This window comes from Nuphar pumila, chromosome 5, assembly GCF_984573655.1.
Source record: "Nuphar pumila chromosome 5, dmNupPumi1.hap1.1, whole genome shotgun sequence".
In the NCBI taxonomy this organism is placed as follows: domain Eukaryota; kingdom Viridiplantae; phylum Streptophyta; class Magnoliopsida; order Nymphaeales; family Nymphaeaceae; genus Nuphar; species Nuphar pumila.
Genome location: NC_143253.1, coordinates 20608062 through 20721485, shown reverse-complemented (window position 1 = coordinate 20721485; position 113424 = coordinate 20608062). Strand labels below are relative to the sequence as shown.

The window sequence follows — 113424 nt, the reverse complement described above, 5'->3', positions numbered from 1 at the left end:
GATGTCTTTTTTAAGTCAACAAATACAATTGAATTGAGGCTTGCCTCAAAAGTGACTCAAACTCTAATAAGAAACTTTTTTTTTATAAAACAATTTGGTCAAAATTGGGGTGTCTCGGATATCTTTATTTGTTGTAGAGTGTGCGAAGCTCAATAAATAACAAATAAAGTAGGCACACCAATTTTGGAAAGACAAATGATTGACTCTGATGCTAGACTTTTTGAAACCCCCAATAAAAGACAGTGACATGATGATGAATTATGTGTTATTTTGGCTAAAGCCATGTATATAGCATAATAGGTGGGTTCATCTTTGATGCTTGTCCATATAGGCAGAGAGGTCTAGGTTAGATGACATTGAGCTAAAGACTAAGCTAGCACATTATTCTACACGAGGGCTTTTCTTTGAACTCGGTTCGATGAACGATAAGTATTTATTAAGCAAGATTTGACGAAAGACGAAACAAGTGCCTTGTCACATAAGATTGCATAGAAACGACTAACAAGTTTTTCAAAATATGAAGACTTATTGAAAAGACAAAGACAAATATGAAGACAAGGATATGACAATATTACATTAGGTCCATACATGCCTATGAATTAGGGTGGTTATGCACTCGTCAAATGGGTATCTGATTACTCAATCAATCTGTAGGACAAAATATGAACCTAATATCCATCTATCTATATAATGGTCCTAGTATACGATTGAGTACGTTTTTCCTAGTGGGATAATTGGGTTCCTAATAACTATGTCAGTTGCAAGAAAACTTGTTAGTAAAATGCAAAAAAATGTGTATGACATGACACTTTGATGCACGATAAAATGTTTTGATTTGATCCTTTATGATCAAGCAAATTATGAAACGAGTTCTTATGAAAAACTTTTCTTACTCGTAAAATATCAACTTTACGAGAAAACAATGCAAAAGATACATGAACTTAGATTGCTTGAAGCCAATATGGATAGTTTTGACCCCAAAAAAATGTTTGTTGTCAAAATGCATTGCTAAATGTGTAAAACTCACGCTTTTTACAAAAAAAAAAAATGTGTCAGACCCGATACCCCCCCCCCTCGTGCCTATGTAAAGCACACAAAGGAGGGTTTCCCTTACGCAAAAGAAAATTGTGCCGCTTCTCACTCTCTCCGAGACCTCTCCCTCTCGCTCGTCATGTTCCGGCCACCCGATACTGGCAACCTTTCCCGTTTGACGAACCTCGCCCGACTCCTTCTCTCTATCTATGTTACTCTCTTCTCCCTCTCGTAGATCCTGCCTCTCCCCCCCCCCCCTTCTCTTTCGGCAACATCTCAGGTGAACCCTCTCTCTCTCTCTCTCTCTCTCTCTCTCTCTCTTAGAGAACGGGGAGGGGCGCCACCCCCTCCCCCTACACTCTGGGTCGGGAGAGGAGTGTTGTCCTCCTGTCTGTGTCCTCTCTTAAAGGACGGGGAGGGGAGCAGACCCCTACCCTTGTGTTTTGATTGGGGGAGGGGTGTCATCCCCCTCCTCGCTATCTTCTTCATCTTCTTTTTCTTCTTCTTCTTTTCTCCCTTTGTTTGTGGTAGAAGGGAGGGCGCTTTTGCCTTTCCCTTATTTCGCTCTGAGACGGGTTTGCAGGGGAGGGGCTCAACCCCTCCCTGCACCCACTATTCACAGTTGAGGGGTTCGACCCCTCTCCGCACCCTCTTTTAGCAGATGAGAGGCTCAACCCCTCCCTGATCCCTGTTGTAGCAGAGGAGGGGCTCAGCCCCTCCCTACTCCCTTCTGTCAGGCAAACAAGGCGAGGGCTGCACCCCTACCCTCTTTCTTTGTTCGGTCAGGCCGACGAGTAGGGGCGTGCCCCCTGCCCCTACTTCCTCTTCGGACAGGACGACGGGCAGAGGCTGCAGTTCTATCCTTTCTCTCTCTATTAGACGATAGGCAAGGGTTGCACCCCTGCCCCTTCCTCTCTTTCTCTGTTGATCGGCGGGCAGGGGCGTAGCCCTGCCCAATTTAGGGACTCAACACCTTTAATTTTGAGCATTTGAATATATTGGGTTAAGTATTCACCTTTTATTTTTTGTAGCTTGCACAATGGATCCCGCTAGCGCCCCGAGGCTTGAGCCTTTTGTCATATACACCCAGAGGCGTCAACAACTACGACACTCCCCGAGGTAGGAAAAAGTTGTGCAAAGAACAATTGACGAACTAAATTAAACAATTAACACTAAAACAAAAAAATGACAAAAATATGTATGTATATATATACACTTTTAACTCAAGGATGCAGTTTGGCGATCCTTATCCTTTTCTTTTTGTCTTTACTTTGCCATTGCGCTTTAGTGCACAGGTTTTTGCTTTCGCATTTACTGCTTTCTGTCTTTACTTTGTCGTCGTGCTTTACTGCATAGGGTTTTCCTTTCACATTTACTATTTTTTGTCTTTACTTTGTCGTTGCGCTTTAATGCATAGGCTTTTGCTTTCATATTTACTGCTTTTTGTCTTTACTTTGTCGCAACTCATTAGTGCACAGGCTTCTGCTTTCGCATTTACTGCTTTATGTCTTTACTTTGCTGTCGCGCTTTATGCACATGCTTGTATTTTGATGCATGTGATCACATAAATGCAACCACTTAGGATGCACAAAAGTGTATACTATTTTTGCTCTTTTTGAAAAGACGTGAGTATGCGTATGGATGCTATAATTCTTAAGAGGGAGATTCCTTGTTCGAGTCCGACACCTGAACACGCATTCTCGCAAAGCAATGTTGAAAGCCATGTAAGTTGTGAAATAACAACTAAGTTTTCCCAAGTCAGCGTATTTGAGAGAAGTATTTCAGATCTGTGGTGATCTTATATCATGTAAGTTGCCCAAAGTTGTACTTCTGTTTCAAAAAACTAAACATGTCAAAATAAGTTATTTGATTACATCATGTCTTTGCGAAACATTGAGTTGTGTTTTCTTTTAAGAAACCCATACCTCTCTCATCGTAACTATACTTTTAGACAGGCACCACAACCACCACCACAAGGGATCTTATACTCATCTTTTATGTCAAACCAAACTTTATTTATTCAAATGTAAAGAGTCTGAGACATAAGTAAATGAAAGTAAAGAAAGCAAAAAAAAGAGTCACGCCGTTCTAAGAATTTGTCATGTTGTCGTGTAGTCCCCTCGTGACCCTTCTCAAAAGCAAGTCCTCTCCACAAGGCATCTGAGACTACGAAAAATACAAAAAGTAGGGTGTCAGAATCCAAAGAATTTAGCGTATGAATTCATCTAATGAATTAAACAAGTAAAAAGAAAATAAATAAGATTCATGCAATATTTTAGAGGAACATAATTATAACACATTCATAATTCAATTAATCATTCATACCATAGGAAACAATTATTAAGCATGATAGAACATTTAATATCAACAGAGATCACAATTTGAGCATTAAAGTCATTTATCCTCCATTAAGAAACAACATTATGCATTCATCAATATATCACAGTTAAGAAAATAAGTAAATATATATGATCTAATGCATAGCAGAAACATGAATGATTTTAATGTAATGCATGAATAAATGATTATCTTTTATCAGAGTTTTCTTTTTATATGTATGTCTTTATTAAATATACATAATTTAAGTTCCTCTTTTTAATTACTATTGTCCGCGGATACTCAAAATGGGTAAGAATTCTCGAGGTCAAGAAGGGTTCCCAGGGTAACTTAGCAAAAAATATATATTTTATTACTGGGTTCCAAACTTAGCCCTCAACCGATATCAGGAATCAACATCATTCATCAGAATATTGAAAATCGACAACCAATGTCGAGACACTATGGAAATTAACAACCATAATGCAACTTTTCTTGATATACCAAAACAACACCTGTGTCTACACAGCACCCCCAGACAAAGTGGCGAACTCTCCCTAAAACTGTGGACAAGAGAAAAACCTCAATATCGGGTTTAAGGGCAATAACAACGCACACAAAATTTTAGTATCTTCACGGTTTCCCCAAAACCGCAATATCCAAGATTTCCACACTAAAGAAGGGACATCAAGAAGATGTAGATTACACTGTTCTTTAATTTCTTTTATCTTGTCATTAATTCATCTCTTCCACTTTGCAATTCAACATGCAAAATTAATAACATAAGCTTGCAAATTAACATGCAAAGCTCTTCATGAAACCACAACCCTGTGACAACATGGAACAGTGCAATAAGAACAATAATATCATATTTAATTTTTGCAATGCATTCAACAACTAAAACAAAAAGCAACTCATGCTCAAGGCTCACACAACCTAGATGATCCATTTGATCATCAGTGCATTCATATGCAAAAAACATGAATAACATGCCATTATGCATACTTTTTCATGCCTTTCAATGCACATTCATTTGTGACAACTTAAGGATATGCATGAAACAATAATATACATGTGCATGAGTTCACAACTTCAATTTAAATTTCATGCTTTCATTACATACACAAGTTCATACCACATGCATACTTTCATTTAGTCCATGCATTCATGTAATTGCATGCTTTATCTTATATGTTCACGTGACATACATGATTTCATGCAATACACATATTAATCAAGCATGTGAACATTCAAGTAAAGATGCACATGTCAAACTCATCAGTTAAATGACTGCATACACCAAGGTTACCTTGATTCAACATATCATATTAAGTACAAATGTCATTCGTTAACATGCATTTGAATACACCCACTTACCAGAAAGATTGAATTTAAAAAGAAATACACTACACACTGTATCATATTTATTTTTTTACTATATTTATTTATTTATTTATTTTAACATGGCGAGCACCCAGCTGGCCGGGTCGAAACCCCAGCCCAACCGACTGGAGCTGCCAGCACATGGCTCAGTCGACTGTGATCGACTGAGGCCCACACAGCAAGGATACATGTATACATTTTTTTTTATGACAGTGCACTCAAATTAAATTTCAGGACCTCGGTCATGCTTAATGCAATAAAAACAAATTTTAGTATGCATGTACATGAAATTTTTGCATAGGGTACACATGCATAGGTCAAGAATACTCAGATTCATAAAAGTACGCAACCCAGTTATGCAATAACTAACTTTTATTACTATAAATAAACATGCAACCACATTTTTGCTTGGCTATACCCAGATTTCACATGCCCTAACAGTCCTTAACATGGATCTTTTCTGAAAATCGATAATACTCTAATAAACACGCATAACCACAATATTTTTCATGCAAAAAATTCTGTTTTACTATAAAACTACTTTCACATGATTTTTTTCTCCAAAAATACCTTTCAAAAAAAAGAAAATACACGATCTCAACCATGGATCTTAGAGTAAATGCTCGGATTTACTTTTTCACATGGATTTCTACTAAAATATCGCATGAAAATCGGATCCATGTTCTTGTTCTTACTCAAAACAAAAAAGAAAACCCATACCATGAATCCAAAACAAGAAAACAATGGTAGAAGGTGGATGGAGAAGATTGAACCTCCTCATCCTCATCTTCTTCCTCTCTTTTCTCTCATTTTCCATCCTTCTCTCTTTTTTTTTCTCTCTCTTTTCTTTCTTCTCTTTTTTTCTCTCTCTTCTCTCTTATTTTTTAGTATATATGGGCTAATAAGGGGGGATGTCCCCCCCCCCCCCGCTCATCTAAAAGGGCTGGAGAGAAAGAACTTCTCATATAAATAAAACTCTTTTATATGAGTTTTCCGAAAATTTTAAAACTCTTAAAGTTTGACTTTTCAAAATTTTGTTTAAAAAAGAACTCTAAATCTCTCAACTTTCCTAGATGTTTATATAGATGGTTAAGGGCTCTTTCAAGAGTCCTAGACAAACATAAAAATACAATTTCAGAATTATGTTAAATTAATTATTTAATATTAAATTATAAAAAGAATTTGGAAGTTTCCAAAAATCACCAAATTAATGTGGGAGGCTTCTTAACATAAATAAACCCCAAATTAAAAGTTTTTAATGAATTTAAAGTTAAAAAATTTGTTGGGCATAGATTTGGATCTGAATTTGAGTCCAAGATCCAAATCCATCTCTAAAATCCAAATGGGTTTTGAGCTTGATCAAATCCAGATTAATATGGGTCTTGGATAGAGTCCAAATCCATATTAATTTGGATCAAATCAATCAGATCTGGTCCGATCCAAGTCCGGATCCGAACAGACAAACTGCTTAATTTTTTAAAAAAATATGATTTTCGTGCCAACCGTAGTCTGAATCGAGAAAAATAAAATATGTTTGCACTCAGAATTTTGAGACGCTTCTAACGACATATTACACGAATATCAAATTCTGAATTTTGCCCCAAAATAATTCAAATTTTGCTACAATTTAAAGGTAAAAAATAAAACTTTTTCTCATGTTTTAAGTGGCTCGTTTAGACCTAGTTGATAAGACCTGGGTCAAACCCAAACTCAAAAGCATCAATCTAAAATCGAGACTCAAACAATTTTTCTTTCAGACTTAGCCAAATTTTTGGGAATATCAAATTTAACTAAGTGTGAAAATACGTGACATTACAATCAGGGGTATCGAAAATACATGGCATAATAAACCCCTAGACTAGTCTTAGTTATTTCTATGTTTTGCGCTTATACGTACCCGCAGGCTAGCTAATATCGAAACAAAGATTTCTTGCTCACAATAATTACTGAATTGTGTATCGTGTATGAATTGGATGCATATGTTAAATTTGCTTATATTACTTGCTGAATTGCATATCATACATGAATTTGATGCATATGTTAGATTTGCTCACATTACTTGCTGAATTGCGTACCATACATGAATCTGATGCATATGTTGGTTTTATTTACAATATTTATTGAAGTGTGTATCATGTATTAATTAAATATTTTTGCTAGATTTGTTTTTATTGTCTTACTTGTGCACCTATCAGTTTTTCATAAAACTGACTCATCTTATGGATACAGGCGATGATTTGGTTTACAAAATGGGTAATGATACAATTTCAAGATGGCTTCAAGATCCCACTATTTTCTGTTGGCATACTGCGTCCTAAATACATTTTGAAATTTTGCATTTTTTTATAAGGGTTTGCTCAGAAAATCCCATTTTGTATAAACTTGATATTTCCTTCTAATGTATATGGTTTTCTGAATGCTTTGCGAAGATTTTATCTATTGTGAAATGAAGTTTTTTATGCTAACGCGCCCAAGGTTGTTGACTTATCTTTTATTTTCAATAAAATCGTTTTCGCTGATTCTTTAAACAAAAACTTTGAAAAATAAAGAATTTTCTAGTCGCTTTCAATTATTTTGAAAGATTTTCAAGTTTGAAATTTTAGGGTGTTACAAAATGTTTTTCACTCTCTGACTTAATGATTAGTCGTTCAAGGTGAGAGGGTTTTGTTGACGACCAATTATTGATATAAAGATAAAGCAGAAACCTTGTTTCACACGTGGGTCTCCCTAGCTTCATGAATAGCCATTTAAAGTGGGAGGTCTTAGTGATGACCAACAGTCTTAATACAAAACAAGAAAGATAAAAAAATGTAGTAAGATAATAACACAATTTGAAAATTTGACTCAAAATAACATTTCTTGCAAAAACTATGACAATTTTCATGTATTGAAAAAACCCAAATTATATAAAATCAAGAAAGATTGCATAAAAAATTATCAAAATAACATTGTTGTAGCATCAAGTTATGGACCTTATGGAGTAAAATGAGACAACATAAATGATTGACTGCAATATTAATGTTATTGATGAGATAATTAAGTTATGATGCTAAAGAACATCATGACAAATCAATGACAAGACAAATATGACATTTATGACTGACAAGGGTGCATAACATAATGCTCAGTGCCACGATAAGACTTGTAAAATGCAACATGAATTATGACCTAAGTTTAAAAATGATGCTCTAAACAATTTTATCTCAAAAAAAATACCCTTACTAAAAAAATTTAGAATAAATTTAAAAAATCAAAATTTTCATCATATGTTTGGATACTTGCCATGAAGAGTGTTGCAAACACGAGAAGAGTGAGTGTAGAATAAGTGTGGAACTTGCATTATTTAGAAACAATTCAATTATTTTGCAAATGTTGATTTGACTTCACTTTCTACTTGTTACCCTTATTTGAAACAAACTCATTTTTCTTCACTAAAATAAATTTTATGTTTGACCCTTAAATTTCAAGGCAACTAGTCATAAAGCACATGTATGAGCTCGTGCTTCAAACATTGCTAATATAATCTCACAAAGATTGAAACTCTAGAGAGTTTCAAATGAGCAAGACTTCATGACCATATAGGCTAAAAAATGAAGCTCCAAACCCATACAAGATTGAAACTTTTTATTTTGATATACATTAACCTCCTCACTCTGAAGTTTGCATTAAATTTATCCATATTAAATATTTTCAAGTAGACAACCATTTTCCAAAGACTTTGAAAAAAATGATAGGACATAGGTTATTGAACTTGGGAAATAGAAAAATAAAACAATAAAGACAATGGTAGTGAATGAAATTATAATGACTTTTTTTTTCTTTGAGGTAGAGTGAACCTTTTTTTTTTAACTTGTAGGTATCACAAGGCTTAGAGGGGGTAACAAAGAAGGTTGGAGACAACATTCTTGAATGCAAGGACTCAAAGAAATAACAAAAGGGGTAAGAGATCTTGGGCATCTCTTGCTTGAGATCTTCGATTGCAAATGATACATTGCAACTTTTTATAACTTTATTTTCTCACACTTTATTTTTGTGCATATTTTTTTCAATAATGTTATTTTTTTTTTCACTGCCACCAAGACTTGAGATCAAGTGATGACTTTATAGGGAAAACACCAAGCCTGTGGATGTCATGATTTTTTGTTTTCTCATTTTTTCACACTTTTTCTTTTTTGTGTGAACTTTTTTTCTTCTTGAGGTTCCTCCTCATAAAACAAAGAACATGCCTTAGGATAAGGTCTAAATATGTAGGTTTTATATTATACAATGAGATAATCAACTTAGTCCTTTTTAGGAATGTTGAAAACAAGACTTAGAGCAGAAAGTACCAATGCACAAGATGGATAAATCCAAGTGGCCGACCAAAGGAGATGATAAAAAGCAAGGGCAAGGTAGAAGGTGTATTGACATCTTTTAGCTTGAAGAGTTTTTCTTCAAAGTGAATTATCATGGTCCTAAGCATAAAACATAAGACTTAGACATGCCCTTGTATGATTCATCCTTTGCTATTTTTAAAGTTTACAAAACTATTTATTCTTCTATTTTACTATAAGTGTATTTATTTGTGTTTTCTTATAATAACGAGTTATACTTTCAAGTTTTTTCTTCACAATAATGGAAAGAAAGTGTCAATTGTTAATAATGCAAACAATCCAATAAAAATGTATATGAACTTTTCATAAATATGGCTTCTTGACAAAATCCATTCAAATGATAACTTTGTAGCAAAAGGGAAATTTTTTGAAAATTTTGATTTTTTTAAGATTTTCAAAGTTCATCATTTGTTTGGATTTTTTATTTTCCTATTTTTTATTTTTTAAATGACTATTTACCAAAGACCATCAAAACAAATCACTTGTATTCATAAAAGATATTAGAATGATCAATACATGATTTTAGATTGCAAAAAGTTGAAAGCGAACCAGATTCAGATGATATAGCCCTACTTGTGACTCTTTGGCCTAATATGGAGGACATGGTGAGATTCGAATATTCACTAACAATAGAATTTAGATCTTGTGAGGATATGTCCATGATGCTTTCATCTTAAAGTATAATATGACCCATGTTCCAATTTTGACTTCCTCCCTTCCAACCTTGGTATTTCAAAAGATTGGGATTTAAACTTATTTTGTCGTTGCCCCAGGCATGACTCTTTAAAATGGCAGATGATGCTAATGTTCTACATTATTGAAATTTTTGCTTATATTTTAGCTCTCTTAACCCAACATAGATTTGCTATGTATAACACAAATTGCATATGACTCATTCACCATTTTCAATATCAAAGGTAGAGGTTCGAGTTGAATATGTGAATGCCTTGGCTATTCTATAAACATAGTTCATGGTCCAGGCTGAGATCAAAAGTTTGATGAACAACATGAACATAGGAACGACAAAGTTGCATCTTCTCCCAACAAAATTTCTAGTTGTCTTGAGAAATCACATAAATAGAACTTTCTTATTCCTCAAAAGAGACATGAAGAATTTCAATTTTTGAATTTTCTATGATGTCATATGGACAATGCATCTCAACATGGTTGTATAACTTTGTCAAATCAGATGAATCAAAATCTTTCATCACATCAGTATATTCAAGATCTTTCTCTTAAATGGGATTCTCAGACACCTCTTCTTTATTTAAAATGAGAGCGCCAAGGGTTGACTAAAGTACAAGTAAATATTCTTTTTTAGAGTTTTCACAAGACCTTCTTTTAAAGCCTTGGTAGGACATTCCCCTTTCTCTTTTATAACAACAACCTCAGTGGATGACTCAAGCACAATCATTTTTTTCAAGACTTTAGTAGAAGCATTATCTTCTTTCTCTCTGATTTGAGTCTCGCATTGGTGGACTTGAGTGTGAGTTAGTTGTGAAGCTTCTTTCTAATCAACAAGGTTGATGTCGACTCTGCAAATTGTAACAAAATTTCTCGCTATTGGTTAAACTGTGCTAATCATGTGGACTTCCTCATTCTGAATGCAACTTGGATTCTCCTAAGCTTCTTCATTTTTTATGAGTAGTTCACCTTTATCAATGTGATCTCAAATTATGTGTTGAAGGGGAATGCACTTCTTAGTGTGATGACCCAATGTTTGATGATATCTATAATACTTTATTGGGTTCTTAACTTTCATCTATGGAGGATTTGACACTTTGGGCAATTCAAAATTCATATTTTGCAACAAAATATCAAAGAATTGAGATTAAGTCAGTTGGATCTCAGTGAATTCTATGTCTTTGGGTCATCTATGATTTTGGGTTTGCCTCTTATTTTTCTTTAGAGACTCAATTTTTTCTTTATTCTTTGAGAAGTAACCACATTAACCTAGCTTCTGAATGGGTCTTCCTTTTTAGATCTATCATTTTCATATCCAGTATTAGCAAGAATCTCATCATACATATCTCTTTTAAAGTTGTCTTTCATCTAGGTGGCAACATCAATTAGATCAACAAAGGTCACACCTTTGAGTAGCTAGGAGACCCTTAAGTGGATGATTTAAGTTATCCAAAAGAATAGTGAGTATATGAGACTCATGTATCAGTTCCTTTATGCAGTGGTATACGACTCTCCACTAGTTGATAAAGTCTTGGGCATCTTCATCCTTCTTCTGTATGAGGTTATACAATCAACTGATCATTGGCAAGACGTCAATCTTTTATCATGAACTTTTTATAAACAAGTTCATCAGGGTTTGAAACTCCCTAATATGGTGGATATCCATGATAAAGCCTCCCCTTCTAGACTTCTTGGGAACCATCAAATCAAGACCCAATAATTTTTCAAGTAATTCATACAAACATCTAGTAATAGAGGCACGTGGGTTTGGGGTTTTCCAATCCCATTGAACTTGAAAATTTTATGTGGGGTAATTCACAAAAGCTCATTATCTTGACCCAAAATAAAGTCTTGAATTTTGTAGGGTCTCCTCTCACCCTTGCCATTTCTCATATGATGGCTCATATTTCTCAATTCTTCTTTTGGGTTTCAGACCCTTTCCTCACACTCATTGGGTTGGGAGTTTAAAACTCAGGTTATAGGCGCCATAACTTCTGGTAGATATGTGGACTAAACCTTCCTTACAAGGACACTCTGACTTCTCTGCTTATGCACTTGCCTGAAGTTTTACAACTTAGCCTCATTCTTCATGAATTTCTATTGAATCTCTTTTATCATCAATTTTGGGGCAATATTAGAATTCTCTAATCCCTCGAGAGTGGATCTATCTGAAAATTCTTGGACTACTTATTTTCCTTTGTTTGCTACCTAATGACTATACCGAACCTCATCTTCCTTGTTTTTCTAAATCAGTTTCTTTTCTATTGGATTGATTAGAAGGATCCACTCGAGACTAGAGTGTCATCACCACCCTTGGATTGGAACCATCCACTAACAATAGACTTTTGAGTTCCTGATGCCTCTAGGCTTCTTACCGAGATGCCTAGGTGGGTCTTGAGTTATAAACTCAGATTGTAAATTTGGGTTAGGCTTCGCAAAACCATACCCATTGTTTGATTGGTTCTTAGGAGACTCCATGTTAGAATCCTCCTTTGGAATCATTGGTCAAGGTTTTATCCAGAAATAAGAGACCAAACAAGACACACAACACACTAATAAAAAATTTGAAAAAATGGTTTTCCTAAGTTTCCTTGCACGTTCCACAAATTTGTGAGGCCACTTAACAGGGTTCTACTGAGTAAGGGCTGCTCCTTTTAGACCTTTCACAAATATACCCGAGCTAATACTTTTGATACATATAATCAAGATATCCAACTTCTAAGGTGTTATGCCCCAAAAATTTTAAAACAAAAATTTACCAAAAAGTTTAATTTTTTCCCTTTTTAACCTTTAAGCTACAAATAGTGATGTTTTAACCTTGGGCAAACTCCATACGAGTCACATGCGAGAATCATCCACAAAAAATGGATAAGTTTAAAAGCCAAAACAATTATATTTATATCAGAGTTCATGATATAAAAATTTATGATCAAAAAAATGTATGAACAAAACACCCTAAGTTGGCCTCTCATTTGTGGAACTCTGGTTCAGGTTGTTGCCAGTGTCTCGTGCCATCCACTGTATGTAAGCTAATCACCTAAAATTTTCTTTAAAGGGTCAAACTTGTGAAAGCCTGACAGGTAATTATACCAATTCTAGGTAAATACATAATAGTTCAATTCGTAGCATAATTTCAGTTAAAGCACGAGTACAATAAAGAATAAGTACAGTCAAAGTATGAGTATGCAAGTCATGCATCACAGTTCATTAACATGTATTCATAATAATCAATGTGAGCAAGAAGGTCTTTATTTTAATATTTAATCTCGTTGTGGGTACTCACAAGGGCAACTTCGAGACAGGACCGAGATTGTATGAGAGTTTATTATTCTATGTATTTTAGTAATTCATACGACTAGCCTACCACAAAAGCCAACATGAGACGATATAATGACCAAGGGAGCTTTCCCTAGAGCATATTTTAGTAAGGATGCACCCTCTCCTTCTATGCAAATGTGAAAACTACCATAATAGGACAAACTTGCAGTAGATTCGGTCCTCTACTTTCGATGAACAAGGACGTTGAGTTATTGTCACTCGAGGAGCATGTTTCATTGACAAAAATATCCATCGAAGGTGTACCACTTACTCTCTCCACGGTAAGCATAATTTTTAATGGGTAACATGGATCTTCTTTATTTAATGGGACCTGTCATTGCATATGCCTCTCGTAGGCATTTTAGGGCTTAATAACATGCATACTCCTTCTAGGTAGCCAAATGTTTTATGATACATTCATATGTACACACCCTTTCAGTAATTACTCTGACACTTTTGGCACTTACTAGTAATTCACCTATGAAGGCGGATCCCTTTAAGTGTGTGTATGCATGAATAATTTATCATTTAGAATTGCACTGGCGTTATTAGCCTTTATGAGCATTTCACCTATGAAGGCGGATCCAAGTATCATATCTATCATGCATACGAGTGAACATCATGAAATACATATCACATGCTAGTCACAATATGATATTTAATTTACATCACATGGTTTCTTGAATCTTGGCTCTGTCTTGAGCCAAACTTATGCATGCATATCAAAATTCCTAGGCTTTACGTATTTACGTATCTATATGGCCCATAGGGTTTTGTGAACCCTAGCTCTTATTATTAATCAAATCATTTACGTGAGCATGAAATAATACGTGTGAAACTTGTAAATGATTGCATGCAAGCACAAGGTTTTACATGTGAGTTCATGATTTTATGTAGGCAATTGCATGCATGCATGAAATAAGACATACAAACCATTATGTTTAATTTTCAGAAAAAGACATATTGTGCTAATATTTCGTTCACATGGATTATCCAAAAATGGAGTCAAATAGGTATGAGTTGATTCTTACCAAACATGAATCGACCCTTACTAAACAAAGTCAATTTCCAAAGTCAAGAGTCAACTCTTGCAGTGCACGAGTCGACCCTAGCATGACATGCTTCAACCCTATCCAAATCTAAACCCAACCATAGCATGGGTCGACCTAGCCAAGGGTTGACCCTTGCTATGCATTTGTTTAAGCAGTGGTCGAGTCTTGCAATATTAAAAAATAAGCAAGGTTGACTCTTTTTTCCAAGAGTCGACCTTTTCACCAATAGAAATGAGCAGGAGTTGACTCTTCTTTCAAAGAGTTGACCCTGCATGCCACATCAGTGGCCGCACACAGGCAAAGGTCGGTTCTCTGTAGGGCATGAGTTGACTCTCTCCAAAATACAGAGAATAAATGCAATTATTGACTCCTTAGAGTATGAGTCAACCTTTCCATAGCATACAAGAAGAAAAACATACTTAGCAGCGGTTGACTCACTGATACAGGGGTCGACCCTTGATGCAAACAAGAGTAAACTCATTGCAAAACATTAGTCGACCCTCGTGCAAGGCAAAATCTAGTTATTTTGTAAATGTAAATTAAAATACAATTCATAAAATACCATGCAATTTTTTGAGCATTTGGTTCAAAATCTTACCTTGTGTGTGCAATGACTTAAGTGAGTGCATGTGTGTTGGCCAAAAATGTCTAGTGCGAGTTGCGGTAGTAGAGAGGCATCAAGGTGATGGTGGTGGTAGTTTGGCTAGGACAACAAGGAAAAAGGAAGAGGAACTGGTGGGTGAGTGGCTGGTCAAGGTGGTTGGGCAGGGTACCCGGGTGGTGGTGGCCAAACTAGGGAGGGAAGAGAGTGGCACCACCCACAGTGGTGGTGGAGCTCAGCAAGCTGAGTGAGCGGAGCCGGGTGGCTGGGGTGTTGGCTAGGACAACAAGATGGAGGAAGAGAGGGAATATAAGAGAGAAGAGAGAGCTCGTATGGGTGAAGTGAATGGGCGCAAGGGGGAGAGGAGTGGTATTTATAGGCAAGGGGAGTAAAGGGTGTTGTGACAAGTGGAGCATTTCAAAGAGACATGTGGTGGGTGTGTTTTAACATTTGTTAAAACACATGGTGCGTGTTTTGGTTCATGAAAAGTGGATTTTGGATTTGGGTTGGGTTCTATGTAATGTAATTCAGATCCAAACTGATTTTGGTTTATAGTTAGGGCCTTTAGTTGCATTAAGTGGACCCTAATCTAGTTAATGTAACTAAGTCTCATCAAGTTACTATAGTTTAATTAAATCTTAATCAAAATAATAATTTATCATGATGCCCTAAGTAAAAAAGGTGATGACATGCATGACCATAAGTCGATCAACACTATCGTGGATGACTATGACCCTGAGGGCATAATTGTCCCCAAAACTTTCTTAAAATAGTAATTTTGCCCATAAAACTGGCCCAATGCACTCCAGATTTGTTTCAACTCTGTTCTTTTTTAATTTTTTTATATGAATGCAATTGCTTGTTAAAAAATCATAATATAGGCCTTAAAATTATGATTTTGCCCTTAACTATCTTTTATTCCCCGTAACTGATTGTTGTTTTCAAAAAATCATAATAAATATGCCTATATAAAAAATTTGACTAAAAAAAATCTTATTTAATTATAAAAAAAGATACAAAATTTATGGTTGTTACATGAGGTCCATCACCAATATACGTGACCTAGCACTCCTGGTACAAGTGGGGGATCCGAGTATCCAAAATATAGGATAAGATAGAGAGTTTTGAAAATCCAAGCAAGAAAATTGATGCTCTAAAATCAAACTCCTAAGAAAAGAGGATAAACCATAAGAGAAGCAAAGGCGATGCAAATAATGTCCCATACATCAGAGACTAACTTGTTGGAGGTTATGATATTTTTGTAACAAATCTATGTGGCAAGATTTTATCCAACAAGTGTTTATAGTCAAATTCCTAGATAAAAGCACACAAGCATTCAATTTATATAGGGTTTATTCTTAATAATGCATGAAATAACCACGCAATAATGTTTTTTTTCAAACTAAATAGTTTTTGAAAAAACAAAGCATATTTTAATGGAAAATGACTTTTTACAATACTTGATTTTTAAGAATGCTGGTCGCGAATAAAAAATTGGATCTGAAAGAAACCCTTACCCAAGGATTTTTTAAATTCTAAACCTAGCATAAAAGCACCCAAATAATAATATCGAAGCAATAGAAGATCTGAGAGTGGTGGAATCATGGGATTCTGGTACCCAAAAAGCAATATTTGATCAAAACCCAAGGAGTTATCAAGAAATTTCTACAACCTAAGATATATACTAGACTTTGACACTGATTTGGATCCAAAAATGGAAGAATCCAAAAAAGCTCTCCAAAGAACAAAAAAAATGACTTTCAAACATTTTCAATGACTCCTTACTCACTAGAAAACGTTAAGTGCGTGTTGAGATACAACCTTGACAACATACCTGTGACAAGAGGAAAGCAAATACTAGGGTACCTGTTTTGACTAATATAATCTACTTTCCAGTCACCATCACAAGAAATGAGGGAAACAATACAAATAATGAAAAAATAATAGGAAGGCAAGGTCAAAATAGGAAAATAAAGCATATATGGATTTTGGATTTAGGGTGGATCCAATATAAAAAAAAAAATGATCTTGCAGTGCTAAAATCCCATAATTTTTTATTTTCAATGTGTAGACAAGTAGTCTCACTGTGATCTCCATTATGTGAATCCCGAAATTTTGAAAACCAAAACAAGGGTATTTTAGAAAAGGGTTTAGATTTGAAAATAGATCTCGATATAAGACTAGTGAGAGATGTGGGGTTCACTCTTTAAGTTGTGTGTCTTTTCTTCTTCGTTGAGTAGGGATAAACCACACAAAGAACTCGAAATCTTTAATATATTGGCTCTATCTTGCAAGGGACAATACCTCGTATGCGAATCCTAAAAGAATACGAGCATGATGGTGTGAGTCAACATATCATGGCTCAAAAAAATCCAATATTTGACAAATATGCTAATGTTAGAAAAATCTACACTTTTATAATTAATAAATAAAGTAAAAAGTGTACAAAAATTGAATATCACCTCAAGCTTAGGCAGCCCATTCCTATGATGATAACGAGCACGACAATAATTTGACAACACCTCCACAGGGCTCGACCTTAGGGAGCTTCGAGTCCAGTATGGTTGGACCCTAAGACTGGATCTAAAACTAGGATAGTTGGTTAGTGGGCATATCAGAGTAGGGATGACCTAGACTAGGGTGGGCTCTCATTGCAACAGGGTCTCTTTACTTTGGTTCTAGATGCTATGGGTGAAAGCCTATGCCTCTATTTATAGATTTTCTAGCAGGTTATTATCTTGATCCTATTGGGTTTGGGGTCCAAAGATCTAGATCTAACTTGAATGACATGGTGAGATCCTATTGGTTTAAGACTTTTAAGTCTCTCTTTGATTGGCGAGAGTTACCTAGATTAGGGTCTAAGGTTATGGGATGAGCGGATAAGTTTCTAGGGTTACAAAATAATGTCTAGGTCCGTTGGTCAAATTTTAGAGCTTTTCAGATAGGAATATGAGTTTTTTGGAGAATTATCCTTAATTTGAACTTGAATCTAAACCAAATGATGGTAAAACCATGTTGACCACAAGTCATGGTGATGACATGTGGCTTTCTTATGAGAAGTGGGTCATTCTTGATGACAATTGGGACATTCTTGACGACAAGTGGGCTTTTGGGCCAGTGCTGATGATAATTCATCCAATACTAATGACAATTCAAATATTGCTAATGATATTTGACTTGTCATCAATGATAAACGAATATTGCACTGACATGATAACTTGTTTTGGGCATATCTTTCTAAACAAATATGAGAATTAGGCATGATTTGATGCGGTAAAAAGCTAACATCCTCGATGTTATTTCGGGGTGCATGCTATTAAAACATTGTGACACATGATTGATGAATGTTATTGTGAAATTATATCTTAGCCTTTTGATGGCAACCAATGAATCATAATCTCATTGATACTATTTTCTATCTCATTTGAAGAAAAGGTTTTTCAAATTAATTTGAATAATCTATTGATGTTTCATTGATAACCAACAATAATGATTGCATTGATGTCGTAGCCCATCATTATTCTTAAAACATTCATATTACAATTAGCAATTTAACACTACAGGTGGTCATACAATACATAACTTATTATTCAAACAAGCTGGCACACTTATGCTAATGATAGGAGAGTGACAGAGGTTGTGATAATCATATCCAAACTGTTGGACAACTCAGCTGGCTGTTTGATATTCAACTTCATTAATGTTATGCAACCAAATATTTGTCATCGAGGTTCATATCTTGAACAACTACATCCTCTTCAATTATATCTTTCCTGTAGAGGCATCAAGTTACCTACAGAATAAAGTTTCATTCATGGTTAGTCGTATATTGTATTATTTATAAAAATATAATCACTTTTTCAACATGTGCTTCAGTCAACACATATAAAATTTTTTTTTCTGATATTTCTCTACAACGTGTGACCTGGTCCATATAGCAATAAATAAAAATCAAGGGACTATGCCATGTCCAAGGAGCCCTTTAATGGATATCTACTCCTATATCTAAACCACAAGGATCAATACATGAATTAATACACAAACTAGAATTTAAAGATACGGTGAGGCAAAAGGGGTTGAGGATAACAAACAAAACCCTAAAATGCGAATAGAAACCCTAAAATGTGAACCATCAAATTTTGAATACTTAAGCAACATATTCAATGCTAGTACGAACATTCACAAAAAATGAAGAGGGTCACATTTAACTCTTTCATCTTCCACCCATCATTTTCAAGTCTCTCACTATGGTGTGGTTGGCGCTCCTCTCTCTCACGCACATATAAACACACATTTTTTTTTACATTCTTCTACTTAGTTAGTCTCATGCTACACAAACAAGCAAAAAGAAAGTTAGCATATCAAAACTTCTCATAGGCAAAGTTTTTTTTTCCTATGAGAGTTTTTTTTGCTTTAAAATGTGCCTTTAAAGAAACCAGATAAGATTGAAAGCCAAATTCCCAAGAGAGCGAAATTTTGGGAGTAGTTTGAGTTTTTCTTATTTGATTGGTAACTTTCAGTTTTAAAGATTTGAATATTATAATAAGAGGTCACAGGTGGATAGTATTATTGTATTGCTAAATATAAGGGGATATAATGTTATTTTTAGTAATATCTCTTAGAAATGTAAGGATAAGAATAGAGAGAGAGAGAGTAATTGCCATTTAAACTGTTGCCTAGGTAAATGGTAACTATTCTGTTAGATAAAATATTACAAAAATACATGATTATATACTACACTTTTATGATTTGAAGATAACATGCATACAGATTCAAACAAATATATGATTATATACCAAAAGCACATGGCATGAGTGTTATTAAAAAAAAAGATCATAAAGAATTCAAATTTTGGCATCCAATAAACTTGCTTATGCATATATATATATATATATATATATATATATATATATATATATATATATATATATATATATATATATATATATATATGTGTGTGTGTGTGTGTGTTTATTTGGTTAGATAGATTGTACCTACAATTTAGTTTGAATCTCACTATGCAAGTTGTTTTGACACAATCTAACATGCATGATATATGTGTTCAACTTGCTTGATTTAGTAGGAATCGACTCTTGGATCATGTTTTTTCAATGAAAAAACATGCTTTTATAAGTAAAAAAAATTCAATGTCATCATAACTGTTGATTTTTGGATTGCTAGACAAACTTGTATCCAAGTCAAATTCTGCTGTTCCAATAGCCAGTTCCCACTAAACAAAACTTTTAGATCACATCTATGGTGTTAGATGTGAAAACAAAAACCAAACAAGAGGGTTCCACCTTATTTGCTAGGTAGTTTGCATATGCAAATGACTGGCAGATCTTATAGGAGACCGTGCAACATCTGTAAGACTGTAATCAATGATGTTTGGGTGAAATACATTCTTTCTCTAACAATCAAGGTTTTTATTGAACAGGCTTTACATATTATATTTTTATAATTTATTTAGTGAGCAACATATTTTATATTATGAATTTTCGATATTTAGATGCATTTTTTAAAATGCTAAAAATAAATGGCCGACGATGCTTTGATGCTTTGTATTGTAAAATTGTGAGCCGTCCATTTTTCATGTTTCTAAAAACATGTATAGATGTAAAATCTTCATGCCAAACATATTTCTCATTAAATACACTATAAAAAACAAACAAATAAGGCCTGATCAATGAAATGCTAGAACACCCCAAAAAAAAAAGAGCCGATCATCAATGGTTATAAATGCATTTTCCTTTGGTTGCACGGTCCTCAAGAACATGAACTTGGTCATGTTTGAACATACACACTTCACAAACTTGGTCATGACCTAAGTAGCGTGGAAGCAAACAGAACATGCTTGGCATTATAAAATGGAAATTTTATAAACACACGCCTAAGTTTTAGCCTAACCACGAAAACAAGACTGACCTTTTGAGAAATTACAAATATCTGCCTGGTTAGTAAAATAATTCTCAGACACCCACCTCCTTTAACTTAGGGTGGTTTACCATGGTCAAAGCATGGTTAAAATTCAGGCAATTACTGTATTACCCCTTTCTCTCTCTCTCTCTCTTATTTGAAACCTTACCAAAACCCCAACTGAAAACTCATGGTCTTCCCCAACCCGCTTGAGCAGCGCCGGAGCTCGTGTCCCTTCCTGGTTAGATCGACTCCATCCCTCCGACCGGCGACAGAGGTTGGCGGACGGAGACGCTAGGTACCTCTCTCTTTCTCTATCTCGCGGAAGATCGGAAGGAGGCGGGGGGGTGGGAGGTGGGTTGCTCCAAGAGAGCAGTCGCTTTTTTCCCTCTTTCTCAGTGCTCTCTCTGACTCTCTCTCTGTGACAACCGAAAAGGGGGAGGAGGAAGGTTGGATCCTTCAAAAATAAAAAAGAACTCGTAGGTTTTGATGGGGTTTTTTGGTTATCTAGTAGAGAAGCTAAATGGGGAATTCTGAATTTTTGATATGCTTCAAAAATTAAAAAAGAACCCTAGTTCTAGCTAGGTATTTGTTTTTTTTGGGGTTCTGATTTTTGGGTGAACGGTAATGACGTGATGGGGTTTTCCAAACATCTATTGAAATTGTGGTTGTAAATTTCTGTTGCTTTGTTGCTTAATTGTTTCTTTGCTTCTTAAGATAAATTGCTTTATTGGTTTGTTTACAAATTGATTTTTGTCAGCGAGTGACTGAGTGCTTCAGTGCTTGACTGGTTGTGACTGAGGGGGCTGCAAGCTTGGAATTGTGAACACTTATTGGAAAGATTTAATTACTTCATTGGCAAATAGCAATGTACAAGGTTATGTTCCTCCAAGTTCTGAAGAACTCTGAACAACAATTCTCAAGGAAGAAAGAAAGACATTATGCTGAAAAACTATTACACTATAAAAAGCTGTCTTGGATGAAAATGCAGTGTCCATTGCTTCTGATGGATGGATAGATAATCAGAAGCGTCCTTTGATAAATTTTATTGCAGCATCTATTAAAGGACCAATTTCTCTAAAAGCCATTGATACATATGGGGAGTACAAAAATGCTGCATACATGAAGAAACTATTTGTTGGTGTTGTAAAAGAAGTTGGACCTGAAAAGGTTGTGCAATTGGTCATTGACAATGCGATGCTTTGCAAATGTGATGGTTTGTCATTAGAAGATGAATTTCCTCACTTATATTGGATGCTATGTGTAGAAAACACATTAAATTTGGCTATAAAGGTATATGTAATCCACCAAGCAAGGAGAAAAATGCAAAGGCCAATGAGTTGTGTGTCTGTCTTGAAGATTTAAAGAAGGATGCTTGATTTATAAGAAATGTTATAGTGAATCACCAACATGCATTTTCACTCTACAACAAGTATGCCTATCTAAGATTGCTCAAGATAGGTGAGACAAGATTTGCATCAATAATATTGATGATCAAGCACATTAATCCGGTTTGAGATTCTCTCATTCAAATGTTTACAAATGTTGATTGGAGGTTTTGTATAGATCAAGTGCTGAAGAAAAGGCTCAAATTATAAAAGAAGTGTATTGTTGATGATTTGTGGTCGGAGAAAGTGTTAAGAAATATGCATTGTATTATATACCTAAGTATACTAAGTTATACTTATAGGCTTTTTCCTTTGTATTTCTTTTGTATTTTCTTTCTCATTGTAATTCCAAGTATACTAAAGTATACTTATTGTGATTTAGATTTTAGTAAAAGGATAGCTTAGGATAAGTATACATAGTGTATACTTTTAGGGTAGAATAGGGATTTTTTTTTTTATTATTATTAGTCATTAATCATTATTTAAGATGACTACATTTTGTAAATTTATTTATTTTTTTACTTTTTTGGTCAAATGAGATTGACCAACTAGCCATTGGGGTTTGTAACGGCTAGTTTGACTAGTCAGCCATTAGGACTAGCTCTAACAACTAGTTTGACTACTTATGTCTTCCTGCATATATTGCTCATCCTTTTGTTGTATAGGTGAGAGGATGAATATATATAGTGCGTGTGTGCATGAGTGTTGTAGTGAGGTTGACTTGTATATTTATGTGAATATTTTTCATTAATAAAATATTTATTTTTTTATGTCTTGTTTTTCCTCGTGGCTATGTATGGTTTATTGTATGTAGCCAAATGTATTATTAGAATGCATTTGAATTTCATTTATGTTTGATAAAATTGTTGTTATTCTTTTGTTTTTCTTGTGTCTCAGATTTCGTGCAATTTCGTGACAGAACATTGACTATTTTTTTGGAATTTATGTGACCAATACGGGAGATACTACGATGATTGGATGGATGAGAGATTCGTGGTGATCTTGTATCGTGCAAAGTGCACAATGATATAAAAGTGTTTTGAAAGACCAATTCATGTCAAACTAAACTAAAATGGTTACATCGTTTCTTTTACGAAACAATGGAGTTGGGGTTTCTTTTGAGAAACCAATACCCCTTTCATCGCAGCCGTACTCTTAGATATACACGACATCTTTGTACTACAATGATTGGATGAGAGTGTTAAATTGTATCTCTCTTATATATATATATGTTTCTCTCTCTTGTAAAACCCGCAAGGGTATTATAGTCATTTCCTCTCTTTTGCCCATATTCATAATTATGAATATGCTGTAATGTTTTTGTACTTTTACTTTTTCTTCTTTTCTTTTTTCTTTTTCTTGTTTGTTGACTCAAGTCAACTTGGAGGGGGCTCAACACTAGCTGTTGGGCCTCTCCAACAGTTAGAATTCTAACCGTTGGAGGGGCTCCAACAGCTAGTGGAGCCCCTCTAAGGCCCCTTGCTAGCTTATAAATAGGGGAGTTTCCCCTTTGTAAAAACCACTTCTTGGAGCTTTTGTTCTCCATTCTTCTCAATAAAATTCTTTATATTTTGTATGCCTTTGTGCATTTGCGTTTATTTATTGTACCTTTGTGTACATTTGTTCTAAGTGTTCTTGTGCATTTGTGCACATTGGTGGTGTTGTGCTTATCGCACACTTTATCTCCTTTTTGAGATATTTTTCACAGAGAGGTTCGTGTAACCTCGAAGCGTGCGAATGACACATTGTGAAAATCAAATAATGGTGATGATTCGCCTTCATAGGCAAGATGCTCGGGCTATTTTGAAAGACCAGAGCATGCCGAATGAGTTTTCAGTTAAATAAAACTTGACGCATCCATTCGTCCTGCTGTTTTCTGTCAAGGGAGAGGATGAGATGATACAAAAACTCCGACGGATAGGTTGTTAACAACCACCCCTCGGGCAAATGACTCGGTGTTCCCAATCATCGGAGTTAAGGGACGGAACTACAAAAAATTATCGTAATTGGTAGATTCTATGGATTTTTGCAGAAGTTGGATGCATCTCTTGAACAAATGGACTTTCGAAAATCTTCTCTCGGTCACCGATCGTTCTCTTAGGAGCGGACTCTGCTAGCTACCCGGGGTATTGAAAATACATGGCATAATAAACCTTCCGATTAGTTTCAGTTGTTTATACGTTTCGCGACTATGCCTACCCGCAGGCCAGTTAAATATCGAAATAAAGTTATCTTGCTCACATCACTTGTTGAAATGCATATGTTAGAATTGTCTACAATTACTTATTGAATTAGTATGAATTAAATGCATATGCTAGAATTGTCTACATTACTTGTTGAATTACGTATCATGTATGAATTAAATGCTTATGCTAGATTTGATCTATATTGTTATACTTGTGCACCTACCATTTTTTCATAAAACTAACTCGTCTTATAGGTACAAGTGATTATTAGGTCGGTACGACAAGTGATGGCATGATAACGTGATGGTATCAAGATGAGACTCTTTTCCTGACGTTTTGCTCTTGAAGACATTTCTGTAATTTTGCATAAGGGTTTTCTTAAAAATTCTTCTTTTGTATAAACTGTATTTTTGCTCTATTTGGTTTTAAATGTATGGAGTTTTAAATCTGTTGTGTAAAGGAAAGGTTTCACAATTAATGTGCCCAAGGTTCGTTGACTTGTTATTTCAAAAACATAATTTTTTCTCTGAATTACTATTTAAAACTCTGATAAAGTAATGATTACAAAGCTTTCAAAATTTTTGAAAAAAGTTACAAGTCCGGGATTTTGGGGGCATTATACTCCTGCCACCATGTAGAGACTGACCCTTGTTACTCCTTAGCCGGCCTTTGACATTCCCTCAACTGCAATCCTTTGGAGAAGAGGTCGAGGTAATGAAAGCCATGGCTGCGACAACTCTTGTTTCCTAATTTTAGGGTTTTCATTCCCCTGCATATCAAATTTGCGCTTCATGTTTCTATTTGGCTTGCAATTTTTATTCTCACCACTTGGTTAGTTTGATTGTTCGATCACTAGAATGCCACAACTCATAATCAATGAGTTTTTGGGTTCTTCTGATGAAGATGTGATAAGCGTGATATATAGGCCCTTTTTCCGGCTAGAGTTTTCTTTCCTTCTCTTTGTTGGATTTTAGGCCTTTGAATTCCTTTGTGGAAATCTTGGTGATTAGTTACCCTGCTTTTGAATTTGTCAAAATCAAATTCTGATGGCTGTGGAGCTCATGACTACAAAAAGTCGTCTTGGTCACCTATCCAGGTTCACTCTGTTATAATAGACAAGATTTTGAATTGAGTGGATGATGCCCTATGCCCTTTTTATTCCTGTCATTCTTAGGGCATTACCAGGCAGAACACAATGATACCCTCTTAAAGGTGAGAAGCATTAGGAAGCATTCTTGAATCTATGGATTGGGTTTTCAATTAATTTTAATAGAGAAACTTTCAGCTGGGATGTGATATCAAGCTACCTCATTAGGTCAGCATTCTCCGCGACAACCGACTTGCGGTTGCATCGTGAGAGAAGTATTAAACTTGTGCTTCATGGTCCATGGATGAATGCATATCACTCTCTAATTGTTTGTCCTGTTGTTGGGATCTCATATGTTTTTCGGTAGCAATCTTGTTAACTAATCAAAGTAGAAAACCAGTGGCTTCAGATGTCTTTTTTATTAATTTTTTCTGAACCTTGATTTTAACTTTAATTTTAGTTCCTCTCCTATCAGTTCTCATACAATATGATGCCTTTGTTGGTTGAATTTTTAGGGGTGTTAGATTATGACCATTGGACTTGAATATCTTATAAAACAATGAATCCCCTTGGGGAGAATGATGAAGCTTATGGGGATGTCTTTATCGATGACCATGACATCATACATGCAGAAACACTTGATGATGAAGGTAGCTGTTCTCATGGAATGTCTATTGGTTGTTAGTATGTTATCTCTTTCACCTTTTTGTTGCTATATTTTCATTTTTCTTTTTCTTTTTTACATGCAACTAGATCTTCCTGATGCCAATGATGGAGTGGACTCTGATGCTGATGATAATAACCTAGGTGAGCTTTGAATGGCTAGTTGGGATTTTGCTAATCGATGATGAAAAATAAATATAAAGTTTTGAATATCATTGCTGCTTCCATTTCATGTTTCTTCATTGATTAAAATTGTGTTTCTTTTATGAAAATTATTTTTGTATTTCTCTCTCGTTGTTTTCTCAGAAGCTGATATTTAAACATTTTTTAGTCAGTCAATAGCACATAGATGTTGGAATTGTTTCTTAAATATATGTTATTATACAATTTTTTTAACGTTTTTTTCCGTAATATTACATAGCATGTGAATACTAAATGGAACTATGGTTATTTGTGAAACTCTAATTTCAGTTTATTCGAACATAGTGTCACAAAATGGCACATAATCCTAGACACAAGAAAAACAAAAGAATAACAACAGTTAACATAAATGAAATCCAAATGCATTTGGCTAGATACAATAAACCATACATAGCCATGAAGAAAAACAAGGCATAAAAAAATAAATATTTTATTAATGATAAATATTCACCCAAATATACAAGTTAACCTCACTACAACACACACACACACACACACACACACTATATATATATATACATCCGTCCTCTGACTAGTCAAACTAGCTATTAGAGCTAGTCCTAACAGCTAGTTTGACTAATGGTCAAACTAGCCATTAAAGCAAATCCTAACGGTCAAACTAGCCATTACAAACCCCAACAACTAGTTGGTCAATCCCATTTAACCAAAAAGAAAAGTAAATAAATAAATAAAATTAAAAAATTTAGTCATCTTAAATAATGACTAATAATAATAAAAATAAATCCTAAACTATCCTTTTACTAAAATCTAAATCACAATAAGTATACTTGGAATTGAAAAAGGTGAATAGTGTTTCGGGTCTGGATCCTGTACCAGGCCCGAATTACTATTCACCTGTCCAGACTCAAGTTCATTCCTGTATAAGTGTAACTTGTTTTATTTCTTTTGTATTCGGGTTCGGATATTACACCAAACCCGACCCGACCCACTGTATATACTTAAGTATATTAATACCAACATTAGGTCACGATTTCATAAGTGAAATCGTGACAGCCGCAGTCGTGTTTTGCATCCCTCTTCTCGTCTCTCTCTCTCCCTCTCTCCTTTTCTGTTTTCTCTTTCTTAATGCAGGTACAAACGAAAATCTAACATGGTATCAGAGCGTAGATCGATCTAGAGGCAAAAAAAAAAAGGTTCTGGCTCGTGACAAAGATCAAGAAATTGAGGTTTTCGCTGTTCTTCTTCGTCTCCTCTTTTTCTCTCATCTCCTCTTTCTGTTCTTCGTCTCCTCTTTTTCTGTCCGTTCCTCTTTCATCTTTCTGAAACCTCTTGTGTACTCACACCCCACGTGAGTTATCTCTTTGTGAATCTGTGATTCACGTGAACCCTATTCACGTGAATCCAGATCGTGGGTTGACAACAGCATTTCACGTGAACTAGTTCACGTTAATCATCATTTTTCTCCCAGGCATTAAACTCGTGAATTGATTCACGTGAGACATTAAACTCACCCTTATTAATTGTTTGATTCCATTTTTCTTTTCTACATTCTCTAAAATTTTATCTCTGTACCCTCGGATGCTATAGGGTTTCTCTTGATTCCTATGTTTGCTGTGCATTATTATTATTCTTGATTATTCTTTACTGTACTAAAAAAAAAAGGAAAAAGGGATACGTGACTTGTGATTTTTTTTTCTCTTTTCTACGTAAGTCTTCTTCTTGGTGCATAGAAAAGTTCAAGTTCCTTCATCCTCTAAACTTAATCGTCTGTGATCCTCTGACAGCCCCCCCAAAAAAAAAAGGAAAAAGGGGTGTTGGACGAGGGTTGAACATTTCTGTTGATTCTTAATCTCTATGGATCCCTATCACTCTCAATCAAATCTCTCTTCGAGTTTTCTTAACCAACTTGTTTCTGAGAAGTTGAATACCTCAAATTTCTTGATCTGGAAGAGGCAAATTATTCCTTTCATAAGGAGTCAAGGCCTCTTAGGCCACCTAGATGGAACCACTCCAGTTCCACCAGAATTTAGTCCGAGAGAAGAAAAAGATGATAAAGGGGTGAGTTCCATCGTGTATGTCAAGAGTGCTGAATTTTTCAATTGGGAAAGAAAAGACCAATTAGTTGTTGCATACATCACATCAACCCTGTCTCAAGAGATCCTCCTTGCCATTCCTGACAATTGTACAGCTCTACAACTCTGGGAACGACTGGTTCAGACGTATTCGCAGGTTTCTCAAGCAAGAGTAGTTTTTCTAAAAAGAGAATTTCAATTGTTAAGAAAAGATTCCATGACCATCATGGAATATTTGAACAAGATGAAGGTGATCACAGATCAGCTTGCAGTTATAGGGTGTGCCGTTAGTGACAATGACATGGTACAACAAACCCTGAGTGGATTGGGGTCCGACTACAATATGATAGTCACTTCACTATTGTGCCTCCCTGTTCTTCCTACCTTTGATGAGCTACGAGCCAAATTGATCCAGTATGAAATGACTCTGAAGGGATTCTCTGAAGAAACTCATAATCATCCAAATTCTCAAGAAGTTTTTGTTACAGGAGTGACTTATGGTAGAGGACGAGGACGAGGAAGACAAGGGCGAAGTGGGCACGGAGGGCGTGGTTTACTTCCCACTCCAAACATGTTTACTCATGCGCAAGGAACAAGATCTATCCCTACTTGCTTTCTTTGTAACAAAAAGGGGCACATCAAGGCGAATTGCTGGCATAATCCAGAGAATAAAGGAAAGAGTCCACAGATAGAAACCAAGAGAAAGTTCACAAATACCAGAGACAGTGGAGAGATTAAAGATTTGCTGATATCTGCCTTGTCAGAGTTAAAGTTGAAGCAGAGTGATGAAGGCACTTGGTTTGTCGATTCCGGAGCAGCGACTCATGTGACAGGCGATGCAGGTAAAATTTCTAACCCTATCCCTTATTTTGGAAAAAGTAAGATTGTCACTGGAGATGGATCCCACCATCCTGTTTCACATGTTGGAAAGACTGTCATTCCCATGTCACATTCCACTCTTACTCTTTCTGACGTTCTTCATGCTCCTGACATTAAGAAAAATATTGTCTCCGTCTCCAAACTTATTGATGATAATAATGCTTCAGTCGAATTCACTCCCTTCTCTGTGCAGGTCAAGGACCTACGCACGAGGGAAACATTCGCTGAAGGGAAGAGACGAGGTAACATGTATGTCTTTGAAGAAGCTCCATGTCATGATGTTCGCTCTTCTCACCTGACTTCGAAGCCTTCATCAGAGTCGTGTTCATCCTCTTCTGCCAGTGTTTTTAGTATCTCTGAATGTAATAAGCCATTCTTATGGCATAGTCGGTTAGGACATTGTGGGAGTCATTTTATTGAGAAACTTGTTTCTAATAATCTCATTCCAAAGGAAAGTCTTAATGGGGATGAGAGTAGTCATAAATGTTCCAGTTGTCTTTCATGCAAGAGTCATGTATTACCTTTCCATTCCATTAATAAGAGAGCTTCAAAACCTTTTGAGATTATTTGTTCTGATGTGTGGGGACCCGCCCCAATTGTCTCTGGGTCTGGAAGCAGATATTATCTAATCTTTGTTGATAGTTATTCTCGATACACCTGGATATATTTCTTAAAACATAAGTCAGAAGTCTTCTCTTTGTTTCAAAGTTTTCTTTCTTTGGTTAAAAACCAATTTTCTGAGTCTATTCAGTTTTTCCAATGTGATGGAGGAGGGGAATTTTCATCCCGTGATTTTATTTCTTTTCTTCGAAATAACGGAATAGGAAGAAGGGTGTCCTGCCCTCACACTCCTCAACAAAATGGGATTGCTGAACGAAAACATAGGCACATCGTTGAAAGTGCCATGAGTATGCTTCATGACAGCAATCTTCCCATCGATCTATGGACAGAAGCATTTCATTCTGCCGTGCATGTGATAAATAGATTGCCAATGGTTGTTCTGGAGAATAAGTCCCCTTATCACTGCCTCTTTGGAGCTCATCCTAGTTATCAGGATCTGCGTGTTTTCGGATGTGTTTGCTATGTGCATATTGATCGGTCCCTGAGAAACAAGTTTCAAGACAAGGCCCAGAAGTGTAGGTTTGTGGGTTACGCAGATGACTACAAAGGATATAGGTGTTATGATCCCATCAACAAACGTATCAGAATCTCAAGAAATGTTGTCTTTGATGAACAAAATTTTGATGACAAAGCTGATGCAACGAATATACCAACTGAAGTTTACTATCCTTGGTTGAGTTCAGAACTTTTTGCTAACTCCAGTGAAGCATGTTCATCAGATTGCGTGCAGCGAGAAGAAGAGATGTCTGAAAACACTGAGACGTCGGGGCCACATGATTCAGAAAAAATACCGGGCAGATACAAAGGCATTGTCTATTCTAGACAGAGACCGATAACATTAAGCCATTCAGATCATGTCCCAGTCAGTAATCCGACTCCTTCTCACACTCTTGAGGTCAGAAAATCGAGCCGCATACGACATCCCATTGACAGGTGGGTTAGTTATAACAACTTCTCCTTGGATCTTCAACTGTTTTTAACTGCTCTCAATAAGGAAGATGAGCCCACTATATACTACCAGGCAGCCACTTCTACCAAATGGGTAGAAGCCATGAATGATGAAATGCAAGCTTTACATGAATGTGGAACTTGGGAAGTTGTTCCCAGACCGCCTGACAAAAATGTTGTCGGGTGTAAATGGGTCTACAAGATAAAGTACAAGCCAGATGGAACCATTGAACGATACAAGGCAAGGCTCGTGGCAAAAGGATTTACTCAAGAAGCAGGGCAAGACTATGATGAGACCTTTAATCCGGTTGTAAGAATGGGAACAATTCGGATTATTATCTCTCTGGCTGTTGAGCATGGGTGAAAGTTGAGTCAACTTGATGTAAAGAATGCTTTCTTGCATGGGGACTTAAAGGAGGAAGTGTATATGGAGCAACCCCCTGGATATCAAGAACAAAATTGTAAAACCCATGTGTGCAGGTTAAAGAGAGCTATCTATGGTCTGAAGCAAGCATCTCGGTCTTGGTTTGATAGCTTCTCACTAGAGATTCAGAAACATGGATTTTCACGTTCCATGATGGACCACTCATTGTTCATTTTCAAAAGTCAGACTGTGACCACTCTGTTATTAATTTATGTCGATGATATTGTTATCACAGTAACTCTGCGGTCCACATCCAAGAAGTAAAAGATTTACTAGGTCAGAGGTTCAAAATGAAAGATCTTGGAGCTCTACGCTATTTTCTTGGTGTGGAAGTTGATAATCAGACTCATGGCTTGACACTCACTCAGCACAAGTACACCGTGGATGTTCTCTGCAAGGCAGGCATGCAAGACTGCAAACCTCTGGGAACTCCGAGTGTGCTTCATCAAAAACTTAGCGTCCATGATGGAGATCTGTGTGATGACCCCACCAGGTATCAAAGCATAATAGGAATGTTACAGTATCTCACATTCACTAGACCTGATATTGTTTATTCAGTCAATCAAGTGTCTCAATTTATGCATGCGCCACGTACTGGACATATGGAAGCAGTCAAGAGGATCCTTAGATATCTGAAAGAGACTATTGGTGATGGACTGACATACTCACCACAACCATATGGCAAAAATGAACATAGACTCACTGTATATTGTGATGCAGACTGGGCAGGAGATCCTGATGAACGAAGATCTACATCAGGATATTGCGTCTTCATTGGAAGAAATTTAGTCTCTTGGAGCAGTAGAAAACAAAAGGCTATCGCTAGGTCAAGTACTGAGGCTGAGTATAGATCTATGGCTGCTGCTACTGCAGAAGTCACATGGATCAGACATCTACTGACTGAAGTAGGAGAAAAGATCTCCCACACTATCTTGCTAGGTGATAATCAAAGTGCTATAAACATGTCATTCAATCCAGTACATCACAGTCGTGCTAAGCACATTGAGATTGACCAACACTTTGTGAGGCAGAAAGTCGAAGAAAAAGAGATTGAGCCTGAGTTTGTTAATACTGAAAGACAAGTTGCAGACCTATTTACGAAAGGGTTAACAAAGGATCGTTTTTGGATGCTTAAAGGCAAGTTGTGCATGGTCCATAACCATGATCAACTTGAGGGGGGGTGAAAAAGGTGAATAGTGTTTCGGGTCTGGATCCTGTACCAGGCCCGAATTACTATTCACCTGTCCAGACTCAAGTTCATTCCTGTATAAGTGTAACTTGTTTTATTTCTTTTGTATTCGGGTTCGGATATTACACCAAACCCGACCCGACCCACTGTATATACTTAAGTATATTAATACCAACATTAGGTCACGATTTCACGAAATCGTGACAGCCGCAGTCGTGTTTTGCATCCCTCTTCTCGTCTCTCTCTCTCCCTCTCTCCTTTTCTGTTTTCTCTTTCTTAATGCAGGTACAAACGAAAATCTAACAGGAATTACAATGAGAAAGAAAATACAAAAGAAATACAAAGGAAAATACCTATAAGTATACCTTAGTATACTTAGGTATATAATACAATGCATATTTCTTAACACATAGGGGATGTTTAGACAGATGAAAGCATCCAGAAAAGTGGGATAAGCTGGAATATTATGTCATGGAGCACAATGCATTTTACCCAGTTTATCCACTTCTCTAGATATGCTGGTGCATTAAGACATAACATGTGATGACAGGAAATGCTGCTTCTGGTTGGACTATTTTTTCTTCACTTTCATTTTCTTTTGGCACCTTTCCTGTTCAATTTCTCAAATTAGCTTGTCACTAGAGAAGCTTATATTGCCGTTATGGACCTGTAGTTGAAACTAATGCTATATCCTCATTCAGACCATTTCTTATCTTTCTGTCTCATCATGTGCATGTTTGTGTTTTCATTTTTCATTTTAGTTTCAAAAATTTCTCATTGATATAGTCATATGTAACTTTTTCTCTCTTGGGTCTATTTGATCAGATGCAGTTATTATTTTTGCTTTTTAGAAGCAGCCCAAAGAATCCAGGACATTTGATTAGGTGCAGTGTGTTTTTCCAAGTTTTGAAAGTTTTCATGAAATTATTTCTTGTGATTTTTTCTTGCTTGGCTGGCTACCTTCATTGTTTTCATTATTAAAAAAGTGTTTCAGTGAAACTTTCCAAGCATTTAATGCTTTTATTTAGAGTTCACTTTGACGTGGTGATATTTAATATTATGCATGATGATTTCATTGGTTGCAAATGGTATCTGATACCTCATGTGCTTTTCTTAAACATGAAGCATTGATAAGTTTGTGATCTAGTGTTTAGGGTTATTGGTGAAAATATTGTTGGTAGGTCTGTATGTTTGCTTATTCCTTTTCATGCTTAATAGTTCTTTTAGGCTTGTTTGGTTTTACACAGGCGTTTTGTTCTGTTATTGGAAATATGCATGATTTAGCATAGTATTCAATCTGTCATTCAACATTATGCTAAATGGAAACTAGTCATCTAACATCAAGCTTGTAGTTTTTCAAATCCCCTTGCTCCTATTATGAAGTACTACAACTGAAGATCATGACGTAGCTAATTGGTTAATGTCTTTGTATTCTCCTGGCCATAGATGAAGCTGATGACTCTATGCACTTATTTGTTGGTCATTCTGGTAAGTTCTGTACTTTCTTCTTTTTGAGTTATCTGATGTATCATGATCAAATTGGATCAATGGTTGAGACTTTTATCCTCTGCCTAGTTGTCATGATAGTTTTTGTTTTCTAAATATTACAATAGGATGTCCTTGAGAAAACATCATATCCTGCTGAAATAATTAAAACTTGTGTGAATAGATTTTGTATAAATAAATAAAAAATGCTTTATTCATGAAGTAACAACCAATAAGAAATAGAAAATATCAAATAAATACCCAAAAATATGAGCATAACATGAATGCAACAACTTGATCTAACAAATAAAATATGAGCATTCAATAAAAAATTAAGTAACAAAATCACTAACAATTAAATTCCTCAACATCATGTCATCAACATATAATGCATATTAACACAAACTAAAAGTCACAAATCACATTAGCAATCTTTATATACAAAATTACAAACCTACACATACACACTATATTACATGTACATACACAATCTTTATATGTAGTTTTGTACATGTACAAACCCACACATACACAGTCAATTACATGCATATCACCTATCAAAAAATTATTTTAAAATAATGACACAAACTAACAATCACAGTTTGATATGCACAATCTTTACAAAAACCAATACATATACAGTCAATTACATGTACATACATAATCACATGTACAGTCAATTAATTGCAAAGAATAAGAAGAAGAAGAAGAAAAAGGAAGAGGAAAGAACAAGCGGCAACAGAGAAAGGGAAGAAGAAGAAGAAAAGGAGGAAGGAAGAAAAAAAAGAATAGAGGAAGAAGGACAATGAAAGGAGTAGGGAAGAAGAAAAAAAAGGAGGAAAGAATAAGAAGCAGCAGCAGCTAAGGAAGGGAAGAAGAAAATGGAGGAGGAGGGAAGAAAATGAAGAAGAATAACAGAGAAAGAAGAAGAAGAATAAAGGTGGAAAGAAGCAGCAGCAGCAATAGTAGAGGAAGGGAAGAAGAAAAAGGAGGGATGAAGAAGAATAAGAATAAGAAAAAAGAGAACAGAGGAGGGAAGAAGAAGAAGAAAAATGAGAAAAGAAGAAGAAGCAACAACAGAGGAAGGGAAAATGAAAAAGGAGGGAAGGAGAAGAAGAAAAGGAGGTGGGAAGAAAAATAAGAAAATCAGAGGAAGAAAAAGAAGAAGAATAAGAAGAGAGGAGGAAAGAAGGAGAAACAACAACAGAGGAAGGAAAGAGTAAAGAAGAAAAAAAGGAGGAAAGAAAAAGGGAAGAGAGAGAGAGAGGTTTGTACCTGCCGTTGGTGGTGGCCGTCGTTGGTGGTGAAAGGGGGCAAGGGTTGGGAAACAAAAGCGAGGAGACGGAGGGGGGCTGTAAACACCCCAAAATTTCCACATCCATTCTCAAACAATCCTCCTCAGGCAGTGCCAACCCTGTCAGGTCAGTGTAGGAGTCAAACCCCGAGTCAGTTTCAGAAAATCACCATTTTACCCATTTTCATTAGGAAAATTACCATTTTACCCCTAGGTCATCCCAGACCCCAGTCAGTCGGAGTCAACCAAGCTCATTGGTCGGTTCAAGACAGTTAGAATATCAGTCATCTCAAGCTCATCTGAGCTCATAATGAATAAACCATTTTCATTTCTGACCATTCTTGCCAAAATGGGATCATTTCTTCAGAAATGAGCTCGTTTCTCACTCAAATCCAAGCCAATTGTCTCCGAGTCAGTCATTCATAGTCAGTCATATTCCTCAGAGTCTAACTTGAGCTCACCAGGAGTTCAAGCGCTCCAGTTTCAGTTCAAAACCATTTCTAAGTGTCCAGGAGCCCATTTTAGTCAATTTCAGCTAAAAGAGCTGAAATTGAGCCGAGTTTAGTCAGTTGAGCTAGTGTTTGAGCCGCGATTTTAGTTCACCTCAGTATTACTGACCTTTGTTTCAGCTCAAACCCAGTTCAGGTTCGTAATTCACTTCATTCCAATGATCATTCCATACCATTTCTCTAAAAATGACAGCTTTTCTTGAAAATTCAGTTGGAAAGGTCAGTTGAGTCAGTGTCTGGTGAGTTCAGTTGAGTTCTGAAACTCTAAAACCCAGCTCAATCTAGCTCATATCAGTTCAATCCAGCTCGAACCCCAATTTTCAGTGTCACTCTGACCCAGTAGAGTCCCGAAAACCATTTCTTGAGCTATTTTGCAAATTTTATCAATTTTAATGCTTTTTAAACTGGTACAGCTGCCAATCGGGGTCTAACATCTAAAATTCTCCATTCAGGGTCTGCATTTCACATGTCATTTCTCATCATTTCATATCATTTCTTAGCATTTCATAACATTTCATCACATTTCATTTCATTTTCGAAGTCCAGAACTCCAGTTTTATAAATTTCAATCCAGATTGAGTTTTAAAAGTTTTCAGAAATCAATTTCAAACCTCGGGTTTCCAAAATTGACATTTTCACCTCGGGGGTCTAAATTTGGAAATATTTTCTCAAGAAAAATAATTTGGATTTCTTTCAAAATCAATTTTTCAAATTTTACACTGGATTTGCTTCGCAATGAGCTATTGAACTTCAAAATCCAAGCTCGTTTCAAAAACTGCCAAAAATAGCTCGTTTTGTTGGAAGCATTTTCTCGAGAAAAATAATCTGGATTTCTTTCAAAATTACATCTTCAAATTCTACACTGGATTTGCTTCGCAACGGGGTATTGAACTTTGAAATCCGAGCTCGTTTTAAAAACTGCAAAAAAATAGCACGTTTTGTTGGAAGCATTTTCTCGAGAAGAACAATCTGGATTTCTTTCAAAATTAAAATTTTATATTCTACATTGGATTTGCTTCGCAATGAGGTATTGAACTTCAAAATCCGAGCTCATTTCAAAAGCTGCCAAAAATAGCTCGTTTCGTCTGAAAACTTTCTGAAAAGACTATTTTACCCCTCTAATCGTCAAAATGAATTTCAAAATCAGAATTTGGACCCGCTCTGAGATGGCCCATTCATTTACATTTCTACTTTATTAAAAAAATGTTTCTTTTTATTTGTTTGTTTTGTTTTTATTGATTTTTATTTTTTTAATTTTATTTTATTTTAGAGATGAGGTGGGACCCACAAGGTGGTCACCCAAACCTCCAGCCCCATTTCCTTCTTCCTTCCTTTTCTTCTTCTTCTTTCTTTTCTTTCCTTTCTTCTTTTCCTTCTTCCTTCCTTTTCTTCTTTTCTTCCTTCCTTTTCTTCCTTTCTTTCCTTCTTCCCTTCATTCCTTTCCCTATTCTCCAACCCATCTCACGTAAACCCTTCTTTCCCTCTCATTCCCTTCTCATTAAACCCTAAGTTGAAAATGAATTAAGACCTAAGTTAAGAGGACCAAAAAAAAAAAGAAGAAGAAAAGGCTACGACTGCCCAAGAATTCTCATCTCAGGCCTCTCTTTCTCTCTCTCCCTTTAGCTCTCCCCTTGGTTGCTCCAGCCCTACCACAACAGCTCTCCCTTTGGCTGCAACTTCCAGCCATTGAAGCTGCCTCCACCTCCTTGGAGGCCCAGCTCAGCCGTACCAGCCCCATCGTTGCAGTCACTCCATCGGTTCAGCATCTCTTCCTTGCTGCATCTTCAACCAGCAGCTGCACCATAGCCCACCTTGCTGCATCCTTCAGCCAGCTCCACCAGGGATCCACGCCATCTTCAGTCAGCAGCCGCACCACAGCCGACAACCAAGTCTTCAGCTGCAGCCACCACACAAGACACCAACTCGTCCATCATCTCCAACTCCATCAACGGCTCCAGCTCCGCCAAGGTCCATCATCTTCCCCACCGGTGCAGCCACCCTTCTTGGCAACACAGCAGCATCCCTACCCAAGTCAAGGTAAGATCCCTCGTATCCAAAGTATTCGTTATATGCTGTACATCTGTTTTTCGTTTTTTTTTTTTAAATATATGTATTTCATAGGTTTGCTATTGAAAGAGAAGAATCCGTCCAATTAATGGACCGGATCTTCCCTTCTCGTAGCCACAAAAATAAGAATGGATATGATTCATACCCCCTGAGTTTTTCATGTTTTCTTCTAGGTTTAAATGCATTTTACGTTCTGTATATTGCATTTAATTTCATTTTTTTTATTTCTTGTTATTTAATTCAGTTTATATTGGTAGTTTACCATGTTTCGTCTTAGGTGTTTGGTTTAGTTACCATTTCATGCAGAAATTATCTTGTAAAAATTCTAAAAATTTTATTATAGTTATGTTGTCTTGTCTACGACATCATGAAAAAAACTTGAATCTATTCGTGTTTCAGAACCCATCCAAATCGGTAAAACCCTAAATCGGGTTTTCTGTCTCTCTGATTCTCCAGTTTATGCTTTTGCAGACTTTAAACTCCGGCACCACCATCGTGGGAGATCCGGATCATCCTCCAAAAATCACAGTAGATTCATAATTGAATCTACTAGTGATCTAGAAATTTTTAGGTTTTTCCAAGTAGTTTTGGCCTTTAAAAAAATCAGATTTCCCAGACTTTTGGGAAAATCTTGATTTTCCTTTGTCAGGGTATAGACAGACCCTAATGCACCGAGTCCATCCAATATGTAATCTTTCTGCAAAAACTTTCAACATGAAAGTTGTTCCTCACATAATTTCCTGTCATTTCTCAAAATTTGGGAATTTTTGGATCTGTTTCATTATTTTTCCTGGATTTTCCCTTTATGTCTAACATATTCCAATGTCCAGAAATCTCAGAGATCTAGGTCTCTGATAACAGTATGGTCTTTTCCAAACCATAACCCAAATCCCAATGGTGTCAAAAGATCAAATCTTCCTATGTTTGTTGGGGACATTTTCTCACAATTTCAGCCTTTTTCCCATCTGTCTGCCATTTTTCTTATGTTTTCTACCGAAACCTGTCTGTTTCCCCTAAATCTTAGAGTCGCCGGATTTCGATCTGACTTGCCGGAGTGGCACAGCTTCGACCATATGTCAAAACCAGAAAGTGTAAAAAGCCAAAACCCTTTCCTTACTGTCCTCTGTCACCCCATAAAATTTGGGAATTTTTTATGGAAATTTGATATCCTAAATCCCCTTTAGAATCAACATTTTAGGCAAAAATCACAAAATTTAGGGTTATTATTTGAATTTCTATGTTTAAAAATACAAAAAAATAGATTTTCGAGCTCCATTATGTTTCTAGGGTTATTTTAGGTGTCCATGATAAATTTGGTTTAATTCCAAGTTCATTTGATCCATGTGTTAGTTTATCTTTAAATTCAGAAGCGAAAATCAGGCGAAAATCAGGTTAAATTCGATGTTTTATGATATTTTCGCCATTTTAGGGTTTTTATCATGTACATAAGCATGTAGAATCATATTAGGGTTAATTTCAATGTCATTTGCATTTCATATTTTTCAATTTTGCAAAATTTATTTAAGAAAACCCTGGTTTCAAGGCCATAGTCTTGTTATCAGAGGTATTTTGGTCATTTTGACCTAAATTTCGAAATTTCAATTTCTAATTCCATAAAATATCATGCATATCATCATATTTCATCATATTATGTTTGATTTATTTCATTTGATTTTCAAATTTCCAAAATTTACAAAAATTCTTTCAGAAAACCCTGATTTCAAGGTCATTAAGGGTATTTTGGTCATTTTGACCCCAATTTCGATTTTTCAAGTTTATTTTGGAAATTTATTCATTATTTATCATGTTTATATCAAAGGGGGTATGATTTTGGGTTTATATCTGAATAATATCCGATAATTTCCTATATTTTCGGATAAATTCAGAAAAACCTACATTTTTGTGCTAACCTTGTTTTTCAGTTTTGCAGGAATATTCAAGAAGAAGACTTAGCCATTTTATTTATTTATTTTATTCAATCCAATGTAAAAATCAATGTAATATTTGGAATAAGAGTTACTTTTCTGCTTAGAATAGGGATGCATTGCATATAGTTTAATTTATGCAAATTTTAATATGTGATGTATGATTTATGCACATTATTTCAAATTCACTATGGTTTACACGAATGGCACGTGCACAAGCTCTTATGGAGTTTATAAACTCGGTGGGATTTGTATTTATGCCCATAGTCAGAATACGAAGAAAACAAGATTTATGATCTTCATATTAGACACATTCAACCTACACACTTAGGCTAACTTAAAAAATGCACTGCATTTTTCAAAAGTTCAAAAGGATTTCTCAATTCCTCAATGAAATTCCCTTTTTCAAATTCATATTCATATTCATTCATTCATATTATTCAAATTGCATTGTTTTCAAATTCATTTTCCAATTTCAATTTCAAAAAAATTCAGTTTTCTCAAGAATTTCCAAGTCTTTCTCAGGATCTGATTTTCTCAAAATCCTAAGTTTTCAAATGACATTTCAAAGCATTTCCCAAGTTCAAATCAAGATTTTCTTATGCTTTAAAATTCTCAAATTTCAAAATCCCAAGTTTTCAGAAATCCATCTTCTCAGAATTCCCGTTTTCTTGAGAATTCATTTTCCTTTTCAGAAATCCTTTTCCAATGAATTTCTTGAGTTTCTCAGAATTCTCAAATCCATTTTCTCAGAAAAACAATTCTAAATTTCAAAATCAATTTTCTAAAGTTCAAATTTTCCTGATAAATCACTTTCCAATACAAATTTCTGATTTCCAATAAAATTCAATGATTTTCCCAGGAATTCCATTTTCAAGCATTTTCTAGTCCTTTTTTAAATGCATTTCAATTTTCCAAAGCAAACATCATATTTTCTCAAACTTGTAATTTTCAAAATTCCATAGCACAAGCTTGATTCTTTGTGCATTCTAGGAAAAATAGAGCATAATTTAGATATTTTAGTCAAGTTAAAGCACATAATTGATCCTTGGTTCAATTACCCTTGGTAAAGGCGCCAGGAACGGTTGAATCTCGTACCGACAGGCGGATCCCATTCCACAGGATTTTCCCGCAAATTTTCAAAACGGAGGCGAGTAATTTTCAAAACCATTTTCAAAACTTTGGTCGAGTTTGACAAGCAAATTCGTTTCTCTCTCGCAAGGGAGGGGAAATTTTTTTTCTCATTTCTCCTCTCCAATGGGTGAAAAAGACTCCCATTTCTCTCTCGGCTTTAAACTTAATGGCTCCAACTATCACGTTTGGGCCGGAAATATGGAGACACATATTAAAGGAAATGAGCTTTGGGGCTATGTCCAAGGCCCGATTCCCGAACCAGAGCCCAAGATCACCTTGATGGAGAGAGGAGAAATAAAAATTCTTGAAGGAGAAGAAAGAGCCAGGGTTCTTGAAGATTATAATAAAAAACATGAAGAATGCGAGATGAGGAACTTCAAAATCCTCTCATGGATTTTCTCGTCCATGGAGACAAGAATCAACGTCAACATTATAAAGTTCAAGAAAGCTTCTCAAGCATGGGAATACCTTGAAAAAATGTACACTTAAGGGATTTGTTCCACAAATACTATCTTCAAAAAAGGGCCTTGACCTTTCAACAAAACGAAATGACTATTAGAGAGTATTTCGCAGAGTTGTCTTCCATTTGGGATGAGCTTGCCATGCTTGTGTTAAATTATGTACATAATCATATAATGTAATATATATTTTATATATATATGGTAATACATATACATATATTAATATATATGTATATGTATCTACTCAAATATATATATAAAATATATATTTCTATTTGTTTAGTCATAAGGGTAGTTTAGTCTTTTCCTCTATTTTTGCGCACATTCACTTTATGGATATGATTGTAATTATTTTTATTTTCTTTCTTTTTTGTTTTTTTATTTCTTTTGTAAGTGTACCAAAAGGTACCTTGGGGGGCCCACCAACATAGACGTTGGGCCCTCTCCAACGGTCACATTTGTGACCGTTGGAGGGGCTCCAACGTCTATGGGTGGAGCCCCTCCAAGGCCCCTCTTGTGATGTTATAAATAGGGGTTCTCCCCTTTGTATTTTCTCATGGCTTTGAGTCAAAGCCCAAGTTCTCAATAAATTGATTCCATTGTTTTTATGCCTTTGTGCATTTGTGAGTTATTTGTGGGTTGTGCTCTTTGTGCACAAGTGTTCTAAAGTGTTCTTATTGTGCTTTCGTGGTGGGTTCAATATCAAGAATATTAAGGTCTTGATATTAGTATCTTGTTGGAGATACTTTCACAGCTTGAACCCAAATGGAGCGGAGAGGCTATTGAGCTTAAGCACAAGCAATTAGAAGATCGTTTTTTCAATTTTTTAAATAGGCTTAGGCCCCAATTTGAACAAATCCGATCGTCTCTCTTATCCGCCTTCACTTCCCCCTCTCTTGAAGATTAATTACTAAACTAAGTGGGGAAGAGACACGTATGGGTATAAGTAAGAATAACCCAAGTGTACTAGCAACACCTTCCAATAATGAAGAAAATGAAGGTGTTATTGCCATTTCAAGACCGGGGAGCAATTTAAGGATCTACAAGCCTCCTCATTTCAAGAATCAAAACAAAAGTTCAAGCGGTCAAGGAGGAAAGAGGGATTATAGCAAGCTCTTGTGCCACTTTTGTAAGGAACCGGGGCACATCAAGCCAATATGTCCAAAATGGAAGAAGTTGCTAGCCATGGCTACCACATCTCAACCTCAAAAGAGTGCTTATCATCTTCAAATGGAGCTCTCTCATTGCAACAAATTGTGGATGCTCTTCAACCTCTTCTCAAAGGGGCTATTTTTGGAGCCGCCATGTCAACCTCTTCTCCTCTTGGTAAGACATCGTGGCTTTTAGATTCGGGTGCTTCATTTCACATGACCCCAAGTATGAGTTCTTTTTCCGATTACTCAAATAATCGCTTCCCATCATTTGTTTCAACCGCGAATGGAACATCTCTTGAAGTAAAAGGAATTGGAAATTTTGAAAAACAAGGGTTTTTTATTCCAAAAATTAGATTTATAACTAAATTAAACTTAAATTTACTTTCGGTTTCTCAACTCTCGGATCATGGGTGTGATATAAAATTTCCATCTAACAAATGTTGGATATAGGATCGCCGGTCTGAGAGGTTGATTGGGGAAGGCTCTAGGAAGGGCGATCTTTACTACGTCGATTCTCTTCAAATTTCAAAGAACCTATTTTGTAATGTTGTTCAACAGAAAGATATTAATGTGTGACACGAGACATGAACATCCAAATATTGTAAAAATTTTTCATTTACCTTTTGTTAAAAGTCTATGTAAAAGTGATTTCAATTATAACGATTGTATACTTGGAAAAATAAAAAAATTACCTTTTTGTCAAAGATCTATGTTTACAAAAAGACCTTTTGAAATTGTCCATTCGGATGTGTGGGGACCGACACCTGTTTTGTCAAAAAGAGGTTTTGCATATTATGTCATTTTTGTTGACGACTACACGAGATATTGTTGGATTTATTTTCTTTAACACAAATATGAAGTTTTTTCGACTTTTAAAACCTATCATATAATGTTTAAAAATCAATTCAACGGGGATCTAAAAATTTTTAGAACTGACTCTGGTGGATAATACCTTTCAAGTGAATTCAAAAATTATCTTGGAAGTCATGGTATTATTCAACAAAGATCTTGTCCGAAAACTCCTCAACAAAATGGATTAGCCAAAAGAAAGCAGACACATAATAGAGACAACTCGAACTCTACTTATTTCTCAAAACATTCCAAAAGGTTTTTGGGCTGAAGTTGCTTTAGCGTCTGTTTATCTAATAAACCGGCTACCTTCGAAAAACTTGAACAATATCACGCCTTTTGAAATGTTGTATACCAAAGAACCCGACTATAGTCGGTTGAGAATTTTCGATTGCAAATGCTTTGTTCTTATTGACAAGAACAACATGCTTTCACCGAAAGCCATTGCCTGTGCCTTTCTTGGATATTCCGAAACCCAAGGTTTCGTTGTTATGATATTAAGAATGATAAATTATGTTTCCAGAAATGTGAGTTTTCTGGAAAATGTTAATGGTTTTGAAAAAAGTGAACCTTTTGAAGAAAACATGGATTACTCTTTTTTTATTTGAATTATTAGCTCATGATGATGATAGTGATGATGAACTCACTCCTAATGAGGCCAATGATAAAGAAGACAAAGAAGATATTCCCTTCCATCCTCCTATCTCCCAACATAGTGATGAAGGGGCATCGAGAGACCCTATAACATCATATGATTCTTTTACTCCTAAACATAAAGCCTGTCTTAGCGCCATTCATTCCTATGTAGAACCCAAGAACTTCAAAGAAGCCAAAAAGAATGATGAGTGGCTGAAAGCAATGGAATGTGAGCTCTCAGCTCTCAACAGGGCAAAAACTTGAGAATTTCAAGTTCTTCCTAAGGGTAAGAAAGCAATAGGGTGCAGATGGGTATTTAAGGTAAAGACTAAGAGCGATGGATCTCTTGAGAGATATAAAGCTTGGTTAGTTGCAGAGGGATATAGTGAAGAATACATGATTGACTATGAAGAAACGTTTTACCCTGTGACTTGAATGGTCACTGTCCGATGCCTCATCACCGTTGCCTCAATTAACAAATGGAACATCTATCAAATGAATGTTAAAAATGCCTTCCTAAATGGCAATTTAAATGAACATGTATATATGGATGCTCCACCAAGAATGAAGACTTCCAAAGGGAAAGTGCTTCGCCTTCGAAAATCCCTTTATGGTTTAAAACAAGCCCTCAAGGCTTGGTATGATAGGTTTAACTCCATAATGTTAGAAAATGAGTTTTCATCATGTTTCACTAACACTGCTTTGTTCGTTAGAAAAACCAATGCAGGGATTATCATTCTGCTTTTGTATGTTGATGATATGCTAATAACCAGAAATGATACTAAAGGGGTTAAAAGCATAAAATCAATTTTAAAGGATAGATTTGAAATGTCTGATTTGAGATTTCTAACTTATTTTTTGGGTATTGAAGTGGCATACTCTCATAGAGGGTGCTTTTTGTCTCAAACTAAGCTTGCATCTAAGGTTATTGACATGTCAGGTATTACGAATGATAAAGTTTGTGAAGCTTCTGCTATAGTAGGAGCTAAAATGAAGATTGATGATGACATTCCTCTCTCCGATCCCACCCCCTACAGGCAGCTTGTGAGATCATTGATGTATCTGAGTATTACTAGACCAGATATTTCTCATGCAGTTCATACTGCAAGTCAGTTCCAACATGTACCAACATCAGTTCACATGAGTGCTATCTTGCGGATTGTGAGATACATAAAGGGTACACTAAACAAGGGAGTATTCTTATCCTCTTCTTCTGAATTAAAATTAATTGCTTATACTGACTCTGACTGGGGAGGTGACGCAAATAACCGTCACTCCACCACTGGTTTTTGTGTGTTTTTAGAAGACTCGCTGATCTCATGGAGATGTAAAAAGCAACAAAAAATGTCTCTATCCTCAACAAAAGCTGAATATCATGCCATGACGACTACTACCATGAAAATTGTATGGATTCATCAGCTATTAGAAGACATGGGGATCACAATAGAAGGGTCCATCAAGCTATGCTGTGATAACAAGAGTGCAATATACATTGCCAAAAATCATACTTTTCATGAGCGGACTAAATACATTGAGATAGACTGTCAGTATGTTCGAGAAGCGTATCTGAAAGGAGTTATAGATCTTTCATATATAACTTCAGAATATCAGTTGGCAGATTTTTCTACCAAAGCTTTGTGTGCTCCGCAGTTCAATTTCCTCCTTGGCAAACTTTCAGTCATCTTGCCCTAAGTTTGAGGGGGGGTGTTAAATTATGTAATCGAATCTTGTAATCCAATATATATTATATATATAAGGTAATACATATACATATATATAATATGTGTATATGTATCTACCTATTATATATATAAAATATGTATTTATTTATTATTAGCCATAAAGGCTAGTTTAGTCTTTTCACACATTTTACGCATATTCAATTCTTGAATATGCTTTTTGTAATCTTCTTTTTCTTTTCTTTTCTTTATTTTTCTCATTTTTCTTTTTTCTTTTCAATGTACTCATGTACCTTGGGGGGCCCACCACTAGTCGTTGGGCCCCTCCAACGACTATGTGGGAGCCCCTCCAAGGGTCTTCCCTTGCCCTATATAAAGGGCCTCCTATTGTATTATGTATGCTTTGGGTCAAAGCCCAAGTGATTAATAAAGTGTTTTTTTATTCTTTTTATGCCTTTGTGCATTTGTGAGATTTAGTGGGTGGTGCTTTTGTGCACAAGTGTTCTAAGAGTTCTTATTGTGCATGTGTGCACATGTTTATCATCAATAATATTAAGGTCTTGATCATAGTATCTTGTTGAAAATACTTTTACACGCTTCACCCTGAGGTGCACCTTAAGGCATATGAGGCACACACCTAAGGCATAGTTGTGCCTTTGGCTTGCACCACAAGAAAAAAATCCCCTTGCCTTGAGGCGAGGCACACTTTTTGTGCCTTGAGGCGCGTTTTCAACAACACTGTTGTTGTGGTTTGCCAACCAAAAAACAAAAGTCGGCCAAAATATTGAGCTTGTGTTCTTCATACTGACGTGATAAGTTGAATATTCCTGTTATCTTTATTACTCTTGTTACCTTTCTTATTCATGGACCCTCTTCTAAACCCTCAGTTGTGTCGTAGCTTATGAAACATTGAACAATTTTAATTTCCTGACCTGTAAAAGGCAAATAGCTCCCTTTATTAGGAGTCAAGATCTCTTTGGACACCTTGATGGGTTCATCGCCCCTCCACCAGAGTATGTTATAAAAGAAGAAAAGGATGACAAAGGGATCATAATTTCGTCTGTTCATGTCAGAAATTCATATTTCATTTCATGAAACCAGACATTGGTTGCTTATATTATCTCCACTTTGTCACAAGAGGTTTTCATTGGGGTGCCTGATGATTTGCACAACTCTTCAACTTTGGACTAGATTAGTCTAGACATACTCTCAAATCTCAAAATCCAGGGTAATGTTTTTAAGGAGTTTAAGAATTTGAAGAAAAGTTCCATGTTAGTCATGAAATTTCTTAATAAGATGAGACCATCACTAATCAACTTGCAATGGTTGGGTATGAAATATCAGATAAGGATATGGTTTAACATGCTCTCAGTGGTCTTGGCCTTGACTATCATGTCTTCTCTAACACTTTACAGAACTCAGATATGATTCCCACATTCAAGAGTTTAAGGACCAAATTATTACACTATGAGATGACCCTTACTGCTAATGCAGATGCCTCTAATGATGCTCACGAAGTTCTGGTCACTAATGTTTCACGAGGTCGTAGAAGTGGTGACTATTTTAGAGGAGGCAGGGGACGTGGTTGTGGAGGCAATCAGGGAGGTTGAGGTATTTTGCCCACACCAAATATTCCCCCTAATACTGTTGCCCAAGGGTGACATCCTATTCCTACTTGCTTCATATGCAAGAAACTATGCCATATCAAAGCGAATTGTTGGTTCAAGGATGATCCCAGATATAATAAGGGGAACACATAACAAAAATCAATACAAGACCCAATTTGGAGGTTAGAGTAGTAGACAAAACAATGGAGAGGGTCAACTTTTAATGGACAAACAATTACTACTTGCTGCTCTTGCAGGAGTCAATTTAAAACAAAATGAGAAAGGGGTGTGGTATCTTGATTTAGGAGTTGCCAATCATATACAAGTGATAAGGGTAAGTTCTTAACTTTGATTCCTTATCATGGTAAGGATAGTATTGTTACTGGAGATGGGACTCGTCACCCCCATCACACACATTGAAAATATGTCTATTCCTTGGTCTAAATCCAGTTCCCTAAATCTCTTTAATGTGTTTTTTGTTCTCAACATCAAGAAGAATCTCATTTCAATTTGTAAGCTAGTTAATAATACCAATTCATGTGTCGTATTTACTCCGTCCTCTCTTTGTGTCAAGGATCTTCACACAAAGAAGATATTCACTGAAGGGAAAAGATCATGAAACATGTACATTTTGAAGGAGGATCTTACGTCCAAATCAGCTGGTTCCATATCAAAGCTTAGTATAGAGTCATCCAGTCCATCTGTCATGTTTAACTCTTATGTTCCAAATAAAGCCAATGTCTGGCACAATCGTCTTATTCATTGTAGTCGTGCTTTTATTGAAAAATTGGTTTCTAGTAAGCTTATCCCTGAGTCTAGTTTAGAATGTGAGGTTGTTAGCGTTATCTATCAAAGTTGTTAAATTGCAAAGAGTAATGTACTTTCTTTTAATTTTTTGAATGAAAGAACTTCAAAACCTTTTAAAATTGTACATTATGATGTATGGGGGCCAATGCTCAATGCTTCTTCTTCTGGTAGTCGTTATTATGTTTCCTTTTGATAATTTTTCTCATTATAAGTGGATATATTTTATGAAGCATAAACGTAAAGTGTTCAATATATTCACGAAATTCTATATGTTAGTCAAAAATTAATTCTCTATGTTTGTCCTCAATTTTTAGTGTGATGGTGGAGGCGAGTAATCTTCGAAGGAATTCATTACTTATCTTGAAAATAGTGGAATTAACGTAAAAGTATCTTGCCCTTACACACCTCAACAAAATGGGCTTGTAGAAAGAAAGCATTGCCATATTATTGAAAGTGCCCTAGCGATGTTGCATGCGAGAAAAACTTCTTTATGTATCTGGAGAGAGTTTTTTCACTCAGTTGTTCACGTTATAAATATATTGCCCATGAAGATTTTGAATTACAAGTCTCCTTATTATACCCTATTTGGAAAGCATCCCGATTATGATTCTTTACAAGCTTATGGGTGCATTTGTTATGTTCATATAAATAAAACTCAAAGAAATAAATTTGAATTTGGAGCTCATATTTGCAATTTTGTTGGTTATGCTGATAATTATGAATGATTCATTTACTATGATATTAAAAATAAATGTATTCGTATTTCCAGAAATGTGGTGTTTGATGAGAGTTCCTTTGAGTCTGATTCCAATGCAGAACATGTTCAGAGAATAAAGGAAGACAACATTGAATATTATCAGCCATGATTAGATGAAGAACTGTTTTCAGGGCCTAATGATGTTTCCACACCACAAGGAGTTCCAGAGAACCACAAGCAGGAAAGAGAAGTTTTTGAAGAAAAAACAACTATGGATAGAAGATATAAAGAAGGCCATATCTATACCAGAAGAAATAAAGGAGCAGTTGGTTTTGAAGTTGGAGAACCAAGGGCAGCTGGTAATGAAGTCAGACAGGAGTTAGGAAACATGAAAAACACTATCACCCAATTTGATGAAATGATAATACAACCAAAGTTCAAAAGATAAAACAAGGCCAGACATCCTATTGAAAGATGGGTAAGTTATGAAAATTTTATCATAGATCATCAGTCTTTTCTTATGCAGATAGAAAAACAAGAAGAACCAATTTCTTATTCCCAAGCCATCCAGAATAATAAATGGATTGAAGCCATGAATGATAAAATGAAGGCATTATATGAATGACAAACATGCAAAGTGGTTAAAAGGCCTTCAGGTAAGAATGTCACAGGTCAGAACGAGTTTATAAGATTAAGTATAAACCAGATGAGACTATTGAAAGGTATAAGGCTCAACTTGTAGCAAAGAGCTTTACTCAAGAGTATGATATATATTATGAGAAGACGTTCGATCCTGTGGTTAAAATGAGGACAATACGTATCATCTTGTCCCTATTAGTGGATCATGGTTAGGCTCTAAATCAACTTGATGTTAAAAATACATTCTTACATGGAGACTTGAAAGAAGAAGTCTACATGAAACAACCACAGGGATACAATGAAAATAATCTAGTTAAATATGTGTGCAGGCTTAAGAGGGCAATATATGGACTAAAACAAGCCTCTCGTTCATGGTTCAAGAGTTTTTCTCTGAAAATACAAAGACATGGCTTCCACAGATCTTCACTCGATCAATCGTTATTCATTCACAAAGGTAAAGGACATATGACTGTTTTGCTTATATACGTGGGTGACATCATTATTACAAGAAGCTCAAATGAACATATTCAAGAAATAAAGGAGGTGCTGAACAAACGTTTTAAGATAAAGGATCTTAGCCAGTTGAAATACTTCTTCGGAGTTGAGGTTCATAAAAGAATAGATGGTCTGATTTTGACTCAACATAAATACATTATAGATCTCTTGCACAAAACATGTATGTCTGATTGTAAGCCTTTATTAACTCCTGTCCCAGTACACCAGTAGTTGAGCTTTAATGATGGAGAGTTGTATAATGATCCTACTAAATACAAGAGTATTGTTGGAATGCTGTAATATCTTACCTTTCAGAGACTAAATGTTGCGCATGTAGTAAACGAAGTGTCTTCATTCATGCATCAACCAAAAACCACCCGTATGGAAGCAATAAAATGAATTCTCCAGTAATTGAAAGGTACCCTAGGGGATGATCTGTTCTATAAGAAAAGAGATCATAGAGAAAATCTCCTCATAGTTATGGCTTATTCGGATGCTGACTGGTTAAGAGATCCAGATCTGAGAAGATCAATTTCAGGATATTGTATATTTGTTGTAGGTAATCTAGCTTCTTGATCCAGTTGTAAATAACGGGCCATAGCACGATCAAATGCAAAAGTTGAATATCGAGCCATGACAACAACCTCAGAGTGACATGGATAAGAAGTCTGTTACATGAACTAGATGAGATAGTCCCTGATGCAGCCCACGTTGGAGGAGTGAAACAAAGGCCCACCGTGAATTGGTGTGGCTGAAACTCTTTATTAAAATCAAACAGTTGCACTAAACAATGGGAAAAATCAATAACAATAAAGAACGTAAAGGGAAAAACAGTATGCAGGCATTAAAGAATAGGAAAACTGCTGGAGGAAATGACGGCTGGAGCTTTCAATCATCTCTGCCTCCACGCAACCCTAGGAATGGCCTCTTAAAGGCTATTTACTGGACCTGGGTCGCGGATCTAGATTTGGATCTGATCCACGATTCGGGTCAGCCTCTATCTGCAGCTGGTTCTGGGGCGTGTGAACTCCACCACGCCTGGCGTAGGTGCGCAGGGGTACCTCCCTGCGTCGTGGCTTCGTCCCTGCAAGTGAGTCATACACGCGGGGTCCTTCATCTGCCCTTTGTGGCGGATCGGGTGGCACGATGGACCCAATCGGGTCCTGCCCTGCATCATTCTCCCCTGGTTGGGAAGAAGTCGGCTCTGTCGACTTGTTGTTGCCACAGTAAGCATATAGATCAGCCACGTTGAAAATAGGGGAAATATGCCAATCATCGGGCAACTCAATGAGATAAGCATTCGAACCCAATCGCTGAAGGATCTTAAAAGGGCCATACTTCTTATGACTTAATTTGCTATAGGTGCCTACAGGAAAACGCTCTGGACGCAGATACACCCAGACAAGTTGACCGACCTCAAAATGGACATCACGACGACCCTGATCTACGAAAGCTTTGTAGGTCTCGTAGCTTTCAACAAGTTTGGCCCGGGCTTGTCTGTGAATGTCACGCATATATTCGACGACATCAAAGGCATCCAGAGCTGGAGCTGAGAGATCTGACATAGGGGCTAGATCAACGACATGGGTGGGAGACCGACCATACACTACTTGGAACGGAGATTTACCAGTAGAACGGTTAATGGAGTTGTTATAGGCGAACTCAGCTTGGGGCAATACGAGATCCCAAGTTTTGACATTTTCGCCCACTAGGCTCCGTAACAAATTTCCTAAGGTGCGGTTCACAATTTCGGTTTGGCCATCAGTCTGAGGGTGATACGCACTACTGAACTGAAGCTTAGTCTTCAACAAGGCCCATAACGATTTCCAAAAGTGGCTCATAAAACGCGTGTCGCGATCAGAAGTGATTGTGTGAGGTAGACCATGGAAACGAGCAACGTCCTTGAAATAATATGAGGCGACTAAAGAGGCATCGGTGGTGCGCTTACACAGGACAAAGATAGCCATTTTGGAGAACCGGTCAACAACTACTAAAATTGAATCAAAACGACGTGGTGTGCGGGGAAGGCCCACGATAAAATCCATGGAGACGTGCTCCCACGTCCGTTCAGGAATGGGTAACGGAGTATACAGACCACTATTCTGACGATGACCCTTGGACACTTGACACACATGACAGCCTTGGATGAACTTGACAACATCTTTGCGCATTTTGGGCCAAAAGTATCGTTCATCTAAGAGAGCGAACGTCTTATCATGCCCGAAATGCCCTGCTAACCCTCCTTCATGTAATTCAGAAATCAACTGAAGTCTAAGGGAGAAATTGGGCACACATAATTGGTTACCACGGAAGAGGTAACCATTATGAATACAAAAACGGGGGTCAAGGGTGCGATATGAAGAGATGCACCCTTCCCAGACTTTGTGAAAATCAGGGTCTGTGGGGTATAACTCCTTGCATTGTTCGAAACCAATGACCTGCACTGACATAGTCATCAGAAGGCTGTTCTTCCTACTAAGAGCGTCAACCACCTTGTTCAGGGTACCAGATTGATGGCGAAGCGAAAAGGTGTACTCTTGCAAGAAGCTGACCCACTTGGCATGACGAGCACTCAACTTCTTTTGACTATTCATATACTTTAAAGCCTCATGGTCCGTGTACAAGACAATTTCCTTATAAATGAGATAATGTCTCCAATAACGAAGGGCTTGTACAACGACATAGAACTCAACATCGTAAGTGGAGTACTGGCACCTGGCCTGAGTCAGCTTCTCACTAAAGAAGGCAACGGGCCTACGATTCTGACTCAAGACAGCGCCAATCCCCACTTTGGAGGCATCACATTCAACCTCAAAGACTGCACTAAAATCTGGGAGAGCTAAGACAGGAGCACTGATCATTTTTTCTTTGATGGTCGTAAAGGCTTTGCCAGCCGCGGGCGTCCAATGAAAACTAGTACCTTTGAGGCACTCCGTGATGGGGGCCATAAGAGTACTAAAATTCCTCACGAAACGTCGGTAAAAAGTGGCTAACCCGTGGAAACTACGGATCTCTCCTATAGTCTTTGGGGTAGGCCAATCGACAATCGCGCGGACTTTTGCGGGGTCGGCCTTGACGCCATCAGATGACACAATAAACCCTAAGAACACGACACTGGACGTCATAAACTCACACTTTTTGGCATTAACATACAATTTTTCTTTTCGCAAAATATCTAAGACTTGACGCAGGTGACTCAAATGATCGGACAATGAGGAACTATAGATCAAAATGTCGTCAAAGTAGACAACAACAAACTTCCCAATACACGGACGCAAGACCTGGGTCATCATGTTCATAAAGGTACTTGGGGCATTAGATAACCCAAATGGCATGACTAACCACTCGTACAATCCATCACGCCTCTTGAATGCCGTTTTCCACTCGTCCCCTTCGCGTATACGAATCTGGTGATACCCGCTTTTTAGATCTATTTTAGAAAAAATGGAGGCACCAGATAACATATCAAACATATCATCCAAACGAGGAATAGGAAAACGGTATTTGACGGTGATGCGATTGATCGCACGACTATCGACACACATGCACATGGACCCATCTTTCTTAGGAGTAAGTAAGGCGGGAACGACACAAGGGCTAACACTCTCGCGAATGAAACCCTTTTGCAGCAAGTCCTGAACCTGTCTTAATAACTCAGTATGCTCAGTGGGGTTCATGCGATATGCGGGAAGATTGGGTAGACTCGACCCTGGCACAAAGCCAATGGCATGCTGAACTACCCTTGCCGAAGGTAATCCATCAGGTAGTTCATCCGACATAATGTCGCGGAACTCCTCTAGAAGAGGGGCAACGTCCGCGGGAATGGACACTGACGAACTCATCACTGGCTTTGCCACTAGGGCATAACAATAACCATCTTCCTGACAATGGTTCAGGAAAAGCCGGTACGAGAGGCCTGCGAGTCGGGGGACTCGCTCAGGTTTGTCCACAGTGGGAAAACCAGTCTCCTTGATAGGTAGAAGGACTATCTTATGGCCATTAAAGACAAATGAGTATGTGTTCTTGCGGCCATCGTGAGTTGTCTGGCGATCAAACTGCCAGGGACGACCCAAAAGAATGTGACACGCGTGCATAGGGGCTACATCACACCACACCTCATCGTGGTAGTGTTCCCCCATGGAAAACCGGACTAGGCATCGCTGAGTGATGGGAACCTCGTTTCCTTTCTTGAACCAGGCCATCTTATAGGGTTGGGACAACTTTTCGGTGTTGAGTTTCAAGGTAGACACCACACTCTCAGACACCATGTTCTCACATGCTCCGGTGTCAATGATGACATCACAAACGTGCCCCTCACAGTTGCACCGGGTCCTAAAAATGTTATTCCTTAGCCATTTGGATGGGGCCGATTCTCGGGGTGTGGTCAACACATGACAGATGGACAACAAACTTTCGACGTTGCCGTCGAACTCTATAACTCCCCTCTCATCCTCAACTTCAACTAATGACGTGTCATCACTACCACTCTCACTTGCAGACTCTACAATTCCTTCAACAAGATGGGTGTTTCTGCTCACGGTGGGACACTTGGACGCGACATGTCCTAACTCTTGACGCCTAAAACAACGAAGGGTCGACTCACTAGGTTTGGCTTTGGACCGGGTGTGGAAAGCTGGGCCTGATTGGTCAGGTTTGCTAAGGTCTGCTCTAGGCTTTGAATCACTAGGGGAGCTTGCTCCCCTGGTTGGGAAACTCAGCTTGGGTCGACTGGTGGGCTCACTACGGGTCGTCCTATATTCTTGCCTCTGCTTCAACTTGTCCTCGATGTTCATGGCGTAACTGCTGGCTTGATCTAATGTCTCCACTGTGACACAACTAAAATCGTCAGAGATAGCAGGATGGAGACCTGAAATGTACCTCGTGACCTGCTGACGAGCTGTTTCCTTGATCTGCACATGCAGGGAAAGACGATGGAACTCTGCGGTGTATTCTGCTACAGTTCGGGAGCCTTGACGCAGGGTCAGGTATTCCTTGTAGGCTCGCTCGGCGTGATCAGAAGGCACGAATTTTGACTGCATCAATCTTTGCATTTCCTCCCACGACTGTACACGCTCTAATCCCTGCCGCTCTCTCGATCGTTGTAGCTCCACCCACCATGTCTGCGCTAGGCCTCTTAAGCGCGTAGATGCTAGCGAAACACGACGATGCTCAGCGACGGTATGATAGTCGAAGAAGAACTGCACTGCATAAGACCAGTCGAAAAACTGCTCCGCGTCGAATCGTCCTGCAAACTTCGGAAGATCCAGTTTCACACCATAAGTGGAGGAGTGGTCGGGTGCTCTCTGTTGTTGTGGTTCTACCAGTCCTGCAGGATGCTCGTTCCAGAAAATGTCGTCGTCCCATACTGCTTCGTTGGCCGTAGTGTGGTGTTGCTCGCCTGGATGCTGGTGCTGTCGAACTCTCCCGACGGGGGGTCGGCAGTCAGGGCGCGCCGGTTCTTGCTGACATTGCCTCGGTCTGGTTTGCCCGTGGACGGGCACCATCTGCGGCCGGTATTGTGGTACTGGAATGACGTGAAGTCCAAGGGGGGGTTGACGGTTCGGGTGGGGTTCAGGTTCCTGGCGGGTAGAGTTGGTGTAATATGGTTGTGGGTTATGAGTATGGTGTTGGATCGGATGCTGTGTTGGGTTCTGGGTCAGGGTTGGGTAGACAAGTGGGTTTGGATTTGGGTATGGGGTCTGGTGGGTATATGGATGGGTTGATTTGCCCGATGGGATATGGATCAGACCCATTCCTACACTACTCGTCGGACCCAGATATGGATGGGTTGGATCGAGGTTCGAGTTGTGGGGATAATAGGCTTGGTCTGAACTCGATCCCCGATCCAAGAGATTATGGGTCTGGTTTTGACCCGGCTCAAATCCAAACTTGAGCTCCGTTCGGGTCCGATATGGGCTAGGATCGGCATGGGATCTACTTTGAAAGTCAAAATTACTGGGTTGGTTCTGGTTCGGGGTTGCCCGCGCACCTGGACCAACTAGGTAGGTTGGGTAAGGGATGTCTAGACCCAAACCCGCTCCCTGGGACCCAAGGGTTGGTCCCACCGAAACGGGCCTGTGCCCTGCTGGAACAAAAATCGGGTTGGACCCTCTGGCGTCAGGTCCACCCCAATGGTTTTGGCCCGACCCCACTCGTAGAGGTACTGTTTCGGAGCCTCCCTGCGCGGGATCGGGAGGGAGAGATGACTCTCCCCTGGTTCGGACAGACGAACTCGGGTCTACAACTGGGCCCAGTGTGACGCTGGGCCCTGCCGACCCAGATCCATCTGCAGCACCTCGTGCATGGTGCCCTGCAATGACCCAGGACCTGCAGGTGGGCCCAACGCAAGGCTGGGACACTGCAGGCTCGGGTCGCCCTGCAGCGTAGCCCCAGGTACGCGCGACCACGCGCCGGGACCTGCAGGTGGCCCCAGCGCACTGCTGGGGACCAGCAGGTTCGGTCCTACGATCCCAACGCAGGAGGACGCTGTTTGGAGTGCGGGGCCATTACCAGGGAGTTGCTGCTCATCGGGGCTCCCTGGTGTTGATGCGAGTTACTCAGATCTGGGACGGTGGCTGTCGCCGGCAGGAACGCGGTGCTTCGACCCTGCTGGATTTGCGTCGGCTGCAGGGATGCGGTAACGCTGGGAAGTGGACCTGCGGCTGCGCCCTCGACGAGGCCTGCGCACAGTGTTGCACACGGCTCTTGGGGTTTCTCGATCGTTGTCACGCGATCTTCAAACCCGTCCATCCTCTTTGACAGGCCGGCGATATCCCTACTCATTCGCAGCATGTTCTCTTGGATTTTCATCAGTACGTCCATGACACGCAGTAAGGGGTCTTCGCTGCCAGCCTCCTCACGTTCCTCGCCTCGCATCGGATCGCTCCCTGCTTCAAGAGCCATCTCGCTGATGAAGATGGGTGCTGCTCTGATACCACTTTGATGCAGCCCACGTTGGAGGAGGAGTGAAACAAAGGCCCACCGTGAATCGGTGTGTCTGAAACTCTTTATTAAAATCAAACCGTTGCACTAAACAATGGGAAAAATCAATAACAATAAAGAACGTAAAGGGAAAAACAGTATGCAGGCATTAAAGAATAGGAAAACTGCTGGAGGAAATGACGGCTGGAGCTTTCAATCATCTCTGCCTCCACGCAACCCTAGGAATGGCCTCTTAAAAGCTATTTACTGGACCCGGGTCACAGATCCAAATTTGGATCTGATCCACGATCCGGGTCAGCCTCTATCTGCAGCTGGTTCTGGGGCGTGTGAACTCCACCACGCCTGGCGTAGGTGCGCAGGGGTACCTCCCTGCGTCGTGGCTCCGTCCCTGCAAGTGAGTCATACACGCGGGGTCCTTCATCTGCCCTTTGTGGCGGATCGGGTGGCACGATGGACCCAATCGGGTCCTGCCCTGCATCAGTCCCTAGGTCAGTTTTATTTTGTGACAATCAGAGTGCCATCAAAATTTCATTGAATCCTGTTTATCATCGAAAGATCAAGTATATAAAAATTGATTAGATAGCACTTCATCAGAAGTAAAATTGCAGATGGTGAACTTGAGGCCTGATTCGTCGGTTCAGAAAATCAGATTGCAGATCTCTTCAACAAGGGTTTGACAAAGCAAAAATTTTGGTATGTGAAATCCAAGTTGTCCACTTGAGGGGGGGGGGCTATTAATAGATAACAACATTGGGTCTGGGTTTGGATCCGGATCCAAACCCATACCCAATATAGCTGACGTTCCTGGTTTCATATTGATTCTGGGTTTCCTATTAATGTTAGTTTCCTACATATTGTCTTCTCTCTTCTTGTGACAGCTTTGTATACACACAGGTACCAGTTCTTTCACTTAGTTCTCAGTCTTACAGGTTTGGTTGGGAAAGGAGACGGGCCACTTGTAGCTCAGCTCGTGGTTGGCTCCTAAACAACTCTTTCAAACTTGTAAAACAGGCTTGCTGAGCTGAACATGCGTGATAAGTGTTTGACTCGGCTCAGTTCGTATAGGCTCGTAAGTAGTAATATATATATTTTAAGTGTATTTTACATCACATAGTGTAGTGTCGAATGAATGGTTGAAGTATTTAGCTTGCAAGCAATATGTTAAGAGATAAAATGTTATTGTTTCCAGCTTTGAAACAGTTTTTTTTTTTTGTAAATGAGCTAGCTTAAGCTCGGCTTAATAGACCTACAGTTTGATTCCTGTTACTTCCAGTTTTGAAAAAATGTATGTTTTTTTAAACAAGCTCGAGCTCCTCTTGTTTAGCTTGGGCTCGTTATAAGCTCGAGTTTGGCTTGGCTTGCCACAGAAAGAAGCAAGCTTGAACACCTCAATCTTGGCTCTGGCTCATTTACCAGCCGTAGTTGCACGTGGTATTAATCTGAATCTGCAGATGTGTTTATCATTGTTTGTTTAGTAGAAAAGATGCCCTGGATTGGATTATTTCAATTAGAAAACATGAACTTTTTTATTTTAAATTTTAGATGCAACACGAGCCATTGATTTTTAGATTATTTTGTATGTATGGATATAAAAGTACTCCAATCTAATGCATGGTTTTCACTAAGTATAGAAATCTCATTTTTAGGGTCTAATTTGCAAAATATGCAATAAATCATTGAAGGTTAAAACAATCCTTTTCTTGTTTACGCCATAATATATGGTTGCTCTTCTCCTTCACTGGGGACACATGGACAACAGTACTAGTATATTCACGGTATCATTATTTCAGGGTTGTGCTTGTATGAAGTTTATCTTGGTTTAGCAACACGTGCTTGAAACCTGAATCACTTTATTATTTTGCACATATATGAACATGTCTGAGATATTATTCAGCTATTATCTATTAATGATGTTCTTCTGATATCAGTTATTTTGGCATTTTGGCAGGTGAACTGTATTCTGTTGCATGTAGTCCAACAGATCCTGCATTGGTGGTAACTGGAGGTGGGGATGACAAGGGATTTATTTGGAAGATTGGCCAGCTAGACTTGTGTTTGGAGCTCTCAGGTGTCTTTGTACTGTTTCTGAATATTATTTTAAATCCTTGTCTTCAGAGCATCACCAGCATTGCCACTGTACAGGAATTATATAATATGTACATTTCCTTCAATGTTTCTGTACTTGCCTGTAACTTCACAATTGCGAAGATATTTCTTCCGAGTTCTAAGGTCATTACTCTTATAGAAAGTTATGGGAGATTGCTTTTATCAATATGTGTGTATGGTTGCTTTTATCAATATCTTCTTTGGTAATAATTGAAGTAACACTTGAATCGTTGGAAAGAAACAAAATAATTTTGTATGGAGAAATCAGGCAACGTGTTGGGTTGAACATTGTATCTGAATTATCATTAGTGAAGTCTCATGTTTAAATCTCATCAAGGGTCATCTCCAGCTTGCTTACCAAAAGAAAGGTGGAAGACAAGGTGCTGCTGGCAAGCCATAGGTAAAAGCAAAAGGATAAAACCTGCTATAAGAGGCATTGAAATAAGTCAACGTGGATTATCATGATCCTGACAATATAATCGCAAAACTAGCTAAATACACTTTCCAGTAATAGGCTTACTATTTGTTTTTTTCGGTTAAGAAAGGTAATTTTATTAAAAACAAGAAGTTAAATAAAAAGTGATGAGAGTTCACAGCCAAAAGCAAATGACCCTATGCAAACACACCTCAATCTGGAAGCTAATTCCATGACACCAATGTAACACCCTTGCCTCTTTTCTACCTTTCCGCAGAAAATTCCTGAAATCTCTATTTAACCTTTTCTCATTTTTCCTTGTAAGGTAGAAAATGGACATTAAGCTATGTCACATAGGTGCACATGTGGTGATATGGCACTTTAAAAATACTTGGGTGCGGGGGTACGAGAGGGTATATATATATATAAAATCTTTTTACCCAAGTTTGACTCGCACCTGTTATATAGGTGCGGGTGCGGTCTTTTCTTTTTTATAAGGGTTAAAATAAATTTTTTTACCCAAGTTTGACTCGGACCTAGACCAGAGTCCAGACCCCAACCTGATTGAGACCTGGGTCAGACTCAGGTCTGATTCAGATATTTATCAGACACAAGTCTGGGTCTGACCCAAGAATGATATATATATATATATATATATATTATATTTTAATCTTGACTTTGACCCAAGTTTGACTCAGACCTAGATCATATCCAAGTCTGATTCTTGTATAGGTTAGACTCAGGTCTGAATCAGACCTGGATCAGATCAGACCCAGGCCTAATTCAGACCTGGGTCAGATCCAAGCCTAATTCAAATCTGGTCTGGGTTGGATCCAAGAATGGTTCAGTTATAACACTAAAAGTGTATAATCGATCTTTTTTCCTTTATGGATGTGATCAGAAAGGTTTATTTAATAGAAAACATGTTTTGAATCACATGATTGTGACATGTAAACCAGGTTTTTAAGGGCTTCAAAAATCAACGGCTCACACATACTAAAATTTCATGAATCAAATAATCATATTTTTAGTTTGAAATAAAACGATCCAAGGTTTGATCCTTAGCAAAGGAGCCACAATGAAGACATCTATGTGCTCCGTTAGATAAAGCTTGAACCAATAAATTTTCAGCTCAATAGTTCCGTGCTTCAAAAGCACCAAACGTTAACCCATAAACAAATTCGGATCAGATATTGGTCCAAACCCGATCAACTTGAAAACCCTACCGTGTGTGTCTCCTATCTTTGAATCTCTAATCTCTATGGCCGTTTCCACTATGCGAAGAGGAAGAACATAGAAACCCTAAACCTCCCTCCTCTCTTTCCTTGAGATCTAGGGCTCCTCTTCGATCTTCTCTGCAACAAGAGGGATGGGGCGAGTGAGGCCGAAGATGGTGAAGAAATCGTCGAGACTGGTGATTGAGTGGTACTACTCGAGTATGACCCTTGACTTCCACACTAACAAGAAGATCTCGGAGGAGGTGGCCATCATCCCCTCCAAATGCCTTCGCAACAAGATCACGGTGTTCTCCACCCACCTCATGAAGAGCATCCAGTGCGGCCCCGTCCGCGACATCTCCCTCAAGCTATACGAGGAGGAGCGCGAGCGCCGCATGGACTTCGTCCCCGAGGAGTAGTGCAGCGCGAGGGAGCATCACATCATGTCATCCTTTGGTTTTTTTCATAAATGCGGAGGATCATTTCTCTCTCTCTCTCGATGCGAAGAAGAAGAACGAGGAGGACCACTCTCTCTCTCTCTCTCCATGCAAAGAAGAAGAACGAGGAGGACCACTCTCTCTCTCTCTCTCGTTGCTTCGTCTTCTCCTCCCCTTGTTCTTCTTATTCTCCCGCTGGCTAGGGTGGAGACAGGGAAAAATAGCAAGAGAGAGAGAGAGAGAGAGAGAGAGAGAGAGAGGAGAGAGAGAGAGAGAGAGAGAGAGAGAGAGAGAGAGAGAGAGAGAGAGAGAGTTGGGGTTCGGGTTGGGTTTCAGTTGGACCCGACCCAAGTTCAGCATGCAACCCTCTCTCTCTCTCTCTGACGTGTTTGCCGCACCTGGTGCGGCACCTACACCCTCACCTGCGTCACATCGGCGCGAGTGCGAGGGCTCTTTTGCCGAGTCCCTGTGACATAGACATTAAGTAAGCTAGAATAGACAAGGATTTTGCCTGCTCAACAACTCTTTCCCAGGTATAGAGAGGTACTTAGATTTCCATCTCTGCGGCTTCTTCATAACACACTCTTCCATTTTGTTCCAAGGAGAGCAATATGAAGTGCTCTTAGTCAGGGACAGCCCCAAGTATTCCATGAGCAATTCACTCAGTTATAGGCTTACTTAAAATGTAAGGAAACTTGTCAATGTTGACACGCTACGATTTTGGTTGGAGGAATTGGGTTTCTTTTGGTTTTGATGGTACAAGGGCACTTTATTGAACATTATAAATTTTACCTTTTTAGGGTCGCCAACTTCTGCGTGGTTTGATTCTGTCCTTCATAATATACATTGTTAAGGATGTCTTCATTGAAGGAAGATGTGGTTTCTTTTCAATCTTTCTCATAGTAGTATATTTCTCCGGGATTTGGTGAGAATGCACATTTTAAGGATGTTATTATTGAAACAGGATGGAGTTTTCTTTTCTGTCTTTTTGGTCATGGTAGTTTATTTTTTCTGGAAGTTGAAGTATATCATTCCAGAATGTATTGAATCACTGTATGCGGTCTTCTATTTGAATAAACAATTTATCTGTTATTATTTGAAAAGTAAGAAATTTAGTCAAATATGACCTTAGCAAATTGGATTTACTAATGCCTGAATACTTTGTTGTTCTCTTTAGGACAGCCATTGGGGCTCATATGTCATTGAGCAATTTATGCTTTATTGATGAGAATCTTTTCTCTTCCCAGTTATTGAGAATTAACTTGTCTCTGCGATTCTTATCTACTAGATTGTGTCTTGTACTCTATCTTGATTCTAGTCTACAAGTAGATGTTCTTTGAAATAATTCTTTTGTCATTACATAGTGCAAACCTAAATCTATTCTAACTATTTTGAGGAAAAACTGATTTAATAGTTGCAGTTGACCTTCATGGAACCATAGTAAAAGTATAAACAGAGTATTTCTAGTACTCTCTGGTTCAGGGGATGATCCTTATTCACATTTGCAATATTGTGGATCATTGTTTGATTATGAACTAGACTTTTTAAAACTTCCTTTTCATTGTGCAGGACACACAGATTCAGTTTCTTCGTTATCCTTCAGTAATGATGGACAGTTAGTTGCTTCTGGAAGTTTTGAGGGGACTATTCGAATCTGGGATGCATCTTCTGGTAGCCTTAAATGCACTCTGAGCGGTCCTGGAGGAAGCATAGAGGTGAACTTCTTAGAAGCCTGTAATTATTATTTCCCCTCTTAGGTTCGCTTAGTTTCTACTTAAGTTCTTTGATTTTCACTGTATAGTTGACCCCTTCTTTTTTTGGATCAATTGACAGTGGGTCCAGTGGCATCCGAGAGGACATGTAGTGTTGGCAGGTTCAGATGACTGTAGTGTTTGGATGTGGAATGCTGAAAAAAATGCTTGCCTTAATGTGTTCACAGGGCATGGTGACTCCGTTACATGTGGGGATTTTACACCTGATGGTACTGAAAATTTTAAACAACCAATTCCTTTTTCTCACTTTTTCCACTTGGAGTGGGGGCTAAGAGTTGGCTGGTTATATCCAGTTTACTCATGTAGTTGATGCTACAGCATGTGTTTTTCATTTGGGTTATGCTACTTGTGATTCATCTTTGCAGTGGAAAATATATCTGTATTACCCGCTTAAGGCTTCGGGTTTATACATATTATATTTTGCTGTACTTCTTTATTGTTAATTTCCTTGAAATGGTCTGCCTTTAATCTTCGATTGTGTGAAAAAAATTTACTTTTCTAGATGGTTCAAGGAAATGCATTGAAAATTGTCAGTTACATGGTTATGATTAGTGAACCCTGACCGTAGTTGTCATTGACCATTTCTGCACACCCTACCAAATGCTACTAGATACTTTTATGTTATTCTAACTTTGCTAATGTCTGCTGTGCTGAAGGTAAAGCTATTTGCACTGGCTCTGATGATGCATCACTAAGGATATGGAATCCAAAGTTAGGCGAGAGTGTTCATGTAGTTAAAGGTATATTTAATTTCATTGTTGATCATTATAGTTGTCTTCCTACGTAGGCCCTTCATAACTTGCTGACATAAAAGGTCATATCTGATGTTTTCATTTTGTATAATATTTGATAGTTAATTTTCATCTGTAAGTGATCATAGTGGTTCTTTATGCATTTCAGCAAATAATTAGAAACAATCACCTTTTTCCTTGGAAAGGTGTGCTTGATGAGCGTTACAGATGACTCACTGCTTTAGTGATTGCTAACAATATCAATATGGATTTGCATACGTTATCCCTTTTCTTATCTGATTGAATTATTTTCTCTTTCTTTTTTGTTTCCTATTGTTCCCTTTTCTGATGTGGATTGTTGGGTGAAGAAGATTAAATTCTAGCATTCACTAACTTGACTAGGAAACATCCAATTGCAAGAACTATGTTTTTTTATTGTAGTGTAACACTACAAATAGCTCTGGATGAAATAATGAACTTGTATGATTCTCCTGGACTGACACTAATTATTATTTATGCTCAGAGAATTGGAGTTCTGATGCACAGACAAGTGACTCTTCCACCACTGATCTTGTTGTAAATATGTGACTGAAACTAAATTTGATTGATGTTACATTATCAGGAACAATTTAATTTAAAAACCAAAAAACTGGTGATATCAAAAAATTGAAGTATGAGCCTGACGTGGACCTGAATCTTGTAACCTTGATATTTAATGTCAAATATTTATACATATCTGGAGAACATGATTGAAGATCAAACTATCATTATAACTTGATGATACAAGTCGAAGCTCTCGACTGAAAGCATCATTGAATATTTCTGTGGTGAAAATAATAATAGACAATGGGATGTAGCTGGATATTGTAGTAAACAAGGTTAAGCTAACTTTGTAATGATTCTTGTATTGTCATGCTTATTTATTCATGTGATTAGGTTTACTTGTGCAATACTGGTCCAATCCATAGTCACCTATATTGTTCAAGGTAATTTCTTGCCGAGGGTTTTTTCTCGGAGAGATTATCAAAAATTGGTTTTTTCTCGGGAAAATCTTGGAAGTTTAAAAAATGAAAAATATAAAAAATAATAAAAATAAAATAAAATAATAAGTCTTGCATTATTTTCCTTGCAAAAATGCAAATAAGCAAGTTTTAAAAGGTTTTATAATATAAAAGAGAAAAAAATAGAAAGCTTAAGATTAAAATATTTAAAAACGAGTTTTCCAAAAAACATCGCAATATTATCTTGAAAATATCTTGATATTTTGATTTTGGTAATATATTGAAAATATCGTGATATATTGAAAATATCGTGATATATTGCCAATAAAATTGGCTGACCTTAAATCACTGATATTATCACGATATTTTCAAAATATCGACGATATCGGTAACACTGGTCCAAGCTCTAAATAGAGGTTCTTCCATGTTGAACAACATACTGCAGTTTCTTGACCAAAAAAAGGATCTGTAGGTGATATTGATTAGATTTGGCTAGACCCACTTGGGTATGCTTGCTGAAATATCTTTATGATGCTTTTTGTTTCCTTCATTTATTTACCATGAATTTTTTGGAAGCTTATATCGGCAATCGAGTTTTCAGAAAATTTTCAAATCCATAATTTCATGAATGATGACTTCTTAAAGGAAAATAAAGTGCTTCATTAACAATGGTACATTCAAATATGTAATGCATATTGAGGAAATATATCAATATTTTTCCTGTTTGCTAGCCGACGACAAAAGATTTGCCATTGGCTAGCCCCGGACGACAAAAACTTTTTGCAGTTTCCCTTTGGGCTTGCCCAATGTTATTAAAAACGTGCCTCAAGGCGCAAAAAGCGCGCTTCGCCTCAAGGCGAGGGTCTTTATGCCTTGAGGAGCAGGTATAAAGCGCAAAAGCCCCGAGGCGTGCGCCTCATACGCCTTGAGGCGGATGCCTCGGGGCGAGGCGCGCCTCAAGGTGAGGCATATATTCCTCGGATTTTTGGTCAAATGAGGGTCAAAACTCCCATTTGACCAAAAATTAGGGTCGGGGGCCCTACTGTTTTATTTCTCTCATGCTCTCTCTCTCTCGTCTCTCACACACAGTCTCTCTCACTCGAAGTGCTCTCTCTCATCTCTCACTCGCCTTTCGTAAGAAGAAGAAGAAGAAGAAGAAGAAGAAGAAGAAGAAGAAGAAGAAGAAGAAGAAGAAGAAGAAGAAGAAGAAGAAAGGTCTCACAAAGTCTCATCCATCTTTTCATTGAGATGTATCTGTGTAACGAGATTTGAATAGATAAAGGTTGATTCAAGTTCTTTGCAGCATGGTTAGCAAACTTGGCAAGTCAGCTCGTGACTTGCTCGAGTTGATCGGATCGGTCCCTAACCAACCTAAAAAACAGTATCTTAGTTAGGGACTAAACTCGCCGAGTTTGCTAACCCCAAGGTGTTCTGCAGCTGATATATTATGATGACAGAAGTTGGAGAAATAGAACCTGTGTATTGAGGAAGATGTAAATGATGAATACATTGTTCTTCATTTATTGCAATATACTTAAAAGTCTTTTGTTCCAACGATGCTCTCTCTTGGAAAATAAATAATAGAAGAGTGTCTGATACTCTTTTTTAGTGATGTCTGACTGAATCATATTTTAAATCTTTTTTTGTTGCATTAAATTATATGGTGCTATGTCTGTATCCTCTTTCCTCATACATTATAATCTAAATTTAGGTGACATGAGCACAAGGCAGATTGGTCTGACATTGAGATCACATTTGGATGTTATTTATTGTTTGAATGAGAAATCATCCTAAGGTGTTGTTAGATGAACTGAAATTTCTTTATAGATCACAATACTAATGACATGATATACTTTTAATATTGATTTTCACTTATCAGATTTTAATATTGATTTCTTCATAGATGCACTGTTCTCAATAGATGTATACATGTTATTTTCATCTAAATAATTGATGCAATTGTGATTACTGCATATTTGGTAGTGTTTTAAGTTGTTGATACACATTGAGTATTTGGGTCTTTTTCCTTTGTTGAATGATTCAGCTCCATGAGAATGATTCCATTGAACTGTAAATGTTCTTTTATCTGGATTTTGATAACACTTATGCTTCGGTTTTGCGTTAGTTAGCTTCATTGCTTGCTGAAATTGGATTGAAAATACAAGAGGCCCATGCTTTCTCTACTACAAATGGCTATTCTCTGGATGTTTTTTTAGCTCTATTTTTTTCCTGCAAATGCGGCAAGAGATCAATTTAAGTGAAGAGAATTTTGTTTTCTAATGTTTGAAAAACAACAAAAATAAGATCTCATGCCAAGACCCTTGTTGAATGTGTCTCTTATCAAAGAATGGTATTTGTAATGTAAAACTTTTCCTTGTCTTTTTTGGTATATTCAATACAAACGCTGCAATAGCTTTCAGAAGATTTCAGTTATTGAAATGATCTTAAGTATGTCTACGTAGGTGTGGGATATTATTTATGACATCGTTAAAATCATAGCTGAATGCTAATGACTGCTAGTGGCATAAAGTTATATAATTAGTTTCCAAGTTATATATGTTGATTCTTATTGAATATGAATACGAATTCATTGGATTATATAAAACATTGTCTCAGTTCTTTTTTAACTCTTTGAGTTTTTATAATTTTTTGTGTTAATATATAGTTTCTTATATGCATTTTTGCAGTTGAACAATGGGAAGAGATGTAGGATGGGATCATGGGGCTAAAGTTCCAAATCCCACTAAAGATCCTAAACTCGTAGGATATGTAATTTGCAATTACTGTCATAAAGAGACTACATGAGGCATCTATTTGTTGAAACATCACTTAGCTGGTACGAAACATGGTATAAGCATGTGCGAAGCGGTTCCACCCGATGTGAAAAGGTTTTTTCAGAATCATCTAAGGGATCAGAAGCAAAAGAAGCAAGAGGAACAAAACAAGTTCGAAATCGGGATGAGTGTTTATTTTGGATCATCAACAAGCAATAATGTGAACAAAGAAGCCAGTGGATCATGTAGTGTTGCAAAAATAAGCACTGGTGGTCCCATGGATCTCTTTGTGAACAAAGAAGAACGACAAACGACAATAAACACTGCTTTTAAAAGGGATGAGAGAAAAAACGTATGTCGTGCTATTGTTAGATCTTTTTATTCAAATGCCCTATCATTTAATCTTTGCAATAGTCCATATTTTGGTGCAATGGTAGAAGCTATTACAAATTATGGGCGAGGGTTCAAACCACCTTCTTACCACGAGATTATAACATGGATTTTGAAAGATGAGGTAAATTCTACTTATGAAATTTTAAAAGAGTTCAAAAAGGAATGGCCAAAACTTGGTTGTATCATTATGGCAGATGGTTGGACAAATGGAAAAGGAATAAACTTAATTAATTTTCTTGTGAATAGTTCATCTGGGACAGTATTTTTGAAGTCCGTTGACATCAGCGACATGGAAAAAATGATGCAAATTTGTGTAAGTTGTTTGAAGAAGTTGGTGAAAGTAATGTGGTGCAATTTATTACAGATAATGCACCAAATTATGTGTCAGCTGAGAATATGTTAACAACAGGAAAACCATGTTTTTGGACATCATGTGCAGCGCATTGCTTGGATCTGATGTTAGAAGATATTGAAAATACCAATTTTTAAAGATACAGTAGAAAAGACAAAAAAATTACAAGATATATCTATAGTTATGCATGGGTATTAAATTTGATGAGAAAGTTCACAAAGAATAAATAACTTCTACGTCCAGCCGTCACTCGTTTTGCCGTAACATATCTCACGCTTCGTAGTATTGAATGTTATAAGAAAGAATTTAAGTCAATGTTCTTGTGTTTAAATTTAGATAATCTAATTACTATAAAAAATCTGATGCTAAGAACAGTTTTTAGTTCTTGTATTGTTCTTAATGATAAAAATTTTGGGTTGCCATTTCATATGCAATTAAATCTACATTGCCTCTCGTGAAAGTGTTGCGATTAGTGGATGCAGATGAGTCTGCTATGATATTTTTGTACGAGGCAATGGTTAGAGCAAATGAGGAAATTGCTTCAAACTTTGACAATGTTGAAAAAAAATATAAACCTATTTGGGATATCATTGATAGACGATGCGAATTGCAACTTCATAAGCCTTTGCATGCAACTGCCTATTATTTAAGTCTTCATTTTCATTATGTTGACATCTTCAACCCGGATGAAGAAGTTATGAGTGACTTTTATGATTGTGTTGAAAATTTGGTTTCTAATGCAAATGTTCAGTTGAAAATTACAACTCAAATCGATGCATTTAAAAAGGCAAACAAGTTGTTTGGTAGAGAGACAGTCGTTACAACAAGAAAATTAAAAAGTCCTGGTAAGTTTACAATTATGTTGTTATTTGTTAATATTTTCTTTATGTTTTTATTAATTGTGACATTGTTAATGTTTTTATCAAATTTTTATTGTTTTATTTGAATGCAATTGATTGATGAACTTCATTTGGGCACGAAAATCCTGAATTGATGAATTTTGCAATTCGAATTCTAAGTTTGACGTGCAGTGCATCAGGCTGTGAGAGGAATTTGAGTACTTTCTCATTGGTTTGTAACTTTGTATTTTATTTTTGAAATACATTTTTATAAGTGTAATTATTTTATAATTGATTATCAATGATTTGAAATTATAGGTGCATACAAAACGGATGACTAGACTTGAACAAGAGAAGATGAATGCATTGGTTTTTGTAATGTACAATATGAAATTATGAGAGAGAAATATGAGGAGGAGGGCTACCAAAGACCTTATATGTCTAGATCATATAGACTCAAACGATGAGTGGATTGTGGAGAAGGAAGATCCAATGTTTCCTAGTGATCCCAATTGGTTGGAGGATTCATGGTTGGATCCGAACTTCGACATAAATGCCATTGAGCATGTGCATATTGAAAAAATCACTTTACCTCATGATTCATAAAGTGGTTCTAGGTAAGTGTGATCATCGCAAATTTTTTCCTCTTTGGTTTCTTTCTCTCTCTTTTCCTTTCTAACCCCTATTTTCCTCCTTTTTGAAGGGAGAAAAATAAAAGACAGAAAAGAAGAGAGAAGAGAAAAGAAAAGAAGAGAAGAAGAGGAACACTTTTAGGGGGTCTCACTTGACCTTGATTTGAAAATATTTAGAAAATTACTCGCCTCCGTTTTGAAATATTGCGAGAAAATAGAGCGACAGGATTCGCTCGTCGGTACGAGGTTCGACCGTTCCTGGCGCCTTTACCAGGGGTAATCCAACCAATGATCGAATTTATGCCTTTTGCTTTGCGTAAACATTATCTAAGAATTTATCCTAAGTCTAAATGCACAAAGAATCATGCTTGTGAAAAATGCAAGAATGTATGCTCTTTTCGAAAAATGATTTTTGAAAATCTCCAAGTGTTTCTGAGATGAACTTGATAATGGAGTGAAGAAATGGTTGAATCTAAACTTAGAGATAGATCAGGAGAGACATCTAAGTCTTTGAAATAATTTGGAGTTGGGAAGATAACTCTTGAATTTGAAAAGAATGATTTAAAGCTGAGATAAAAGGAAAAGAAAGGAAATTTCAAAGTCAGAAATGAACTTTGAATTTGAACTTTTAAACTTGGATTTAGGAGAGGGAATGAATACTTGAAAATGTGGAATTGAATTTTATTTGGAAATCAAGATGGAATTTGAGCAATCCAAATGGAATTTAAAAATAGAAATAGATTTAAGAAGTCCAAATGGGATTTGAAAGTGGAATTGGATTTGAAATCCCGAAATCAGGATAGAATTTGAATCCACAGTCTGAATCCTAAGATGAAATTTGAATATGAAATCTGAGATCCAAGATGGAATTTGATCCAAAATTTGGAATGAAATTTGGATCAGAAATCTGAGATCCAAGATGGAATTGAATACTGGATCCTAAATGAAATTTGAATTTGAAGTCTGAGATCCAAAGTGGAATTGGGTTCTTGATCGTAAAATGAATTTGGATATGAAGTCTGAGATCCAAAGTGGAAGTTGAATTCTGGATCCTGAAATGAAATTGGATCTGAAGTCTGAGATCCAAAAGTGGAGGTGGATTCTGAATCCTAAATGGAATTGGATCTAAGGTCTGGAATCCAAGATGTAATTTAGATCTGGAGTCTGAGATCCAAAAGTGGAGATTGTATTTAGAAATTTGAATCCAAGTTGATCTAACTTTGGATTTGGACTTTGAAAGTCCAAATGGGACTTTTGAATATGGATCTGGGTTTTGAAAACCCAGAATTTAAAACTTAGGAAATGTCAAGCTTTTGAGATTCAGAATCAATCTCAAACTTTGATTTTGAATTTCGAAGATAGGAAGATAAACTTGGTTTTGAATTTGAAGATGAATCAGAAACTTCAAAGTTAAATTGAACTTCGAAATTGGATTTTGAAGTTTGAATATAAAATGATTTTGAAATTTCAAAGTCAAATTGGACTTTGAAATTTGAGATAGAATTGGAATTTTTAAAAAAAATTTGAAGAAAAGAGATTCGAAACTCACTTGGGTTTTTGAAAAAGATTTTTGAAAATATGATGCAGTTCTATCCTAAATGATGAATGAATCTAAAGAATTTTAAAATTGGATTTTGAAAATCATATTTCATTTTTTAAATAAATTAAAAATGAGATTGAAGATATAATACATCCCTGACTATGGTCATTGAATGTATTATATAACAATCACATTTAAATTCAAGTGAAGAATAAAACACATTTTTGGTGCTTTTTATAGAGTTTAAAATAAAATTAACTCTCAATATACCCTGAGTATGGCCATTGGTATATATATTGAATTAATTTTAAATTAAACTCTGATAAAAAGAGGAAAATATTTAAAGAAAATATGATGAACTTTTGAAAAAGGATCCAGTGTGGATCCAGTGTTATTTTATAAAAGATAAAAATCCTAAGTTTTGTTTACATCCTGACTATGGCCATTGATGTAAATCATCAACTTAGGATTAATTACTTCTTACGAAATGATGCACGTGCCATTCATGTTTTACCATTGTGAGATTTTAGGAAATAAAGATCAAAAAACATGAAAACAAGTAATTTATGCTCATGCATTCTATCTAAAACAGGAAATGTACATTCTCATTAAGATCTAACTATTACAATACATGAAATCAAATTTACAACTCCAAATAATGACTTTTTCCACATATTTCCTGCAAAACAACTGGGTTAATATGAAGATAGAAGAAAAATTGCATATGTCATATGGAGGTTAATGGTAAAAATGATCATATGCCAATATGTTTATGATGGAGAAAGCAGAAAATGATATACACTTGTATATATACCCATGCACATGTACGTATATGCATATATATATATATGTGTATATATATATATATGACATATACCCTACCTTATAAGAAAAATGAGAATTGGGATGCACACTCATACTATGATGATGAGTTGAACTATTTCAGCTTATTGATATGTTGAACAGACTACAAAATCACTTTTCAAAATCATGCTCAAAACTGATTTTATGTTAAAACTAGACCTCAACAGATGAAACGACTTATCATAATAAGGTATATCAATAAGTCTTAGTCATGAGCTGATTGCAGCAAATCTATCTTGGCAACTGAAATTCTGCAATTAATGATATTTGTGAATGGATCTCAATATCATCAGTGAGCTTACCTTAACAATGTTAGCAAATTGGCTTCAATCAGCACATCCAAATGTTTGTGAAATGACACATAATGAAGGCTGGGATGGAGTTGTGATTGTCTATATTGATGAACAGACACAGATAATGAAGGTATGCAGGCACTTTTGTAAATGCAGCCAAGGGTTACACGTTGGTAACAAGATAGATGGCTGTATGCTATGTGCAGAAATCATAAGATACACAGTGAAAATGTGCAAGGATGAGTTGTTGATGCAAGAGAAATATATAGGTGAATGCACAGTAATAACAGGAAAAAGAAAATGCCATTTGATATGCAAGGTGGTATAATGATATGAGGGGTGAACGAAAACTGGGAATAGGCTGGGTTATGCAGAGGTTAACAGGTAGGCAGTTGAGTATGATTGGGGTATGAGATGCAGACCGAGAGATGTTGGAAATGCAAAAGAGAAAAGACTAGCAGGTGGCGGCTGGTAATAGGTGAGTATGGATAATCACGATGTAGAGTGCGACAATGAATGGACGCTGCTATCAGGGTCATGCAAGTATTACTGCATATCACTGTATGCCTGATGCAGCGGAGGAGAAAATCCAAGGTCAGCCTTCACGTAATGGGTACCGGGCACGCTTTCGGTGCAACAAAGGCGCCAACACTAATACACTAATGGGGCTGACGTTGATTCTACTCGATTAGCACACAACCCACGTTAATGGGTGCCAATGTGCTGCAGTGAGGAGATCGGACTCCAGCGAGGCACCCTGGAGGAGAGGGTGAGAATCACGACTCTAGTGGGAGATCGGGTTCTGGGATGCACTTGGGTGCAACAAGTAGGGGCACGATCCAACGCAGCGAGGGGTTGACGTGATGTTGGTCTTCCAACCCACAACCAGTCGATCAGCCATGAGTATTCCCAGGAAACGTGAACCAGAAAAAAACATAATCGGATCAATCAATCCGAGCAATACTTATTTATGAGATCGGTAAGGGAGCACAATGAATATGACAAGTAATAGGTAAAACTGAAACTTGCGGCTGGAATACCAAATAGACAAAGTGAATAAAGGCTGCAAAGACTGACGTTAAACTGAAAAGGAACAGTGAAAATAATAAACAATAGGGAAGTAATGACAAAAGCAATAATGGACTGACAGGAAAGTAATAAAGAAAACCAAAAGGAATGACAAAGGCTGCTGAAAAGAAAGAAAAACGGCAGGGAACCCCAAAAAGAAAAGAGCTGCGTTAATTCCAATCTTCATTGTCTTTGCTGCACACAACCCTAAGATGGGTATTTAACGTGTGCAGCTGGATCCGGGTCTCGGGTTCGGGTCTGGCCCTCGACCCGAGTCGACTCCTGTTTGCCGCTGGATCTGGGACGTCTGTGCTCTGCATCATTCTCCCCTGGTTGGGAAGAAGTCGGCTCTGACGACTTATTGTCACCACGGTATGCGTATAGACCAGACATTGAAGATAGGCGAAATGTGCCAATCCTGCATATCTGATGTGAACTCGAGGATGAGTTCAAGAACGGCACATGGAATGCTGAAGTTCAGGTGAGGAAGTATAGTCCCACCACTATGCCTTGCATTGCTGGTCACAAGCCCAATCAGATGTCCTTTAGAATTCAAAACACCGCCACCACTTCCACTCGGATGCTCTGCAACCGCTGTTTCAAGCATTGCACACATTTCCCCTCTATATCACCTCTCATAGTTTCAGAAGCCTTAAGAGGACCCTGGGTCTTAACAACTCTTGAGACCACACCAGAACTAACAGATGGACAAAGGTTTGATTGAGGTCCCAAAAGACCATGTCCTATCACAAATGCTTTAGACCCAGGTTGTGGACAAGCAACGCCTGGATTGACGGGGCAAATACTATTTGGAACAGGATCTATTTGCAGCAGGGCAATATCCAATGGGCCTCTCGAAATATATACTGCTCTTGCATCATGCCATATCTTTTGGTTGATACGATCCAACCTAACACGTATTCTTCCATAACCTTGGTAAATAGGATCTTGCACAGATGCCATTACATCATCCCCAGAGTTAAGGACTTTGGCAGACACAGGCAACAAATTCTGTTTGTTCATGATGCCATCACTTGTTGGGCCCCCATGACTTCAATAGCAAAGGAGGTTTTTCTTCATGACCAACTTGATATAAATGATTGACCGGTGGATAGAAATACACATATGCCTTTTGGTCAGGGACCTCAGTAGGGAACTCTATAATCTCTGGTGTGCTTAGGCATGCTTTGTATTCCAAACTAGGCCGGAAGGATGACCACAATGTAGAAAAGTCAACAACTTTGGAACAATTTTCATCTAAAGTCACTTTGCCTATTGATAATGGCAGAGTGGAAGAGGCACCCTCTATGCACAAGTACCTGCCCTTTGCAATAATAGTTCTGATGTCTGTGAATGGGATATCAAAAAAACTGAGAGAGCCCTGAATAATATCTAGCAGGCCAAAATATGATCTTCCCCTCTGCCTGTAACTGCAAGCCAGATAGGTATTCTCTCCATTTTTCTGCACCAAATAATAAGATTTGATGCCAAAAATCCATAATGGACTTGTGAACTCTGCATCCAATGCATAAACTGCTTGCATCTCATTGCTGGATTCTATCTCTTTTGTTCCAGTAAGGATGGGAAATGTCCATTGTTTGTTTGAAGCCGATCCACTAGCTTGAGGCACTTCTCTAAACCTCCACGGCTCTAAAAGGTGAGCATTTGTAAGTATCAGACCCTCAGAGTTGAGAACAATACCAGAAGCCCAAGTTCTATCTCCAACCATCACAAGCACAACAAACGCCACAACCTTCTGGAGTTGAAATAAAGGGGAATTGGCTGCAACAGAAACATCTGGGGATAACATTAAGGAGTCGTTGGTAATAGCTGTTGGGTGTTCACTATGTGAAACAATATTCCTGGACGACTCCAAATTATAGCTTGTAGATTGGTTTCGAAGTTGACCACCTATACCATCTGCTATGGCATCCCATGGAAGCACAAGCTGAATTTCTGTCTCTCCATCACGTGGTCTTAGGGGTCTGGCTGAAATACCAACAAGACAAACATGCTTACCAAAAACTGGATCACCTTCTCCGGCTCGTTGGTGGGTTGCGATCGAGCCCCCACGAGCGGTTTTCAGGGGGGAAAACAAGTCTGTCCTGTCTCCTGCCATTGGCACATTGCTCGCAGCTCGACGCACCGCCAGGTTTGGATCCCGCAGGCCATTTTTGTCCTGCAAAACCTTTACCACAGGTTGTGGCCAAGTCTACGTGCTCGAGCCTACGTTGGGAAACCTCTCGACGACCCTCTGGGGCGGTGGGTAGGCACCGCAGATCTGGTTCATTGCAGCTACCGAGACAGAGTTCAGAAACGGTACCGTCTGTTGGTTGGTTGCGCGACCGACATCCCTGAGCAGGCCCACTTCAATGCCATCCGGTTGCACGGCAGCTTGTTGGACGTTCGGTTGGACTGGTTCAATCGCCATCGCACCCGTGAGACCAACAACATTGACGCCCAATCCACCACTCGTTTTCAGCATGGGAGTTGTGTGCGTCTCCACCGACGACTCGAGGACCACGATCCGATCTTCGAGTCCATCCAGTCGTTTCGATATGCCAGCAACATCCTCGCTTAAGCGTAGCATGTCTTCTTGCATCTCTGTCACCATGTCGAGCATTCGCTTCATGATCTTCTCTCGTGTCTTTCTGTTTGTAGGACCGTTCCTCGCCCCTTGCGTCATGCCGTTGACGAAGGAGGAGGGGCTGGGCTCTGATACCATTTTGATGCAGAGGATGAGAAAATCCAAGGTCAGCCTTCACGTAATGGGTACCGGGCACGCTTTCGGTGCAACAAAGGATTAACACACAACCCACGTTAATGGGTTCCGATGTGCTGCAGTGAGGAGATCAGACTCCAGCGAGGCACCCTGGAGGAGAGGGTGAGAATCACGACTCTAGTGGGAGATCGGGTTCTGGGATGCACTTGGGTGCAACAAGTAGGGGCACGATCCAACGCAACGAGGGGTTGACGTGATGTTGGTCTTCCAACCCACAACCAGTCGATCAGCCACGAGTATTCCCAGGAAACGTGAACCAGAAAAAAACATAATCGGATCAATCAATCCGAGCAATACTTATTTATGAGATCGGTAAGGGAGCACAATGAATATGACAAGTAATAGGTAAAACTGAAACTTGCGGCTGGAATACCAAATAGACAAAGTGAATAAAGGCTACAAAGACTGACGTGAAACTGAAAAGGAACAGTGAAAGTAATAAACAATAGGGAAGTAATGACAAAAGCAATAATGGACTGACAGGAAAGTAATAAAGAAAACCAAAAGGAATGACAAAGGCTGCTGAAAAGAAAGAAAAACTGGAGGGAACCCCAAAAAGAAAAGAGTTGCGTTAATTCCAATCTTCATCGTCTGTGCTGCACACAACCCTAAGATGGGTATTTAACGTGTGCAGCTGGATCTGGGTCTCGGGTCCGGGTCTGGCCCTGGACCCGAGTCGACTCCTGTTTGCTGCTGGATCTGGGATTTTCCTGTACTCTGAACACCCATGTCATGAAGCAAGCGAGCCAGACTATTTCCATAGTGGTTGTAGCCATAGTTCTGTACTCGGTTTCAGTTGATCAGAGGGTGACTTTTTGTTGTTTCTTGCACCTCAAGAGATCAATGATTCACCTAAAAATACACAAAAACTAGTAGTTGAGTGTCGATTATTGGGATCACCTCCCAAATCTGCATCAGTATAAGCAATTAGATTTAATGAGAAAGAAACATACAAGAAAAATCCTCGAAAAATGGAGGTTTTAATATATCTAATAATACATAAAATAACTCCCATATGAACAATGATAGGAGCATGCTGAGATTGGCTTGCTGTGTGAACGACATGCACAATGTCAGGTCTTGTACTGGAGAGATAAGATAGTGCCCCGACAAGTTGTCGGTAAGGTGTTGGATTTTTAAGCGGTTCTCCATCATCAATATTCATTTTGATATTTACAACTTCGGGAGTGTCGACCTGTTTTTCATCTGAGATACCAGACTTGTCAACAATATCTAGAGCATATTTAGATTGAGTTAGCAAATAGCCTCTAGAGGAATAAGCAACTTCTATACTAAGAAAGAATTTTAAAAATCCTAAATCACTCATTTCAAAGTGTATTTTAAGAATTTTTTTAATGTTGTCAACTCTGTGTTTATCACTTTCAGTGATGATCATGTCGTCTACATAGAGGAGAAGGATAATAATATCTGCATCAGAATTCTTAACAAATAAAGTTGTCAGTAAGACAAGATTGAAAACCAAGATCAAGCATAACTTGACTAAATTTGTCATGCCAAGCTTTTGGTGCTTGTTTAAGATCATACAAAGCTTTATTTAAACGAAGAGCTTTTCCTTTAGGAATATTAATGCCAGATGGTGGTTCTATATGCACTTCTTCGGCTAAGCTTCCATTGAGAAATGCATTCTTGACATCCATTTGATATATATGCCATTTCTTTACAGAGACAAGAGTTACTGAAGTCCTAACTGTGTTCATTTTAGCGACTGGAATAAATGTATCTTCATAGTCTATTCCATACTCTTGGAAATAGCCTTTGGCAAAACTTTATACACCCATCGACAACCTATAAGCTTTTTGCCTAGCGAAATATCTTGAATAGTCTAGGTACTCGCCTTTTCTAAGGCATTTAATTTTGCTGTCATTGCTTCATCCCATTCAGACTGTTCCTTTGCTGTCATTGCAACATAATTAGAAGGCTCTATGTAATAATGTATTAAGGCAATGTAGGCTTGATACTTCGGTGAAAAATACTCATAAAACACAAATTTTTTGGGGACTTTTGACACTCTAGATGACCTTCTTCTTGATATTTGTTCATGTTCTTTAGTATATTTTTTGAGAGCACATGGTTGTTCTAAATTACCCCGCCTAGAGTATTGAATACAATCTTGATTATCACGAAATAATTATGTACTTATCATGTCATTTTGATCTTCTTGGCTTTCATCAATATCACCTTCATCAATTTTTTGAACCAAGTCCAATAAAAAAATACTCATCTATTTCATTAGAGTTCTCAATCTAAAAAAACTTTCCTTTTCCAAAAAAGATACATTTCTTGACACATAACTTTTTAGTTTTAAAATCAAAGCATCTATAGCCTTTTTGGTGATTTGCATATCCTAAAAAAACACAAGGAATAGCACAAGGAGAGCGTTTGTCATTTTTGTCAGAAAAAACAAAACACTTGCACCAAAAAACCCTTAACCTAGAATAATCTGGAATTTGTTTGAAATTTTTTTCAACAAGAGATATATTGTTTAATGAAGAGGATGACATTCTATTAATAAAATAAATTACCGTTAAACTAGCTTCGGCCCAAAAGGTTTTTGGTACTTGATGTGTAATAAGTAAAGTTCTTGTTGTCTTTATAATACGCCTATGCTTTCTTTCTGCTAAGCCATTTTGTTGAGGAGTATAGGGACATGATCTTTGATGCGTGATACCGTATAGATTCAAATAATCTTTAAATTCTTTTGATAGAAATTCTCCTCCTGAATTGGTGCGAAAGATTGAAATATCATTCTTAAATTGATTTTGACTAAATTATGAAATATTTGAAAGTGTGAGAAAACTACAAATTTATGCTTAAGAAAATAAATCCAAGTGTGTCTTGTAAAATCATCTACGAAAATTACATAATACATAAAGCCACCTTCTGATATAATAAGTGTGGGTCCCTACACATCCGAATGTATTAACTCAAGTGGTCAAGAAAAGACAAAGGTTCTTTCTTGAAAAGGTAATCTTTTCATTTTACCAAGAATACATTTTTCACATGTAAAGTTTTCAAAATTACAAAAATTTTCCATCTTTGGAAATAACTGTATCTTGGATATACTAGGATGGCCAAGTCTTTTGTGTCGTAGATCTAAGTCCATTTTCTGAACATTACAATATAATGTATTGGGTATTTTCAAAAAATCCACGTAGTATAAGCCTCCTTCTCTATGACATTCTCCGATCAGCTTCCCTGACTGGTGATCCTGCATTCGACAACCATGAGAGGGAAAGAAAATATTACATCCATGGTCAGATAATTGAGAGACAGATAAAAGATTTAGATTAAGTTTAGGAATATATCTAATTTGTGGAATACAAAAACCTTTTGAGTTTTGAGAAGTATTTGCAAAATTTCCTATTCATTTAATTTCAAGAGATGTTCCATTAGCGGTAAAATATTTGACCCACTTGAGTTATGATATTCGGATAACATATCAATATTTGGTGTCATATGAAAAGAGGCACATGAGTCAAGAAGCCACAGAGATTTATCGGGATCAGAGATGCTGACGGAAGAGACAACAACCCTAGTGGATGAAAGTGCTCCTTTGAGTAGATGTTGAAGTGCCTCCACTAATTGTGTTAAGGACATGCTTCCAATGGATGGTTCACTTGATTCTTGTGGACGTCCGACAGAGGCAACCTTCTTCTCGTAGGGTTTCTTCAATTTCGGACAATAAGTTTTCACATGTCCCGGTTCTCGACAATAGTAACAAATGACTTTTCTCTTTTCAAATTCATTTCCTTGTTTTTCATCATTTGTCCTCTCATAGTGTGGAGGTTTCTATGTACGGACATAGTTTCTCGGTCTAGATACGGCTAGAATCGAGTCATTATCACACTTGGAGATTCTTTTTTTAAGCCTATTCTCTTCCACACTTAATTCTTCTATCATGTCTTTTATTGAAGGAACCTTTCTTCGATCAAGAAAAACAGATTTGGTTGATTTAAATTTCGATTTTAATCCTTGAAAAAAATGCTCCGTATTTATTTGGTTTTGACAGAGTTTTATGTCTTTTAGACAATGCCACTTTAGTTCAAGAAGAGCCAACTCTTCCCATAATTCGGACAAGCTATTATAGTACTCTCTAATGCGCTTGTTCCCTTAAACCATATTTCATACTTTATATTGTAAATTGCACACATGTGCAATGTCTTTAAGAGAATACATTATCTTAAGATAGTCCTAAGTATTGTTTGCATGTTTAACTTTTTGCAAGACTTGAACATTTTTTGATATCGACACTACTAATGAGCCAAGACTTAATCTTGGCATGTCCCATTCTCCATTCCTTCTACTTTTTTTTGTAAGTGGTAATGACTTTATTTTTTCTCAACCTCCGTAAGAGGTATCTCATTCTCACCTTCTATTTTTGTAAGAATTAGTTTGGGTTCCGAATCGGTCCCATCCACTAATCCCCACAACCTCTTTTCCCATATAAGGTGCTTCATAATTGAAGTCCATGTAACATAGTTAGAATCGTTGAGCTTAATAGGTTTAATGGTGACATTATCATTGCCATCCATTTTACAAGGTTTGAAAAGGAAAAATTAAAAAAGAGAAGAAAGGAGTGGAGAAGAAGTGAGTGAGAAGGAGAATGGATAATGAGTACTCTGTCACCGATTAACGAGTGCGAGACCTCCTCTAATCTTTTACACGATTTCACATACACTTGAAAAGAACTTCACTTCTTTTTCAAACTTTGAATGTCACATTTCTCGATGTACCGAAAATAAACTTGGCTTGATCACCAAGCTCTTATACCATGTAAGAAGATGAGTTCTTGGATCACCACCAAACAACACTTCAAAGAGCTCCAACCAAAGTGTAGAGAAAGAATATGAAATGAAATATGCTGAAAAGCAAAGAGTGCACTAGGCACTTACAACATCTACTAATGAACAAACAAAGAGGGGCTAATACCCAAACCCACAAGAGACAACACAACATAAAAATATAAATGCCTCTTATTGAAAGAGAGAGAGCTCTCAAGAGTAAGAAATACAAGAGGGGAGCACCCCTATTTATACACAAGAGAAGGAGAGGGAGAGGGCCAAGAGGCCTTAAAAGGAGAGCCACCTAGGGGGCTCCCCATGTAGTCGTTGGGAGCCCCCAACGGTCACTAATGTGACCGTTGGAGGCCCCATCGACTACATGGTGGGCCCCCCTTTTAGTGAGCAAAAAACAAAAAATAAAAAATATATTTTACAAAAAATAAAGAGAAAAATAAACTAAGAAAAACAAGTACCCCTATCGGGTACTTGTGAAATGACAGAAATACCCCTATCGGGTATTATATATATATATATGAATTACATATATTTTAACACCCTCCCTCAAGCTTTACGGGGATATAACCGAAAGCTTGTTAAGGAGAAACAAAAACCGAGGAGCCGCAAGAGCCTTAGTGAAGAAGTCCGCCAACTGGTACTCAGATGTGACGTAAGGTAGTGCTATAGTTCCTCTTAGGTATTCATCCCGAACGTAATGGCAGTCCATCTCAATATGTTTAGTACGCTCATGGAAGGTGTGATTGCTTGCAATATAGATTGCGCTTTTGTTGTCACAACACATCTTCGAAGGAGTAGAGATGACAATACCCATATCACTGAGGAGGCTTCTTAGCCACACAAGTTCCATGGTTGTAGTGGCCATAGCACGATATTCTGCTTTCGTTGAGGACAATGATACTTTGTGTTGCTTCTTGCATCTCCACGAAATCATAGAGTCACCTAAGAAAACACAAAAACCGGTAGTTGAGACACGGTCATTGGGATTTCCTCCCCAATCTGCATCAGTATAAGCAATTAAATCAAGTGACGAGGCAGAAGAAAGAAAAACTCCCTTGGTTATGGTATTTTTGATATATCTGACAATCCTTAAGACTGCATTCATGTGCACGGTTGTAGGTGCATGTTGAAACTGACTGACAGAGTGGACGGCATGAGCAATGTCTGGCCGTGTGATGGATAGGTAGGTTAGAGACCCAACAAGTTGCCGGTAGGGAGTAGGATCCTCGAGAGGTGTTCCATCTTCCAACCTTAATTTTGCATTGATGACTTCTGGGGTTTCTGTCTTCTTGTCATCGGAGATACCCGATTTGGAACAGATGTCAGCAGCAAGTTTCATCTGAGAGCGAATATACCCTCGAGGAGAGTACGCCACTTCAATTCCTAAAAAATATCTTAAGAAACCAAGGTCAGACATATCAAAATTTTCTTTCAAAACCTTTTTAATATCATTAATGCCTTGCTCATCACTTCCTGTGATGATCATATCATCAACATAAAGTAGTAAAATAACTACAGAAGACCCTGCACTTTTCACAAACAAAGCAGTGTCAGTATAACATGAACGAAAATTTAAACTTGTCATTACATTACTAAATCTATCATGCCAAGCCTTTGGAGCTTGTTTTAAACCATATAATGCCTTTTTAAGTTTAAGAATTTTATTTTTACCAATACATACTCTTGGTGGGGGATCCATGTAAACTTCTTCATTTAATTCGCCATTTAGAAATGCATTCTTAACATCAAGTTGATAGATAGGCCATTTCTTTACAGACGCAATAGCAATAAGAGTCCTAACACTAGTCATTCTAGCAACAGGTGCGAAGGTTTCTTCATAATCTATACCATATTCCTGAGCAAACCATCACTCTTGGTTTTAATTTTGAAGACCCATCTACATCCTATTGATTTCTTTCCAGTGGGTAACGAAGTTATTTCCCAAGTTTTTGCTTTTTCAAGGGCACTAAGCTCTAAGTTCATGGCTTCAACCCATTGGGGAATATTTTTGGCCTCATTATAGTGTGAAGGTTCATGAAATGAATGTAATGCAATTAGACATGCTCTATATCTAGGAGTTAGGGACTCATAGGAAACAAACCTATTTGGAGGATTGGAGATCCGACTAGATCTCTTTAAAGATGTTTCTTCAATGTCGGATCCTTGAGAGTATTTTTCTAAGGCACTTATCTGAGTTTGTTGACCACGCCTAACATATGTTTGGATTGGTCTATTATTCTCATCTACAGCATTATCAAGAGGGATTTCCTCTAGGTCATTCAAAGACTCATTAGAGATTTCCTCTTCTTGAGGAGTCTCATCTTCTTGAGATAGAAGATCAAATAAAAAAGTATATTCACTTTCGTCAATATCTTTAGTTTTCACAAAACCATTTTCATTTTCCAAAAATGTTACATCTTTGGATACATAGAGTTTGTTATTTTTCAAGTCAAAACATTTAAAACCCTTTTGATTTTCTCCATAACCCATGAAGACACATTCAATAGCTTTAGGAGATAATTTGTCCCGTTTATGAGTAAGGACAAAACATTTACATCCAAACACTCTTAATCTATTGAAGTCATGTGTTCTTTCAAATAGTTTTTCGTATGGAGATGTATTTTGTAAGGATGAAGATATCATTCTATTTATTAAATAAGTTGAGGTTAACGCCGCTTCGGCCCAAAAATTCTTTGGAATTTCTTTGGAAATAAGGAGTGTCCTAGTGGTTTCCATGATATGTCTATGCTTTCTTTCGGCCAAGCCGTTTTGTTGAGGAGTCCTAGGACACGATCTTTGATGACAAATCCCATTTACTTCTAAATAGTTTTGAAATTCATTTGATAAATATTCTCCACCCGAATCGGATCTAAGAGTAGAGATATTACTTGAAAATTGATTTTTAACTATCATATGAAATTTTTTAAAAAACTCAAAGACTTCGGATTTTAAATTGAGAAAGTAGATCCATACATACCTAGTATAGTCATCGATGAAAGTGACATAATAGGAGTACCCTCCTTTAGACATGACGGGGGAAGGGCCCCAAACGTCCGAATGGACTAACTCAAAAGGTCTTTTGGATACAAAAGTCCGGTTTGGAAAAGGAGTAGATTTCATTTTGCCAAAAATACAATTCTTGCAAACAAAATGTTTCTCATTACAAAATTTCTTTCCAAATGGAAAGGAGTACATTTTTGAGAAACTTGGATGTCCAAGTCTTTGATGCCAAATATCAATATTTTTATCTTGGACATGGTTACAAAAAGAGTTAATGGGGAGTTTCAAGTTGCTCATGTAATAGAGATCTCCCCTTCTATGGCCTTTCCCAATCAGCTTCCCGGACCGGAGATCCTGTATAGAGCAATCCTTAGTTGAGAAGGAGATTTTACATCCATGATCGCATATTTGAGCAACAGAGAGGAGATTTAAATTAAGTTGAGGTACAACTCTCACGTTTGGCACAAAGAAGTCTTTTGAAAAGTTTAAGGTTCCAAGACTTTTAACTTGTAAAGATGTACCATCGGCAGTTGAAACATAGGAGTTTTTAAAGTTATTACATAAATCGGAAAGCTCATTTTCAAGGGGGGTCATATGAAAGGAAGCTCCAGAGTCAAGGATCCAAGACGACATACCTGGAGGAGAGGAGGAAGCTACGGCGGCACCCGAAGTTGATGGAATCTTGAGTAGAGTTTGTAGTGCCTCCGATAGTTGAGCAAGAGAAAAAGAGTCTGTTCCTTTGTTTCCTTCCTCCTTCTTTTGAGTAGCTTCTTCGACGGAAGCAACTTTATTTTTTGGTGCTTCATTCAACTTAGGGCAATTAGGTCTTATATGACCCGGTTCTTGACAATGATGGCAAATGGCTTTTCTATAGTTGCCATTATAGTTATTTTGTCTTCCAAAATGAGGAGGTTTGTAGGTTTTTATATGGTTGCCGGGTTTGGATACGGCCAAGACATCATTTCCTCCTTTAATCATGCCAAGACGGGTTTCTTCTTGGCATATTTCGGCTATGACATCTTCCAAGGGAAGAGGCTTTGATCTATGTAGGAGGGAGGATCTCACTTGTTCATATTCGGGCCTAAGCCCATGTAAAAATTGGAAAAAGTGTTCTTTTTCCATTTGTTCTCTCCTTAATTCCACATCTATACTAGAAACCCATTTTGGTTCTAGTAAGGATAGCTCATCCCATAGAGGGCCAAGAGTGCTAAAGTAATCCCTAACACTCATTTCTCCTTGCTTGATAGTCCGGATTTTTTCTTGAAGAAAGAATTGACGAGCAAGGTCTTTTTGTGTAAACATACCTTTCATGAAGAACCATGCTTCATTTGCCATCTTAAATTTGGCAATGTTGGCGCAAATCTTGAGCTCCACATTATTCATGAACCAAGCAAGAATCTTGGCATGCTTACTCTCCCAATCTTCTATTTTAGATTGGTGATCTTCAATGGCCTTTATGCGGGCATCACCTTCAAGAGCTTTTTCTTGATCGCCTTCCATCTTAGTTAGTTGGAGTTGTGGTTCCGGAATGGTGCCCATAACGTATCCCCAAAGCTTTTTCCCTTTGAGGTTGTTTTCCATGGCGGCGGCCCACATCATGTAGTTGGAACCATTGAGCTTGAAGGAGAGATCAATATTTTGTTCTCCTTCCATAACAACCACTTACAAGAGAATATCAAGGAGAGAGAAACAAAAAAAACAAATATAGCTACACCACTAGCTATATTAAAAAGAAGAGCATACACAAGGCTTTGATACCATGAAATGAAATATGCGGAAAAGCAAAGAGTGCACTAGGCACTTACAACATCTACTAATGAACAAACAAAGAGGGGCTAATACCCAAACCCACAAGAGACAACACAACATAAAAATATAAATGCCTCTTATTGAAAGAGAGAGAGCTCTCAAGAGTAAGAAATACAAGAGGGGAGCACCCCTATTTATACACAAGAGAAGGAGAGGGAGAGGGCCAAGAGGCCTTAAAAGGAGAGCCACCTAGGGGGCTCCCCATGTAGTCGTTGGGAGCCCCCAACGGTCACTAATGTGACCGTTGGAGGCCCCATCGACTACATGGTGGGGCCCCCTTTTAGTGAGCAAAAAACAAAAAATAAAAAATACATTTTACAAAAAATAAAGAGAAAAATAAACTAAGAAAAACAAGTACCCCTATCGGGTACTTGTGAAATGACAGAAATACCCCTATCGGGTATTATATATATATATATAAATATATATATATATATATAAATATATATATATATATAAATATATATATATAAATATATATATATGAATTACATATATTTTAACAGAATACTCACAAGAACCACAATGGTTCATACAAAATACCCTAAAAACGGTATGCAACAACAAAGAGAAAAAAAATATATTATTGATTGAGAATCTCACTAGAGAAAAGCATTACATTATGAGGGGGAAAAGCCCCATATTTATACACAATGAATGGGCTTGAAGGAGGGAGTTGTTGGCCTTCCAATGGCTCTAAATAGAGCCGTTGGGAGCCCAATGTCTCTTTGTCTTTTTGACTAAGTCAAATATTGACTAGTCAAAAAGACTATAAAGTAAAAGTAAAGACAAAAAAAATCCTATTCTAACTAAACTAGGCCTATGCTAACTAAACTAAAAATAAAATAACAAAGATCCCTAGTTAGCCTAGGTTATTACATATAATTTAACAGTGTCATATTTGCTGGTTTGTAAAGTTACTGAAAATTCTTGTTGGAGTAGTTCTAGCAAAGTCATGATTGCATGCTTCACAATGTAGTTTGGTAAATAAAATTCTTAGAATGAATTATTTAGACAAATATTTTCTTTGTAAGCCTACATATTTTATTGATGTTAAGTATCCATCGCCTTAAAACTTTTATAGGTTATCCATATCATATGGAGGGGTTGACATGCTTGAGGATTAGCTCTGACTCCACTCTTGCTGTAACTGGTTCAAAGGATGGCTCTGTTCATTTAGTTAATATAATTACTGGCAAGGTGTGTATCACTTTTAACTCTTGAACAGGCCTGCATTCCTTTCATCTGTATCATTCATTGTAGTCTATTAACTCTACTTTCTCTGTGTGTGCAACTTCAATTGTTTGACACCTAGTTCTTTAATTCTGCATCATGATATATTCATTGCCTTAAAAATACCAAAGCTTAAATCTCAATACATTAATGTCTCCCTGCTATTAGGTATTATAGTTCTTAGCAAGGTTATTTTAGTTGGCTATGCTGGTCATTTGTACAGCTTGTGTGCCAGGTTTGCTACTGCTTGAAGTTAGGCATGCTGGAGGCAGAATCATTTATATATACAAGCATACAATATTACATGTTAGCTTACTTATACCGATATTCAGTAAAAGGACAGATGCACTACCTACAGAAAGCATAAGCACTTGACTTTATCAAAGAATATCTATCACATGTAACACTGATAAGAGATTGAATGGGACGTATGCCATGGCACATCATATAAGAGGCTGAATTTAATGTCCCAGAAGCATGTACATCAGCAACGTCTGAAGAGTTGCAGGTGGAAATCCCTAGGTAGGCAGCTCCTGAAGCTGAACAAACTGGGTTTCATGGTACAACTATTGATCTATATATGTTGATATGACATCCACCCATCTCAAAAAGCCAAATAAATGGTGCGACAAACATGAGAGAAGTGCGTTTTACAGCCATTTGTGCCACCATCAATAATCAAAGATAATTAAAGACATCTGAATAATTAATTAAATGCATGAAACATTACCTAGATCAATGTGAAAGCATATGAAGCAATCATACCTATGTTTCTTGGTAAGTGTAAGCATCCATTCTAGTGGTCTGAAAATGGTAAGATGACAAATGGTACAGTCTAATAAAGTACCATTTACTAGAGCCATTTGCAATGTATTGAGAAGCCCTTGAATCTATGAACAACTGTTGATATAAACTAAACTACCACAACTGAAGAAGGCACTTAGAACCAAACAATTAGCAGCCTTTGGACAATTGTAGAGCATACTTTTTTTGGCTGCCTTTGTCTGAAATCTGAACTCAGAAGTAGTCTTAACATGTTGGAAGCATTGACCAAGGACATGCAAATTGTTGCCTGTAACTGCAGACTTCAGATTTTGTGGTGGTATCTTCTAGGTTGAATCCCAAATAGTTGATTATCAGTATTTGGAAATGGAATGGTTGGTATACATCAATAAGGAGATTAAGGGTGATAACAAATATATATCGATTTTTCTGAACACTTAATTAAATGTTGTTTGCAGAGGTAAACTTAATATGGAACAGAAGGCACCAAAGTTTGTGATTATTTGTTGATAATAGCTGCAAATATGGTATCCAAGTTGAAGTATAGATCTAATATTTTATCTAGTTCTTTCAAAAGCTTTAAGGTATGTCAAGCTGCCCAGGTGCCAAGGTCTCCACGAAATGAGAAGCAAACCTCACAAATAAATGATCAAATATTACAAGAAAATCAGAAAATGTGCTTGATCTATGAAATGAATTGGTATCTAATAATTTTGAAGTTTTAGATAACAAATAGATATGTAACTAATCAATATTTGTTTAGGTAGCCTTCTAAAAGAGAGTATTATTTATCAACAAAGGTGAAAAGAGGAAGATATAAACAGTTGGTGTTTTGTTTATTTGAAAAAGTGGAACCATTTCTTTTCTTCAATTAGAATACATTAGGTGAAACCCCCTTTAAAATTCTTCTTAATAATGTCCAAGGGGTTCCCCCTTATTTAAATAATTAATAAGAAAATCATCTCCTAGTTCCAACAAAAAGTCGTTACCTTGAGACAAATGTTTAACAAAATCAACCTGTGAAGGGTATATGGCAACTCTTATAAGAAAAAAGACAATTGTTGGAAGAAGATTTCCTTGTATTTTGCGGATAGTTTTAAGAGTAGTTTTCAGGTTGTATCTGAAATGAATTAGGGATCTTCGAAACACGAGCTTAGATTCACAAGGGAAAGTGTCAAGAATGACACTAAAGCATAACCCTTAAAAAGGGTATAACTGGAAGCAAAATAAAAAGAAAAAAGGTATTCTTTATTGATATGAAAAACCAATTGCTTAAGAAGCATTGGAATAAAATACAAGAAGGGCTGCACCTTTTTATATACACAGCTGAAAGAGGACTCAATAGAGCTGTTGGACACACCCCCTCAAATTTACGGTACAATTATATATATATATATATATATATATATATATATGTACAGTTTTACATTTTAACATTCCCCCTCAAACTTACGGTACAATGAGTGAAAGTTTGTCTAAGAGAAAGTGAAATCGGGGAGCAGCGAAAGGCTTTGTAAAGAAGTATGCTAACTGATATTTTGTAGTGACATATGACAGATCAATTATCCCGTGTAGATATTCCTCTCTGACGTAGTGACAATCCATTTCGATGTGTTTGGTGCGTTCGTGGAATGTTCTGTTACTGACAATGTAGATTGCACTTTTGTTGTCACAACACATCTGTGAAGCCTTTGTTGCTTCAGCTCTCATGTCAGCAAGCAATCATCGGAGCCAAACTACTTTCATTGTCGTGGTTGCCATGACTCTGTATTCAACTTCGGTGGATGAGAGAGATACCTTTTACTGTTTTTTACACCTCCACGAGATCATTGATTCTCCTAAAAAAACACAAAAATCAGTGGTTGAGTGTCTGTTATTGGGATCACCTCCCCAATTAGCATCAGTATATGCAATTAAATCAAGAGAAGACGAGGAAGATAAGAAAAGTCCTCGTGAAAGAGAGGACTGGATGTATCTGATAATACGCATGACTGCTCCCATATGAACAGAAGTAGGAGCATATTGAAATTGACTTTCTGTGTGAACAACCTGTGCTATATCTGGTCTGGTAATGGATAGATAAGAAAGTGCCCCGACAAGCTGTCTGTAAGGAGTGGGGTCTGCAAGAAGTTCTCCATTATCAATCTTTATTTTAACATTAACAACTTCTGGAGTGTCGATTTTCTTATCATCAGTAATACCAGACTTGGAAACAATATCAAAAGCAAATTTAGTCTGAGATAATAAATATCTTCTAGGAGAATAAGCAACTTCAATGCCTAAATCAGTCATTTCAAAATAAGATTTAAGGAGTGTTTTGATCGTTTCAACTCCCTGTTTATCGCTTCCGGTGATGATCATATCATCCACATAGAGAAGAAGCACAATGGTCCCTGCATCAGAATTCTTAATAAACAAAGCAGTGTCAGTTAAACAGAATTGGAAACCAATATCAATCATAACACGACTAAACCTATCATACCAAACTTTCGATGCTTGTTTAAGTCCATAAAGAGCTTTTTCTAAGCGAAGGACTTTACCCTTAGGAGTACTTAGACCAGGAGGGGGTTCCATGTATACTTCTTCAACTAGATTTCCATATAAAAAGACATTTTTGACATCCATTTGAAAAATAGATCATTTTTTATAGAAGTTAAGGCAATTAAGGTTCGGACAATTGTCATACGAGCCACCGGAGCAAAGGTTTCTTCATAATCAATCCCATATTCTTGGGCATAACCTTTGGCTACTAATCGGGCTTTATATCTTTCAAGAGTACCATCACTCTTGGTTTTAATTTTATAAACCCATCAACATCCTATTAGTTTTCTTCCCTAAAGGAAGATCTTGAATAGTCCATGTAGAAGCCTTTTCAAATGCATCTAATTCAGCTTTCATGGTTTCTATCAATTTGATATCATTTTTTGCTTGAAAATATGTGGATGGTTCTTCATATGAGTGAATAACTGCCCTATATGTGGGTGAGAAGGATTCGTATGATACAAACTTTCCTGGAGGCCTTGAGACTCGGGATGATTGTCTAGTTGGAATGTTAGAATATTTTTCAAGTGCACATGGAGGATTAGACTCTTGTCGTTTGGAATATTGAATACTAGTATCCCTATGAACTTCTTCATTTTCAACATTATGATTAAGATCAATAATTCTTTGATCATCATCAAAGTTATAGTCATGGTCATATTCATCAGATGTTGATGTTAGATCTAGCAAAAATGAGTACTCAGTGACGTCTTTTAATTTTCTAAAATCAAGGAAGCTCTTCTTTTCAAGAAAGAAAACATTTTTAGACACATATAGTCTATTATTTTTGAAGTCAAAACATCTATAACCTTTCTGATTTTCAGCATGTCCTAAAAAGGCACATGGAATCGCACGAGAGGAAAGTTTATTATTTTTGTTAGTAAATATGAAATATTTGCACCCAAATATTCTTAGTCTAGAGTAGTATGGAGAAATGTTCATAAGTTTTTCAATGGGAGTGATATTTTGTAACGAAGAAGATGACATCCTATTAATAAGATAGGTAGCAGTTAAGGCAGCTTCTGCCCAAAAGTCTTTCGGGACTTGATTTGCTATTAATAAAGTCCTAGTGGTTTCTATAATATGACGATATTTTCGTTCCGCCAGTCCATTGTGTTGAGGTGTATAAGGATAAGATCTTTGATGTGTGATGCCATGCAATTTAAGATAATTTTGAAAATCTGTGGATAAAAAAAACTCTCCCTGAATCTGTGCGAAAAATAGCAATATCATTTTGAAACTTACTTTTAACCATATTATGAAAAGTTTGAAAGTATGAAAATACTTCAGACTTATGTTTGGGAAAGTAAATTCACGTATGTCGGGAGAAATCATCGACAAAAATAACATAGTAAACAAATCCTCCTTTAGAAATTTGTGGTGCAGGACCCCAAACATCCGAGTGTATTAATTCAAGTGGTCTTAAAGAGAAAAAGGTTCTGTTCTGAAATGGTAATCTTTTCATTTTGCCGAGAATACAATCTTTATAATAAAATGATTCAGAGTTACAAAATTTCCCTAGATTTGGAAAATGTTGGATTTTGGCTATATATGGGTGACCAAGTCTCTTATGCCACAGTTCCAACTCTATTTTCTGAATATTATAACAAAAAGCTTTCTTCGACATTTCCAAAAAAATTCATGTAATAGAGTCCTCCTCCTCTATGGGCCTTCCCCAATCAGCTTGCCTGACTGGCGATCCTGTACCCAACAACCATGAGAAGAAAAAAAAATATTACACTCATAATCAGAAATTTGAGATACAGATAAAAGATTTAAATGTAATATGGGAACATGTCTAATTTCTGGAATAGAAAATTTCTTTGTTTTATAAAATTTTTCAAAATTTCCTATTTCTTCTATTTCAAGAGAAGTCCCATAAGCAGAAAGACCTTTGACACACTTGTTTTGTTTTTAACACATTTGGATAGACTTTGATTATTTGGGGTCATATGAAAAGATGCACCAGAGTCAAGAAATTTTACATAGATCAGAAAAAGATGAGGCAAGAGGCACCTTTGATGAGAGGCTGAAGAATCTCCATTAGTTGGGCCAGAGAAACTGGTGCATCCTGATCTTTAGGCTCCGATCCAGCAATTACAACTCTTTTTTCTCTCAGTTCCTTAAGTTTGGAACATTGTGACCTGTAGTGTCTGGGTTCATGACAGTGATGACAAATAACTTTCTTCTTATCATAGTCACCATTTTGTCGGTTAAAGTGAAGAGGCCTATATGATCAAACATGATTCCCTGGTCTAGACACGGCTAAAATAAAATCATCTTCAATTTTCGAAGAATCTTTCCGAAGACGATTTTCTTCCATTGTTAACTCTTCAATAGTTTCAACAATAGAAAGAATTTGTCCCCGGTGAAGGAGGGCCGACTTAGTGGTTTCAAATTCCAGCCTTAATCCAGTGATAAATTGGTAAAAATGTTCGGCATCGAGTTGTTTCTGACGAAGCTCGATGTCTTCGGCACAATGCCACTTTAGTTCTAAAAGGGAAAGTTCTTCCCAAAGTTTGGACAACCCATTGTAATATTCACGAATAGTTTTGTCTCCTTGTGTCATCATTCGAACTTTTTCTTGGAGGTTGCACACGTGTGAATATCTTTAAGGGAATACATATTCTTAAGGTATTCCCATGCCTTATCAGCATGATCAAATTTGGCAAGACTTGAGCATTTTTTAATGTCAACGCTATTGATAAGTCATGACATTATCTTCGCATGAGATATTCTCCATTCTTTCCATTTATTCTCGTACGAGGCAAGAGCCTTGATTTTCTCTTCTTCCGATAGAGGGACCTCTTTATCTCCCTCTTTTTTAGTAAGAGATAGCTTAGGTTTCGAATCAGAACCATCCACAATCCTCCATAGGCCTTTTCTCCATATATGGTGCTTCATGATTGAAGCCCATGTTACATAGTTTGTATCGCTTAGTTTCATAGACATGATGGTGACTTTATCATTGTCATCCATTGATTACAAGGAGAGAAGGAATAGGGATAGAAGAGAAACGAGAAGAGAAATGAAAAAGAAAAAAGAAAAAAGAAAAAAGAAAAAAGAAAAAAGAAAAAAGAAAAAAGAAAAAAAAGAAAAGAAAATACAATACAACAAGATGTGAAATCTTCCCCAATGAAGTGATAAAACACTTTTCTTCAAGTGGCGAACACTTTTGCAAATGGGCACGGAAACCGAGACAGCTTTTCCTCAAGATCTAATACTTTCGCGGCTCTGATACCATGAAATGAAATAGGGATCTTCAAAACACGAGCTTAGATTCACAAGGGAAAGTGTCAAGAATGACACTAAAGCATAACCCTTAAAAGGGTATAACTGGAAACAAAATAAAAATAAAAAGGTATTCTTTATTGATATGAAAAACCAATTGCTTAAGAAGCATTGAAATAAAATACAAGAGGGGCTGCACCCCTTTATATACACAGCTGAAAGAGGACTCTATAGAGCTGTTGGACACAGTCCAATGACTCTAAATAGAGCCGTTGGACTGTGTCCAACAGCTCTTTTGCTAGTCAAGTCTGGACAGGACTTGACTAGCAACTGTCATTCTAGTTCAAACTGAACTAGATGACATAAAGACAAAAAATAAAAATAAAGGAAAAAAGTTACAGAAAAGAAATATATATATATATATATATATATATATATATATATATATATATATACAGTTTTACATTTTAACAGTATCAGCTGTAATTAGAACATAATGCAGGCATGTAAAATGCAAGGGTCTTTTCCTGCAAGATGAAGGCAGACATGAGTTCTTACTTCTGGACTAGGCATGGGATCTGGATAGTTTTCCTATTTGTAACAATTCTTTCACGTCCCTGTAGGGTGCACAAGAACATTAGTCAAAAGTTGTATTCGAATAGAGTTATGTTAGGATCTTAAAAGAAGTCCGCACTAGTTTTCAACCTGGAGAAAAAGAGTGTTGGAGACACCTCCAATTTCAAATGTATTATCATTAGTAGGAAATGCTTATGGAATAATTGCTAAATTCCCCTTGACACGCTAAAAGAAATTCTTATTCACGTCTGGACATGCCACTTGCTGAAGATGAAGCTTAGAACTTAGTGAGGGATCTTGGTCATAATGTGTGTGCCCTGGTGCTACGGGCGTGGGGTTAGTGCCACATTTGTTTCAAAATTGGGAAGAGGGGGTGGGACAGAGGATCCAATCAGAAAGGCCAGGACTAAGTGCTTATAAGAAGAGAGAAGATAAGGCCTTTCCATCTTCGGGACATTGATGAACCTCCTGGGAGGGGAGCCTCATCTGAAACCCAAGCACTCACTGTCCTCAACAGAGTGAGTTTGTCATGAGCCCAAGTCTTTTTGGTAATGAGCAACTTGCACATTGGGTTGCCCCATCCGAAGCGGCTTCCCTTCATTTGTTGCTAAGCCAAGTTCCCAGGACTTCGAGTAAGCTCGCGCTTTCTTGAAGAATCCTGCACCCATGGGCTTATAGCCTGGCAGGCCTTCCTTTTCTGCAGAAGCTTAATGGGCATTGCCCCGTTCCTCAATCAGATGTTTTGATGTGAGCTATACTCTGTAAGGAGCCACACGGGCGTATGGCTTTGCCTTGCCATTAGATCTCTCTTCTAGTGTGGCTCAACCATCTTTGGTAGACCCTTTGTATTCAGTGTCTCAAAATGGATGTTTTGGAATGTTTATGCTGTTGCAGGAGGATATATATGTATTTTTAAGATTGTGGTTAAAAAATAAACCGAGATATGGTTGTCATGGCTTCTATCCCATGTTTCAACATGATGCAAGCCTGTTAGATGTGACACTTTACCAAATTTTAGTTCTGCAACTATGCACTTCAAAAATATCATTGCTCATATGCTATGTACCAAATGTTCGGAACTACATAAGCATAGCCTGATAGGCTGAGCTTCTCTCTGACCTGCAATTGATGACTATTCCTTGAATTGAAAACAAGCCGATTGTGCCATTTGAGAGACCTGAATGGTTACAACATGTGAAAAAGAAAGAACTGAACAAAACACTTGAAGGATTCTGAGGTTTTGCAACAATATTTTGATTATTTGTACTTGATGAACTTTAGAAAACAGAAGCCATACAAAATATTCAAGGGCATATGCAGGCCAGTAGTAATTTTCTCACCTCTCTGTGACGATGATTATGACATTGTTAGCCTTACCAACATCAATTGTTTTATATTACTCCCATATGAAGGCTATTGATCTTTTAGCATAGTTTATGTAGTCAAAAGCACTACACGGTGCTTAATTGATAGACCCCTAGAAAGACTAGTCTAGGACTAGGCGGTACCCAATTAAAAAAAAATGTGTATACAAAATATGCATAAAAATATGTTTAATTCTTTTAGTAATATGATGTTTTATTACACAAGTACAAAATTACACATGCTTTCACAAAATATACATAACCAGAATATGCATATATATAATTTTACACACACACACACACACACACACACATATATATATATATATATTCAATTATTCATAACATATTCAGTATAACCAACAAAATATGTTTTCAGACTTTCACGGAAAAATTGATTTTAACACATGTATATTTTATTCATGGCATAATCAAAATATGTAAACACATTTATTTATATATGCAAAAAATTCATACTTTCAGGCTTTCACAGAAAAAATCATGGATCTCACTTCACGTTTTACTTAATGATGCAGTAATTGTTATTACATATGTATCTTGATATACAATTTCTCATAGAGTATGTTAAATTGATGTTTCCAGATCTCAGTAAAGATTAGGAAAAAAGAGATATACCAGATGACTCTCATGACATAGAATTCTGTTAGCATGTGTTCATTGTGAAGTTAGAAAGGTACTGCAAGAACTTTGAGCTTTTCAAATGACAATTTAATGAGTTATAATAAATGCTTTTATTTTACTAATTTTATGAAATTAATGTTTTTCTGCAGGGAGAAAAAGACCATGATTGGGAAACACGACCAATAACAGAAAATGACATAAAAGATGCTACTGATGACGTGCTAATGTTAATTATGACATTAGAGATTATTTTAGACAGTATCCCCCAAAAACGTATACGAAATGCAAAAACTGTACAAGTTCAATTCTTGATGAAAGTCCTCAACTGTTTTTATACTAAATATAGTTGTTTTTTATTAAAAACACTTTACATAATTTTAGGTAGGGACATGGTATTGAAGTTTAAGTTAGATGGCTTAACAAAGCGCTTGCACAAAAGTATTGGAATATAAGGGTTCATGAAGCACATAGTTCTTGAACGTTTCAATGGTGATGTCAACCAGATAAAACTTAAGGTTCTGTTTGAGGTAAAAAAGAAATACATGCCTTTCTTTAGTGAGAGATGTTCTGTTTTTTAACAGAGTCATGCCTTTCTTTAGTGAGAAATGTTCTTGTTAGGGCATGTCTTTGTTAAAAAAAGAATGTCTCACTAAAGAAAGATATGCCTTTATTAAACCATGTCTTTGCTTTTAAAAAAAAAGATCTCTCACTAAAGAAAGACATGTTTTTCTTTTTTACCTAAGTTTTAGCTGGTTGACATCATCATTGAAATGCTCATGGACTATGTTCTTCATGTACCTTTCTATTCCAATACTTATGTGCAAACACTTTGTTAAGTCATTTAACTTGAACTTTGCTACTGTGTTCATACATAAAATTATTTAAAGTGTTTTTAATAAGAAAGCAACCATAGTTAGTAAAACACAATAAATAACTATGATCCAGAATTGAACTTGTACATTTTTTGTATTTCACATTACCTCTTGGGGGACATTGTCTAAAAAACATCTCTAATGCCATAATTGGCACTAGCATGATTTATGTCATCTTTGGTTATTAGTCGTGTTTCCCAATCATGGTCTTTTTTCCCCACTAGGAAAACATTAATTTTATAAAATTAGTAAAATAAAAGAGTTGAATGCAACTCATTAATTTGTCATTTGAAAAACTCAAGGTTCTTGTAAGACCTTTTTAATTTCATAATGAAAGAATGTAGCACAACAAATTTTTATGCCATGAGAGTAATCTGATCTCTTTTTTCCTTATCTTTAATGAGATTTGGATCAGGGTTACCAAAAGCGCCCATAGACATGGGGAAGTGCGCTTCCCTAAAAGGCGTTTTGGAAGAAAGAAACATGATGCTTCCAAAATGTTAGGGGAAGGGAGCTTCCATTTTGATGGAGACACAATTCCCAACTCTGGGAATCATGTTTCCTTTATTTTGGGGCTTGACCAATTTTGCCCCTTATGTACTTGTTTTTTACCCAAAAAAAGAAACTAATGTTTTTAAAAGGGCAAAATTGTCTTTCATGGAATTTTTTTGTTAAAGACGAGTGGAGGGAAAGGGCGAGGGTTTTACGAGTTCTTACTCTTAGGGTTTGTGAGTGGTCTCTCTCATTCTCCGACGACTCCGACAACCATGGGGGATCAAGTATGCCCTCTCTCTCTCTCTTGCTCTCTCTCTCCCTCTTTCTCGCTCTCACTCTCTCTGTCTCTCGCTCTAACTCTCTCTCGGCTTGTTTCTTTCTCTCTTTGTCTGTCGCTCTCTTTGTCTCTCTTGCTCTGACTCTCTCTCTCTCGGTCCGTCCCTTTCTCGCTCTAACTCTCTCTCGGTCTCTCTTTCTTGCTCTGACTCTCTCTCTTAGTGTGTCTCTTTCTCTCTCTCTCGTTCTCTCTTTCTCGTTGTGACTCTCTCTCTCAGATAATTTTTTTTTCTTGTGCTGGTTCATGAGATATGTTATAGCATACCATGGAGAATTTTTTTTGAAACATGAATTTTGTTGCCATTGAAATTTTTCTGAAACATGAATTTTGTTGTTATCCATTCTTAGAAGCATTTATTGGTGCAAATTGTAAAAGTCTTAAAGATTTATTTGTGCAAATTGTATAAGCTGCAAAATGTGTTTTTGACTTGTTGCTATATGTTTTACACGAGGCTTCATTGCTTGCTTATGTGGTGCAGGATTCCAATATCACTATTTTGTCTTGCTTTGTGTGCATGGACCATCCAGCTGCGCTCATGTTTTATTTTTTTAATGATAACACAAATTTTATATTTTGGTAAATTAAGAAAAATATAATTACATTTTCGTTTCTTGTTCGATTCCTATTCGCTTCCCACTCGAATCCTAGGTCATTTCTTTCTTCATTTTCTCTTTGAATCCTGGTTCGCTTTCGGTTTGATTCCTAGGTCACTTCCGATTCGCTTCTCTTCTCTCTTTCGAGACGATTCCCAGTTCGCTTCTAAGTTGTTCTGCGCTTCCTGCTTTCTAAAATTTTAGAAGTGCCTCACTTCCCGCTTCTGCTTCCCGAATCACTTCTCACTTCCTCGGCTGACAACTTTGATCTGGATACATCAATTTCATATAATTCATGAGATCTTGTATATCAAGGTACATCTCTATTAACAATTCCTGTATCATTGTTTGCTCACTATGTTGTAGCATCTGGTTTGTAGGTACATTGTGTGTTTCACATTTTTTGTACTTTTATTACATGTACTTTTTGTGTTCAATGATATAATCTATGAATTATGCATCTTGTCCAAAAATACGTGTACTCTTCTGATCTTGGATTTGTTATGAATATTACTTTTTTGTCTGCAAAAGAAAAGCAAATACTAATTTATAATTGAAAACATATATTAAATTTTTTAAGAAAAGAAAACATATTGCATAATGTAAACAAAAAAGAAATATATGTGACACCTAGTTTGCTCTTACACAATTCAAGACATGATTGCTAGCAAAAAAACTAGGCTTAATGCATCCATTGGGATAGATTTAGTGAGAGATGTTCTTCACTTTTGAGCACCCAGGAGCATACTAAATCGTGTCCCAACACCTCCAACCTCTCTCTCTCTCTCTCTCTCTCTCTCTCTATATATATATATATATATATATATATATATATATATATATATATATATATACCCCACACAAAAGAGGGGGAGAGAATGTTGTGGTTCCGAACTATAGTACCTTGTCATTCCCAATCTTGCAGCTTTTTCTCTTTGAGATAATTTGGGAGATTGCCTTGTTCAATTCCCAATTCTTGATCTTTTAAATAAACCAATGGACCATCTGGATCACCTCACAAATGCCTTTTTTTTTCTGTTCTTTTGTCTGCGTTGCTCGTATTGGAATATGTAGCCATATCTCGTGAGAAATCTGGTAACTTCAATCTATTACACATGGAAAAAAGAAATAAAGGAAACACCGAACAATTCCAAACTTAGCAAAATGAGTGGTCACAATCTATCAGCAAACTTCAGCAATAATGATAAATTACTAGTTAAATATTATATAATGGAGTATTAATTTTTGGTAATAGGTGCATTACAAAGTCAACTGTCAAGCACAATTTACTAATTAGTAGTGTTACAGAAAACATGAGTAGAGAACAATGACAAACCTACACAAAGATGGACAAGTATTAAAAGTTCGTGTAGTCAAATTAACTGGGCATGAGAATGGCCATGCATGTATATAACGACTAGCAGTAAACAGAGCCCAGCCCTACATAGAAAATCCCACATAATTCACCACATACATAAATTGTGAAGAAGACAATGGATCAGTTTGGAGTCTGGACACACTCATCATTACCTAGTAAATCAAGCTTAATGACGAAAAGCACAGTAACACATACATATATAAGTAACATATTACATAATCAGTAATACTAAACACACTTTCATGCTTTTATAGAAAAGTTTGCAGAAACTCACACATATATACAAATAAAAATGACATATATATCTCTCTTTCAGCCTTTAACAAAAAAATTCACCAGAAACAAAGTAATACACATATATGCAAAAAACATAATCAATTAAAATTAACTGTGCATGCTTTCAATGTTTCACAGAAACAATCCCAAAAGCGAAGTAACACAAGCTCATATACATAAAACATAATCAATATATAATTACTAAGCATGTTTCCATCATTTCACAGAACAAATCACAAAAACATACAGATATATAATTATAAAAAAAAATGGAACACATAATAATAAAAACTTACTAAATTTCCCTTGCACCTTGGTGAGGGCAGCTTAGTCAGCAAAATTGGTACCTTTTAAGGTACCCACCTAGGATTTGCAAAGCTAGATGCCTAGGCCAACTAGGCAGACTAGTTGGCACCTAGTCAGTGTTTTTGACTACATGGAGCATAGTTGAAGTGCAACTATGTTGATTGTGTGGGAGCGAAACTGAAGTCATACCTCATTGGAGTGAACATGTGTGCTCTTTCTTTCAAGGGGAGAAAAGAAGATGTTTATCTCTTTTCTATGGGCTATGGCCTTTTCTGCAAGTAGCATATTCATTTGATGGTAGATCTGTAATTAGAAAGGGCAGACATTCCATGCAATTCTAGACTTTGAATATTTGGTCAGTTTCTGGGTGCCATTGTATTTTTTTTCTGGCATGCATTTTTTTGCTACATTTCTTGAATAAATGTGATCAAAGGAATTTTGGAGGGTGTATGGCATGTTTGAAACCAAGTCTATTTCGAGCCCATTTTGGAACTTTTAAGAGGTAGTCAACTAATTCGTGTTATTTTCTTGGCACAGGTGATCAGTTCTCTTCTTGCTCATACCAGTTCAATTGAGTGTGTTGGACTTTCACAAGGGTATGTTTGATATGTTTGGCTGTATTTATTTCACACGAATACTTCTAAATATAAGCTATGGATATTTGCAAGGACCTATTGCACCTGACCAGAATGTTGATCATTGTGCATAATGTAGAAAATTATGTTGAAATAAATGGATCTAACTAGCATTGTCAGGAATATTTTGGTGTAGTATCTGCATATGATGATAATTGAGCATTGACAGATTTTCTTTCCACTAACTAAGCAACCTAGGGGATGACTGGCCTACTATATTTTCAATAACATGCAGTGGAAATGTTTGGTTAGGTAAATGGATGAGAACTGGGAAGAGTAGCTGGATAAAATAATTGAGATGCATCACAATCTGTGAAAACGTAAGGACAATGAGCAAATAAAAGGGTGGGTTTAGGAGTCTAATTCATGCATGAAAGCACTGTTAGCTTTCAACTCCTACTTGAAAGTTTTAAGTTTATGATTTTTACTTATTATGTTGCTTTCCTAAATAAGTTAAATCCTGGCGGTTATTTATGTTACTATGCGATGTTTTATTCAAATTTACAAAAAAACCATGATTTTTGTATTTGCCAAACTTACCTGTAATACTTGTAACAAGTAAAATATCCATGATTCTTGCCGTAGGGATGCTTGATTTTTGCTTAGTGGGTATGTCATTATGCGTCTTTTTGAATTGTTTTCAATGCAATCACCTACTCTTGTTGTAGTTTTCATTGGGCTGCAACTGGAGGCATGGACCAAAAGCTTATCATTTGGGATCTGCAACATTCATCGCCGCGCAGCACCTGTGACCACGAGGCATGTTGAAGTTGTGTTAAAAATTTTCAGGCCATTTAATAAATTTTACTTTGCCATGACATCATCTGTGTTAGCAGGAGGGAGTGACTTGCTTGTTGTGGCTCGGGTCGTCCCAGTATGTAGTTACTGGCAGCGTCGATGGAAAAGTTCGGGTTTGGGACAGCCTGTCTGGGAATTGTTTGAGAACCTTCTCTGGACATTCTGATGCCATTCAATCTTTGGCAGTCTCAGCTGACGGGCAATTTCTTGTCTCAGTTTCACTGGATACGACTGCCAGAGTTTTTGAAATTGCTCAATATTGTTAAGAAAAGAAAATTCATGGTAAGTTATATAGTCAGTGTTTCTGTATTCAGGCTTTAATTTTTGGTGGCATTTCGTCTCTGAACCACCAAAACTTATTGCTGTACACTTGCTATACATTGATCCAATCTGCAAAAATAAAAACTAACTTTTTGGTCACGTCTAACATGATCTATTTTCTAGTTTCATGCATTAAAGTATTGCTAAAGCATCCTCATTTTTATGAATTGTGCTCATTGGCCTTTCACTACCTAGAAAATCGAAACTTCCAATATATTGGAAATGAGTAAACCTACTAACGATATAAATAAATGAAAATAACCATATTGTCCTTGCAAAACAGTGTGCTTCTCCAAATGCCTTGCCAATTTGATGAAATTTCTCACATCCAAAATCTTCAATTATTAACTTTTTTAGAACATTTTTGCCCTTATAAGAACCTGTTGAGGTTTGCGTGGTAGGAAGTTTGCAACCTTCAATAAAAAGGAAATCGCCTGGGGAGCTTGGCAAATATAGTATGACTTTTGTTAAGATATCCTTGGAACCTCCTTTAAGTAAATACTCCTTAAGGAGATTCACAAATGTGTGTTGACATTTCTGTTGTGAATGTTCTCGACCTTTACACTCTTGTTCAAGCTTTGCAATTATAGTACGACTCTTACAAATATAGTACGAGATTTGCGAATAAAACTTGCGAACATATTTTAACTAAATAGTTTTCATGTATGTCTGCAAATGTGTGCTACCTGTTGTGAATGTTCTCGACGTTCGCACTTTGATTCAAGCTTCACAAATATAATACAATTTTTGCAAATATAATATAATTTTTGTGAATAAAACATGTGAATCTCTTTTAACTAAATACTTCTCACATTAACATCCACAATCACCTATTACAAATATCTTTGACGTTCACACTCTAATTTGAGCTTTACAAATACATTACGATCTTCACAAATATAATATGACATTCACTATGAAAACTTGCGAACATCCTTTAACTAAATACTTTTTACGTACATTTGCAAATGTGTTGACATTTGCAAGTACTTATTGCGAATGTCGTCACTCATCTTCTCACCATTGTGAATCTATCAATGTTTGAATGCATATATTGTGGATGTATAAACAAATTGTTGCATATATATATATATTTATTGTGAATGTATGGATGTATATACAAATTATAATAAGTTTTTTTTTTCAATTGAATGTATATAAATAACAAGTGTTTAAACTGTATTCAAACATGAAGAAATTTACACATCGGAGTTTGTGAATGTCTTAATGTTATTTATGAATTGTGATATAAACCTTAACAATTAGATCACATTCGCACGTCAGTTTCACAAACCTTAAGATATTCGTAACTAATGACTTAGCCTTATCAATTGGACAATATTTACACATTAGAGTGTGCAAACCTTAGGACATTTACAGTTGAGGACTTAACCTTATCAATTGGACGACATTCACACATCAGAGTAGGTAAACCTCATGCCATTCGCAACTGAGAACTTAATCTTATCAATTGGACTATATTAACAACCTCAGGATATTCACAACATATGTTTTTAAAGTTCGCATCACATATTTGTGAAAGTCATTTTTAACAAAAAGGAGGTTCGCATACAATCAACACATTTACGAACCTGAAACCATATTTGCGAAGGTGAACACGTATTTATGAATGTCATTCTTCAAGAGTTGCGAAGGTCAGGACATTTGTTTCACACATTTGCGAACTTCAACATGTATTTGCTGATGATATTTTTCAACTTTAAGTTACTGTATACTTAAAGGAGATTCATATCCAATTAGTTGGGACATTTGCATCACATATTTCCGAACTTAGACATGTATTTGTGCATGTCCTCTGTATGCGAAGTATGATCGATATTTGTAAATGTCTTCTATTTCGTATAATGCTATATGCGAATATCATCGCGATTGTCAGAACCTGCTCTTATCAAGGTAACCATTTATATAATTTTGTTACTATCATCCACAAGCAAACTATACAATAAATTTTACATAAAGAAGATAATATATAATAAAAATTGATTAATAATCACATGTTAATGTCAATGTCAAATTTGCAAAACATTCAATTACATATAAAAAATAACTCAGGCAATATCACATTTCCTTAATCTCAGCTTCCTCATCAAGGTCCTCCGACGCCTCTACTTTTGCTTTCTTTTGTTTGTTGTCCTTTGGCTTTTATTTAGCCTCTGGACATTTTGTAGTAGCTGGCTTCACCTCCCTTGCCTTTGTTTAGTGGTGCAGTCTTTTTTGCTTCTTTGCCTTTTCCTCTGCATTCTTTTGAGTTTTCTCTTTTTGCAATCATTCTTTCAATTTATCATAGTAATTGCGCATATGCACCCTACAATGTTTTGCATCAGCTTTAAAAAAAGTTATTAGAAAACAACTGATTAACTTATATCCAAAAAAACAATAAAACATAACATATAAAGTCGTACCTGCGTGAAATCGAGTTTCATGTTTCTACCCAAGTACTTCATTTACAATAGGTCAAATATACCACAATCAACCCTGTGACAATCATATACAAAGTCAACAACATATACATATACAAAATAATTATCTGTTATCTTGTTGAAGAATACCATCCACGAGACTTGATATTCAATCAGAGTAAACGTCATAGCCAAATCACTCTGCAAAAAATGAACCTAAAACCCAACATTAATCTTAGCTATTGTGAGAGAAAAATAAAGATATTATTAAATAAATAATGAAGTCATACTAGAGATATGGTGTTCTCATTTGCATGAGTTGTGATCCTCGTGAAATTGTACAACCTGAACTTCCTTGTTTTCATATCCATCTCTCAAATAACTCAGTGTTGATTGTTTTAATTGAGAGAAATTAAGATCTATAACATAAATCGAGTCGAAAACACATGCACACATTGTATGTGGTGTAAACTTAAATGTAAGTATGCATTATTGTTCAACATATACCTTTTCACATTTTTCAAAAGGATATGACAAGTTTTGGTTCTCCATGAAAGAATGCGTCCCTTCTCGTGAAGTGGGATATTCGACCATTTGCTGTGAACAATGTTAAACAATTACTTTGTCTTAGTCGGTAGAAAAACATGACTACGTGGTAAGATAAATGGTCTTTGGTAGTTGCATTCCTACTGTCATGTCCTGTTAGTGATTTTTAATAATTCTTTGTAAGAATTTTTGTAGATGCTACATAATCAACATATGTAATACATTCATGTTATATTCAAATGAGTACATACAAGCGTAACAAACATGCAAACTTAATACTTACATCATTGGTCAACAAAGTGTCTATAAAAAAATCATGCTCGGACAACACTTCTTCACAACCATGTTGCTAGTTGTCATCAACCTATTTTCATAGCCAATTGTAATTGAATATAAATACATACATGTAGTATTATTAATTAATTGAATACACACATAACTTATTTCATTATACATCTTATTACAACTGGATCCATGCTTGGGGTGGGGTTTTGGTTTTCTTTCTCCTATCATGTTTTTCTATAGGTGATGTATAGTGAAAGACCTAAGATATACATAAAAAACATAAGACATTAGCGCAGTTCATTAATTTTTTTTTTGATAAATACATAAAAGCATTATGATTCAACAATTCTTAACAAATATAAACGCACACATAGAAAAACACACACTCATTTCACAATAAGAGATACTGAAACATATTGCTATGTATGTTTCCACATGTTGTGGCCAATCTCACCACATACACTGCACTTGTATGGCAAAATATTGTTTGGTGTTTTCTGTCTCTTCACCTTAGATCGTCTTGGGGGACATGTCACTTTTGGTAGATAAATCAGTTTAAAAGTCAATAGACCATTATGTGGGGCATTATCTGCCATCGAAATGAATGAAAATATATGATATGCAACTAGATATTATTAAACTTTGAAATACTTATTGTAATCGTTTGATAGCTTGTCCTTATATAAAATGCATGCAATCACATGTTCACATGAAGTTCCTCTCACCCGTCACTCTTCACAAGAGCATCACATCTTCTCAAGAACAACACTATAACCATAAAATTGGTCATGGGCCTTGTATAGACGTCGGTGGCAATGTACGATAACCACATATAGTTGTGCTTTTCTCTTCAGTGCCTCTATCTTTTCTTTTATCTCAAGTAAAGCAACACCTAATATTTTTTGCTCGACATTCTTTTATTTATCAAACATTGTCATCAACATGAGACAAAGCCTCTTCAGAAGATGCACTAGGGATTTATCACATATGGGGAGAATCCAAAAAATTGAATCACTCTACTATATTAGATGTCAAATACCCATATAATTTTTTTGAAAAGTGAGACATAGCCTAAAACTACGGTTTCACGTTAGTGACAATATAATCATATGCAGTTGTATTTTTCTCTTGAATTTTATCAAGAAAATATGTGTATTGTAGTTTAGTGGATGCTTTAACTACACTCCACTAAAGTGCACTAAGTGGTGAACCAAAATTCTTAAAAAGTTATTTGTCAAGTGCTTTATGCAATATAGGAAAGATATAGGGGACGACATACAATAACCCTTGGTGTCTATTTGAGATAACAATAGATTCTATTATCTCTCTAAACTCATTGAAGTGTATGAATTCAAGCTTTAGACAAAAAAACTATGCCCATGATTTCTTGAACTCTTTATCTACAATTGCAAACACTATCAAAAATATCTCACAATAAGGATCAATACTATTAACCAACAATAATATACTCATATATTTTCCTTTTATGAATGTATCATCTATCGTAAGAACTAGAGGACACCTTTTTAAAAAGCTATCAATGTATGAACGTAAGGATAATAACATATACTTAAATCGACATCTCTTATCAGTATCAATGAACTCTAGTGTTTCTGGGTTTGTCGTCATCAAATGATTCAAATAAGAAGAGACTTCATATGAATCATATAACTCTTCCTTCATACGTTCACATCCACACCATGCTTGTTTATAACTAATCTCCACACTTTCATCGTAAATGATGTCATTGATGATTTCACTTGGAGTCATCTTCGGGTTATCGTACAAGCATTTGCGAATAACACCTGCAATCCATGCGACAAACACTTTTTTCACTCGAAGGTTGCCCAATGATCCACAACATATATGCTGTCTTCCATACTTTTTTACTTGAAAGAATGTTGCTCCGCACACCTTTGTGCAATGTATCTTCCAGTCACACATAGTCTGCAGGTTCTTTCTCGTGCATACGACAATCACTCTATTACTGTAGCTTATCACAAATTTTGTTTTATAGTTATTTCTGATCACATAATCTTTTAAAAACCCATGAAAATGCTTTAGATCATTAATCCTTTCGCCGACAACAATGTCTTCATTATTTGAGCTTATTGTTAGCCATTGAAAAGATTCCTAACCAATAAGTTTTTCATTACATAATTCGTCAATCAACTGAGATGCCTTTGTTTTAATGATTTTTAATTGCACTTCATTATATGAGAATCTATTAAATAAGAACTTATTCAACCCTGTCTTATTAGTATAAAAACATAAAATATTTTTCTTACCCAATAAATGCTCATATAGCTTATACAACATACCAATGGTTCAACTTTCTAATTTTCATTTGTGCACTATTTGCATCTGCCATTAATTGTCTCATGTCATCAGTGTCTTGGTAATCTCTTATCGTTTCAGAGTCATCCTCATCCGACATGGTATAGTCATCAACATCATTCAATTCTTCATTGTTAATATGATCGTTGCTGTGACTAATTGACAATTTGAATGCACAAACTAAATTAAAAGTCTTCATTATTACTTCATTTGCTTTTATGTATGCAACATATATGCATTTATAAATTTTACGATTAACCATAAAAATAACACCTTCATCACCACACCTACATCTCAAACATAAATTACAAAGTCCAACAACTTGTACTTAGTTACGTCATCTGCCTAGTAAAGTTGGATTTTATCTAAATTACTGCAACGAAGATAAATAACACTGATTTGTTGATGTAGTTTCACATCCTCTGCAGTGATCCTCTGATCATGTACAACATCAATTATTCATAAAAGTTATTTATTGCCTGTACATCGAACATCTATATCTCTAATTAGTTTGGCCAACTACATGCCTTCCGTGTGCATATTAAGAACATCAATATCGCTCAGTGTTTGGGACAATTGAATATTCGCCAAAAGAGTGAGCTCAATAAATGGTGCCAAAGAAATTACTCATTTTTTAACTTTGCGTGCATCCAAGTAAACACCACCACTAAATAATATTAATTATACATCATCATTGTCCAAAATATCTATCCATATTGATTGACTATCTGGAAAATAACTGTACTGAATGCTCAATAACTCTTCTACATATTTGATTTTACAAGACATCCAAGCTATAAATTTCTTAAAGCTACTATTTTGAAGACTAATATAGATATCTCATTAAAATGATTAGTGCTACATTAGTGTACTTTAACCCCTTAGGCCATCATTAATTGGCTACACAAACCACACAACATATCATTCATTTAATAAAAATAGTATGCGACAAAAAGGCCATCCATATATCCTTCATATAGTAAATTAACAAAACTACCTATAACAACCACTCTGAAAATCAACTACTTACAAAAACCCTAACCCCTATTGAATGCTTGTGCAAAGTCAACCCCAACCCCACCACACTAATTCAATGCTTATACACAATCTGCCCTAACCCCATTACCCAAGGCAAAACCATCAAATATTAAATAACGAACAAAAAAAATAAACATAAATAATCTACAACACCAATATATATATATATATATATATATATATATATATATATATATATATATATATTTAAAAATTCTTAAACATAGTAAACCCTAAACAAAAGATTCATTGTCAAATATTAAATAAAACATAGGTAAACATACATAAATCATCCACGACAACAACCAAACACAAATCCTACACAATCCTATTATATATATACAAAAAAAAACTTAAGAATGCAAGAAAACAATATATAACTTAATTCTTAATTTTTGGCCTAACCAGGAGACAAAGAAGTTGACCAAAAAGATGTCTCAACCTCATTGGAATGCTGTAAGATAATTTTATAGGAACCATCGCAAAAAGAGAGGAAAAAAGGTTAGGGTTCTATAGGAAAAAGGGTTAGTGTTCTAACAAAAAAAAAACAAAAAAATTAAAAACAACCGCAATGACTTTATATATAAATCAACAAGCATGCAAAGGTACGACATTCACAACAGGTATTTACGAATGTTAGCACACATTTGCGATCATACTTGAGAGGTATGTAGTTAAGAAGGCTCAAGGTTTTCTTCGCGAAGGTTATACTATATTTGTGAAGGTCGTATTGTATGTACGAAACTCTAATAAGAGTGACTACGAATGTCAATACACATTTGAAGAGCTTCTTGAGGCATACGTAAGGAAGCTTTGTAGGGTATCTTCATGAAGGTTGTACTATATTTGCGAAGGTCATATTATATTTGTGAAGCTTCGCTGACGATCTTTTTATTGAAAGTTGCAAACTTCTTACAATGTACCTATATATTGCGCGAACCTCAAGAGGTTCGCATGTGAAAGAAAAAACATCCTAAAAAAGTTTGAGAATCAGAGATTTTTGATATGCGAGAGATTCTGTTAAATTGGTAAGCATTTATGAAAGGGCACCATTTTTCAAAGATAGTACGATCATTTTTTGATAAATAAATTATGTTAAATACATCTATGCCGTTAGGTCCAAAATTTTGTGATTATATCAATGCAAACAAGAGTGTGTACTATCATATCCCCAAAACATGCAAATAGGTTGCAGTCATCCCTTGGCTCGTACCGTTTCATCATACTATCCTTGGGATCTTATTATTATTACAAGTTGTTTTTGATTTAATCTTGCTGGATTCAACATGGTCAATTTAGTTGGAATTGACTCTGGGATTGTTTTTTTTTTTTTTGACAAAAAACATGAGTTCTTAAACCATAAAAGGTGTTTTTATAACCGTTAATTTTTTGAATAACCAAAAAATCCTATATGCAGCTCGATCTTTACTAAGTAGACCATGTAGATCATAACTATAGGGTCATATTGATCAAACAACTTGCACGAATGAGATCCCAAGTGGGGTATGACAAAAGAGCATGAGCGTGGGGATGACTAAAACCCATTTGCAAATTATGGGCCCCACCACTGCGCCACTTGGGGTTGATTGTTCCTCCACGAGGAGTGTCTCACGTTCTCTGAGGAGATCAGTTTCCCACGAGAAAGTGGGCCTCTCCTTGAAACAAATGGGTCCCTAGGACCAGGGGTGTAGCTAGGATTCATGTGAGGCGGGGGTGGGGGGCAAACAGGGGTGTAGCAAAAAAATAAAATAAAATTTGGTGTGATAGTCTGGGGTTCGGGGGCAGTGTCCTCGAATTTCTTTTTTGAGATAAAATAAAAAATGGCTACAATTATTAATAAAAATCTATTTCATATGAACAAATCAAACTATTTGCTGCAGTCAGGACTGGGCTACAAAAATGGATAAAAATCTATTTCATATGGAATCAGGGCTGGGCTTAAATTTTTTTTTTAAACTGTTTCGGGAGGCAGGAGCCCAGTCCTGCCCCCCCAAGCTCCGCCTATGAATGAATGTGCTTCTCCATGAGGGAGTGGTGCGGTTCATTTTCATGATGGAGCCTTGAACAGTTTCCTGTCCAAGGTTCCTTGGACCTGATCCGCTTTCACCTATTGAATGAGGTTTTAATTCTTGCCTTTCAATCTCACTATAATTTGGTATACTAAGTTCATTTGCATTTGCCCCAAGGGGGGTTGGCATAGTGGGGTGGGGCCTTGGCTGCTAGACGGGTAGTCAAGATTTGATTCTCATGGGCGTCACCCCTCTGTGGAAACCACACGGGGGCAGGGGTCCTAGCCTCGGCATTTTATGCGGCCGGCACAACGACCGCAGGTACGGCAGGCAGTGTGATCAGGTCTTCGTGCCAGGTGCCATTTCTTAGGGTTATAAATTAAAAAAAAAAAAGTTCATTTGCATTGTGCATTGAGTTATCAATGACAAATGGTAATATCATTATGGTAATATCATCCCATTAATAGAATATGGGTGCTTGGGCTTTTCGTGTTTCTCATCCAGGAAATTTGGGATACAGGGAGAAAATCCTGGAATGTCCTACATTTCTGGATAAATTTGTTTACCAAAACACGCACCAGGCGGTCTTGAATGTCTGCAATCTGAAACCAAAAGTAACCTTATAGATGTGATCTACATGTTTTGCTTAAAGAAAATTGACGCTTTAATTGCTTGATTATGACACAGAAGCAGGTTTTTACAAGACTCAAAAATTAACGGCCTACAATGGACGATAAGTTCTTTGATCATAGAAACCTGCTTACATGTCATAATCAAGTGATCCAAAGCCAATTTTCACTATTTTGGACATGTTGAATCAATCTTATGAGGTCTGATTTGGATCACCTTCACCATGGAGATGGAGAGGCGTTTGTACCTACAAACGATTGTAATAAATCGTTACCCCAACTTTTAATAGATCGCTATTGCTGCAACTGGGAAGGGTAGCAACCTATACTAAGTTTCCATGTGGGTACAGTAGGTTTGCCTGCACACGTCCTGTGGTACGGAGGGTATTGTGTCTTAGTTTTGAGGGGCTCTTTTGTCGCTGAAAAATAGGTCGGATCAGGTGATATGTGAAAATACAATTTTTTCTGTGTTTTGGCGATCTCGATGCTCTGTTTGTACAATGAATGGTGGTGATCTCAAAAAACAATTTTTTTTTTGTTTAGAGTATCACCTGATCCAGCCCCCAAAAATGGTGATTTTGGTGAAGTGGTCATTGACATAGACTTGCCACTAAATTTTCTTATTGGAAATTTCTGTCTTGCTTTGTCCTGGCCATAGCCACATAGAGAGAGAGAACTTTACTCATTCAAGGTATTGATAGAATAAAACCTTATTGATTCGATCGAGGGCTTTTACCAATTAGAGTTCTGTCAATGTATGGTCATGGTTCGTCGCTAATGCTTTCACTTATTTGATAGTAAAAAAATTAGTCATAGGCTGCAAATAACAGAACCCCTTCATTCTCACTTGTCTAACTTATTGAGACAAAATTACATTATTTTCAAACTGTTGGTGATATTTGTGATTATGGGTTTAGCTAAGGTCGTTTAAACATACATAGAAGACAACTAAATGCTATTTCCATGCAATTGTGCTTGCAACTTTTTCAAGAATGAAATACATCTTCAGTTTTGCGTAGGGATGGCAGTGGGGTGGGGCGGGGGACAAGGTCTTCACCCCTGCCCCGCCTCAAGATTTTATCCTCCACCCCCGCCTTCATCCCCGTTTCATGTCCTCCATCCCCGGTTCAAACGGGGATGAGGCAGGGCGGGGCGGGAATATTGCGGGGAAAAGTGGTTGGGGTGGGGTTGGGGCGGGGATGAGGCGGGCATCGTGGCAGGGACGGGGCAGGGCAGGGAAAAGTGCACTTCCATCCCTGCCTCCACCCCCGGACGGGGATGGATTTTAACCTTCGTCCCTGCCTCCATCCCCGTTTCATACCCTTCATCCCCGGTCCAAACGGGGCGAGGTGGGGCCCCGCTTTCCCCCTGTCCACTGTCATCCCTAGTTTTGTGCCAAGATCGCAACTTGGCATGCGGGCCCCTCTTTCTTTCCAATCTGAAATGGTTTCACGTGATTTGGTTCTTTGAAATCGCCGGCAGTCTGATATTTTGCACGAAATAGTGTTTGCATAGCAACGGTGGACCTCTCTCTCTCTCTCTCTGCTCCATGCACGCAGTACAGTGTTTGCATAGCAACGGTGGATCCTGCAGTCAGTACCTCGTGAACCCCAGTGTTTCCGTGGCACGCAAAGGCGCGGGTAGTGACGGAATAAAATGGTATTCCTATGGAGCTACAAGTATAACTTTTTCAATTACAATTGGTTCTTTAGATTAAGGACTAATTAACTCAGCAAAGGCAAGATCCCAAGTCACCAAACGATCAATGTTTGTCTCGCATCTAAACGGTTTCGGGTGAGTGGGGATCTGAAATCTCTGACAGACTGATATTTTGTCCAATAGACAGTATCGGGTCAGAGCTTGCTCATGGATTCTACGCCTTGTATATGGGTCCCACATCTTTTTTCAGAGCTCTTAATGCTCTGGATGAACGGCATCTAAGGTCTTCAAAATGAAAGGCTGAAAAAAACAGTTCTTCCATGGCATTTGTCCATAGATTTGGACCTCTCTCTCTCTCTCTCTCCATGTGGTCAACATGGTCGTTTCTTGGGTCTTGCATGGCTTTGGGACCAGAAATCAGATGCAAAATTTCGGACTATTGGAAGATAAACTGATATCCCACAGAAAAAAAATCAGAGTTCAGACTATTGGTTCTGCGAATATGCTTCTGGCTCCAAATGCCTGCCACTTACACTTGAGCGACAGCTGAACTCGGTTGAATAAAAGAATACACTTAAGGACAATCTCTCTCTTTGGTTGAAAG

The 113424-nt window shown here is 36.9% G+C and overlaps 1 protein-coding gene across 2 annotated transcripts; it reads left to right on the top strand.

Moving 5' to 3' along the window:
* Positions 1 to 20857: 20857 nt before the first annotated feature.
* Positions 20858 to 102001, top strand: LOC149837050 (uncharacterized). Of its 2 annotated transcripts, XM_090005783.1 has the most exons (12): positions 20858 to 20973; positions 25852 to 25986; positions 26090 to 26143; positions 33741 to 33782; positions 58623 to 58742; positions 62419 to 62564; positions 62683 to 62830; positions 63278 to 63361; positions 86601 to 86716; positions 100681 to 100739; positions 101447 to 101537; positions 101615 to 102001. In XM_090005783.1, exons 2-12 carry the CDS (start codon positions 25896 to 25898, stop codon positions 101840 to 101842), a joined length of 1179 nt encoding a protein of 392 aa, XP_089861909.1. In that variant the 5' UTR covers positions 20858 to 20973; positions 25852 to 25895; the 3' UTR covers positions 101843 to 102001. The 2 variants fall into 2 exon arrangements, with proteins under 2 accessions (XP_089861909.1, XP_089861910.1); XM_090005784.1 differs by lacking the exon at positions 33741 to 33782.
* The last annotated feature ends 11423 nt before the right edge of the window (positions 102002 to 113424 follow it).

Coding starts and splice junctions, on each gene's coding strand:
- LOC149837050 (XM_090005783.1), top strand. CDS start 25,896: ATGAATCCCCTTGGGGAGAATGATGAAGCTTATGGGGATGTCTTTATC. Junction 25,987..26,089: donor AGAAACACTTGATGATGAAG/GTAGCTGTTCTC, acceptor ACATGCAACTAG/ATCTTCCTGATGCCAATGAT. Junction 86,717..100,680: donor TTAATATAATTACTGGCAAG/GTGTGTATCACT, acceptor TTCTTGGCACAG/GTGATCAGTTCTCTTCTTGC.